The sequence below is a fragment of the Erinaceus europaeus genome, chromosome 14 (genome assembly GCF_950295315.1).
Source record: "Erinaceus europaeus chromosome 14, mEriEur2.1, whole genome shotgun sequence".
Taxonomy (NCBI): domain Eukaryota; kingdom Metazoa; phylum Chordata; class Mammalia; order Eulipotyphla; family Erinaceidae; genus Erinaceus; species Erinaceus europaeus.
The window spans coordinates 6618859-6744858 of NC_080175.1; the positions used below are offsets into that span (position 1 = coordinate 6618859).

The 126000-nt window shown below is 49.1% G+C and overlaps 1 protein-coding gene across 14 annotated transcripts; it reads left to right on the plus strand.

Annotated features, from left to right (window-relative positions):
• Positions 1-11340: 11340 nt before the first annotated feature.
• FGFR2 (fibroblast growth factor receptor 2) lies at positions 11341-121434 on the plus strand. Of its 14 annotated transcripts, none has more exons than XM_060171160.1 (13): positions 11341-11862; positions 16378-16672; positions 43086-43352; positions 45100-45177; positions 58458-58627; positions 74926-75049; positions 100600-100790; positions 103808-103952; positions 106077-106279; positions 114179-114330; positions 118284-118405; positions 119480-119590; positions 121070-121434. In XM_060171160.1, exons 2-13 carry the CDS (start codon positions 16501-16503, stop codon positions 121417-121419), a joined length of 2085 nt encoding a protein of 694 aa, XP_060027143.1. In that variant the 5' UTR covers positions 11341-11862; positions 16378-16500; the 3' UTR covers positions 121420-121434. The 14 variants fall into 14 exon arrangements, with proteins under 14 accessions (XP_060027143.1, XP_060027149.1, XP_060027151.1 ...); XM_060171162.1 differs by having other exon boundaries at positions 11342-11862; positions 106077-106273; XM_060171159.1 differs by lacking the exon at positions 103808-103952 and adding an exon at positions 102462-102609 and having other exon boundaries at positions 11343-11862.
• Positions 121435-126000: the final 4566 nt, after the last annotated feature.

Genomic DNA, 126000 nt, shown 5'->3' on the forward strand with positions numbered 1-126000 from the left:
AAAATTAGGGGTAGGGAAGGAGAGAGACAAAGAGACCCTTATAGCCCTGCTTCACCACTCATGCAGCCTCTCCCATGCAGGTGGGGGCTGGGGACTTGAGCCTGGGTCCTTGTACATTGTAATGTGTGTGCTCAACCAGGTGCACTCGCATCCATGCCTCTTTTTTCTTTTAATGATGTTTTTATTAGTGATTTAATACTGATTTACAAATTATTAGAGAGCAGGGGCATAATTCCACACCATTCCCACCATGTGGTTCTCCAGGTCACAGATATGGGCTGACTATCTATCTGTTTCTCATCTGTCTGTCTGCCTCTCTGTCATCTATATTTTGCCTATTTTTGTTCACTTCCTTTGCAAGTCACGTCTACATCTAGTACTATTTCCAATTGTCCTTCCTTTTCCCTCTTCTCTCTCCAGATCCTCTTCCCTTTCTTCCCTTTCTGTGATGGTATAAAAACAAAGGTTTCTGGGGACAAATGTTTTGCGTCCTGGTGGAACTGGTTAGTTCAGAGTCCTGTGGTCATCTCCTAACACTTCTTCCCTCTGGGAACACAGACCAAAATTCTTCACTGGGTGCAGAAAGAGGGAGTTCTGGCTTCTATAAGGTCATCCCACATTCATCCTTTTCTTTCTGGCTGATCTCACTTCACAGGATTCCTTCAAGCTCCGTCCAAGAGGCGGTGAAGAAGGTAAATCCATGATTCTTTATAGCTGAGTAGTATTCCATTGTGCTGCTCGGGAGTCAGGCGGTAGCGCAGCGGGTTAAGTGCAAGGACTGGAGTAAGGATCCCTGTTCGAGCCCCGGCTCCCCACCTGCAGGGGAGTCACTTCACAGGCGGTGAAGCAGGTCTGCAGGTGTGTCTATCTTTCTCTCCCCTCCCCCCTTCCCTTCCTCTCCATTTTCTCTCTGCCCTATCCAACGACACCAATAACAACAACAACAATAATTACAACAATAAAACAACAATGACAACAAAAGAGAATAAATAAATATTTAAAAAAATTGTGCTGCTAAGAACATGTGTGTACACAGATCTTTTTGGATGGGTGTGTTTGGTTCCTTAGGATCTATCCCCAGGAGAGAAATTGCAGGGTCATAGGGTAGGTCCACTTCTAGCCTTCTGGGAGTTCTCCAGACTGCTCTCCATAGGGGTGAGACCAACAGACATTCTCACCAGCAGTGCAGGAGGGTTCCTTTGCTCCCTCAGCCTCTCTAGCATTTCCACACCACCCTTTGGGGAGCTTCCTTCTTCCGCTTGGGTGCTCTGAAGTGGCATCCAGGCTTCTGTAGAGGGACTGGGCCGCCGGCGACTTCACTCCAGTTCCCCAGCTCGCAGAGGGCTGCTGCGGAGAAATGGAGTGCTCTCCTCTTATCCCCAGAGCATGGGACATGACCAGGACAGAGGACAGCAGAGCCTGTGATGAGTTCTCTGTGACAGAGAGAGGCCTTGTAGAAGCTCTGCCCCAGAAGCCTGTGTTGCCTCTGCTGGAATCAGGATGGTACAGGCACAGCTGGGGAGACAGCTGAGGGATTCTCTGCTTCTCTCTTTCTCTCTCATCAATATACAGAAATATTTAAAGGAAAGAAAAATTGGTCAGGGGGAGGTAGTTCAGATTCCTGAGTTCAGTTCCTGGCACCACATTGGGAAACCCCATCCCCCCAAAAAGGGGATGCATGACTTTCAAATGATAGCCCTGAGGGGGAGCCCTGAGCCAGCCGGAGCCATAGTGTGAGGGGGGCTGGAATCCCTAGCATGGGAGAGACCGTCCAGGGTGACATTTAGAAGCAGACCCAAAATTGGGGAACAGGGTGAGGGGGTGGCACAGAAGTAGAGGCTGGGGAGTCAGTCAGTAGCTCAGCAGGTTAAACGCACATGGCACAAAGTGCAAGGACCTGTGTTCAGACCCGGTTCTAGCCCCCAGCTCCCCACCTGCAGGGCAGTCACTTTACACACGGTGAAGAAGGTCTGCAGGTGTCTGTCTTTCAATCTCTCTGTCTTCCCCTCCTCTCTTGATTTCTCTCTGTCCTATCCAACAGCAATGACAGCAGCAACAACGACAACAACAACAATAAAAGCAACAAAAGGGAATAAATAAATATTTTCAAAAAATTAAAGAAAAAAGAAATAGAGGCTGACTTAAAGATGAGGAACAGAGAGGGGTCCTCAGACTTGCTGCAGACCCAGGGAGAGAAAGACCTGTCCCCCCACTTCCCTGCCCCTTTCTGAGTCCCAGCATTCCCCATCGCTTGCAGAGTCTGAAGACGGTGACTGTGGCCAGGTGCTGGTGAGCTCAGCTCTGCTCATTCATCCCAGGCCTTGGCCCAGGACTTCACCTGCCCGCCCACCCTGTGCGCGGCTAGACGCCCCTGACCACACGGGGGCGCTGTCATCCCGGGCGGAGAACAAAGGCACCCGGGGACCGTCCTGTCTCACCTGGATCCACCTGCCCTCAGGGCGGCGGGTCTCAACACCTGGTCACCAGCAGCCAAGGAGTTCATTTTTTCACTCAGCCCTGCTCTTAGGAATATGTTGAAGAGATTCCCCCCCACCCCTGCCCACCCCCCATGACCTTCCCTTTGCTTCTCCACCACTCCAGCCTGGGACAGAATTCCATCAGCATCCAGAGAGGGAAGAAGAAAAAAGGAAGAACACTTGGAAGTGGTAGTAGGTGTAGGTGTGACTTAGAAAGGAAGAGAAGGGGGGTAGGGCGGCAGCTCAGTGGGTTAAGCGCACGTGGCTCAAAGTGCAAGGACCAGCATAAGGATCCCGGATCGAGCCCCCCCCCCCCCACCAGCAGGGGAGTCGCTTCACAGGTGGGGAAGCAGGTCTGCAGGTGTCTGTCTTTCTCTCCCCCTCTCTGTCTTCCCCTCCCCTCTCCATTTCTCTCTGTCCTATTCAACAACGAACGACATCAACAATAACAATAATAACCACAACAAGGCTACAACAAGAAGGGCAACAAAAGGGGGAAAAATGGCCTCCAGGAGCAGTGGATTCTTGATGTAGGCACTGAGCCCCAGCGACAACCCTGGAGGCAAAAATAAAATAAAATAAAAAAAGGAAAAGAAGGCAAGAATATAGAAAAAAATGGGTAAATATATATGAATATAGATAGTTCTAGAAATAATAGTTAACCCGTGTCTGTGGCCTTGGGAGAACTAGGGCAGTTTCTGGTGGAGGGAGTTGGGGACACAGAATTCTGGGGGTGGGAACAGTGTGGAATTAAACCCCTATTATCTCATAATTCTGTAAATTAATTTTAACTCACTAATAGAATACTACTACTACTACTAATAAAGAATACAGGTGCTTGGGGGATTCTGGGAGGGTGACCAAGCTTGGGGTTTTGTGACAGGTCCTGTTCTCTGTGCAGGGATCCACACAACACAATACCCCTCCCTTTTGGTTTATTTATTTTTATTTTTTTAACATTTATTTATTTTTTGTTGCCCTTGTTTTATTGTTGTAGTTATTGTTGTTATTAATGTCGTCATTGTTGGATAGGACAGAGAGAAATGGAGAGAGGAGAGGAAGACAGAGAGGGGGAGAGAAAGATAGACACCTGCAGACCTGCTTCCCCACCTGTGAAGTGACTCCCCTGCAGGTGGGGAGCCAGGTGCTCGAACCGGGTTCCTTATACCGGTCCTTGCGCTTTGCACCATGTGAGCTTAACCTGCTGTGCTACCACTTGACTCCCTCTCCTTTGGTTTATTAAGCCAACTTCTTCTCATGTCAAGACAGAGTTGACACACCTCTTCACCGCTTGTGAAGCGAACCCCCCCACCTCACGCAGGTGGAGAGCCGGAGGCTTGAACCAGGATCCTTGTGTTTTGTACAATGTGCACTTAACTTGATGCGTCAGTGCAGGACCCTGTCGTTTGCATTTCTGTAGAGTTAGTTTCACTTGAAATCAACATTGGCTGGGGCTGTCGTGCTGAATAACATACAGCCTGGGGAAGTGGGGTGCAGGGCAGGGCTCAGAGTCGTTCAGCCGAGCTGGTGAGGAGGTTGCTTTCCAAGCATCACATAGCCAGGTCTTGACAGAGGTGGGATGGAGACCCAGGTATTGATGGGGTGCTCTGATCCAGTTTCTCTCACACCTCTTTGCTTGTCAAATTCCACTTACCTTCTCAGCCTTGGAGACATACCTTCTGCTCAGTGGGTGAGCCGAGTACATCTCCATGAATCTTTCAGACTGACAGATGTCAGCTAGAGACTTGTGGTGTGGAAGCTGATATTAAGGGACCCTGTTGAGGCCAGACTAAAGTTTCCCCAATGATTCTCCTCTCCCACTATCTTTCTACACCCCCTCCTTCTCCTCCCCCCTCCCCGCAATCAGAATGCAGTCAAAGCTCCAGAGTTCCTTCTGCACTGAGCTTTGAGTCACAGAGTAACCCAGAACGCAGATAGCAAACTTGTCTCAGGCTTTTAAGCCTTCGCTTCTCAAATGCAATGCTTCAGCTTTCCCTTCGCTGGGGAGCCAGAGACAACCCAAACTGCCCCTGCGGCTACAGACAGACTATGACCTGCATAGTCAGCGACTGCCACCTCTCCAGATTCAAAGGAGGTCTCGAAACTTTACATCAGGCTCAATCTGACGCTGTTGACTGGCTACGGAAGAAGGGCAAACGCTAGAAGAAGAAGAAGCTTTCCCTTTGGGACTGATTGTAGTAACTGCAGGTGGTGACCCTAACGTCTTCCCTTATGTAGAAGCACATTCAGTGGGTGAAACTGTGTATGTAAAAGAGAGATCGGGAGTCGGGCTGTAGCGCAGCGGGCTAAGCGCACATGGCACAAAACACAAAGATCGGTGTAAGGATCCCGGTTTGAGCCCCCGGCTCCCCAACTGTTGTGGAGTCACTTCACAAACGGTGAAGCAGGTCTGCAGGTGTCTCTCTCTCTCTCCCCCTCTCTGTCTTCCCCTCCCCTCTCCATTTCTCTCTGTCCTATCCAACAATGACAACAGTAATAACAACAACAATAATAACTACAACAATAAAACAACAAGGGCAACCAAAGGGAATAAATAAATAAATAAAAAGAGTGAATAAAATAAAATAAAATAAAATAAAGAGATCTTCTGCCTCACACTCTCATGCCCTTGAGCTTCCTGGAAAGAGAGGTAGCAACAATGACTTCAACTCAGTTTCTTCTTGGTGCACCTGAGGGAGAAGGAAGAAAACGTCATATGCAGTTGCTAGTTGGGCTTCTCTGGAAATGTGAATGTTTGGGAGGGGGTGTCTTTTTCCCAAAGTGCCTGCATCCTGCCCTGAGCTGAGTCTCAACCAGAAGCCGCTGAACAGCCCGCCAGGGGTGGTAGGTGACAGTGGGTGACTAGCTCTGGAGGACACTCAGTGAAACTTACATCCGGCAAAACAGCAGATTTCTGAGCCTCCCTGCCTGTAAGCACTGGGGTGTCTTGTACTTGTCACTTGCCTCCCTGTAAAATGTGGGGGTCTTGGTCCGGGACGTGGCACAGTGGATAGGGCATTGGATTCTCAATCATGAGGTCCTGAGTTTGATCCCCGGCAGCACATGTACCAGAGTGATGTCTGGTTCTTTCTCTCTCTCTCTCTCCTCTGATCTTTCTCATTAATAAATAAATAAAATTTATTTTTTTAAAAATGTGGGTCACTGTGATTGTTCAGTGCACACTTTCTCACTTCTTTTTTCAAATATTGTTTTTATTATTATTTAATATTTATTTATTTATTCATTCCCTTTTGTTGCCCTTGCTTTTGTAGTTATTATTGTTGTTGTTACTGATGTCGTTGTTGTTGGATAGGACAGAGAGAAATGGCGAGAGGAGGGGAATTCGGAGAGTGGGAGAGAAAGATAAGACACCTGCAGACCTGCTTCACCGCTTGTGAAGCGACTCCCCTGCAGGGGAGCCGGGAGCTCAAACCGGGATCCTTATGCCAGTCCTTGCACTTTGCATCACCTGCGCTTAACCCTCTGCTCTGCCACCCACTTTCTCACTTCTGTCTGGAGACTGTCACCTTAGGGAGACCTGCCCATACCACTCAAGCCACTCAGAAGTCCCCTAAGAGGTCAGAACAGACAATAGCACCGCCTTCTGTTAGGATGACCATGGCCTTCCCGGGAACATGACGTTGTCATTTTGCGTGGCCACTTGTGGACTTTTAAGCTAGGACAACGCTGGGGTTCAGCCAAGCCAGCTTCATTCAGTGTATGCAGACCAGGCTCGTAACTACGTCCAGGTGGCGCTAGAGAGTTCTAGAGGCTTCTTTTGAGAGTATTACTTTTCAAAGACCTTAATTTTAAGAGGAAGAGGAGAGAGAGAGAGATACAGAGAATGTGCCATTCAGCTCTGGACTGTGTAGTGCTGGGCACTGAATTTGGAACATCAGACATTCAAGTCCTGTCCTCTACGTACTGAGCATATCCCAGTCCACTTATAATGGTTTCATCCTCCAATTAGCTGCAGGAGACAGAAATGGTACTAATGGCTCATCATAAACATAGGAATATAGAACATTTCCCACGTGCCAAGTTTCTCTAGAATCATACAAATGTCTTCTTCCTCTCCTCCTCCTCCTTCTTTCTTGTTATTCATCTTGTCCCTGAGCCCAGCTACCCAGTAGCCCCACCCTCTCCTCTCTTTGTACAACTGAGGAGATGGGAGGCTCAGAGAACTCACCCAAGGTCACACAGCATGGGGTGCAGAGAGCTGTCCTAGGTTTGGTGGAATTCAAGCCCCACCCCATTTAAACCAGTTGGGGTTGACAGAAGGACTTTGCTGGGATGAGGTAGCTTTGAGACTGGGGTTTAGTTTTAAGTTTAGAAGCATCCATGAAGTTCAGAGCTGGGATGCGTAAAGATGGGCCTGACGTGCTGTGAGGGTGTTGGGGGGGGGGCACGATCCTCTCGCCTCTTCCCAGGAGAGCTACTTACCATACTTCTTGGCGGATGTGGGCTGTCTGCTTCTCTTTTCACCAGCTCCTATTATGCTGCTGACATTACTGAGATGTAGAAAGGAGAATGAGCTGTACAGGGAGCTGGGCCTGGCCTCCCCAGGGCTCATTAGCACTTAAATGTCTCCTGCCTTTATTCACAAAGCTTTCTACAGGGCCAGGGGCCTGTCACCCACCACCAAACAATTTATGTAAAAAAAAGACAAAAAATTCCAAATCTTCTCTTGCCCCCTGAACCAATGGGCCAGCAAGTACAATTTGTTTGTGGAAACTTCTGGGGATGTCAGGGTTCTGATGTCCTTTTTGCTAAAGTATTAGTATGGAGGGATGGGGGGAGATCCAGGACTTTGAAAAAAGAGTGGGGGTGACTACTCAAGACATCTTGTAAAGGGTGGGGGGTGTGTGTGGAGAAAGGGGACCACAGCAGGGGGCTCAGGGGCTGTGAATGTGCCTTGTCTGGAGTTGGGAGATCAGTTCCAACTGCCACCTTTAGTTCTAGCAGCCTTTTCTGCCCTGGACCCTGAACCCTCCGCAGACCGAGGCTGACTTACCTATTCATTCCCGCAGGGGCAGCTTATTAATAGGCTTATTAGCAACACCATTCACCAGAGGCTGTTGACAAAAGGGGTTCCAAGACACTTGAAGGGCAAAAAAAAAAAAAAACCGTAAAGAGATTATTTTCTCATTCAGAAGTCTCCTTCTTGGTGTGAAAGCTTGCCTAGTTCCTCTGAGGTCAAGGGAAGCCGAAGTATGACAGCACTGATTTCTTTCTTTCTTTTTTTTTTTTTTACTTATTTATTTTCCCTTTTTGTTGCCCTTTTTTTTTTGTTGTTGTTGTTGTAGTTAGTACTGTTGTCATTGTTGCTGGATAGGACAGACAGAAATGGAGAGAGATGGGGAAGACAGAGAGGGGGGGAGAAAGATAGACACCTGCAGGCCTGCTTCACCACCTGTGAAGCAACTCCCCTGCAGGTGGGGAGCCGGGGGCTCGAACCAGGATCCTTCACTGGTCCTTGCGCTTTGCACCACGTGCGCTTAACCCGCTGTGCTACCACCGAACTCCCAGCACTGATTTCTTTTAAAAAAAAAATCCAAGTGTTTTTTTTGTTTTCGTTTTTTTTTTTCCCCTCCAAGTGGATGGGTCTGTAGTTGGGGGCTGGCTTGGTTCATTTACCCATAAGCTCCCTTTGAGGAAAGAGGGAACTTTTGATGGGTGGATATCTTTTCATCCCCTGCAAGAATAAATTCAGTAAATTGTGTCTGGATGTTAAAGTAGATGTCCTTATTTGTCATTTGTAAGGGGGAAGACTTCCTTGTTCTTACAGCCCATAGAAACCTATTGATGAATGGAGACAGGGAAGCTACAGCTTCCTGCAGCAGTAATTTATGTGAGAATGTGTTAACAGCATCCTCAATGGCCGGGGGAGGACTTTGTTGGATGGACTCTCCCAGACACTTGAGTCCCCTATTGGTGGAGAATATAAAGATGTAAGTGCCAGCTCTGGGCAGGCGACACTCACATCTCTTTTTTGGTGACCCGAGATTTTAGCAGCTTGACAAAGTATTGGCTTTGTACCCAGATGCAGTGGCTGGCTGGGGAGTGGGGGTGGGGGTACCTGGCTGACTGGCAGTGAATAAACAGGTTCTCAGACGGATCCCACCTGGAACACTGGACCCAAACCACACCCCTCCCCTAAGGATGGGTAAGTGTGTGTGTGTGTGTGTGTGTGTGTGTGTGTGTGTATACCTGATATTTTCTCTGTCTCATTTCCAAAACATAATTTCAAAGCCATGTGCCCGGAGCACTCCAATAGATTGATTGGTCCCTCTTGGCTCTTCAGTAATTGGCATGAATGATGTGCTGGTAAGAAAAATAATTTTCGGGCTGGGGAGACAGCATAATGGTTGTGCAATAGCCTTTCAAGCCTGAGGCTCTGAGGTCCCAGGTTCAATCCCCAGCCCCACCATAAGCCAGAACTGAGCAGTGTTCTGGTATCTCTTTCTCTCTCTTTCCCTCTGTATTTATGCTTTCTCATTAAAATCATAAACTAAATAAAATATTATAAAAAAAAGAAAAATAATTTTCTGGTGATGTGGCACTTTGAAAAAAAAAAGCTTCTATAAATGTTAGGCAGTGAGCAACACCAGTGATCCGTGAGGAACTGCATTTCCAAATGCAGAAGCAGTCAGTCCACTCCCCAGGTCAGTCCTAGGCTCACTGCTCCATCTATCTTCAAATCTCAAAAGTGTTCTAAAGTGCTTTGGGGTTTAATGACCTTTCCTCAGAAAAAAAAACATAATTAAATTCTTTATCTATTAAGTGTTGGACTTATGCATGGGAGCTGCTGAGGTAGGTGTTGGAGGAGGAGGAAGGAGAGACGGTATATGGAAAACATCACCTCGACACACAACCAAATGGGAAATAATGGCCCTTACCCAGGGACAGGCTGGCATTCATTTGAAGAATCTGATTCTGCCAGTGAGAATCTGAGATTCAGTGAGAATTGGTTTGCTTAAGGTCATACAGCTATTTATAGCAGAGCTGAGTCTTTAGAATCTTTTGAACTTATTTTTATTCTCTTATTTTTTTAAATAAAATATTCATTTATCTGAGAAAGAGGGAGAACCAGGGATGGGGGGGTGGTGTAACTGATTGAATGCACATATTACAATGTACAAGGACCAAGGTTCAAGCCCCCAGTCTCCACCTGTACGGAGAAAGCTTTGCGAGTGAAGCAGTGTTGCATGTATCTCTCTGTCTCTCTCCCTCTATGTAGGCGCTCAACTTCTGGCTGTTTCTATCCAATAAATAATGACTTAAAAGAAAGAAAGAAAGATCCTTTTAAAAAAAGTGAGGGGGGAGGGAGAACGAAAGATCACCCAGGCACATTCAGTGCCAGGAATGGAACTCAGAGCCTCATGCCTGAGAGTCCAACCCCTTACTACTCCCTGTACTGCCTCTCAGGCTGACCATCTCTTGAATTCTTTTCTTCTTTCTTTCTCTCCTTTTTATTAGTGATATTGGTTTACAAAATTGCAAGATAACAGGGGTATATTTAATTCCACACTTTTCCCCACCAGCTCTGTGTCCCCATTCTCTCCCCTGGAAACTGCAGTAGTTCTCCCAAGGCCACAGATATGGGTGGGCTATTACAAATATTTGTCCACTGTTTCTATGGTCCTGCCTTCCCTTCCTTTCTAAGTCACACCTACACCTATTACTACTTCTGAACGTGGAACATCCTTCCTTTCCCCCTCTTTTTTTTTTAAAGAGATAATATTCTTTTATTTACTTATTCCCTTTTGTTGCCCTTGTTGTTTTATTGTTGTAGTTATTGTTGTTGGCTAGGACAGAGAGAAATCAAGAGAGAAGGGGAAGACAGAGAGGAGGAGAGACAGACACCTGCAGACCTGCTTCACCGCTTGTGAAGCGACTCCCCTGCAGGTGGGGAGCAGGGGGCTCGAACCAGCATCCTTACACTGGTCCTTGTGCTTTGCGCCACGTGAGCTTAACCCGCTGCACTTAACCTTCTGCACTTAACCAGCTGCGCTACCAGCCGACTCCCCTCCCCTCTTTTCTATCCACATCCCGATGGAAATGGGAGTTCAGAGCCCTCTGGTCATCTTCCCTTAACATTTCTCCCCCTCGGGGAGTACAGACCAAAATTCTTTTCGGGGTGCAGAAGGTGGGAGTTCTGGCTTTTGTAACTGCTTTTCTCAAGTTACTTAATCCAAATACTTTGACTATACAATTTTTATTATCTTATCTATCTTTGTATCTATCTATCTATCTATCTATCATCTATCTTAATGGAGCCAGCTTCCAAGTTGGGCTCTGCTGTGTGACCCCAGAGAAATTGCTTAACTTCTCTCATCTTGATTACCTACCAAGAATTTTGGGAAAATCCCTGTATGTGTGTGTGTGTGTGTGTGTCCGTGCTGATTAAGGAGCATACCCCACTCGCGCGCCCCGCCCGTAGCAAGACCAGCAGAAGTATCTGCTTTTCCTCGCTCTGCTCTGGTTGTTTGTTGAAGTACAACCTTTCGCATCCAACTGCTCCCCTCGGCCCCTTCGGACGCCTTTCCGAGGCTCTTTTGGGGGTGACGGTGGTGGAGCGGGGCTCGCTGTCCTTAGTTTTGGTGACTCGCAACCAACCAGGTGAACCGTCCTGGCGGTGGGGTGGAGGGTGGGGGTGGTGGTGGGTGTCGGGACCCCGCGGGCGGAGGCCGGGCGCGTGTGTGGGGGCCGTCTCCGGGGGTCCCCGCCCGGGCGGGCTGGGGCTGGGGGCGCAGCGCGGGGTGGCGGCGGCGGGGTGCGCGGCGCTGATTGGCAGAGCGGGCGCCGCCGTCCAGGAAACGGCTCGGGTTTCAGCGGGGGCGTGACCCGCCGGGAGGGGCGGCGGCGGCGGCGGCGGGCGCGGGGAGCGCGGGCGGTGCGGGCGGGCGGAGCGCAGCGGTGGAGCGGAGCGGCGAGCAGCGCGGCCGCCACAAAGCCCCGGCGGCGCGGGCCGGTGTGCGCGCGGGCGCGCGGTGCGGGCGGGCCGGCGGCTGCGGGTGCGGGTGCGGGTGCGGGCGCGGGCGCGGGCGCCCGGAGGCGGCGGCTCCCCTGCGCGCTGCTCCGAGCCACCCCGCCTGCCCGGCCGACTTTGGCGGCGCCGAGCCCGCGCCCTTTCTTCCCCGCGCTGCCCGCCCGGAGCCCCGCGCAGCTGGCATGCACGCGCCCCCCCTTTGCAGCCCCTGAAGCCCCCGAGCCGGGGTGCCGCGGGGGGGGGGGCCGAGGACCACTTTTCCCTTCCTTCTTTCCTTTCTTTTTTTTCCCTCGCAAATCGAGAGACTTTGCCTTCCCTCGGGTATCCGGCTCCATCCCGCCCCGCGCCGGGCGCGGGGACAGCGCGGCTCGTCGAGGAGCTCGGCCGCTCAAGGTAATCGCGGGGAGCCTGGCCGGGGTTCCCCGTGCGCCCCCCGAGCGGAGGCCGGCGCGGGGACTGGCATCCTGCACTCTCCCCTTCCCGGGGCGGCGGCATGGGCGATGCGGGTAGGTGGGTGCGTGCTGGCGGTTCAGATGCTGACATCTGCCCCTGGCGCTGACACCCTCTCCTCCCGCCCCCTCCCTGTCAAACTCCGGCACATCCAGTTCTCCCTCCAGGGCACTACCCGCGAACCCCAAAACCTCCCGGGGCTGCCTCTCTGGTGGCACAGCCCCCCCCCCCATGTCTCTCCAAGGTATCCTCGGGGTGCCTCTTTCTGGGACCCTGGGGGACATCGTTCCTGTCCCATGCGAGTCCCGGTGGGGGAGCCCTTCCCTGGGAGAGAGGGGAGCCAGTGGGGTGCGGCTCCCCGGAGGGGCGGCGATGTCCCGAGGCTGATGGAGTGGGTCCCGGGTCCCCGCGCACGGCGCCGCTCGCCGGCCGCGGCCGTGGGTGCAGCAGGGAGCACCCAGCGCCCGGGGATAGGGGGCGAGCTGGACCCACTTTTCCGCGTCCTCCGCCCGCTCTCCCGGCCGCCGCTCGGGGGTGTCGAAAGCGCAGGCGAGTTGGGACTTGAGCTCATTCCTGCAGCCGCCGGCGGGCGGGCTGGGCTCCGGGTTCCTGCCGGGCGCCGGGAGGCCGGGGTTGGGGGCCCCGCGGGCTGGGGCTGGGGCTGTGTGTGTGTGTGTGTGTGTGTGTGTGTGTAGGGGGGGCAGCTCCGCCACTGCCCTGCAGACCCCCACGTCCTGTGCAAACTCTGTTCTCGGCCTCCTTGCCTTTTCTCCCTCGATCAAAAATACAATTAAATTAAAAAAAAAAAAACCCACAACTTTCCAGGCTTCACGGCAAATCGGAGCTCACTCATGGGGTGTTTGGAGTGAACCGCTACCAACATTTAAAACCCCATTGCCCTCAGCCCCTCACCCCGTCCCAAATCTACTAGCCTCGACTCATTTTCATCTGAAAAGCCTGCTTGCTTTGAATAGAAGAGCAATCAGACGCCTTCTCCCTCTCCCTCAATCTCTCGCCCTGGAATGTCAATTAAAATGCAGATTTTTTTTTTTTTTTAGTTCTTTGGCACCCCGAGAAGGGGCTGAAGAACTAGATATTCCCAACGGAGGCAGAGTTGCAATCCCGCCCCCCCCCCCCCCCAGCTACTGCAAGTTCTCATCAGCTTGTCAGCGCTGGGGGGGGGGCGGGGGGGCCACTGTGATTTTTCCTCGGAATCTTGTCTTTTTCTCTTTCTTTCCTTCTTTCTTTCTTTCTTTTCTTTTTCTCCTCTTCCTCCTCTCCTTCTTCAAGATTTCCTTTCGTTTAGGAATCCCTCCTCACCTCATACGCGATCACTCCTGATTACTCTTTCTTTTTTCCAATCTGAGATAAGGGGGGGCATAGTTAGGACATTTGGATCCTGGAGATAGGCCCGCCCCCCTCCTTGTGGGGTTCCCCAGACACCCCCAACTGCGCCTGGCGCTGATCTGAAATCTATTAGGGTCCAAATGTCCCAGTGCTCAGCCTGGGCGCGGACCCCACAGAGCAGGATGGGTGGGCTCTCAGGTGGCCGCCCACCTTCCCTGGAGCCTGGAATGGTGGAGCTGCTATCTGGGGACATTCTGGCAAACTGAAGTGCCCCACCTGGCCCTGCTGTGGGGGACCACTTCCCACACAGGCTCTCTCACTTGTCCCTTTGCCCATCTTTGGGGTGGGGCAGGTTTGGCCAAGGTGGACACAGGCCAGGGAGAGGGTGGAGTGGAGTCGAGTCCGAGGTGGGTGGGGGGAAGACCCGTCCATCATGGGGTCAGTGACACCTCCCTTCCCAGCTGAGAAGAGAGTTCCCTTTCAAGGGGAAAAATAAACACGCCATGGCTTTCACTGGGGCTGAGGCTCCAGGAAGGATTAGCCTATTGAAGGCAGGAACCTGGGATTGTGGTGGCCAGGGGCATGCTGGGCCTGTGTCCCCAACACCAGGCCTTGGGACCTCATTATCCCACCCAGGAGGTCCCTCCACACTTTTGTCCACTCAGGGCCTGTGCCGACCTGCTGCTTGCCATCTCCACCCTCCAGAGATGAGGGCGGTTGTGAGCCCTGCACCTGAAAATGGCCAACGTGCAGCATACTGGTGCAGTCGAGCGAATGAATGAATGAATGAATGAATGAATGAATGATGTGCTGTTTGGTCGAGAGCATTCATTCTTTACCTTTCTCAGCCCAGAGCTAAGGGTAGGTGGGCAGCTTGGGGGGGGGCGGGGGCGGTCAGGTGAATGAAGCTTGGACAGAGGTGGGGGGGACTTCTGAGGGGGGTTGGTGAGAGAGAGAGATGTAGTTCAAAATCTCCTGCTAGGATTTAAGATTTTTCTTAAACTTGTGATAGAGGCCAAAAAAAAAAAAAAAAACCAACTCTATGAATCCTGGAAATGCTTGGAAGAACGTTTATGTACTCTCCTTTCAGGAGCATGTAGAAATAGATTCGGCACTATTTTTTTGAGACTCTAATTCTGAGAGGAGAGACATTCGTCATGCAGCTTGAAAACACAGTTTGTGCCTGTGTGTACGCACACTCACATGCTTTTTTTTTTTTTTTTTGCCTCCAGGGTTATAGCTGGGGCTTGGTGCCTGCACCACGAATCCACTGCTCCTGGAGACCATTTTTTTCCCCTTTTGTTGCCCTTGTTGTGGTTACTATTGTTGTTGTTGTTGATGTGATTGTTGTTGGATAGGACAGAGAGAAATGGAGAGAGGAGGGGAAGACAGAAAGGGGGAGAGAAAGACAGACACCTGCAGACCTGCTTCACCGCCTGTGAAGCGACTCCCCTGCAGGTGGGGAGCCGGGGGCTCGAACCGGGATCCTTATGCTGGTCCTTGAGCTTTGTGCCATGTGTGCTTAACCCGCTGTGCCACCACCTGACCCCCAACTCACACGCTTCTTATCTTGCTTTTGCTGTGCTTCACCCTCGTTTCTTTTAATTAAACGTATTTAGCAAGGAGAGAAAGAGAGAACCAGAGACTCACTCTGGCAAATGACAGTGCCCTGGGTTTGATCTCAGGACCTCAGGCTTGGGAGTCCAGTGCTCCATCCACTGCACCGCCTCCCAGGCTGCCAAATCACCCTGTTTCACCTGTGCTTTCTTGGAAGCAGAGATGGCCTTGATCCCTCTCTGGGAAACTGGCACACCATCCTCTGAAACCCATTTTATTTCTAGTCCAGGCAAAAAGAACCCACATTTCTAATGTGGATTTGGGGGAGGTGTAGACAGTGTTGAAACTCCTTATCGTAACTTGAAATATCAAGTCAGCAAAACCAAAAGCTATTTTTAAAGAGTTTAGAAATTTTCCACCCCACTCCACCTCTCTCAAACTTTTAAGACCTGGTTTGTTCAGACAGTTTGAAGGAGCTGTGACTGTTCTCGGTGGATTCTCTAGAATCTGTGCCTTTCGACTCTACACTTAGGTGCTGAGACTGAGCGCGTTCAAGTTATCTAGATGATTTTTCAGCCTTTGGCTCTGACAGGGAGACAGATGAGTTAAGTTGAGCGCCCCCTGGTAAAACTTCTTCTGAAAGGCTCAGCCAATAGGTCAGCAAATAGAAAGCCATCGACCCAATCACTAGCGTCGGCTGGGATCTACATCCCTCCTTACGTAAATCATTAGAAAACAGCTTGATTCCTCTGAGCCCGCTGCACTTCTTAACCCGCCAAGCGGCAGACCTGGGGCGCCACTGGGCCGAGTGGGAGGCCAGGCAGACTCCAGGGGCTCTTTGGGATCAGCTGCTTTGAATGCGTTGCACTTGTGTGAGTTCTTCCTAAGTGGCTGCCTGGCTACAAGACCTCGAAAGACGTGTTTGCCTCAGAAAATGAATCGTGTCTAGTAACTGGTGGGAATTTTCAGGAGTAGAAGTTGATGGGATTCTCTGCACGTCTTTTGCCGGGCTTCCCACTTTCCCCTCGAGCTCCCAGACAGAGTGGAGCAGAAAAGCCCTGGGCTCCAGCCCCGACAGATAGACGTTTGTAAGCCTGGCGGTTCAGCTTGCTAAAAGCCCGGTTGGTTGGCATAAGAGAAGTGAACGTGGATGCTTCTGCCAACTCGAGCCTTGCTAATGTGCTTCTGCAGCTTAGGTCACGTTGTCTCTGCGCTGGGAGGCCAGTAGAGGTGACAGTGGATGGCAGAAGAGAGGACACTTTGCCTAACTCAAGTGGCTGTGCTTATCTCTCCGCTGTGTCCTGTGTCTGTTCTCTCTCTCCTCTTTCTCTTTCAAATCACTGTTTCTGAAACATCTGCTTTGATAGGAGATCTCTGGTCCAGTGAGTCGACAGTGCCGGTGGAAACAGCTAGAACGCCGAGGTGTGTGTGGGGATGGAAGGCGTTTGCAGACCATTAAGCAGAAAAGAGCTATGCAGCCGAGAGAGGGCTGCAGTGAATCGGCGGCGGGGGAGATCCCACTGGCACTGACTCCGGCATCTTTTTTTCCTCTAGCGGCTGCAGCAGAGGACAACGACAGCCCGGCAGCGGCAGGCGGACAGCACCCCAGTTCCTGAGCTGTCCCCCACCTCCCTGCAGACGGAAGACTGGCCAGCAGCCCATGCTGTAGAGCGGGGCATGCAGATGGGATTACCGTCCACAGGGAGATATGGGAGAGGACGGGACATTGGCACCGTAGCCATGGTCAGCTGGGGGCGCTCCATCTGCCTGGTGGTGGTTGTCATGGCAGCCTTGTCTCTGGCCCGGCCCTCCTTCCATTTAGTTGAGGACACCACGTCAGAGCCGGAAGGTAAGTGGTTTCATGCCACCTATTATTATTATTTTTAAAATTTTGCCAGGGACAAGTTAGTTTGGGGGCTTGTGTATGTGTGTGTGTATGGGGGGGTGAGTGCACTTAGGGTCAGGGATGCTGTTAGAATCTAAGATTTCTAGCCCAGAAGGTGGCCCAGAGAGTAGAGCCTTGGACTGTTAATCAGGGGGTCTCAAGTTTGACCCCCAGCATTACATGTGTTGGAATCTTGGGCTTCTGGGGGAGGCTTCAAGGAGGAGCAAGGCAGACTTGGACTTGGAGAAGGAGGGTCGTGTTCTGACACCGTCAGCAGGCACTGAGGCCCGTGCTCTTGGTGGTTTCTGGGCGTTGTGTTTCTCTGTGCTGGGTGGGGGAGGCCGAATGTGTCTCCTTAGTTAGTGCACGTGCTCAGGGCTACTGCCTGGAGGTAAAGTGTGTGGAACATTCCCACAGCCGCATGCTTCATCGGTATAAACAAGGGACCAGGGGGACAGGCCAGGGAGAAGGCCAAGTCCTGAAATACTGACAGGGAGCTTGCATTGTCCAGGGAGAGAAAAAGGGAGAAAAAGCAGTTTCTGGAGCTCAGTGCGGGGGGGGGGGGGGCGCTAAATGAGTCTGTTGTTATATCTTTCTTTAGTTAAAAAATTTTTTATCTTAATTTGACAGAGACAGATATTGAGAGGGAAGGGGGAGATAGAGAAAGAGAGAGGTAGACACCTGCAGAACTGCTTCCCCACTCATGAAGCTTTGCCTCTGCAGGTGGGGACTTGACGGGGGGGGGGGGGGGCTCGAACCCGGGTCCCTGTTCATTGTAACATTTTTACTCAACCAGGTGCACCCCCCACCCCCCTCGATGTATCTTTTTTAAGTCTTTGCCATTGATGGACCTGCAGCCTGCCGTCCCTGCCTGGCAGAATCTGAGTTAGGTCATTTTCAGTGGTATGCCCCGTCTCTGTCCCAGGTCCAGCAGAGAAGCTTGGGGAGCTTGAAAAGCGCTGAGGCCTGCTGGGAGGGTGCCCTGGGGCTGCTGGTTCGTTCAGCCGGACAGATTTGGAACCTCATCCCTGGGTCTCACCATCAGCTGGGGCCTTTGGTGCCGCCTTGAGATCTGTCATCAGCAGGGAATATTGGTAGCAGAGTTATTTCTCGAGTGGTAATCTGAGAGTAAAGCGGCAGGTCCCGGCTCTCATCACCGCTCAATGAACCTGTTTGCCGAGAGCCCACCTGGTTGCCAACTGGGCCCGGGGAGGTGGTGGTTGGGGTCCTGAGAGCGATGGGGTCAGCTCCCTGCTCTTCTGGGACAGCACACAGCACTGTGGGGGTAGGCCCGGGAGCGGGGGTGGGGAGCTGGAGGATGTCAGAAAGAACATCCAGGGCGATAAAGAAAGGACAGTGTGCCCACCAGTGATGGTCTTGCTGAAAGCGGGGTTTCCCACTGAGAACCCCCATCTCCCCAAGACCCACAGTGTTTCCTGCACTCCATGGAGGGAACCCTTGCTACTCTCGAGCTGTCCTGTGAATGTGGCCGGTGAACTTTGACAGGGAGACAGCCGCTTTATAATGAACAGGTGCATTGACTAGTTCCCCCCCCCCCCGCCCCCACCTGCATCCTCCAGCTCCAGGAAGTGAGGATCTGGAAGGAGTTGGGGCCTGGGGCTTTTCTAGGCTCTAGTTCTACCTATGGTGGGACTAGCCTCTGTGACCAGTGCATTTAGGTTGGGAGGTGTTTGCCAAGGGCCTCTTGGTGGGGAGGCAGAGGTTTCTGGGCTCTGACCGTCACTCAGGCCTGCTAATAATGAAAATGGATGTTTCCCTAATTGCTGGTTCTCCACGGAGTGCCTGGCTCAGCACAAATAGGCAGCTGAGCTGGGGCTTCCTACCGTTTGGGTGGGGCCCCGACTGTCACCTTTCATTTAGCCTCCCAGCAGCCTGCCTGCTGTGTTGTGTTTGAGGCATTTATTTCCACAGGACAGGCAGCGTGGCTGGGAGTTCATGTCCACGGAATGTGGAAAATACTCTTGGGGGACTTCTTTGATTGCAGTTAATTAGTGCAAGTAGTCAGAGATCTGTCTGTTCACGCATGGAAAGAGGTGGATGGGCGGGGGGTGGGCAATAAGCGGGGGACAGGGCTGAAGTCTCCCCTGCAATGGGTCTTTGTGTAGAAGTTGCTGTCCAACAATGTGAGTATTGTAGGAAGCAGGTCTTCCGAACTTGGAATCTCTGGGTGCACCTGGGGGCAGGGCCAGCTTGTTAGTTCCATGAAATTGTAGGGAGTATTTTGCAAATGTCCCTTGGCTGCATTCCTTTCTTCCTTTCTTCCTTTCTCTCTCTTTCTTTCTTTCCTCTCTCTCTCTTTTTCTTTCTTCTCCTCCTGGCCTTGTAGTTTCTGTGAGGTTTGCATGCATGGTTGTAAGACATATAAAAAAAAAGTTTAAAGACAGATGCACAAAATTTTGCCAAGAAGAGGTTTTAGAAAATTATACCCTCCCCCATTCCTTCTTAGTCTCTAGGCCTCAGTTTCCTTTCCTGTCCTCAGAGGGGTTTGATAAGACCATCTTTAGGGTCTTTTTTTTTCTTCAAATATTTATAGTTTCTGAAGCCTTCACATTCTTCCCAGGGAGCTGGGGACATGGGTTTTTTTTTCTCGGGCATGTAAGCAGGCCAGCTCAAGCCCAGGATGTCAGCAGATAGTGAGGCTTCTAGAATAACTGGGGCGAGTGTTCTTTGCTTCTGGAAGCACTGCACTTCTTGTCTGATTTGCCAACTTTGGCAACTGATCGAAATCTTGAAAGTTCTCCTGAGAGTTCTCCCATGGAAGAGTTTTGGAATCAGAAGTCCTCAATAAGGTTAATCTGATCACTGGTGGGGAGGGAGGCTTCTCAGCCTGGAAGCTGACTCACTAGGGGTGGTAGGCAACCCTGGCCCTGCTGAATTGGAGCTGAGCTGCCCTGCCCAGGGGGGTGGAAGCCAGTGGGCTTGTTGAAGTGCAAAGCTGGTGTCTAGAGCCTGTCTGTTTAGTCGGCACCAGAGCACATTGGGACTGAAGCTCCAGAAAGGAGGTGGCACCTTAACACACCCCTGGTGCCTTTTCCCATAGCCCTAGATCTGTTCATGTCCTGACTGCTAGCCTTCTGTCACCCGTCAGATAGTATCTGGCTTCTGGACATTTTCTGAAGTGGTCATGGTGAGGTTGGTTGTACTCCACAGACTTTAGGAGAAAACAACTTTAGGAAGTTTTTTGTTCCTATTTCTGCTTTCCACAGGCCTGTCCCAGTTTCCCGGGTTCAGTTAGAAGGGTGTAAACCCACATGCCGACTCTGGGGGGCAGTCCTTAGTGCTAAGGGCTGGCTGGCTGGCTGTCCTGTTGGCTAACATTCTAGTTGTGCAGAATCCTCAGGTGTGCTCACCCTGGGGAGGACAGAGGACTCTACCTTTCAAGTTCTCCCTCACTTTGTCATCTACTCTGGTTAATTAAGTCACTGTTGGTATTAAGGCATATTTGTTTACACCAGCTCAGTAGGCTCTGAAATAAAGATTCTTCCAAGCCTAAACCTTTTAATTCCCTTCCCACCCTCTCTAATCGCTAAGTGATTCTGAAGAGCAACAAACTGGGGGAAATACAGCTTGTATTTTTTAAAAGATATTTTACTTTATTTTAATGAGTGAGAGGTACAGAGAGAAAGACCAGAGCACTGCTCAGTTTTGGCTTATGGTGGTACTGGGAATTGATCCTGGGACTTCAAAACCTCAGGCATGAAAGTCCTTTGCAGAACCATGATGCCATCTCTTCTGTCCTTTTTTAAAATAGTTTTTTTTGGGGGGACAACCCCCCGATTAGTGATCTGGTCCTGGTTCAGTGTGACTTTCCCAAAGTTCAGTGGCAGAGAGGTGGAGAGAGAGACTCGGAGACCTTCCTAAGTCAAGTTTTTCTGAGTGTGTTTAGGAACTCACTGAAATGTCGTAATATCAGTCATACACATTTGATAGCAAGTTAAAAGAAAACAAATGGAGCATGTCCACACACTGAGAGTGAATGATATAAAATAATCTTCTGTTTTGTATTATCTGCATATTTGTGCCTCGATGTGAGTGTTAATATTTAAGAGTTGACTGTAACTTGATCATTAGTTTAGGAACAAGGACTTATTCTTGGTCAATTAAACCAAATGCAGACTGATGCAGTTAACTACACAATGAAGTACACATTCTTTATTAGTATATAAAGTATTTCACAATTCATGGACAAAGAGCTGTGTTTAATAGTACTTTTTTAGAGGGGAAAAAAAAAAGAAATCTGGCAAGCCCAGAGAATTGGTATTTGTGTGCTTTCTGTGTTGGATTCTTTTAACCCTACGAGAGAGGGAGACAGAGAGAGAGAGAGAAAGAGATAGAGAGAGAAAGAGAGAGAGAGAGGAAGGGAGAGAGAGAGAGAGAGAGAGAAGGGGAGGAGAGGATACAGGGGAAGAGGATGAAGAGAGTTTACCCTGTTATTTTAACCAATTAAGTTTTTTTTTTATTCCTTTATTCTATTTGATAGGAGAGAGAGAATTTGAGACGGGGGTGGAGGGAGAAACAGAGACACCTGTAGACCTGCTTCACTGCTTGTGAAGGATCCCTCCTGCAGGTGGGGGACCCGGGGCTTGAACCCGGGTCCTCATGCATTTAACATGTGTGCTTACCCAGGTGTGTCAGCATCTGGTCCCCTATTTTAACCATTTAGAACACTGAGCACCTACTAGGAAGTTTATTTCCCACTAAGTCGTCACTGCATGTTGTTCTTTTCAATTCTTTCCCATCCACTTGAGGGTGAGAACTCAAATAACCAGAACAACCCAGTACGAGATGTTTCCAATATCAGACTTAATGAATAATTACACGGTTATGAAATAACCCGGGATAGTGTTTAAACAGGAAGAGTTTTGTTTCAGGTTTACATTCTCAACAGAAATGTATCCAGTAGTCCTCTAGAGTCCTCTGTGTGTTTGGGGTTGTCTGTTTACTTCTGCAGGGTAATTGTTAAAAGACTCCCAGTCCTCTCCCCATTTCCATTCAGGCCGTCTGATTTTCATCTTTCAGGGAAAGTGCATCGGTATTCGGGCGATTTTAGAAAAAACAGCTGGCATTTTGCTTTGTACTGTGCAGCACAGGGTCACTTGTGCTGGTAGACAACTCAGAAGTTAATTTTAGGCAGGCAGGACAGAGAGCTTACCAGGCAGGGTGTGCTCAAGGCCAGGCACCATGTGGGAATGTAACAGCATCTGGGGAAGCTCTGGTGCCATATTGCACCCCCCTTTCTTTGCTTCTCTCTCTGAAATAGTAATAGTAGTAGTAATAATAATATGAAAAGGTCCACTTGCACACAGTAGAATCACACATACACAAGGCCCAGGCTTCACACAAACAGTCCAGATAAAAAACAAAACTACTGGTTGGGTGGTGGTGCACCTGGCGGAGTGCAAATGGACCCAGGTTCAAGTCCCCTGGTCCCCACTTGCAGCTTCGCAAGTGGTACAGCAATGCTGCAGTCGTCTCTCTGTTTCTCTTCCTTTCTGTCTCCTCCTTCCTTCTTGATTTCTGTCTCTATCCAATAAATAAAGATAATAATAAAAAAAAACTGAGAGAAAGAGAAAGCAAAACTCTAGAAATTAATTTCAGGCCAGCTTCCACATGTCTCTGATACATTGAGCTGTATAACCACTTCTCTTTGGGTGCTTCCTTTGGCTTTAGGTTTTGCATCTGTCTGTCTGTCTCCCCCTTTGTTCTGCCCAGATGTGGTTCAGTGAAGGTGATGTGTGGCCCATTTTGCTGTCACTGAATGTCCCGTGTTGTTGATACACCACACTCTCTCCCTCCTCTCCCTGAGCTGTCTTCTCAGTGTGGCTTCTTTTGATTTATAGTGACCTTGTTGGAGGTTATAAGAGGCAGAATCAAAGGGATAAAAGTCTGGCCTTGGCCAGGGGGATGGATTTCTGAGCAGTTTTGACTGAGTGTCATTATCTATAAGATAAGAAGCCCCTAAGAGGTCAATTTTGGCTTGCAGTGTGGGCTTTTGAACTGGGGATTTTCAACTTGCATGTAATTCCTGTTCCCTTTGGGGATCAACAACAGCAGCAACAAACCGTGTCATCGTTCTGGGGAACCTTGGAGAGTCCTTAAACCCTTGCTTCCGCCTCTGCTTACTGGGGCAGTTGTGGAGTGCTGGTCTCTTCTTCAGTGAGGCAATGGGGGGAGGAAGGGCCGGGGGCCCTGAGATCAAGGTCTTTTAAGGAGAAGCCACACTGAATGACCCTCAGGCCACCTCATTGTCATGGCCACGCATAATTTTGGAGCTGTGTCCTTCTAAGTTGAACAAAAGCCTCCCCCCCCCCCCCAACTTTAGTTCCTGGTTCTGATGTGCCCACTACTCCATCCTTAGGATATGCTAGCAAATCCAACATGGTCTCCGGAGGGGTGGTAGAGTGTGGTGGTGGCATATTCAAAGAGATAGTTATGGGGATCCTTGAAGGGTGTGTGTAGAGTGAAACAGGCCTGTGTGAGGCCTTCCGTGGTTTTGTTTGGGCAGACTTGCACTGGAGGGAGTTTGAAGTCACTTAGGTGGGTGTAAGCTGCAGTCAGTTATTCCACTTTGGAGTAGGATACATAATTACACCCCCTTCTGAAGCTTTGCCACTGTGCCTGCCTAGTCAACCTTTCAGATTTCTGTGCGGAGACAGTGCTCTTTCTTTTAACCCCTTGTTCTACTCAAGAGTGGCAACTTACCAGTCATTTCTGAGGGGAATGCAGGCATGTGGAATTCCAGGCTAGGATGGATGTGTTTTTTGAGGAGGTACAAAGACATCGCTTGTGAGAGATATTGACAGGTTCAGGAGTGGGGTCAAGGGTCAGATTTATTTATGTGACTCGGCACATTTTCTTGGAAAGAAAGGTTCACTTCTGAGCTCTGACAGCAACATTGTAACCTCAGTATAAGTTGTCATTTGATATATTTCTTTTTATTATTACTATTATTATAAAATGTCAGTGGGACTCTTTCTGTATTGCTACATGTGACTTTTTTTTTTTTTTTCATTTACCATTAAGTTTTTCCATACGTAGCCCAGTATAAGGTTTTAAAAAGACATTAAAAAAGCACAACTTTCTGTTGGGATTGGGAGGTAGGCAGGAGGGAATGCTTTAGAAAAAGGAATACAGAGCTCTTTGCAGAGAGTGGGGTTCATGTTTAAACTGTTTGAAAATCCTTCCACTTCAGTTTGTCAGTTGGCAGCGAATATGGTTTAAGAAGCACAGTTGGTGAGGGAATCGGGCGGTAGTGCAGCGGATTAAGTTCAGTTGGCGCAAAGCGCAAGGACAGGCATGGAATCCTGGTTTGAGTCCCCAGCTCCCCACCTGCAGAGGCGGTGAAGCAGGTCTGCAGGTGTCTATCTTTCTCTCCCCCTCTCTTTCTTCCCTTCCTCTCCATTTCTGTCTGTCCTATCCAACAACGATGACAACAATAATAACTACAACAATAAAATAACAAGGGTAACAAAAGGGAATAAATAAATAAATATTTTTTTTTTAAAAAAAAGGACAGTTGGCTTCCAGCTCCCTTCTCCTGCCCTAAGGGTATCCTGGATTTCGCCCAAAAGCTAGTGATTGTAGTAGGTGCACAGTTAAATATGTATTCTGAATTACAGATTCCAGAACCACTTACATCTATCTTCCCAAAGACCGAGAATCCCAAATACACACCTCTGAATCCTGCAGCTGACATTCCCCCCCCCCCAAAAAAAAAAACCAAACACCAAAAACCAAAAACCACCCAATAGAACCATCCCTACTGGTGTCTGGTGTGCTTTCTCAAATCATAAACATCCTAGAAGGAACCTGACCATGGAGGACAGGCAAGTTGGGTTAGAATCTCCCTACAATTGACTCATTGTGTGCCCTTGGGCTGGTTAGATAAATTCTGTTTAAGATTCCCCCCCCCTTTTTTTTTTTATCTAAAATGGGGTGGATGATATCTATATGGAAAGGGGACTTCTATACAATTAGGTTAAATATAAATGGCAGGAAGTCCCTACCTCTACCTTTGGCCTATCTTCCGGTCTTCAAAGAAATGCCCGTTTCCTCTCTGCCCCACCTCACTTCCCTGTCATTGTGCACAACTGATAAAGGGTTTAAGACTTGTGTTCAAGGGTGACCCACCTTTGTCCAGGAGAGGTGTGCTGTGCTCTTGCTCCGATAACCCTGCTGCCGAGAGGATAGTCTGCAATTAGCATTGTAAGGAGCAGCAGACCCCCGATATGCCCTGAACCTTCTCGATATCTCATCCCTATCTTGCTAAAGCCCCAGACCGAATGACTCAGGCTTGACATTTTCTCCCCCCACCCCAGCCGCCCCCGGTTGAAAAAAAAATCAGCCGCATCTCTGTGATACCAGCTGGGAAAGGTTTCTGTGGGTAGCTTCCCAGAGGAAGGGGTGATCTGGAAGCTTCCTGAAGGGTGGTGGAGGGGAGGTTTCTGGTTTGAGTGGAGGAGGTAGGGTGTGGCGTGTTCTGTGCTTGTCCTTGTTGGTGGTGGTGGGGGTGGAGCTCCAAGGCTTGTCAGTGAGTTGCTGCATTTGTCTGGTCAGCCTGCTGGGCTGCAGGTCCTGTGTACGTAGGCCAGTTGGTGGCAGGGGGCCCCCGTGAATGGTTAGGGACCTACAGTCCCTAAGGGGGCTGAAGGAGCAATTCTTTCCAGGTTATACTAGAGTGGGGGTGCTTGCTGGGAGAGAGAGGTGGGGCAGTTCACACTAAATGGGTCGTGTCCTTGAGTGGACACAGCTGAGGGTGACAGTTACAGTAGCCCTCACTGCATTCATTCATTCATTTATTCATTGCCTGCCCTGTGCCCTAGGTATTTGACTTCTGTAAACTCAAATCTTAATAACCCGCTGGCCTCTTGGCATTTGTATTTCCGATTTATGGATAGAATAACTGAGACTTGAGTGTTGAGATTTTTTTTTCTTCTCTCCAAGTCCCCACTGTGAGTGAACATAGCTTCTGGTTTTTGGGTAACTACCTAGAAGATTTCCTAGTGGTGCCTTTCCCCTCTGCTCCATTTCTCTTTTTGCCTCCAGGGTTATTGCTGTGACTCGGTGCCGGCACTACCAATCCACTGCTCCTGGCGGCCAATTTTTTTCATTTTATTGGATGGAACGGAGAGAAATTGAGAGAGGTGGGATAGAAATAGAAAGGAAGAAAGAAAGATAGACACTTGCAGACCTGCTTCGCCACTTGTGAAGCTTCCTCCTGCAAGTGGGGAAGTGGGGGCTCGAACTCAGAGTCCTACACTTACCTGGTGTGCCACTGCCTGGCCCTCCAGGCCTTCCTTGTCTCCCTGAGCAGGGTTTCTGCTATGGTCCTCTCAATCCTGCCTACTTTTGCCATTTGATTAGCTAGACTTCTTCCTCACGTATCTACACCTGTTCCCCTAGCCCTCTTCAGACAAGAATCACAGCTAGTAAAGATGTTCCAATACTCAGTGCATTGTAATTCTTCCAGAATGATCTCTGCTGGTATGGAGCCAGTCGGTAAGAGGAGCAAGCAGCCTTTTTGCTGTCTCCAGAAGCCTGGGAGTCCCAGTAAGGAGTCAGGCTAAGCCACAGGCAGGAGTTGAGAACCAGAAGGGCTGGTCTGGTATTTGTTCAGTACCAAGCAGGCTTGTCTGAATGCTTCTGGGGTTCACCTGGGGCCCCACTGTCTGCTAACTGCTTTGGTTGCCCATTTGACTTGGTGTCCAGCTTTCCTTCCTAGCAACTGTTTGGTTGGGTCCAGGCCCGCCTGTGCAGACCCACCTACCTGGGCTCCTGCAGCCTGTAGCTGGGAAATGATATGGGTCAGTGCCTGCCTGGCCCTTTAATTGTTCAAGTCCTAGAAAACAAAACAAAACACTGAAAAACAAATCTTTGCAAGAAAAAAGAAATACAAGGAAAGTGAATTCTGAAGCTGGCCGGACATGGAAGTGACAGGGCTGACCCAGTTGGCTGAACTTTGCCCTGGCCACTCTTGGAGTGCAGTGCAGAACAAGCAGGTATATGGACGGGGTGTGTGGGTGGGGTCTCTGCGTGGACAGAAGGTTCTAGACTGCTCAGCTGGAAGCAGCTGCTTGGCCTCTTGCTGGTGCCATCCTGTGTGTGACAGCTTCTGGCACTCTGGAGGTGATGGCTGATTGGGGGGGGAGGGCATGTTTGCCACGTTGTGGAACCATTGTTGTGGTTGCTTGGTGCTGGTGTTTGTGTTTGTTCCCTCAGGCTGGTTTTTTTGGTTTTTTCCTCCGGGGTTATTACTGGGGCCATTCCTGGTGGCCATCCCCCTCCCCTTTCGTATTTTATTCAATAGGACACAGAGAAATTGAGAGGAGAGGGGGAGATAGAAGGAGAGAGATGCTTGCAGACCTGCTTCACCCCTTGCAATGCATCCTTGCTGCAGGTGGGGAGCAGGGACTCGAACCTGGGTTCTTGGGCATAGTACTCTCTGCGTCTGACTGGGTGCACCACCACCTGGCTCCATCTCAGACAGGTTCATAATTCCCTACTGTGTGCTGAGCTGCAGCCGTAGGTCTGTCTAGTGAGGGAGCGAGGCAGTAAAATCATCTCAGGAATGGGAGTCCATTCCAATCCTGGCTGAAGGTACCCTGAAGGAGAAATGGGGTGTGTCCCAGAGGGATTCTGGGAGGAGGTGCATGAAGTGACTATAAAGGCCTGTGCCTCCCAGGAAAGATTTTGAAGATTTTGTGGCCATGCAGCTTCCCAGGCCAGCGTTTGAGGAGGGGGTGTCCACCTTGATGCTTCAGTGAACCCCCGTTCCTGGCTGTGGGTGTTGGGGGTGCACAGCCGGACATGCCTGCCAGGCTGTCTATGGCCAGCTTCTTGGCTGTGTGTTTCCATCTGGTCTGAGCGGTGCCAGCCCCTCAAGGCAAAAGAAGGGGTTCAAAGACATGCACCACAGAGGGCCATTTCAGCCTGTCCGGTCACCAGAGCACCTGGTCTATGCACAAGGTCCTAGGGACTGAACTCTGAGGCAGGGGTGCCCTGGGTAGACCCGGATAGGTATGGGACCCCAATTCTACCCTTCTTTGCAGCACCCCCAGGTGCCCGGGGTACCACATGAGGCTCACTTCCCTGTGGATTAGTGTGCATACAGTTTTGGATTTAAAGGAGGGCAGAGAGGCAGGCTCAGCCCAGCCTGGGAGCTTCTTTCTGGCTCAGATATTCTGGGGGTGGGAGGTTGGTGGGGGTGGGGGCTTCTGCTTGGGACTCTTCAAAGTTTGTTTTCACTGTGCTCTTACCTCTGTGCAAATACTAGGCTCGGGCCAGGGGGAAAGGTTAAGCTGGTGGCGCCTGTCTTAATTTGGAATTTCCTGAATTAATGTGGTTTCGGTCCTCTGCTGCGGGATCCCCCAAGGGGGAGCTTTTTTCCTCTCCCCTCCTCTGAAAATCACTAAAGAAAAGTGATTGCAGTGGGTGAGACTGGTCCCCCTGGCCATCCCCCCCCCCAAAGGACACAGCCAGCTGGAAACCCACCCCCTACCCCTAGCCTACTGCCCCTCTACCTGATGGCCAATCTATTCCAGAAGTCATTCAGGTCCAGCTGCTGGAGTCCCTGCCTTCTGCCTAAACTGGCGGGAACTTGGGGTGCTCCCCCAGCTGCCAGATCAAACCCATTCAAATGAGCAGGGCCATCTGCTCTCTGGCCAGCACCCTGCGTCCAGCTGCTGTCCCTTCATTTGCAAATGCGTGAATGGTGCTCTGAGGGGAGCTGGGGGGGCACATCTGCAAGCTCTGAACCCCAGCTTGGAGCTGGGGTCCTGCTGAGAGAAGAGAGACCCAGCCCTTTAAGTCAACTTGCACAACAATACGTCCCAACAGGCTTTTTGAGCTGAAAAAGCAGGAGGCAGCCTGGCCCTCCTGGAATCACTTTTGAACCCCCCCCCCATTTTTTTTCTTCTGTGGGGGTGAAAGAGGGCATTTGGGACTCCCTACATCCTCAGTCTAGCCACTGAACACTTGTTAAAGGCCACATGATGGATTGAGAGGTGGAACCAACAGATGTCTCCAACCTTTATGTAACAGTTTCTGTGGCTCTCAAAGGATGGGGAAGGATGGTCCCAGGGTCAGCGTCTGGGACCCCCAGGTCAGACAACTTGGGAAAGGACACTGACACTGAACTTGTTTCCAACCTGGGTCCTCGAGCCTGTGAACTGTGTGCAGCCCAAGTGGGGTCCCTTGTCCCTGGGTTTGGGGTTCAGGGTTATTCCAGGTGTACACCCCCTGGGTTCTGTTGGCATCCTGCTCCTCCAGGGAATTCTGGGAGGTTACCATGCCCCGTAGATGATTACCAGGGATCTCTGATTCACTGGATGAAAACCAAGCAGATGGTATTTTCTTTTATTTTGCCACCAGGGTTATTGCTGGGACTTTGTGCCCGCACAGATCCTCTGCTCCCGGTGGCCATTTTCTTTTTTTTTAAAAACATTTATTTATTTATTTATTTATTTATTCCCTTTTGTTGCCCTTGTTTCATTGTTGTAGTCATTATTGTTGTTGTTGTTATTGGATAGGATAGAGAGAGCTGGAGAAAGGAGGGGAAGACAGAGAGGGGGAGAGAAAGACAGACACCTGCAGACCTGCTTCACCGCCTGTGAAGAGACTCCCCTGCAGGTGGGGAGCTGGGGGCTCGAACTGGGATCCTTATGCCGGTCCTTGTGCTTCGTGCCACCTGCGCTTAACCCGCTGCGCTACAGCCCGACTCCCTTCTTTTCTTTTTTTTAATGGAAGGAGAGAGGGCGGGAAGGGGAGGAGAGAAACCGGCAGTAGTGCTTCACAGCTTGCGAAGTTTTCTTTTAGCAGGTCGGGGGCCAAGGGCTTGAACCTGGGTCTCTGCAGTGGTAAAGTGTGCACTCTGCTAGGCGCACCACCACCGGGCTAGTTATTTTATCATTATATTTGTACAGTGAAGCTGTATGGTCTCCTGGGGTCAGATGATGATGATGATGATGATGATGATGATGATTAATTGAGGTGGGGAGAGAGACAGAGAGGAGAAACACTTCAGCACCACTCCACCATCCAGGGGCTTCCCCAGTGCTTCCATGGTGTTCCCATGTGGTGCTGGGGTTTGAACCCAGGGCTTTGTGTGCAGCAAGGTATGTTCTCTACCAGGTGAGCTACCTCCTGGCCCCAGTAGCGGACATTTTAATAAGCACAGACCCTGCCCCTACAGTACTCAAGCAGGTTCTGTATGTGGTGCGGACCATGATTCTTACAAGATCCCCAGCTGTTCAGCTCCATTCGGGAACATTCTAGAAGCCTGCAGATGGGCAATTAGAATGGATGGTGTTCGTTGGTAAGAACCCTCCCGTTTTAAAGTTAGGGGTGCAAGTCGATGCTCCCATGTAATTAGAAGAAATGGTTGCAGCTTGTCAAGCTATAAAGTGGTAACCACGGCCCCCCGTTAGCAAGCCTCCGCAGCCCCCAGGACCCTGGCAGAACTGAGCATGAGCAGGCTGTCAGGGGACCCCCACCCATGGCAGGAGGGCTTTATCTCCCCCACCTGTCTCCCATAGTGAGACCTTCCCAGGCGGCCTCTGGTCTTGGGCTCTTGACCTTGAACTTTCTGGTACCTCGACCTTGACTTTTTCATGGCTCAGGAGCATCCATATTGCTGGAAACTCATGGGACATCCAGAACCTCAGACTCTCACCTCATCCACACCTAGAAACCTGCAAACTCCAGAAGGGGGTGGTGGCTTGGGTGATGTGTTTTACATATGTATTAAAAAAATTATCATCATCAGGATTATTGCTTGGGCTCAGAGCCAGCATGACAAATTCACTGCTCCCAGTGGCCATTCCTCCACCCCATTTTGTCTTTCTGTTTGCATGTGACAGAGACAGAGAAAAATTGAATTGAGTTGGGAAGGGGAGATAGAAAGGGAGAGACACCTGCAGACCTGCTTCACTGCTCGTGAAGCTTCCCCCTTTCTGTAGGTGGGGAGCGGGGGCTTGAACCGGGTCCTCGTGCATAGAATGTGTGCATTTATCCAGGTGTGTCACCTGTTGGCACCAGGAGCTGTGTTCTAGCAAACTGTCAGAGGAGTCATTCCAGGGAGTAGGGCCTTGGAAACACTGAGCTGAGCCCCCTAAGGAGCTCAGATCAGCTGGGGAGGAGGGAAGTTCAGTGGGAAGAGTGTAGGACCGGCATGCCTGAGGCCCTGGGTTCAATCCTTACCTGGGGCCTGGCGTGAGGAAGGCCTGAGGTAACTGAGGGTTTGTTCTTTGAGCTTGATCCTTTCAGAATGTGGGCCTGTTCCCTTTTGTTAAGAGATCTCTTCCCAGGTGGCACAACAGATACAGTGTTAAGACTCTGAAACACAAGGACCTGAGTTTGCTTTCAGGCGTTGGCATGAGCCAGAGTGCTGCTTTGTTTCCGCCTTCCTTATTGTGTCCCTCTCTCTCCTTCCTTCTCTTAAATAAATAAATCTTTAAAATATCAGGGTTTGGGGAGACAGCAGTTGAGCACAGTGTCTGTAAACTTGAGGTCCCAGATTTAATCCTAGGTATGACCATATGCCACCCCCCCTTTTAAATTTTTTAAAATGTTCTTTCTTTAAAAAAAAAGGTTTTTCTTTTAAAAAAGTCTTTTTATAGGGAGTCGGGCGGTAGCACAGCGGGTTAAGTGCAGGTAGCACGAAGCTCAAGGACCGGTGGAAGGATCCCAGTTCGAGCCCCGGGCTCCCCACCTGCAGGGGTGTCGCTTCACAGGCGTTGAAGCAGGTCTGCAGGTGTCTGTCTTTCTCCTCCCTCTCTGCCCCTTCTCTCTCCATTTCTCTCTGTCCTATCCAATGACAGCAATAACAACAACAACAACAATAATAACTACAACAATGATAAAACAACAAGGACAACAAAAGGGGAAAAAATGGTCTCTAGGAGCAGTGGATTCATGGTGCAGGCACCGAGGCCTGGCAGTGACCCTGGAGGCAAAAAAAAAAAAAAAAGAAAGGGGGAGAGAGAGAGAGACAGAGAGACACCTTCAACCGTGCTCTACCACTTGTGAAGCTTTCCCCCTGCAGATGGGGACCAGGGGCTTGAACCCCGGTCTTTGTGCACTGTAATGTAAGTGCTTGACCAGGTGAGCCACCGCCTGGCCCCCCTCCCTCCCCATCTCTAATATAAAGAGCAAACTTTAGCGCAGCCTTGCTTTGCCAGTGGTCACTTTGGTGGTGATAAGGGCTGGATCACAGCAACAGGGTGTCACGGAGATCTTTGGAGAAGAGTGAAATCCTACCCTCGATATCTCTCCAGACCCCTTTCTGAGTTGGGGCTCATAGGGGAGGGGGGCAGTGGGGCACATGATGGGGAGTACTGGGATAGATGATAGGGGGGGCTACCTGGGAGTCTGGCCTGATGTCCTTGGGGACTGAAGCAGAGGTCAGCAGAGGAGGGGTGGAAGGACACTTGTGTGTTTTAGAGAGGGCCTTTGATGTTGGCCAGGTAATGTCCCTGCGGGCAGGTAGGAGCCTGCAAGCAGGGACTTGAACTTGGGCTTGAAGGAGGAGGAAAAGGGAGGTGAGAATACAGGGAAAGGATTTGGATGCTTATCCAAAGACACAGGAGGGCTGGGAGTGCCTTGAAAGAGGTGAAGACACCCTGGACTCATGCCTGTCTTAAGTACAGCTATGTGCGTGTACACACACACACACACACACACACACACACACACACACACACACACACACACTGTAGACGCATAGGCACCCCAGAACTATACTAAAAGGTCCCCCCTCTCTTTCCCACCTTCCCAGAGAGAGGAGAAGACCCTGCCCGGTGATCCTATTTGGTTCCCTACAGCTGAGAATGTGGGGTCAGTGGAGCCCTTGCTCAGAGCTGCCCCATCCCCAGCTCTCCCTGACTGCTGGCTGTTACCTGCATGGTCTCTGGTCTCTTTTATGTCCCATCCTGGCTGATTTGCGGGGAGGAACAAAGCAACTTCAAGAGCTGACAGGAACTTTCTCCCGGGGGGCACATTGTCTCTGAGTGGCGGGGCTAGGTTTCAGAGCCTGAAGGTCTAGGCCATAGGAAGGGAGGGAGACAGCGAGACACCTGCAATACTGCTTCACCCCTCACAAAGCTGTCCCCCTTCGGGTGGGGACTGGGGGTTTGAACCCAGTCCTTGAGCATTGTAACATGTGTGTTCAACTCTGCCCCTGTTTTCTCTCTGATACAATTCATATGTTTAAAGGAAAGGGTTTTGGAGTGGAGGGCTGGGTTTTCAGAACTGGCAAAGATTCCTGTTCACCCTTCAGGAGGTACCTGTAAGGCAAGCTCAGTCACCCCCCCCCCTTCCCCAAAGCCCCTTACTTCCCCACCGCAGCCCAGTGCTCTCCCTGGGACACAGTCCAAAACCTTCCTGCTGATGAGAAAGAACGTTCTATATGACATGGTCTTTCTCTGCCTCTGGGCCAGCACTCTTGAACCCAGTGTCCTTAGAGAGCCCTGAAGAACTTAAGAGTGGGGCTGGGCGGCGGTGCAGCTGGTTGAGTGAACATAAAATAATGTGCAAGGACCCCCAGCCCCCACCTGCGGGGATGGGGAAAGCTTCACTAGCGGGAAGCAGGGCTGCTGCGGTGTCTCTCACTTCTCTCCCTCTCTGTCTCCCCTTCCCTCTCCATATCTTTCTGACTCTATCCCAAATCAATCAATCAAAATAAAATAATTGGGGAAAAAATAAATAAAAGAAAAACTCGAGAAGCATCACCTGCCCTCCTCCTTTGCCCAGAGCGCTCAGGCCAAGGGTGACCAGGAGACCAGGCACAGAGACTGCTTGTCCCTCTGACAAGCAGGAGGAACTACTTGGACAGAACTTTTGGTGCTGGCTTCTGCATCCCGGCCACCAGATAAAGCAGTGGCCTGAGCACACCAGGCTCCATCCTGAAGCTCTTATTCAAGCATAGCAGCCAACCTTGCAGGGGGCAGGGGGCTCTGCAGAGGACAGTGGACGTATGTGCCTAGAACCTGAATCTGTGATTAACAGCCTGGACCCTGAGCTCTACGGAAGAAAGGTCCTAGTCCCATAGACCGTGGATGTTTCCATATGGGGACCTGAGAGTAGCGATGAGACCGACTCACTCTTACTGGAGTGCGTTCTAAGGCCCTGGGCTATTTTTACTTTTTTCTTTTCTCCTGGGTCGCATGCACACGTTTCTCTGCAGACTGGGAGTGAGAGGGAGCTAGCTATCTGCCTTGCTTCTCCAAAGACGACAGGCCTAGATTATCCGAGGGGTGTGCCCCCATCTCTCCGTTTTAATGACTCCCATCTTGGGCGCATTAGCCATTATCCCATCTGATCCCAAGGAATGTGGGCCAGTCTGGAGTTTCTGGAAAGACCTGACCATGGTGGAAGAGGTGGCTATTAGTGGCTCTCACAGTCTCAGAGAGATCGAGAGGAGACAGAGACAGTCGCCTGGCCTATTTGCTCCTGTCCTGTTTCCTTGCACCCCAGCTTCTGACCTTCCCCCTGTTTTTATGTCGGCAGTATTTCTGGAGCCACGGGGCTTTCATCTTTATATTATGCAGAGTCCCTGTCCCCCTCCCGGCAGGCTCCTGGTTCTTCCCTCTGCCTTATAAGGCCTCCGTTTGAAGTCCGGGTTTTGTCCTGTGCAAGTCTATTCTTGCCAAGGGAAGCCGTGAAGATGCCTGAGCAGAGGCAGGCTCCCCGCCTGCCTTCTTTGTCTGTGTGTCTGCAGAACCCTGGAGGGTGGGGGTCTGTCTCTTCAGGGCAGTTCTTTCTGCCTGTATTTTTTGGAGGTGGGGTGGGTTGGGGGTTTGACATTTGGTGGGTGACATTTGGACTAGCACTCTGCTCTTATAGAGGGGTTTGTTGCTGTTCCCTAGGAAGCTGTTAAGCCTCCTGGGTCACTTACCAAACCATGTCCGATGTCTGTCTATACTTCCCCAGTACGATTTTTTAGAATATATTCCGGAGTCCCTTGTATATGAGGGGGGTTCTGTGTTCATTCTTTTAAGAGATTTGTATATATATATATATATATGAGAGAGAGAAGGAGAGAGAGGGAGGGGGAGAGAGAGGGAGAGGGAGAGGGGGAGAGAGAGAGAGAGAAAGAGAGAGACCTGCAGCCCTGCTTCACTGCTCATGAAGTTTGCCATATGCACTTGGGGACCAGGGACTTGAACCTTGGTCCTTGAACATGTGCACTCAGCCAGGTGCATCACCACCTAACCCCCTCATTCATTTATTAAAAAGAATTTTATATATATTTATTTATTTTTTCTTTTGTTGCCCTTGTTTTATTGTTGTAGTTATTATTATTGATGTCGTCATTGTTAGATAGGACACAGAGAAATGGAGAGAGGGGAAGACAGAGAGGCGGAGAGAAAGACAGACACCTGCAGACCTGCTTCACCGCTTATGAAGCGACTCCCCTTTAGGTGGGGAGCCGGGGGCTCGAACTGTGCGCTTAACCTGCTGCGCTACCGCCTGACTCCCCTCATTCATTTTTTTAAAGAGAGAGAGGGCGAGCTAAATTTCACTTCTATGGATAGGAAATGGGGGGTGCCTGTTTTTGTTTTCTGTACCAGAACACTGGTCAGCTCTGGCTCATGGTGGTGCTAGGGATTGAACCCGGGACTTTGGGTGCCTCAGGCATGAGAGTATTTGCTGAAAAACTCTTATGTTATTGCTCCAGCCCTTATTTACGCTTCTTACCAAGGCTTCAGGCTCATGTCAGAGACCAGGAGGGCAAGTGCAGTTGACCAGGGCAGACAGGCTCGGCTACCACTTCCTGGCCGGGCGTCGTGTCTGGGGACATGAAAGTAATGTTTTGCAGCTTGTTCTGTGTGCTTCTTCTGCCATGAGGTTGAAGTAATGGTGACAGTGTGACATGTGCAAGGTGGGGTCACCTGCCAGAGTACCAGGAAGCCAGGGCTCTTGTCTCCTGCTGATATTAGGGTTCCTGTGGTAGCCCTGAGCTCTGCAGGGGCGAGGTGTCTCCCCGGCCCACGCGCCCCACGAGGACACGCCTCTTGCATATTTCTTTGCACTGGGATCTCTTCTTCCCCTCTGCTCATCTTCCTTCTCCTGTTCTTCTTCCACAGGAGATTTTATTTATTTTGTTATATTTGCTTCCAGGGTTATCGCTGGGACTCAGTACCTGCACGATGAATCCACGGCTCCTGGAGGCTATTTTTTCCCCCCTTTTGTTGCCCTTGTTGTTTTTCAATGTTGTGGTGGTTATTATTGTTGTTTGTGCTGTCATTGTCGTTGTTGGATAGGACAGAGAGCAATGGAGAGAGGAGGGGAAGACAGAGGGAGAGAGAAAGAGAGACACCTGCAGACCTGCTTCACTGCCTGTGAAGCGACTCCCCTGCAGGTGGGGAGCCGGGGGCTCGAACCGGGATCCTTATGCCGGTCCTTGCGCTTCACACTGTGTGCACTTAACCCATTGTGCCGCCGCCCAGCCCCCCCCCCCCCCCCCAGGAGATTGTAAGGATTTTTCTCTCTTTTCCCCTTTGAGAGGAATGGGACACCTCTGACTTTTGGAGAGGGAGACATATTCCTGGGGTGACCTGCTTTAGTTCTGCTTCTTAGCTGGAACAGCCTCCAGGCTTGAAAAGATACCATACCAAGGAGATCCTGGGACATGGGACCCAGCTGTCACGGTCCCCTTGGCCTAAACTGCCCTTATCCTTCCTCCATCCTTGACATCTCTCCTGTACAGTGGGATGGCGCAGCTCCCAGAGAGGTTCCCTTCTATTCCGCGTTTGCATTTGGGCTCCATTTCAAAGCCACGTGGCAGACGTTTACGGGCAAACATGACAGCAGGTGACAGTCTGAAGTGTGGCTGTGGCAGGCTTGGCAGCCTCACATGTCACCTGAGTCAGCTTATCTGTTCCCAGGCTCTTGCTTGCTGTGTGAGTGGAGTGAATGGTCTCAGGGTCTCCTCTTGCGGACATGGGTGAGGCTTTTCGCTGGGTGTGGAAGGTGGGGCCACGTGGCGGCAGCTTCCTGACAAGACGGCCCATCCTGGGGTTCCCTTCAGAGACAACCAGGATTTGTCATGCCAGAAGTGAAGGCCTGCAATGACCATCCCCTGTCATGACCTTCTCTTGGTCTACCAGGTGACCAAGAGAGCCAGGCCTCTCTGTCTCAAGTCTCCTTCCCTCCCCATTCTGGATTCCTTATTATCTGAAACTTCTAATAGCTGTCTCCTTTCTCTTAGAATTTTGATTTCTGTTATGAGAGATACATGGAATTTTGTTTTCTGTCTGGAACTCTCTGTGTATTTGGCATGTGACAGAATGGCTTCTAGAACCTTCTCTCTCACTGTGGTGTTTGGGCAAGACTCAGTGAAGGAAGGTAGCCTGGGAAGTGGCTCAGTGGGTAGAGCATAGGACGTGCATGCTTGAGGCCCTGGTATTGCATATGTCAGAACAATGCTATGCTCCCCACCCCACCCCACCCCACCCCAATAAATCACCTGAAAAAGGAAGAAATAACACATGGGGTGGGGTTAACAAGGGGATGCTCTTGGGATGTTCCGGAAGGAGACCCAACTCCAGGTAGCATCACGTGACCGCGCTCACACTTCCTGAGGCGTGAGAGAAGTAGCCATCTCTGTGAATGGAGACATCAGAGAGTCGCTTGGTTGAAGAGCCAGGGGACTGCATGCTGAGGGGACTTCTAGTCGAGGGGCAGACATTTCTGGGCTTGGGAGGCTCCCAGGGGTGGGGGAAGAGTTCACATTGAGGTGGCAGAGCTTCTGCACCGCTGAGCTGTTCGTGCCGACAATGACAAATAGAGACCTGTCCCTGGTCTCCCTCCCTCAACCCTCAACCCCCACCCCGCCCGGTGAGCTCGGCTGACAGGAACAGAGAAACCCCTGCACAGGCCTGTGCTCCCGTTTTATTCCTTCACCTCATATCTTGTCTTGGTTGTGAAAGATAGATGAGAACAATGCCCACCTGTGAGGCCTTAGGAAGAGCATTTGTTGTGGCACCAGGCGGCTTCTGGAACCTTCCACTGTGGTGCTTTGGTGGAGGGGGGAACATGTGGGACTGTATGGGCTCTGTATGGATTCCTACCCCTTCTCCCCACCTGACACAAAATTTCACAGTATGCTGAGCCAGTGATGGGGAAAAAAAAATCCTGACTTGGTAGGCAGTTTATAAATGAGGCTCAGAGGTGGTGCATGTGTCGTTACCATGCACAAGGAGTTGGGTTCAAGTCCTGCCCATCCTTTTCCTACCTGCAGGGGGGCAGTCTTCACGGGTGGTGAAGCAGGTGTCTCTCACTCTCTTTGTGCCTTCCCCTTCCCTCTTGATTTCTCTCTGTCTCTATCCAATAACTGATAAATAACATATTTTTTAAAAAGTTAAAAAAATAAAATGGGGCAGAATTGGAATCACATTTCTACTTTCGATGAAATGAAAACGGAGACTTTGGGGGTCAGTCACTTGAGTCTGAACCCTGCCTCTTTTCTCTGTAGCTTACTGACCTGGAATTCAGAAGAGAAGATTGACCGTGAGGGGCCAGGTGATGGCACCCCTATTTGAGTACACATACAGCAGTGTGCAAGGACCCAGGTTCAAGCCCCTGTTCCTCCCTGCAGGGGGAAAGCATAAGAGGTGAAACAGGGCTGTTGGTGTCTCTCTCCCTCTCTCCCCTCTCAATTTCTCCCTGTCTCTATCCAATAAAAACAATAGAGCCTAGGTAGGTACAGGGACTCTTGAGCAAGGATTCATGGAACTGCTGAGAAGTTAGGCTGGAATGAGACCTGCTCAAATGATAAATGAAAGTAGGTTCTAACACCAGAAAGACTCGGTCTGGAGGAATATGAGTATCAGCTTGAAAGGTGTGTCGGTCTGTCGGGGATACTTTGTTCTGTGTCCACTGTCATCAATGACTCGGAGGCAGAGGGCATTCTGGCTTGACTTGGGTCAGTGGAAGGTAATCAGAGTTAGGGGAACTGTCAAGGTATTGCAGATGGGGGATCCTTGAGGGCCTGGGGGAATGTTTAGCCAGCTATCTCAGACCTCGAGGGGCATAGCAGATGTACTGGGGACTATATTCACAGGAGCAGGCTGCTGTGTCCCCAGAGGATTCCAGCAGGAGGGAAGGTCCCAGTGGCCTCCTGGGGAGAGACAGGAACCAGTACCTCCATTGGGCCAGCAGTGTGGGCACTTATTTATTGTTATGCTATGTGACACCAGATATGCACTCTCCCTGGTCCTACTTTAAAAAAATTTTATTTATTTATTCCCTTTTGTTTCCCTTGTTGTTTTATTGTTGTAGTTATTCTTATTGTCGTCATTGTTGGATAGGACAGAGAGAAATGGAGAGAGGAGGGGAAGACAGAGAGGGGGAGAGAAAGACAGACACCTGCAGACCTGCTTCACCGCCTGTGAAGCGACTTCCCTGGAGGTGGGGAGCCGGGGGCTCGAACTGGGATCCTGACACCAGTCCCTGCGCTTCAGGCCACGTGCGCTTAAGCCACTGCTCTACCGCCCGACTCCCTATTTGTTAATGAGATACAGATACAAGCAGAATTCTAGAGCGTCAGGGATCGAACTCAAGACCTCCTTCCTGTTTGCAAGTCACACACTCTACCCACCGGACCCCCAGCATTGCTGCTCTCTCCTCTTTTTGGTGTTGTCTCTCACCAATTCTTTCCCCTTCTTTTTACTTTTCATATTGCCCTCATTCTCAGTCCTCTTGGCCTGTTCAGAGGGGGGCTGGCTAGCTGCTGCTGGGCTCCACCAAGACCCCCCCCAGGTATTCCTACCCCCCCAACCTCTTGGGAACTGATCACTCCCGGGGGAGGAGCACATACTTGTCTTTCTGAGAGTGACAGACTTCAGACTTTGCTTTATGAATAAGTGCCATGAATTTCTTTCTCCGTGTACTTGGGGAAGTTCTTTGAGACTACTTGAAGTCCACCTGGTGGGGAAACTGGGTGGCCTGGCTCTACTGGAAATAATCGCGACTCTTAGGTTTATCTGGTTGGTTGTCTTACTGACCCATGGAGGCCCATCCATAGCTTGAGAGGAGCAGATCGCAGGTCGCCCTGACTAGCTCCTGGAGAGTGCTGTCAGGGCCATGGCAGGGTCTTCAGTGATGGGGAGTCTGCAGGGACCCAGCATGTTAGAGTTGGGAGCTGAGCTTCCTGCTCCTTGCTTCATGTGGTCTGGAGGAATAATCCCCTTTTCTGCACATTTTCTTTTTTCCTCCCTCCCTCTCTTCCTTCCTTCTTCCTTCCTTCCTTCCTTCCTTCCTTCCTTCCTTCCTTCCTTCCTTCCTCCATTTCTTTCTTCTTCCTCTTCTTCTCCTTCTTCTTCCTCTTTCTCTTCTTTCTTCTCCTTCTTCTTCTCTTCTTCTTCTCCTCCTCCTCCTCCTCCTCCTCCTCCTTCTCTTCCTCCTTCTCCTCCTTCCACTTCCTTTTCCTCTTCCTCTTCCTTTTCCTTCTCATTCTCCTCCTCCTCATTTTTTTTCTGTTAGCCATTGGTGGGGCTTCACTGTACTGATTGACTCTTTTTGGGTAGAAAGAGACAGAGATAGAGAGACAGACAGAGTCAGCATAGCCCTGCAGCCTCCCCCCACTGTGGTGAGGGTTGCATGGCTGGGTTTCATGCCTGGCAAAGCACTTCTCCGGTGAACTAATTTGATGTCCTTTCTTGTTCTTTAACTTTATATTCTATTTGATTTCATTTTTACCAGAGTACTGCTCAGTTCTGGCTTGTGGTGGTGCTAGCGATTGAACCTGGGATCTTTGGTGCCTCAGGCATAACCATTGTGCTCTCTCCCCAGCCCATTTTTTGAGACAGAGGGGTGAGGTGCGGAGAGGAGAAAGACAGAGGCCAGAGCGTCATTCTGGTACATGCAGTGCTGGGGAATCTCAAAACTGGGACCTCACACATGCAAGGTGCATACTCTACTGCTGGGCCACCTCCCTGGCCAAGTTGCTGGTTAGTATTTGGGGCAAACTGAGGCTGCTTCCTTTGTGTGGGACAGTCATGGTCCGAGAAGGAGTTGAATGTTCGAGCACAGAGCATAGGACTTTCATGCAGGAGGTCATGAGTTCAGTCCCTAGCTCTACATATATTGGAGTGGTGCTCTCTCTCTCTCTCTCTCTCTCTCTCTTTCTTTCTCTCTCTTGCTACTGACTGCTAAGCAGGGCTTCTAGAACCGAATGCCTGTGGCCCTTGCCTCCATCCCTCCGTTCCTGGGGCTGGAACACAGAGGGACTTCATTTCAGTGTCCAGATCACACTGTGGAGGCCAGAACAAGAGCCTTGTGTTTGAGAGCCGGCCCAGAGCCACCAGGCTTTGTACTCCCGGGACTGTGGGTACCATTCCCAGCTCAGAGGGAGGGGGGAAGCCCACTCCTGGCGTTGACCGGCAGCTCTGGCTGGTGTCCTTGGAGGCCGCTGGCCTCTCACATCCCCTCCTGGAGACTGAGGGAGCTGTGTCCTCTGGACTCCCTCCTGCCCTGCGTCCCTGGACGTGTCACATTGAGCAGGGGCCCAAGGTTGTATTGACTTTGACCTGGGGAGGGGAAGATCCCAAAGAGCCAGGAGATGCCCCTTCTGGGATTTGGGTGTTCCCTGGGGAGAGAGAACCTGCTTGTCAGAGACACAGGTGGAGGAAAGTGGCGGGTGGCTGGGGGCTGATGGTGGCGAGGGACATGGCGGGGTGCTGTTGCCGGAAGATCTGGGCTTTACAGAGGAGCTGGGGAGGAAGGGGGGACACAGAGGAACCAGGATGGTGGTGGGAGTGGCGTGCAGACACCTGCCACTGAAGGGTGAGAAACTTGTTTTCCTGTGACAACTGTCTTGCAGATCATTATTTCCCTAGTAAAACAATAAAAAGAAGACAGAGTCCCCCAAGGAGACTGAGGTATGGGTGGGGAGGCAGGGATTGGCTGGGAGGCAGGACCCACCTTTCTCTGGGTGCAGAGGTGCTGGGCACAGGAGGCTCAGGTGCGTCTCCATGGAATCACCGCGTCTGAGTCTTCCGTTGCACTTACAAAGATGCTCTTGGTTCCAAGCCTCCAGATTGTGAACATTGTCAGGAAACAAACAAACAAACAAAAAACAATGGTATCCCTTACCCGCCCAACACAGAACAAACCTTCCAGATTAGGAAGGTTTGAACTGAGCCCCAGAGCTTCTGAGAAGCTAGTTTGTGGGGGCCGGGTGCTAGCGCAACGAGTTAAGCGCACCCGGCATGAAGTGCAAGGACTGGCGTAAGGATCCTGGTTTGAACCACCTGCAGGGGAAAGCTTCACAAGTAGTGAAGCAGGTCTGCAGGTGTCTATCTTTCTCTCTCCCTCCTGTCTCCCCCTCCTCTCTCAATTTCTTTCTGTCCTATCCGGCAACAATAACAACAATAATAATAACCACCACAACAATAAAAAACAACCAGAGCAACAAAAGGGAAAAAAATAACCTCCAGGAGCAGTGGATTCATGATGTAGGCACCGAGCCCCCAGCAATAACCCTGGAGGCAACAACAAAAACAAAAAAACAAGAAAAAAAAACAACAACCCAGATTGTGCTTGGTTTTGTAGAAGGACTCTGTGGATTCTTGGGAGTTAGGGAGTTAGGGGTAAGTCCTTGGGGCAGGCTTGGCATTGCAATCACGGGCAAGGGCTTCCAGAGATGAATAGGTGGTGTGTGCCTGTGTGTGTGTGTGCGTGTGTGTGCGTGTGTGTGTGTGTGTGTGTGTACACAAGTACAGCCAGGAAGTCATCTTGAATGCAAAGTTCTATCAAATACACATCCTTCCAGATACAACCCACCCTCAATTTTAGAAATCTCTTTATTATTATTAATTTTTTTATTGCCATTGTTGGATAGAGACAGCTAGACATAGAGAGGGAGGGTGAGATAGAGGAGAGAGACAGAGATACCTGTAGCCCTGCTTCACCACTTGCAAAGCTTTGCTCCTGCAGGTTGGGGCTGGGGGCTTGAACTGGGGTCCTTGCGCATTGGAACATGTGCACTCAACCCAGTGTGCCACCACCTGGCCCTGATTCTACACCACCTGGCCCTGATTCTAGAACTTTTCAGTTGCTTGAAAGTATTGGATTGGCAGGGGGGCTTCCATTCTTCTCCTGTGTCCTTCCCTGCTGGGTCTGGGTTTGTGGCAGCAGGGCAGCTGGGGCAACTTTCGCTGGCACTTCCTGTCTGTCCTCCAGAGCTGCTTCTTGGGGCCCCGGGGAGAGGCCCCGGGGGCCTTCAGGGACTGTCGCAGAACCAGACCGCCTCTGGTGGGCGAGGGTGACAAGAGGGGCCGGCACTGATGGTTGTTGGACGTTCTCTCCTTGGCCTTGTCCCATCTGTCTCCATCTTCTCTCTCCCACCTTTCTGCAGAGCCGCCCACCAAATACCAAATCTCCCAGCCGGAAGTGTACGTGGCTGCGGCCGGGGAGGCGCTAGAGCTGCGCTGCCAGCTGAGAGCGGCCACCACGATCAGTTGGACTAAAGATGGGGTTCACTTGGGGCCCAGCAATAGGACAGTGCTTATTGGGGAGTATTTGCAGATTAAAGGTGCCACGTCTAGAGACTCCGGCCTGTATGCTTGCACTGCCGCTAGGACGGTAGACAGTGACACTATCTACTTCGTGGTGAATGTCACAGGTGAGTGGGCCCGCTTTCCGGGGGACCCTTTGACCAGAGTAGGGGCACATAGGGGGTCTGTGACCAGCACACCAGGTACCAGGGCTTCAGGCCGCTAGCCGTTTGCTTCTGACACTCTTGCCCGGGGCTGGGAGTGCCAGGGGGCTGCTGGTTCAAAATGACAGGCTTCACTTTTTTTTTAATAGAAAAATTATTTCTTTTTTATTTGTTTGTTTGTTTATCATTGGATAGAGACAGAGAGAAATCGAGAGGGGAGGGGAAGATAGAGATCGAGAGAGACAGAGAGAGACACCTGCAGCCCTGCTTCCCCACTCGTGAAGTGTCTCTCCCCCCCTCCACCACAGGTGGGGACCAGGAGGTTGAACCTGGGTCCTTGTGAACTTTGATATGTGTGCTTAACCAGGTGCACCACCGCCTGGCCCCCAGGCTTGTGTGGTTTTTTTTTTTTTAATATTTTATCTATTTATTTATTATTGGATAGAGACTGAGAGGAATTGAGAAAGGAGAAAGAAAGAGAGAGGGAAAGAGACAAAGAGAGACATCTGCAGTTCTGCTTCACCACTCGTGTGTGACGCTTTCCCTCTGCAGGTGAGGACCAGGGCCTTGAACCTGGGTCCTTGTGCATTGTAATGTGAGTACTTAATCAGGTGTGCCACTGCTTGGCCCAAAACAACAGGTTTCCTGTGGCGATTGGACAAGTTTTTTTCTATTCTTTTTTTTTTTAATTGCCTCCAGGGTTATCACTGAGGCTCAGTGCCAGCATTGTGAATCTATTGTTCTTGGCAGCCATTTTTTGCCCCTTTTTTAATTAAAAAAAAAATTTTATTGGCTAGGGCAGAGAGAAATTGAGAAGAGAGGAGGAAATAGAGTGGGAGTGAGAAATATAGACATTTGTGGATCTGCTTCATCACTCGTGAAGCTCCCCCCTGTAGGTGGGGAGCGGGGCCTCCAACCTGGGTCTCTGTGCATGGTGATGTGTGCGTTCAACTGGGTGCTCTGCTGCCTGGCCTTGAGATTGGACAGTTTTCATACGAAATGACAGCTTTCCTCCTGTCCAGACCTGTCTGCTTCCACTAAACCCCTGGGGTATCCCTGACACAGAATACCGGGGTTCAGATTCAGATGCTGGCTGTGAGGGCCTGATGCAGATAGGAGTTTCTCTCCCTAATTTAAAAAAGAATTTTTTTTTCCTTCCATGCCACCTCAATTCCAGATTTTGCCTTTGGAATGTCACCAAACCGTTTGAAGGCCCAATTTTGCTAGAGGTTAATTCCTTTCTTGAAGGCGTGGGGTGGGGGAGGGGGCACTGGAAGGTTGGGCATCTTGGAAAGGATATTTGGATCTGACAGAATTTGCAAACTTGCTGGGGAGCTGGATATTCTTTGAACCTTCTAAAGGCCAGTTCCTGCCTGTCCACTTTTGTAGCCTGTTGAAATAGCAGGGAAGCAGAACACGTCGAGACTCGTGACACAGACCAATTGTCACTGCAGAGAGCGGGAGAGAGAATTTAAGCCACCTAGCCCTTCTTTGTGATTCACGGTCCCGGAATTCTCGTATGGGCTCCTGGGGTGGTGGTGGTGGTGGTGGTGGTGGTGGTGGTGGTGGTGTGTGTGTGTGTGTGTGTGTGTGTGTGTGTGTGTGAGAGAGGAACCCCCCTTCCCCAAGGAGGACTGAGCTATAGTTGAGGGCCAGCCACCCTGTGCTTTGCAAAAAAAACACAACCGCTGCTGTGTTCTTTTGAATCCAGATGCCATCACGTCGGGGGACGACGAGGACGATACAGAGGGTTCTGAGGACTTTGTCAGTGAGAGCGGTGATGGCAAGAGTAAGTAGTGGCCAGGCCTGAAGGTCACAAGGGAGGAGCCGCCAGGAAGTCCTGACTCTGTCCTGTCCCCGTTTCTGTCCACCTCATGGGGCGGGGCACTGTGTCTGTGTGGCCTCACCTTTCTCTGTGTCCTGCCCTCTCTGACTTTCAATTCTGAGAATAAACCAGCGTGCCTGCACACCCTTCTCTCCTGTTTATCCTTTCTGCCTCGTGTCTGTACCTACTCTCGTGCGATACCTCTTTGCTTGGTTGTCTTTTCTCCCTCTGCTTCCTCTGAGTTTGGGGACAAGACGTCACGTCCCCCCGGGGCAGGGGGATCTGGGCAGTAGTTGATTATCTCTGTTTGGGGGAGGAGGGACCAGATTCGGTTGGGTGCTGAGTGCAAGTGACAGATGTGTACCTTGCAGTGTAGACCACACCGAGAAGGCCACCACGGATTGCTGTTAGTTTATTTCAAAGCGGTTGATGCTGGAAACCCACAGGGACACCTTTCATTGGTACCCAAGAGCATGTGGCCTCTCGGTGCTGGGCAGCCTGGGTTCAAATCCTGTACCCTCATGACTGAGTGGGGTGGACAGGTGATTTTTAATATCTGTGTCTCAGTTTCTTCAACTGTAAATTGGGAGCAATGACAGTGTCTGGTGGGTGGCCTTGGGACTCAGTGAGCACATGCTGGTCCTGTACTCAAGAAGGGACTTGGGTCTGAAGACAAGACAGGACAATTCATGGTGTTTTCTTGCAACGTGGCTGGAATGTTCCTCAAGTGATTTCGAGTTGGTTACTGGTATTCGTTTGCTGAGCTTTTATATTCTAGCTTTTCTCAAAATGCATTTAGGCACCAAGGCTAAGCGTAATGGTGTTTTGCAGAAAACTGAGAAATTTTACACATGTTCCAACAACTGTATTTACTATGAACCATTAGTTCCCCCCCCAATAAAAATAAATAGAGATATTAAAAAATGCATTTAGGTAGTTTAGTTTCAACAAGGCCTGGATTCTGTGACAGGTACTAAAGCAAGTCTAGGGCAGGGGCAGATGCATACATAACGGTTCTTCTTCTAGTGTTTGCCATACATAATGGTTATGCAAAGAGACTCTCTTGTCTGAGGCTCCAAAGTCCCAGGTTCAGTTCTCTGCACCACTGTAAACCAGAGCTACACAGTGCTTTGGTAAAACAAAAACAAAAACAAAACACTTAAGGCTCCTAAAGCGAGTCCTGGGTTATTCCAAGGAAGAAGAGGAAATTGGAATTGCCAGACACCCAGGATAACGTGTTGCTGAAGTGAGGAGTTGGGTTTGTTTCAGAGCTTCCCTGTAGCCCCAACAAAAAAGAGAAATAAGTCATTTATATAGTTTTCACTTTTTGGAAGCAGAAAGTGGGAGGTGGGGGTGGGGTGGGGTGGAGGTTTGTGGTGGAGGCTTGTGGAGGCTGGGTCACCCTTGTCAGCTGACGGGAGAATTTAGAAATGAAGATTCTCAGCCTCCCTGGTGTAGGGGTGGGGTTCCCCAGATTGAAACTGGGGTGGGGAGCTGTGATTGTACACCCCTGTGTGGGAATCCAGGTTCGTGAGGCAGTGGGGATCGCTGTGATTTGTGTCAGTTTTCTGTTTTTACTATGATTTTTAATATTTATTTTATTCTAATGACACACACACACACACACACACACACACACACACACACACACACACACAACCAGAGCACACTGTTCAGCTCGGGCTGATGGTAGTGCAGGGACTGAACCTGGGACCTTGGAGCCTCAGGCAGGAAAATCTTTCTGTAGAATCACTATGCTGTCTCCCCAGCCCTTGTATCAATCTTCTAAGGAGGTTGCTTTTATTGTTTCATCGCAGAATGCTGGGCTATAGGTGGATTTATTTATTTGTATGAGAGACGAGAGGGACACTCGAGCACCTCTTCACTCCTTCCTAGGGTGGTGCTGGGGATCAAACCTGGGACCTTGTGCTTGCAAGTCCTGTGCTCTGATGCTGAGCCACCTCCCAGGTCCTTTGAATTCTTGGACTCCCACTGGAGTGGCAAGGAACAACCCTGGCAGTCACCTCCATCTTTGCTCCAGTGCTGCAGTGAGAAGAGCCGGGTGCATGGGAACTGGGTGACACCCCCCTCTTCAACTGTGCACCAAGCAGCACGGGCAGGCTTAGGACAGGCTGAGACCCCTTCCCCCCTTCCAGGGCCCCGGGCTGGTGTACCGAGTGTCCCCACACGTGAGCTTCGCCAGGAGGCCCCTGCAAGTGGCGAAGCGTGAGTGCCTGCCCTGGGAATGCAGATCTGTCCTGTAGCCCAGAGCCCCTGTGGGAGGACCAGGCAGTGTGAGCGCCTCCAGTCGAAGTGCCCTTGCTTATGCCTTCCCCGTGCAACCAGGCATCTCTGTAATTAGCTCTCGAATGACACCAGCTCTGCCCTGGAGTGGGTGCCCTGCGGTGATTAAGGACTGGAGTTAGCTGTCCGAGAGAGAGAGAGAGAGAGAGAGAGAGAGAGAGAGAGAGAGAGAGAGGGGGGGGGGGGGAGAGGGAGAGGGAGAGGGAGAGGGAGAGGGAGAGGGAGAGGGAGAGCTGGTGGCTGCCTGTGAAACATTAGAGCTGCATTCGAGTGACAGCAGTTCTCAGCCGGCTCCTTGACCCTGGCCAACCACGAGTGCCACTTGTCCGGCCTGCGGTGCAGGTGCAGTCCAGGCACCAGAGACGGAGCAGCTGTGGCCTGTGTGGACAGAGGAATGCCACGACCCTGGGCTGATTGGCCAGGCAGGGCCAGGGGATGCCGGCATTACAACAGCTTTTTCTCTCTGTCACCCTCCGTGTCAGATGTCTGCCCCAGTGAGCGGAGGAAATTGCAAAAGCACTGAATTCTTCGTGTTTTCAGATCACTTGTGTGTCCAAATGCATCTCTCTAGCGTCTTGTGATTGTCTGGAAGCTGCTGGGGAGTGTTTTGCAAAGCTCCCAGTGGCCTTGTGATGAAAGTGAGGTCTCCGAGAAATGTCTTTATTTATTTACTTTTTTTGGGGGGGGAGGGTGCGTTGGTAGAGGTTCATTTGCACCTTCCAGCACTGCCTGCTATTTATTCTCTATTTTGGGGTGGGGTCGGGGCTAGATCATAGTTGATCGCATTCAAGTGGTTGTGTCCCAGAAGGCCCACTCGTATGTCTGGCAGAGTTCTCCTTCTATCCAGCACTGATCACAGAAGGAAGCAGAATGTAATGGCAGCCGTCACAATGAAGCCCTATGAAGGGGGTTTGCATGGGTGAGACCCAGTGGGTTGGCAAAGAGATTTCAAGTCCGTTTTCTGCGGTGTTGAGGTTGGTCTTGGGTCTCCCCTCATCACGCTGGGACTGTTCCGAAGTGGGTTCCATCATCGGGAGTTTCCTCATCCCCACAGCCAGGTGGAGTGCCCTGGCGTCGAGCCTCTAGGGGATTATTCGTACTAGTCACAGCATCTTGTGTGGAGCCTGCCGGCCCCTGCTTTCTCCCCACCCGTGGTCCCCAATCCCCAGTCACCTCAGCAGGCTGGGCTGGGAGGCGGGGCCTAGCACACTTCCTGTAACCAAATCCTTAGCCATTCCTTTTCTGCTTGGTACCTTAAAGAATAATAAGTTGTGGAGCAGGTCTGCAGGTGTCTGTCTTTCTCTCCCCCTCTCTGTCTTCCCCTCCTCTCTCCATTTCTCTCTGCCTTATCCAACTCTCTCTGCCTTATCCAACAACAACAACAACAACAGCAATGGCAATAATAACAATAAGGGTAACAACAGGGGCAACAAAGTGGGAAAAAATGGCCTCCGGGAGCAGTGGATTCATAGTGCAGGCACCCAAAGCCCAGAGATAGCCTTAGAGGCATAATAATAATAATAATAATAATAATAATAATTAATAATAATAATAAAGTAGGCTTCCTTCCCAAAGACCATCCCTGGGAACCCTAGCCCAGAATAATTCTCAGCCAAACAAGAGAAAGAGGAAGGGGTGTGAAGAACCAGACCACCACTCACCTCTGGCTTATGATAGTGCTGGGAATTGAACCCGGGGCCTCCAGGGCCTCAGGCACACAAATCCTATGCTCTGTAATATGGGCAAACGCTCCCTGGCCCTCGGAGAAGTTTTATTTATTTATTTAGCAAAATTTTGGTCTCCTTTAGTTCTTTCCCAGGGTTTTTCCAATCTTGCTGACCGTAAGACCTGTGCCCATTAACGTCTCGCATGCTCTTTGAAGTGGGTGGATGTGATGAATCTGAATCTCCCCCCACCCCACCATGCTTGGCTCCCCTTATGTCAAGTTCTGTCACAAATGTGAAGGCATTCTCGGGTCCCATGTGAGCAGCTAACTGGCTATGACCTCACAGCTGACCAGTGTGACGTCATTGCAGACCCAGCTGCTAGGAAAAAAATGGTGCCTTGTTGAGAACTGGTCTTTCTCTGGGCACACAGTTGCCAACGTCACACATGCTCAGGGTTGACAGGCATCCAAACTGAAGGTTTCTGAACAGCTTAGAATTTATACTTTCGGGAGTTGGGCGGTGGCGCAGTGGGTTAAGCGCACGTGATGCAAAGCGCAAGGACCAGCGTAAGGATCCCCCGGTTCAAGCCCCCGACTCCCCACCTGCAGGGCAGTCGCTTCACAGGCGGTGAAGCAGGTCTGCAGGTGTCTGTCTTTCTCTCCCCCTCTCTGTCTTCCCCTCCTCTCTCCATTTCTTTTTTTTTTTAAAAATATTTCTTTGTTTTCTTTTGTTGCCCTTGTTTTATTGTCGTAGTTATTATTGTTGTCATCGTTGCCGGATAGGACAGAGAGAACTGGAGAGAGGAGGGGAAGACAGAGAGGGGGAGAGAAAGACAGAGACACCTGCAGACCTGCTTCACCGCCTGTGAAGCGACGCCCTTGCAGGTGGGGAGCCGGGGGCTCAAACCGGGGTCCTTAACACGCTTTGCGCCACTTGCACTTAACCTGCTACACTACTGCCCGACTCCCTCCTTTCTCCATTTCTGTCTGTCCTATCCAACAACAATGATGACAAAAATAACAACAATAATAACTACAACAATGAAAAAATAACAAGGTCAACAAAAGGGAAAATAAATAAATAAATGAAAAGAATTTCTCCTTTTATGTCAGAAAGTCTGATTTAACTCATCCTTGCCATCACTCCCTGCTAAGGAAGCAGGGTTTGCTGACAACCAGCAACTAGACTGGTATGACCATTTTTGTTGTTGTTCTTGAATGACAATTATTTATTTTTAATATATATATATATATATTTTATATTTTTTATTTTATTTTTGCCACCAGGGTTATCGCTGGGGCTCCGGTGCGTGCGCAATGTATCACCACTACCAGCTGCCCTTTTTTTTTTTCTTTCTATTTTTATTTGACAGGACAGAGGGAACTTGAGAGGGGAGGGGAGATAGAGAAGGAAAATGAGAGACACCGGCGGACCTGCTTCTGTGCTCATGAAGTGGACCCCTACAGGTGGGGAGCAGGGGCTTGAACCCTGGTCCTTATACGTGGCGATATGTACGCTTAACCGGGTGCACCACCCCCTGGCCCTCTCCTTAGTGAGTTATTTCACCAGCAGTTTGAGTTTAAGTTCTGAGTGTTTCTGAAGAGCTCAAAACTCTAACTCAGTTCTTGGGAAGATGGTGCTGAAGATTGTTTGCTTAGTAGTGAGGCCGTTCTATCAAGATTTCTTGCTGCTGGTGATTCTTCTATTGAGAAGAGAGAGGAGGTAATTCTCTGTTTTGGTTTCATTCTTGTTGAGACATGCGGGAGCCTGCATTCTGTGTCAGAGAAGTAGGTAAACACAAAAAAATTTTTTTTCTTTTTTGAAGTAACTAGGTAAAAGGAAGGCCTGAGATTCCAAACTCCTTTCATTGATTAGCCTGCAGATAATACCTTTTATTTTTCTGGCTGTCACCTTTGCCCTCATCGGGATTTTTTTTTTTGTTTTGTTTTTATATTTAGTTAGAGGTAACACTTAAATTTGTAAGTGTTGGTTTCTTTGTTGGATTGAAGTTTCTGGGAATTGAAACAGAACAAAGTTCATCAGTCTTTGAAGTTTATAAGAAATATATATATATATATATATATATTTTTTAGCAGAACACTGCTCAGCTCTGGCTTTTGGTGGTACAGGGGATTGAACCTGGGACTTTGGAGGCTCACGCATGAGAGTCTCTTTGCATAGCCATTTTGCTATCTACTCTTATCCTGAAGTATCTGTTTTTAAGGAAGGGGGAAAACTGAGACAGAGAAGAGAGAGTTCTCTGGCATAGAGTCGGGCTGGGATCAAACCTGAGATACTGGGACTTCAGTTCTGTGCTCTGACACTGTGCTACCCCCTCAGCCTCCTTTTTTTAAATTTATTTAATTTTTTTATTTGAAATCCTTTGGTAGTGAAAACTGGATCATACCTTGGTCCACTAGGAGAGATTGAATCTCTCTCCCTCCTCCATCTTCTCCGAGGAAGGGAACTTTCTCTTCTGAAAGCAGAAACTTGGGAGTTCCTTTGGGGCAGCTGGTCTACCAGAGATCAGACTCAGAATTTTCACATGTGGGCAACTTGCCTGGCTTGTTTTAATGCCTTTCAATGTCTGCCTGCTTTGCACATTTTTTTTTTCCTAATGAGATTTCTCAAAGAAGTCCTCGTATTCTACAGCGGCACCCTCACTCACATGTTTTGTTATCTTTGAACTGAAAACAGCTGAACCACAGTCTACTGGAGAGCTCTCAGTCCTCCCCCACTCACACATCAGGGTCAAAGCATTCAAATGTTCTGATTAGTGATATTTTTAAAGGCCCTAATTATAGACTTAAGACAGAGGCCTTAGTGGGGCTTGAGGGAGTTTGTGAGAGTTAATCTCAGAGCTGAAACAGGCTGTGTGTGCTTTTTTATATTTTTTTATTTTCTGCAACAATAAAAATACAGTTGGCAGTCATCAGCATCCCAGGCTCACATAAATCTTGAACTCTTGCCTTAATTACTGTGGGAGAGTTCAAAGAGCATCCTGGGGTGGTTGAAAGAGCCCTGCTCAGGGAGCTGGATACATGGGTTCAGCCTCAGCCAGGCCTCTGGCCATGTGACCTAGATCAGATCACTTAACCTTTCTGGGTAACTGTGATCACATCAGCCTTGGGCCCGATGGCCCAGACGTCTCTCCTGGCCCAGCAGCAGCAGGAGCCCATGTTTTCCTGCTCTAGTAACTACTGGACTACAGTCTCCCACTCTGATTTCAGAATGAGGAGACTCTGTCAACCTTGGATGTTAGGGTTGGGAGTGGAAGGCCGTTTGTGGGATAAGCTCTCCTACATTTTTGCATTACATTTGAACCACTGGGTCAAAAGAAACCCTGTAAGTCTACTATTTGTGAAACATAGGTACTTGGACAGAATGTTTGAGTAGAGAATTCAACACTCAGGGGTGGGGTGGTGGCACACATGTTATGGTGTGCAAGGACCTGGGTTCGAGTCCCCGGTCCCCACCTGCTGGGAAAAAGCTTTGCAATTGGTGAAGCAGGGCTGCAGGTGTCTCTCTTTCTCTCTCCTTCTCTATCTCCCCCTTCCTCTCAGGTTCTGTCTTTCTCTGCCCAATAAATAAAGATGATGAAGATGATAATAATATAATTTATTTAAAAAAAAGAGAGAATTCAACACTCTCATCCATCCATTCACCTACCCAGCCAACCACCCACCCATCCACCCAAAGCTTGAACAGCTACTTTTTAAAAAATATTATTTATTTATTTTCCTTTTTGTTGCCCTTGTGGTCTTTTTTTTTGTTGTTATTGATGTCGTCATTGTTAGATAGGATAGAGAGAAATGGAGAGAGGAGGGGAATACAGAGAGGGAGAGAGAAAGATAGACACCTACAGACCTGCTTCACTGCCTGTGAAGCGACTCCCCTGTAGGTGGGGAGCCAGGGGCTCGAACCGGAAATCTTGCTCCAGTCCTTGGGCTTTGCGCCACGTGCGCTTAACCTGCTGCGCTACTGCCTGACTCCTGAACTTTTTAATCTGAAGATCACTCAAGTTATATGCTGTATCTCATTGCTCACTCCTGATATAGACAAATTAGGGATTGAGGGAGGGGCGCTTCTAATAACAAAAGAAGAGCCAGAAAAGGCCCAGCAAACCTTCCCTGTAGGATGGAGGTGGGAAAGGAAGCCTGTGCTGAGAGGAATGTCTGCAGGCTGATACAACAGCTGTTAGGTGCAGAAAGTGATTGTGAGTTGGGCATAGCGGACCTTGATGGGGGACATTTTCATTTATTTATTTTGGCTGATCTTTTCGCCTGCCCATAATGACTGTTTGATGATTAAGAAAATATTTTTCCATGGCCTGGGAGGTGGCTTTGTGGATAAAACTGAATGGATTGAACTCTCAAGCATGAGGTCCCAAGTTCAGTCTGCAGCATCTCAAGTGCCAGAGAGCTACTCTGGTTCTCTTTCCATGTCTACCTTATAAATGAATAAATCTTTTTTAGGTCCATATTATCTATCTATCTATTTACTTATTAATGGATAGAGACAGAAATTCAGAGGGGAAGTGGGGATAGATACTTGTAGCCCTGCTTGACCACTCGTGAAGCTTTCCCCCTGCAGGTGGGGACCAGGGGCTTGAACCGAGGTCCTTGTGCACTGTAGTGTGTGCACTTAACCAGGTATGCCATCGCCTGGCCCCTTTATTATTCATTTATTTTGAGATTTTTTAATTGATTTAATAATGATTGACAAGATTGTAGGATAAGAGGGGTACAATTCCACATAATTCCCACCATCAGAGATCTGTATCCCATTCCCTCCATTGGAAGCTTCCCTATTCTTTATCCCTCAGGGAGTATGGGGTACAGAAGGTGGAAGGTCTGGCTTCTGTAATTGCTTCTCTTCTGGACATGGCAGGTGGGTACATACCCCCAGCCTGTGGGGCAGGGCTCTGGGGAGGTGGGGTTCCAGGACACATTGGTGAGGCCATCTGTCCAGGGACGTCAACTTGGTGGCATAAATGAATAAATGAATAAATGAATAAATCTTAACAACAACAACAACAACAACAAGCAGCATTGTTTTTGGGTATGTAATACACATCATGTCCGAAGATCCAAGAATGTCAGAGCAGAAGGGCCATACCTGTCATCTGGCACAACTTGCTCTCCCCTGACTTGCTATAGTTCCTGGATACCATCAGAGGCATACGCTGCAGTCTGCCCTCCCTTAGGGACTTTCTCCCCAGTCCTCCTGTAGCCTACCACGGTGCTGTGGAAGGTACGTCAGGTGTGCATGCATATACACTTCTATCCATAGCTGGATGGGACCTGGGGCTGCAGGTTGGCGGTCAGTGAAGGAAGCAGCCTGCCCACACCTGCAGTGCGTGAGGTCCGGTGTTGCTTCTGTGGCCCATTCACCTGCTAATTCCCACATGCTATGAAAGAGGTCCGGCGAAGTCCAGCCTAGCTTCTGGCTCTCACCAGCTCCAGTGCCGTTTGGGGCTGGAAGGTTGTGTGACTTGGCGTCGCCTGGATGCTCCTTCTGTTGAAGCCCGATTCCTGTTTCCTCAGGGGAAAAAGTATGTTGTGAATCCAGGTCCAAGTGTCGGCTGCTGTGAGTGGAGCTACTTCTGCTTGGTCCTTTAGATCAACTAAAGCTGTTCTGGTTGGGCAGTGACGCACCTGGTTGAGTGTTACTATGTGTAAGGACCCTGGTTCAAGCCCCTCTGTCTTCACCAGCGGGGGAAATCATGTCTGTAGATCTCTCTTTCTCCTTTATTTCTCCCTTTTCTCTCAATGTCTCTGCCTCTATCCAATAAATATATAAAAAATAATTAAATCAAGTCATAAAAAAAGATTCAAGGGAGTTGGGCGTTAGCGCAGCGGTTAAGCACAGGTGGCGCAAAACGCAAGGACCGCAAAGCGCAAGGATCCTGGCTCGATCCCCCGGCTCCCCACCTGCAGAGGAGTCACTTCACAGGCGGTGAAGCAGGTCTGCAGGTGTCTGTCTTTCTCTCCCCCTCTCTGTCTTCCCCTCCTCTCTCCATTTCTCTCTGTCCTATCCAACATCAACATCAATAACAACAACAATAATAACTACAACAATAAAACAACAAGGGCAACAAAAGGGAATAAAAAAAAAGATTCAAGGTGCTCCCTGTGTCTCAGAGACATTGGAGACTTTAGATAAGAAACGAAGTGGCAGTCCAGGCCTTGCCTTTCTCTCCTGAGTCTGCTCTGCACGGGCAGATTTTTATAGATACAGTCTGGATGATTGAAATTGCACCCGAGGGAAATGGCTACTGGCCAGAAATTCCGGCAAAATTCCTCCACCATTGTCCTTAAATCAGTGCTCCGGCGCCAAGACAGAGGTGTCCTGCCAGGCAGGGTGCTGGAGCCGCAGGCCAGGGCCCTGTGGTCTGGACTGGTGTTTGCTATGCCTGTAGTCTCTCTGAGGCTGGGTAGACCAGCAAAAGAGGAACGGAGCACTCTTCCTAGCGCCACACAATCAACCCCACACCCTTTTAGAGAGTTGAGAGATCGTGCCTGATGGTGTGGAAGGCCGTATCTGTTGATTTCTTTTCATGTAAAGAAAGACATTCCAAAGAATCGGCTCAGCGGTAATTGAGTGTGTCTGAAAGAGTTACTACATTAATATTTAGCTAATTCCCATGAATAGGCTATTGTGTTTACTTAAACAAATGACCGGCGTGCAGACACCTGACAGCATGAGGTATGCTTTTCATTTAGGTCAGATTTGTAAAAGTCTTTGTGTAGTCACGACAAAGCTCATTATTTACTTTGTGCCCCCCAATGGCTTCTTTTTAGTGATCAAGACTGCAGATAGATTTTGTTAAATTGAACTCCTCCCCCCCCCCCAAAAAAAAGAAAGCTTATTGAAATTGTTTCAGCCTTCAGCCCATGCCAAACCCTGGGAGTCTTGTGAGGAATAGGACTCCAGTGCTCCCGGGGTGGGAGTGGGAGGCAGTGTGAACCCTCAAAAGAATAGCCGTGTTTATAGGTGTTTGCCCCCCAGGCCCCAATGAGTGGGACACAGCCACAGCAGAAATTACTTGCTCATTGAAGATGCAGTTGGGTTTGGAGGAGAGAATCTAGTTCTATTCCTTCTCCTTCCCTCCATCTGGCCTTTAAATCTCTGGTGCACGGGGACTTCTGCTGTTTCACTGTTTTTTTAAAAGTATTTTTTAAGTATTTATTTATTTTCCCTGTTGTTGCCCTTGTTTTTTTATTGTTGTAGTAGTTATTGTTGTTGTTGTTATTGATGTCATCGTTGTTAGATAGGACAGAGAGAAATGGAGAGAGGAGGGAAAGACAGAGAGGGGGAGAGAAAGAGAGACACCTGCAGACCTGCTTCACCGCCTATGAAGCGACTCCCCTGCGGGTGGGGAGCTGGGGGCTCGAACCGGGATCCTTTCACCAGTCCTTGCGCTTCGCGCCACGTGCATTTAACCTGCTGCGCTACCGCCCGACTCCCTCTGCCTCTTTACATTGTCTGTGCACCCAGTAGGCAGGACTTAGTCCTTAGAGACAGGCAGCTGGCCCTTGTTAAGATACCCCAGGCACCATTATGCAGCAGGCTTCAAGGGCAAGGGTGAGGGCTAATGCAGGTAGGTGTTTGAGATTCCATCTTCCAAGGCTTGACTCTCTCCTGAGAGCCTGGTTGGGGAGTGAAGGGGTCCGTAGGCCTCAGAGCCAGCTGTGACATCCAGAGTAGAAGGAGAGCCTTGGGACTCTCAGAACTGAGACCTTACCGAGCTTGGGTTTACTTCTGGTTTGTGGAACATTCTGTTCTGTGCTCATTCTGACCCTTCTCAAAAATAAATGGTTAGGAAACACTCATGCAGAATTTCAGTCCTTGCACTTTGCGCCACCTGCGCATAACCTACTGTGCTACCTCCCAATTCCCAAATTCTTTTTTTCCTTCTTCTTCTTCTTTTTTTTTCTTTCTTTCTTTTTTTTTTTTTTTTTTTTTTTGCCTACAGGGTTATTGGGGATTGGTTCCGCCACTATGAATCCACTGCTCCTGGTGGCCATTTTTTTCTATTTTATTGGATAGGACAGAGGAAATTGAGAGAGGAGGGAGAAGCAGAAAGGGAGAGTTTAGGATAGACACCTGCACACCTGCTGCATTGCTTGTGAAGCTTCTCCTCTGCAAGTGGGGAACCAAGGGCTTGAACCTGGATCCTTGTGCAGGGCCTTCTGCTTCAGACTATATGCACTTAATTAACCCTGTGCGCCACCACTCGGCCCCCTCAAGCTCAAATTCTTACTGGTGTGCATCCCTGGTTTTCTGAGCGACACTTTCCAGAGAACTCGGCCCCTGTGATTGTGTGTGTTGGTGCTGTGTGTATGAAGTAGCCTTTTAAAACATAATTCAACACAAAATTGCACTTTGGCACCAAGGACAAGGGAGAGAAAGTGACTGCAGACTTTTCCTCTCTTTTAAGAGACATAAGTGAACAGACAGCTCACCTGTAGGGACCTTCTCCCAGGCCACGTGGATGCTGTTTCAGGAGAAATTTTCCCTGGTGTGTAAATTCCATTCAAGCGTCTGAAAATGGCAGGCCATTCACACAGACAGTGAAATGCTCTGTCCTGTTGGTCATTCTAACCCTTTTTAGAAATCAACAGTCGCAAACCGGCCTTGTAGCATTTCAGTGTTCTAGAAAGTTCAGGAAGGGAGCCTGGTGGTGGCTCGCCCAGTTAAGTGCAAAAACCTGAGCAAGGATCAGGGTTCGAGCCCCCGGTTCCCCACCTGCAGGGGGGACACTTCACAAGCGGTGAAGCAGGTCTGCAGGTGTCTGTCTTTCCTTCTCTCCCTCTCCTCTCTCAATTTCTCTCTGTTCTATCCAATAAACTGGGTGCGGGGGGAATGGCTACCAGGAGCAGTGGATTGGTAGTGCTGGAACCGAGTCCCAGCGATAACACAGTGATAACAACAAACAACAACAAAAAATCCAAGGCTTGCAGATGAGTGCTTTGAGACTACAGAGATTTTGGCTGCTTTTCTGTTAAGACAGATGCAGATGGATGTGGTCCGGGAGGTGGCACAGTGGATAAAGCATTGGATTCTCAACCATGAGGTCCTGAGTTCAATCCCCGGCAGCACATGTACCAGAGTGATGTCTGGTTCTTTCTCTCTCCTCCTATCTCTCTCATGAATAAATAAATTATATATATATAGACAGATGCAGATGGGAAACTGCTGTGAGTCACCTGCCAGGCCCTTCATGCCATGATCCGCTCACTGACATCATAATGTTGTTCTCCCAAATAGGAGCACCGTACTGGACCAACACTGAGAAGATGGAGAAGCGGCTGCATGCTGTTCCTGCAGCCAATACTGTCAAGTTTCGCTGTCCAGCTGGGGGGAATCCAACACCAACAATGAGGTGGCTGAAAAATGGAAAGGGATTCAAGCAAGAACATCGCATCGGCGGCTACAAGGTAGAATTGAGCTTCCAAATCCTGTTTCTCCCAGTGGCCACTTCCTCATGTTTTTAAGGCATCAGAAGCCAGCAGGAGCCAGGAGCAGTGTTTCTTATCATATTAGAACACTGGAAATCATACTGTTGATTCATTTCATTGTTGGCTGGTTGAAAGAAAATCCCCTGGGCTTGCCGTCTCATTTGAAAAGGGCAATCTGGAGCGGTGGGGAGGTAGATAACATTATGGTTATGCAAAGAGACTTTCATGCCTGAGGCTCCGAAGTCCCAGGTTCAATCCCCTGGACCACCATAAATCAGTGCTAATTATTGCTCTGGTTAGAAAGAAAGGAAGGAAGGAAGGAAGGAAGGAAGGAAGGAAGGAAGAGGAAGGAAAGAGAATCTCCATTGTTCACAACATGAGGAGAATTTAATCACAGGAAGGGTCGAAAGTTGAGAATCTGTTTTCTTTTTCTTTCTTTTTAAAAAATATTTACTTATTCTCTTTTGTTGCCCTTGTTTTTTTATCATTGTGGTTATTACTGTTGTTGTTGTCATCATTGTTGGATAGGACAGAGAGAAATGGAGAGAGGAGGGGAAGACAGAGAGGGAGAGAGAGATAGAGACCTGCAGACCTGCTTCGCCACTTGTGAAGCGACTCCCCTGCAGGTGGGGAGTCGGGGGCTCGAACTGGGATCCTTACACCGGTCCTTGTGCTTTGCACCATGGGTGCTTAACCTGCTGCGCTATGCTATCGCCCGACTCCCGAGCTCTTGTTTCATAACAGCGAGTGCTTCAAGGATTCTGAAGAGCCCGTGGTGCAGTGTAATGTGGATGGTCTGGGGAGGCTTTTGACCCTCTGTTCTGTAGTTGGACCATCTCTGTGGCAGGCACTGTGGTAGGTTCTGGGCAAAGCAGAGCCCAGCTTATAGGGCCCTTTCCCATCTAGGGAGGTAAACAGAAACACTGGTGGGGGGAGCGGGCAGAAGAGCATGTTCTCCTGTACATGTGCAGGGAGAGGCTGTGGTGTGTAAGGCCTCAGGAGACCAGGATAGGCCATGAGGCCGAGCTTGAAGGAAGACTATTTTTGAAAGAAAGATGGCATCTCAGGGGCCAGACAGTGGTGCACCTGGTTAGGTGCACATAGCAAGGACCTGCACAATGATCCTGGTTTGAGCCCCCGCTCCCCACCTGCAGGGAGGACGGGACGCTTCACAAGCAACGAAGCAGGTCTGCAGGTGTCTTTCTCCCTCCCTTTCTATCTCCCCCATCTCTCTCAATTTCTCTCTGTCATCAAATAAAATACAAAACAGTGGCCTTGAGGAGCAATGAATTTGTAGTGCTAGCAGTGAGCCCAACTCATAACCCTGGAGGCAAAAAAAAAAAAATCTGTTTTGCAAGGGAAAGGATAACTTTAAGATAATCTGATACACTGTTATGTCCAGAAGTTCGAGTCCCGATCTCACGCAAAGAAGACCAGAGTTACATGCAATGGCAAGAGCCTCTAATAGCAAGCTTAAGCTTGGGCCGCCGACACCCTTCCATGCAAGGGGAGAGTCTGCGACCCCGATCATTTCTCATTCCACCTTTTTATAGTTATCACAGGGTGGGTACAGGTGGAAATATTTACGGGGAACAAGGAACAGTTGGTTTCAGGTTAACGGCTGTTCTCAATATTCGGGGCTTTTCTCTAACCTCCACAACGTAAGGAACTTGTCTGTGAGATTCTTGGGTGCAGTTGGAAATGTGGGCAGCCATATTGACTAACTATGGACATACGCATAAGTCATCCCAACATGTAGTAGCTTTAAACAACGATGTAGCCTCACGGTTCTCAGGGCTCAGGGCCTGGGGGTTGTCTGAGCTGACCCTTCTGTCTCACCGTCACTCACAGGACTATAATGAGGGTTACAGTTCAGCTTGGGGTTTCATCTGAAGGCTCAGCTAGGCAAGGAGCTGCTCCCAGACTTCTCTCTTGTGGTCTGTTGTCCGGGTTTCATTTCATGAGAGATGTTGACTTGAGGGCCTGTGCTCCTCAGGGGTCCCTTCCTGGTGGACCCTTGCACCGAGGACCTGTTTTCTCTTCAGAATTCACTTTCTTGTTAGTGTTGGACTGAGGGCCTCTTCTGTGCTTCAGGATTAACACTTCCTTGGGGCGCTTGTTTCTCAGGGTTCACTTTGTTGAGGGTTGAGGGTTGTTGGGCTGAGGGACTGCTGCATTTCAGGAGTTGCTGTCTTGTGAAATATTGGTCTGAGGAGCTCAATTCCTTGCAGGCTGGTGGTCTGAGGGCCTCTTCCTCATGGGCCTTTGGCTGCAAGTCTCCTTAGCTCCCTACACAAGATCCACCCCTCTCAGAGGGCAGCTTACAACACAGCAGTTGATTTCCTCACAGTGAGCAAACAAGAACCAGGGAGATAGCCTGCAGGAAAGGTCACAGCCTTTGATAACCTCATCCTGGAAATGAGTTCCACCACTTTTGCTGTTCTTTTATTATGAAGCTGGTCAGGTTGGTGGGGGAGGAGATGGCCCAAGGGTAGGGATATTTCTGGGAGTCGCCTAGAAGACCCGCCAGGGGGGGTTAGCCCAGGGGAGACTAGCAAGCAAGACCCTGGGAGGGAGACTGCAGGGAGGGAGAGGGCTTCTCTCTGCCTCAGGGAGATTCTGGCTGGACCTGGCTGGGCGTGCCTCTCACCTGTGTTCTACACTAACATCCTGCCGCTGAGCCCCTCTGCCGCCATGCCACAGTTGTGGTTAAAATGCCACAGAAAGTGCCCTGGAGCCCTTTTCTGACACGTCATCATTTCACAACAGTTCACTCTGAAGGGATCATTCACTCTGCAGAGGCATTTAACTTTCCTATTAAGAAATGTTGATAGCATGTATGGGACCCCAGGCTAGGTCCCCAATACTGTTGAAAGTGATGAAGCAATGCTCTCTGGTCTTTTCCTCTTTCTCTCTTTAGAAAAAAAATTTAAAAAAATCTTTATTTATTTGGTAGAAACAGCCAGAAATCAAGAGGTAAAGAGGAGGTAGAGAGGGAGAGAGACAGATATACATTTGCAATACTACTTCACCACTCTCAAAGCCTTCCCCCTGCAGGTGAGGACTGGGGCCTCGAACCCGGGTCCTTGCACATTGTAACATGTGCGTGCAACCAGGTGTGCCACCACCCGCCCCCCTTTCTCTCTCTTGTAATTAAAAAGCATGTAAGTATTTTCTTTTTTTTTTGCCTCCAGGGTTATTGCTGGGGCTCTGTGCCTGTACCATGAATCCACTGCTCCTGGAAGCCATTTTTCCCCCTTTTGTTGCCCATGTTGTTGTAGCCTTGTTATGGTTATTGTTGTTGTTGATGTCATTTGTTGTTGGATAGGACAGAGAGAAATGGAGAGAGGAGGGAAGACAGAGAGGGAGAGAGAAAGACAGACACCTGCAGACCTGCTTCACCACCAGTGAAGCGACTCCCCTGCAGGTGGGGAGCCGGGGGCTCGAACCGGGATCCTTCCGCCAGTCCTTGCGCTTTGCGCCACGTGCGCTTAACCCTCTATGCTACCGCCCGACCCACAGCATGTATGTATTTTTTAGCAGCCTGAACCCAGAGCTGCGTAGGGAAGGCCTGAGTATCTTTAGTTTGTTTGAACCCAAGCATTGTTCAGCTTTGGAGACTGATATCAGGGATGGGACTTGGGGAGGCCTCTCAAATGCAAACCCTGTGTGCTACCTCTTCTGGCCCTTCTGAGTCCATGGGCACCTCTGAGCCACGGAAGTCGACATAACTGGGCTGGCTTCCTGGAAGCACTGGTCAGAGGACAGTTTGACTTTCTCAGTTCAGTCCTGAGACTGAAGGCTGACTGGGCAGAGTGAGGTTGGGAAGTTTGACTTCTACTTATTATTTACTTGCTGATTTTTTTTTTTAATAAGAAACAAATAAAAGTTAAGAATGTTCGGAACAAGGTTAGAAAGAGAGAGTCAGGCCACTGAAACGGTGTCTTCTGAGATGACTCTAGTCCCCCAGATGCTCTTGGAAAGTGAGACCCATCTATGCAGCTACTGTGATTTATTTCACCGTAACCCAAGCTAAATGAAGATGGGCGGTGGGTGAAATTTAGTGTTCCGTTAATTCTCTCCCCTCCACCCCCTGTTAGTTAACAGCCTGGGAAAACAAGTACTGAGAGCCTCCAGGAACTGCAGGTCTGAAAATATACAGGACCAACATCGTGATTAGGGCTGCGGAGTTTGCTGCCCGTCTGCAGCGCTGATTACCGGGGCGCTTGATGAGGAGACGCATGGGCTTTAATTTGCCACAGGTGCGGGGCTCCACGTTCTTTTCCCTCCCTTCTCCTTCCCCTCCCTTTCTTTCTTCCTTTCTTCCTGCAGATTTTTCAGTGAGGGAGAGGGAGAGGTGGGCTGGGGAAGCCAGAACATTTCTCTGGCCCATGCAATACCAGGGATTGGACCCAGGACCTCATCTCCTGGGCCTCCAGTCCAGCCTTCCCTGGGGCAGAGCTCCTGGGGGCTCTGAGCAGATGGCCGAGGCTGCTCCCTGCGGATAGCCAGGAGCCAGAGGGTTTGGGTTGGCTCATGTTGAAGCCTTTTCTGTGGGATGAAAGGGAGATGGAATTTGAGTGTTTGGGAACACAGAATCGATTTGGATGTTTGTTTATTTATTTTGCAGAGTCAGGGCCCCATGCCTGTGGGATGGCAGCACTCAGAGAGAGAGAAACAGGGGCAGAAAGAGAGAGAGAGAGAGAGAGAGAGAAAAAGCGCGCGCACGGGAGCCGTAACTCCTCTCTTGGGGCACCTGCTGGGATGGAACCTGGGCCACTCCACTTGTCCAGCTTTGTGCTTTGCTTTAAAAAATGAAGAAAAGGGGAGGCGGGTTGGGCTGTAGCGCAGCAGGTTAAGCGCACATGGTGTGAAACTCAAGGACGGCGTAAGGATCATGGTTCGAGCCCCCGGCTCTCCACCTGCGGAGTGGGCAGGGGTCGTTTCACAGGCAGTGAAGCAGGTCTGCAGGTGTCTGTCTGTCTTTCTCTACCCCTCTCTGTCTTCCCCTCCTTTCTCCATTTCTCTCTGTCCTATTCGGCAGCAGCATCAATAGCAACAATAATAATAACCACAACAATGATAAAACAATAAGGGTAACAAAAAAGTGAAATAAATATAAACTACTTTTTTAAAAAGTGAAAAAGGGTAGCGGTGGGGAGGATGGTAAGGTGGGGGTGGAGAGCAGCTCCCCAGTGGTGTGTCCACTGTTGTGCCTGCAGAGGGCATTTTTTCCACTGGGGTTGCTCAGCAGAGAGACACCAAGGAGACCTGGGGGTAGGGAGTCTCCCCACTAACCCAGAGGTAGCCAGCCTGAGTCTGGATTCAGGAAGAGCTTTACACTCTGCTTGTGGCACTGGAGATTCAGTTTGGGAAGCAGAAACCCTGGGAAATTCCTTGCCTCAGGGGTTCCTGGGACTGGAGAGGAACATTTCAGCAGAGATCTCTTATCCACTGGGGAAAAGTTTCTAGAAACTTTAAGTTCCTTTTTATTTATTTATTTTCCCTTTTGTTGCCTTGTTTTTTTTAATTGTCGTAGTTATTGTTTTTGTTATTGAAGTCATCCTTGTTAGATAGGACAAAGAGAAATGGAGAGAGGAGGGGAAGACAGAGAGGGGGAGAGAAAGACAGACACCTGCAGACCTGCTTCACCGCCTGTGAAGCGACTCCCCTGCAGGAGGGGAGCCGGGGGCTCGAGGTCCTTGTGCTTTGCGCCACCTGCGCTTAATCAACTGCGCTACCTCCCGACCCCCGAAACTTTAGGTTCCTATCTTCACCTTATTTACTGAGATGGAGAATAGAAGAGGAAGAGAAAGAATTGTACTGCAGAGCCGGTGCTGGGGATTGAGCCTGGGACCTCTGGATGTCAGGTGTGCAAGTCCTGTGCTCTGACACTGTGCTACTCCCCCTGACCCTGCAGTTACCTAGATAAATTTAAGTCCCACTTCAGTTTCCCAGGACACGGAGCCACTGGACATTTTTCTGAGCCTCCTGCATGACAGGTCCTCCTCCTCTTTCTCCCTCCCTTCCTCTCTCTCTCTCTTTCTCTCTCTCTCTCTCTCTCTGTTTTGTGTATGTATTTTTATTTTATTTTTTAAAATATTTATTTTCCTTTTGTTGCCCTTGTTGTTTTATTATTGTAGTTATTATTGTTGCTGTCATTGTTGTTGGATAGAACAGAGAGAATTGTAGAGAGGAGGGGAAGACAAAGGGAGGGAGAAAAAGATAGACACCTGCAGACCTGTGAAGCGCCCCCCCCCCCCCCACAGGTGGGGAGCCGGAGGCTCAAACCGGGATCCTTACGCAGGTCCTTGTGCTTCACGCCACGTGCAGTTAACCCGCTGCACTACCACCCGACTCCCTTTATTTTATTTTTTTAATGGGAGATAGGGTGGTGCTACTGGGCAGAATTTGGAGACCTTATCCACCAGTGTTGGCATTTCTGTCCGCTGTGCACAGAAATTGACACCTTTGCATATTTCCCTCAAGAAACTGTACTATCCAATATATGTTTTCTATCCTTCCCACATCATGAAAAAACCCTCACTGAAGCTTGGGACCCCTCTAAACCACTCTCACCCCTGCCTCCCGCCCATTTTCTATTTTACTGGAGAAGCAGAGTGTCAGATTTTCCAGAAGGTTCTGTCCAGGAAAGCAAGGGACCTGAATGTCTCCACGCACCAATGTGTGTCATCTCTGATTTCCCTTTTCCCTTTGTGAACCTTATTCCATAAACCGGGGCAGTGCCTGGGTGGCCCCGACTGCTCGCAGCTTCTGGGTGAACTCTTTTTACCTGGCTATGGGCCACTGTGCCACAGCTTGCTTTGAAACACGGGGCATTTGTGACCATGGAAGAAAAAACAGAACAACATCCCAGCATCACACGACCGAGCCCAGAGCACCTTTTCATTAAAAATAGCCCATTCAAGTGATTTGGCGTTTATCAAAGACTCCCCACATGTGGGGAGTCCTCCTCAGGTGATTAAAAGTCCCATTAGTCTTTTTCCTATATGGGCAAAGCTGCTTGGATGCTGAGACTGTATTTATAATCACAAAGCTGACTCAGGGCATAGCGTGTCTTCATAATTGTATTCACACTCAGGCTTCCAGATCAGTCTCTTATGTGAGCTTAAAAGGGAGGAGACTGGGGACTGGGAATTTGAACCCGGGTCCTTGTGCACTGTAATATGTGTGCTCGACCAGATGCGCTGCCACCGGGCTCCTCCCTGTCTCTCTGTCTTTAAGAAATAAAGAGAAATTACTCACCAGATAGGGCATATGCCTTGCCATGAGTCTGGCCCAGATTTGAGCCCCAGCACCACATGGGAGAGCCATGGCACAGGGGAAGCTCCAAAGTCCTCCCCCCCCCCCCCCCACTGCACCACCTGTCTCTAGTTGAATGAAAAAGCTAGCTTGGGAGTATTGAAATGGCCTATGTGCAAGGGCTCCCCAGCACAAAAGGAAAGTGAAGAATTGACTGGGCCTGGGTGGGCACTCTGGTGTCACTTTAAGTGCAAGGGCCTGGCATAGTAGAGAATAAAAAAAGAAAAACAAGCAAGCTCCAGAGGTGTTTGTGTCTACATGGGCATGCTGTGAGAATCTGGGCCGCTGACACGGAGAACTGAACGCACTGCAAAGGGGGGAGAGACCTGTGCTTCCCCGCCACTCCCCAGCCTGCTGAGGACAGATCAGCTGGAGGTCTGTGTGCTTGGATACCTGGCTGTGCCCAGGGCACAGCAGACAGGGGTTAAGAGTGCTCTCTGTCATTCTGGGTCAGCTGGGCCCTGGTGCCGGTGGAATGAAGTCTTGGGAGCTTTTTCCCCTTGCTTTGGCACAGACTAGAAGTTTCCATCCAGCTTCTGCATGTTTATTTCACTTGTTATTGAGCACCTGGCTCTTTGGAAATGTCCAGAGGTTTTGCAACGTGGAAACCAAACATCCAGGTGACAGCTTGGGGTCGCTCACTTCTGACCTCTCCCCTGGGGGTTTTGGCATCACCCAGAGTTAAGTCTCCTTTCCCCCTTTTCACCAGGAGAAAGATGGGGGTTGGACCCTCACTTTGGAAGATTTAGATAGCAGGGACCCCCCCCCCCCCTGAAAAAATACAACCAAACCTATTTGACCTACCTTGTGTCTCTGCATTGACAGGGTGTGGAATTCACTTTTTGTTTTACCCAGTTAAGCGGGTTAGGCCTCTAGCATTGCTCCGCGGAGTCCTAGTGTTGAAATGTTATTTTGAAATGTCTTCAGTCGGACATAGTATTAAAGTCCCATGCTCTCGGTCTGCTCCTTGGCAGATGGGAAAGAAGCACGAATTCCACACAGATCTGGCAGTGGGTGGGAAGGCGGAAGAGTGAGGGTGCGTGTAGAGGTGGTGTGGGGTTTCTCCTGAGGCTGACTTTTGAGTCTCTTCTGCTGGAAACTTGCTTTCACATGCAGTGGTGCTGTGAGGCCAGACCTGGAGCCCACTTTTAGTTTGGTATGTGTGTGTGAGTGTGTGTGTGAGTGTGTGTGTGTGTGTGTGTGTTTAGTATACATTTGAAAAGTGAAGATTGTTGTTGTTGTGGTCAGGTGTTGGGTTGCACCGCAGAGAAGAGAGAGGAAGTCCAGAGCAAGTGGGGTACACACAAATCTTTATTATAGGATGGGGGGGTGGCTCAGGCCACGTGGAGTCAGCCGACAATGGCCGTCCCCACTACCTGACCACTGGGCGAGAGAAGGGAGAGAGACCTGAGAGAGAGCCGAAGGAGCCGAGAGAGAGAGAGAGGGGGAGCCGAGAGCCTAGAGAGAGTGAGGGGGGGTGAGAGGGCTTTTATTGGGCGACAACCAGGGGTGCCGTGTGGGGCAGGATTGGCTGAAGGGGGCACTGCTAGGATTTCGCGGGGCATGGTAAAACCTGGGGGCGGAGACTGCATCAGAATAATTCCTCAGCGTCAGAAGATGAGGAAAAAAAATACTACCCCCAGTCCCACCACTGACTTCTATTAAGTGCACTGCCAGCAAATAGGACATATTCTTTAAAAAAAATTTTTTTATTGTCTTTATTTATTGGATAGAGAGGGAAGGAGGAGACAGAAAAGGAGAGAGACAGACACCTGCAGTTTTGCTTCACCACTTGTGAAGCTTTCCACCTGCAGATGGGGACCGGGGGCTCCAACCTGGGTCCTCATACATTATAATATGCACTCAGTCAGGCACGCCATGACCCGGCCCCCAAATAGGACATATTTTTTCTGATTTTTATAATATTGTGCTGTGGAGTCAGACCTATTGGCATCTATAGGGTGTTTTGTTGTGGTGTGTGTGTGTGTGTGTTGCAAAGTGAAGTCTCCACTGCACCTATATTTGTTTTTTTTTTAGACACCCGCAGACCTGCTTCACCGCCTGTGAAGCGACTCCCCTGCAGGTGGGGAGCTGGGGCTTTAACCGGGATCCTTGCGCTGGTCCTTGTGCTTTGCGCCACGTGTGCTTAACCTGCTGGGCTACATACAGCCGGACTCCCACCCTTGTTGTTTTATTGTTGTAGTTACTATTGATGTCATTGTTGTTGCATAAGACAGAGAGAAATGGAGAGAAGAGGGGAACACAGAGAGGGGGAGAGAAAGATAGACATCTGCAGACCTGCTTCACCGTGTGAAGTGACTCCCCTGCAGGTGGGGAGCCAGGGACTTGAACTGGGATCCTTCTGCTGGTCCTTGTGCTTTGTGCCACGTGCGCTTAACCCGCTGTGCTACCGCCCGCCTCCCTGCACCCATATTTGTATCCGGCTTATTTTGCTTTCCTTTTCTAGTGACCATGGGGGAAAGGGGGTGGCACACCCGGCTGAGGGCACACACCATCACGCCATGATCCCCAGGCTCCAGCCCAGCTCCCCACCTGCAGGGGGGAAGCTCCAATGAGCAGTGAAGCAGGTCTGCAGGTGTCTTACCTTTCTCTCCTCATCTCTGTCACCCCTTCCCCTCTTGATTTCTCTCTGTCCTGTCACATCAAGTAAAATAAAAGTAAAATAAATAAATGACCATGGCATCTTTCTAGGCTGAACAGAAGAGTGCCTCACTTAACAGTGTGCTGTTCTCTGTGGTTGCATTTCTGTTTGTTCATATAGGCTGAAGTGTACATTTTCCACTTTCTCTCTCCCTTTCTTTCTTTCTTTCTTTCTTTCTGTCTTTTTTTGCCTCCAAGGTTATTGCTGGGGCTTGTTGCCTGCACTGTGAGTCCACTGCTCCTGGAGGCTATTTTTTTTCCCCTTTTGTTGCCCCCTTTTTAAAAAAAATAGTTGTTGTGGTTATTATTATCATTGTTATTGATGTTGTTGTTGGATAGGACAGAGAGAAATGGAGAGAGGAGGGGAAGACAAGAAGGGGAGAAAAAGATAGACACCTGCAGAGCAGCTTCAACACTTGTGAAGTGAACCCCCTGTAGGTGGGGAGCTGAGGGCTCAAACCCGTTTCCTTGCACTGGTCTTTGAGCTTCAGGCCATGTGCACTTAACCCACTGTGCTGCCACCCGACCCTCACATTTTCCACTTTCACTGAACTCTTCTGGAAGGTGATTTGGCCCAGCTTTTTAAAAATTTATTTATTGGGGTTGGGCGGTAGCACAGAGGGTTAAGTGCAGGTGGCGCAAAGCACAAGGACTTGTGTAAGGATCCTGGTTCGAGCCCCCAGTGAAGCAGGTCTGCAGGTGTTTATCCTTCTCTCCCTGTCTCTGTCTTCCCTTCCCCTCTCCATTTCTCTCTGTCCTATCCAACAACGACGACATCACTAACAACAACAATAACTATAATAATAAAACAACAAGCACAACAAAAAGGAATAAATATTTTTAAAAATCATAAAAATTCTATCTATCTATCTATCTATCTATCTATCTATCTATCTATCTATCTATCTATCTATCTATTTTCCTGGCACAAACAGTGCTTGAAGCAACACTCATCTTCCAGAGCCTTGAAGAATCGCAGTGATTTTTCGGTGTCGGAAAGGCTTCTAGGTGCTGACTTAATTAGGTCTAAGACAGAATATGATTGGCTCATTCTAATAGGGGCCACAGCATTGTTCTCACAGAAGGGTTTCCCCAGCTGATGTTCTTGTCCTCAGTTTGAGTCCCATTCGCCCCTGCACACTCACCCAGTGCCCCCTCATATTGATCTCTCTAATTCCTGCTAGTCAGCCTCTCATTATTGTTTGAATTTGCATTTCCTCAGCTCCTTCCTTAATGAGGTTGAGCACCTTTTCAGATGTTTATTGGGTATTTACATTTTTCCCTACTGCCAGTGCCAAGATGTTTTCTGTGCGTGAGACTTAGGTGGGAGAAACATGAGAGTCCTAACACGGTTGAGAGGCATTTAGAGAAACTTGCAGGATTGTTTGAGTTTTTGTTGAAAGCAAACTTAACTTTCCAGGCATGCTGAATCTTGATATAGAAAGTGTTTAACGTACACACACACACACACACACACACACACACACACACACGCAGCACACACACAGTACACACACACACACACACACACACAGCGCACACACACACACACAGGCAGTGCACACACACACCACACACGCAGCGCACACACACACACAACGCAGTGCACAGACACACACGCAGCACACACACACAGTACACACACACACACACACAGCGCACACACACACACACACACAGGCAGTGCACACACACACCACACACGCAGCGCACACACAAACGCAGCACACACACACAACGCAGTGCACAGACACACATGCAGCACACACACACACACACACGCAGCACACACACACACACACACACAAACACAGGCACCTGTGCCCTTGTCCTTCCTCTTTCTACAGTTGCTGTTTCTCGTCTCCTTAGTTTGTCATTAGGTAAACCACTAATTAGTGGTCGGATTTCCCCAGCGCCAGTGATAGTGTCCTTGCTGGTGGTTCCTGAGAGTTTGCATTTGGAAAATGCCATAGCTCATAAAATCAGGGACTGGTGGTATGTCCAGGAATCATACTGGTGCCATAGACGTAATAAAATAAATATGAACAGTGTCAGCCGAGGGGAGGGGGTGATATTGATGGGGGTGTCAAGGTCTGCATGGAGGTTGCTGACACATCTGGTTAGGTGACCACGCTTCTTGTGAAAGCAGTCTGTAAAAGCTACCCCGTTAACATTTGTGGTGTTTCTCCAGGAATTCGATAGGGAAGGACATGTGCCCTTGAACAAGGGGGGATCAGAGCCCCTAAGAGATGCTGGAGCTGACCACATGCCCTCGGGTTAAAAATGGCAGTGCTATGCCCAGCCGCAGGTGCCAAGATTTAATGTCTTGGGCCTCAACAGACGGTGGCCTCCCTGTGGATGAGGTCCAGCTCCCTCTGGGATCTCCCTGTGCCAAATCTGGATCCAGGCGCGAGAGAGAAATTGACAGTTTGGACAGGGTCCAGAGACAGGCACTGGCCACGATTAAGGGCTTATGGGTGTGACATTTGAGTGGGGGCTCAAAGAACCGAATATTTACAGCAGGGCTAAGCGCTGGATTATGTGGCTTGATGACGTCAGGGCCTGTGGTTTCATCTCTTAGTTACCCTCCACGTGACTGCCTGCAGGCCAGGACGGTCCCCTTTCTGATACCCTGAGAGCTGGGGGGTGGGGGAGGTGGGGAGTGGAGATGGGCTTGTGTGGTCTCTTGGCTTGAGTTGGATCAAGAAGCTAGTACCTGCCCTTTCCATGAGTGGAGACGCAGCTTCAGGAATAGAGTTTAGATTTTAAAAAATTCAGTTCAGGGACAGGTGGTGGCTCACCCATTTGCCTGCACGTTACAATTCACAAGGGCCCAAGGCCGAGCCCCTGGTCTCCACCTGCAGGGGGAAAGAAAGCTTTGCAAGTAGTGAAGCAGGGCTGCAAGTGTCTCTGTCTCTCTCGCTCTCTGTCTCCACCTTCCCTCTCAATTTCTGCCTGTCTCTCTATCCAATAAATAAATGATTATGATTTTTTTAAAAAAGAGAGAAATTTCAGTTCATGGGGAAATTAAGCATTTGTGTTGTCCCTTGTGACTGGGGAGGTACTGGATTTGCTTGCTAGACATCTCACGTTGGAACCCCAACCCCGTCACAGCCAGAGCTGAACTGTGCTCCGGACTCTCTCTGCTGCTGTTTTTTTTTTTTTAAAGAATTTGTTTATTTATTCATGAGAAAGATAGGAGGAGAGAAAGAACCAAAGAACCAGCCATCACTCTGGTACATGTGTTGCCGGGTATCGAACTCAGGACCTCATGTTTTAGAGTCTGGTGCCTTAGCCACTGCACCACCTCCTAGACTACTCTGCTGCTGCTTTTAAGTTCCTTTTGCTGCCAGATGCCTCTCCTGTGGCCTCGAGGACCAATGGTATCCTCAGCTGTGTCGTGTGTTCCTTTCTGCTTGTGCAGGGGAGATGGTTTTGGACAGAGACTAAAGCACAATGAACTAGACACCCAAGACTCAGTGGGAAGTCAGCACAGCCCCCTGTTAAGAAGGGTCCAACCCTTGGAAAGGAAGTGAAGGCGGGGCCTTTAGAAGTCAATAAAAATGGGTATCAGCTTCCACAGGGGGTCAGCCATCTTTGTCCGAATGGTCTCCATGGTTCTCTGATGTGTGCCCTTTCATTTTCTTGAGTAAAAAGTTTAAAATATCTGAAGAAATAGAAAAGAAATAAACCTTATAAGGAACACTTAGACTAAGAAGAATACAAAAGCCTTTGACAATGGGATAAAAACCACTCATTTGTCTTATAAATTAAAAAAAAAGTCATGTGACATGCTCAGTAGAGTACTGCTCCACGGTTTAAAAGACTGTATTGTGTCCCGAATGGAATTGGCAGTGATTATGCCAGTGAAGTTAGGAAGATGGACAACTACCAGATGATTTCCCTCATTTGAAATGCACTAACTTAAAAAAAAGTAAATATCCATATATATGGTCAACCTATATCTGTGACCTTAGGAGAACTATGGTGGTTACTTTGGAGGGGGCTGGGGGCTGAGAACTCTGCTGGTGGGAGTGGGATGGGATTATCCCCCTGTTATCTTCTAATCGATAAATCACTAGTACAAAAATCGCCCTTTGTGAGACTCCTATATGATGAACCGAGACCTTGTTTTGGAATCAACACCAGCAGCTCCCACCTGTGCGAGGGCTTGTGCAAAGCCAGACACCTGGTGGTCTCTCCTCACCTCTTGCCTCTCCCAGCTCTGCCCGTCAGAGTGGACAGCTGCCCTGCCCTCCTGATTTTCCAATGGTACACTCACGAGTTGGCTTTCTGTATTCTTTGCTTGGGTTCCCTGGGGCCCTCCTGGGCTTGGGAAGGCTCTGTGGGTATTAGTGAGTTTGATGTGATCAGGGCAGCAAACACTTGCTCTGCTTGGGGACTCAGAAGTTGCAGCTGAAATCCCTGACGTGATTGTTGTTTATTTTTCTTTCCTTTTCTCTCTGAGATTAATGTGACATTGAATGCGTCATTCCTATTCAGAGAGACATATTGAAACAACATTGAGTCTCGAGGGCGAAGTCTTCGAAAGGAGAGCTAGGGGCTTCTCGACAGTTTGAGTCAGTTAGAATAGTCTCTTGACTCTGAAAATACTAGGGCTGGGACAGGGTGGGTGGTGCACCTGACTAAGGCACATGTTAAAATGTACAAGGACCTGGGTTCAAGTCCCTGGTCTCCATCTGCAGGAGGAAAGCTTTGCAAGCGGTGGAACAGTGCTGCAGATGTCTCTCTGTCTCACTATCTCTCTCCCTCTCTATCTACCCCTACCCTCTTGATATTTGGCTGTCTTTATCCAATAAATAAAGATGAAAATCTCGGAACAAGGTGGAGGCATTCGAATCAGGTCTGTTTGCACGTTGTCAAAATCTGGGTAAGAGGTACAATCCCCCTTTTTTTTTTTCACCTGTGTTACTTATCTTTGCAAAGTCTCAAGGAGCTTGTTAACAGATAGGTGTACAACTTGAGTCTCCTAAGGCTTCATTGCTTCCATATCTGGAATTCTGAACCTGTCTCTCTGAATCATGTAGCATCTCTTCTGTCTCCACCAGAGATGGGTGTGTATGTGTGTGTGGTGGTGGTCATGGTGGGGGGGGGAGGCGCAGATTTCTGTCCCCAGCTGAAACTTGGGGGGGGGGGGGAACTCCCAGGCACCACTGAGAGCATCAGGGAAAAACCACAGGGACCCATAGATGATAACAAAACCTCCCTGTGGGTTGAGGGGGGAGTTAAATTAGGTAGGGTGGTAAGGAGGGCTGCAGACAGCGTCTGGCATAGCCTGGAAGTGCTCACAATTAGCTCTCCGTAACTCTTGACATTAGGGAGGACAAGGGTTCCCAGCTGAGGAAGCTGGTAGCTCACCTGCCTTGGGCTGATCGATAGGGGTGACGGGGTGATGCTATGCAGGCTGAGGTGGAGGTTCCCCATGGAGCCCCGGGAACTGCTTGTGACAGTGCCGGAACCACACCCCATGCTTGTGTGACTGAACATGGCATCCACTCGCTGGAGAAGAGCTCACCGTTGGCATGTTCATTTGTCCACACTCTGAGCTTTGATTCTGAATGTACGTATTCAGATGACTCTTCTCTACTTTCTCTGTCTTCTCTAGCTTTCTCTTTTTTAAAAAAAAATTTTATTTGTGATTAATAGTAGATTGTAAGAGTACAATATATAGTTCTGCTTCCTCACCCTCCTACCTCCCAAAGATAACTACCTGAGTGCTCACAAATCAGAAACATGTGGTTTACTTCCGTTTTTTGTTGTTTATGTTTGTTTGTTGTTTATGTGGATCAGCTCTCTTGATTCCACACATGAGTGAAACCATCTGGTCGTTGTCTTTCATCTTTTTAGTTATTTCACTCAACATCGTCAACTCCAGCTCCATCCACTTTGTCCCAAAGGACACAATATCTTTTTTTTTTTTTTTGATGGCAGAGTAGTGGTCCAGGGAGTCTGTATCCCATAACTTCTCTGATGATGGGCATCTAGGTTGCTTCCACTCTTTGGCTGTTGTGAATAATGCAGCTGTGAACACAGGGGCACATGTGTCCCTTCTAATTAGAGTGTGAGTGCCCACTGGATAAATGCCGAAGGGGAGTATTGCTGGGTCATAAGGTAATTCCATTTTTATTTGTTTAAGGAATCTCCATACAGTCTTCCAAGCTAGATTCGTTTTTTAAATAAAGAAAGCCAAGTGTCTGCTGTTCTGTGCTGAGGTGCTGAGGTGCTGAGGTGCTGAGATGGGTTAATATCCTCTGTCACTTTGATCATTTCAGGTCCGAAACCAGCACTGGAGCCTGATAATGGAGAGCGTGGTCCCATCTGACAAGGGGAATTACACCTGCGTGGTGGAGAATGAGTATGGCTCCATCAATCACACCTACCACCTGGATGTCGTTGGTGAGTTTAGTTCACCAGAAGCCACCCTGGTGGATCTTGTTCCTCCTCTTGGTTTAAGGAGAGTTGTTGGTTCCTTGTATTCTTTTGAAACTCAAGCTGTCATTTGAGAAGGACTCTCCTTTCATTTGACAGGGTCCTATTTCATGATTAGGCAGGATTGATGCGTTTTGTGTGATGCTCTTGGCTTCCTATGGGTCATCCTGGTAAAGTGGAAGGGGTGTGAAGTATTGGCATTCTGGAAAGAGATTACTTAGAACTAGTGTTAGCATGCACAGGAATAGGGTGCAGGTAGGTCTCCAGAAAGCTTCTCTTTTTTTTTTTTTGGCGGGGGGGGCTTTACGGAGGCTGGGTAGTGGTATATCCAGTTAGGTGTACATAATACTATGTGCAAGGACTCGGGTTTGAGGTCCCACTCCTCACCTGCAGTGGGGAAGCTTCATGAGTGGTGAAGCAGGACTGCAAGTGTCTCTGTTTCTCTCTCCATCTGTATCTCCCCCATCTCTCTCAATTTCTCTGTCCTTTTGCATAAAATAGGGGAATAAAAGGGGGGAAATGGAGGTGGGGGTAGATAGCATAATGGTTATGCAGAGATTCATGCCTGAGGCTCTTAAGTCCCATGTTTAATTCCCTGTACCAGCGTAAGCCAGAGCTGAGCAATGCTCTGGAGAAAAAAAAAATGTCCACCAGGAACGGTGGGTTTGTAGTGCCGGCACTAAGCCCTAGCAATAACCCTGGTAGCAATTAAAATAAATAGATAAATAGGGAGACTTTATTTAAAGAGGGAAAATGTGAACTGGAGAATAAAGGAAGAAGCACTTGAAGCTTAAATGTTAACTCAATGAGTTTTTTAAAAGAGTTAAAAAAATAAAAAGAAGAAATTACAACTGGGTTGGAAGAAAGTGAATGTCAAGGAGCTCTTCACACCGATCATGAGAGTCTCGCTAGACATTAGAAGTTCAGTGTCTGGGGGTGGGGCAGGTGGTGGGGCACCTGGTGAAGGGCACACAGCACAGTGCACAAGGACTCCGGTTCAAGTTCCTGGACACCACTTGTGGGGGGGGGGACTTCGCATGTGGTGAAGCAAGGCTGCAAGTGTCTCTCTGTCTGTTTCCCTCTCGAACTCCCTCTCCCTTCCCAGTTTCTCTCTGCCTCTATCCAATAATAAATAAATAAAAAAAAAAATATATATATTTAAAAAGTTCAGTGTCTGTGCCTGGAAGCTGGTTCACCAATGTCAGGGGCTAGGGATACCATTTTTGTTTTGTTTGTTTTTTATTTGATAGGAAGAGAGAAATTGAGGGGGGGTGAGATTGAGGGGGAGAAAAATAGAGACACTTGCAGACCTGCTTTACCATTTGTGAAGCACTTTATTATTATTATTATTATTATGATGATGATGATGATGCTCAGAGGAGGAAGCTGTTTTAAAAAAAAAATCATCTTAAGACTGTATAGCTGGTTGTCTGAGAAACTCAGGCTTTCCTGCTGAGTCTAGCCAAATATAAAGGGTATTTTCTCTCCATCTAATATGAAGAAGGTTGTCTGACTTGTTGGGTAACCCATGAAACTGTATCTGCGATGCATCTTATTCTCACAGAGATCCCATCTCTGTTGAAACCTTTTAATCTGCTTTATCTACCAGACTCTCAGTTTGGTCACCTGTCCTGAATCCTCGCTGTGGGCTACTTAATCACCTGGGCCCTTTCTACATGGAGACTGTTGAATCCTGCTAAGGGCTTCTCAGCTCCCAGCTCGCCTGGATTCCTTCTGCTTCAGGGTGTGACCCTTTGCAACTCTATGCACCAAAGACTCATCAGCCTTCTCTGTCCTCTGCTTGTGTCCCTGCAATTATTTTAAATGAAGATATTTCTTCACTCTCAATAAAGGAGAAAGTCTTTGGAGAGAGAAACCCCATGGGTAGTTGAGTTGCCTGAAGAGCCATTAAAAAGATCTCCAAAAGGGGCCAGGCAGGTGGCGTCGTGGGTAGAGCGTTAGACTCCCAAGTATGAGGTCTGACGTTCAACCTCTGGTTTTTCATGTTGCCAGAGTGATGTTCTAGTTCTCTCCTTTCTCTCCCTCTCTCTCTCCCCCATCTTTCTCTATTAAATTAGTTTTTCAGACTCTCTAAAATCTTTTTTTTATTTCTTTTTCTTTCTTTATTTCCTTTTGTTGTCCTTGTTTTATTGTTGTCGTTATTATTGATGTTGTTGTTGGATAGGACAGAGAGAAATGGAGAGAGGAAAGGAAGACAGAGAGGGAGGAGAGAAAGACAGACACCTGCAGACCTGCTTCACCGCCTGTGAAGCGACTCCCCTGCAGGTGGGGAACCCGGGGCTTCAACCAGGAGGGATACTTAAGCCAGTCCTTGTGCTTAGCGCTTAGGGTTATTGCTGGGGCTTTGTGCCTGCACTACAAATCCACCACTCTAGGCAGCCACTGTTTTTCGTTTTTCCTTTTTTTAAAATATTTATTTTCCCTTTTGTTACCCTTTTTTTTATTGTTGTTGCAGTTATTATTGTTGTTGTTATTGCTGGATAGGACAGAGAGAAATGGAGAGAGGAGGGGAAGACAGAGGGGGGAGAGAAAGACAGACACCTGCAGACCTGCCCCACCGCCTGTGAAGTTGTTTTGCAAAACCAGCATCAAGAGAAGTCAGCCTTGACTATGATATAGAAGCATTGCACATCGGTGCATTGCAATCTCCTAGTCACAGAGCACATGGTCTGGGTTTCACGTGGGGCCTCAGATTTTCTGAATTTACCACACAAGTGCCTTCCTTAGAGGAAGGTATTTAGATTTGGGACCGAAACACCTAGGTCCCTCATTTTCACATCAACTAGTTCATTGTGAGAAAGAACTAATCACATTGTCTTTTTGTGGGGAGCGGGCAGTTGGAGTGAGGGCTTTGTTGTGGTTTCTGAATTGTTCCTTAGGATTGCTTGGGTCTGTTCAAGGAGTCAGGTCCTAGCTTGACCGCTGCAGCCACGGGCTCCTGGTTGTAAGTTGAGTTGTTATGTAAAACATTCGAGAGCCTCTCACCCCACCTCCTTACACGCCCCCCCCCCCCCTTGAACTTTCTGGCAGCTTCTCTCCACGAAGCCCTGAGATCTTTCTTAGAGTGGAGGGTCGGATTTGAATTGGGCTGCTGAATAATGGAATTGTGCTGTCTCGTGCTAATCCCCTGGCAATCGGTTTCGTTGAAAAGAGCGTACGATTCAGTGGTCTCATGTAGAAAGAACAGAGAGGGAGTAAAGTAGTGCAGAGAAAGGCCTGATTATGTCACAGAATTGGGAGCTTGGCCAGCTCACCGTGAGCCAATAATGACACAATGTTAGTTGGGAATATTCATTAAAGCTCAACTCCCCAATAATTTTCCGTGCCTTGAACCTTCTTTATAAACAGAAATTCCCCCAGAGTCAGGCGAGTCCAAGACATTTTCAGGAAAGATGGAGGTGTGCAAAGCTTGAGTCTTTGCTCAAGACCCCAAGAGTTACTTTAAGAGGCTCTTGTCGGCTCACAGGGTTGGTTGTCATTCTGAACAGCCCACTGAGTGGAAACCAGGAATGAAGCCTGAGCAACAGGCTCTTGGTGGCTCACAGTTCAGGCCCAAGGATCACACACCTTGCTGTGTGCTCTTGGCTTCTTGGCTACCTGTTTGTTTTTTTTTTTCTGCCTCCAGGGTTATTGCTGGGACTCGGTGCCTGCACTGTGGATCCACTGCTCTTGGTGGCCAATATTCCCCCCACCCCATTGTTGTTGCTGCTGTTATTCTTGTTGGATAGGACAGAGAGAAATTAAGAGAGGAGGGGAAGGCAGAGAGGGGGAGAGAAAGATAGACACCTGCAGACCTGCTTCACCGCCTGTGAAACGACCCCTGCTCCTTGCAGGTGGGGAGCTGGGGGCTCGAACCCGTATTCTTGCACTGGTCCTAGAGCTTCATGCTATGTGCACTTAACCCTTTGAACCACCACCCAGCGCCCTACCTGTCTATTTTGCTGGAAGGTTGGGGACCCTTTCCCAGAGAAAGCAAAATCCTCTCATTCACATTCTCTGGGGCTGTCTTCGAGTTGCTGTGATACTTAAAACTTGTGGTTCTGATATTTCAAAGCTTCGAAATGGGTGAGATCTTTTTTTTTTTTTTTTTTTTTTTAATTGAAATGCTGCCTTGGATAGGCCTCCCCATAAACCCTTTAGTGCAAAAGCTGTGTAATTCAAGTGACGTTCTTGTGTTTGGAGATTGGACAGTGAGCCATTGTTGTGACTAGGGGCTGCTTTTGATTATGAGAGTCTTCTTCAGGGGCCTGACTTGGTCCTCATTATAATCGACACTGTTACTTTTCAGCCATTTTCCTGCAAGGAGAAATGAGCGTGAAACTTGGTGTTCTGGTCACTGTGGCCATAATAAAAAGGGATCCTCCAAAGTAGCTGGCCGCAGGAAGTATCTTTGTCATAATTCAGCCCTGCTGGTGCCTGACTGGTGTCTGAAGAATCTGTGGTCTTGGAGAAGTTTTATTTTATTTTTATTTTCTCTCCTAAACAGAGATAGAGAGAAATTGAGAGGGAGGGAGTGAGAGAGAGACAGACAGACATATAGTACTGCATCCCATTCACAAACCTTTCCCCCTGGGGACTGAGCCTGTGTCCTTGTTCATGGTCAGGAGCTGTGCTCAACCAGGTGCACCACTGCCTGTCCTGCTGTTAAGTTTTTGTTGGTTCTTCTGGTGTTTGGAAATGAAGGAGTCAGGACTCCAGGGTTAGGTGAAGGTGACCTAGTATGATGGAGAGAGAAGTGGGTCTGAGATGCCAAGAGGGTTGAGTGAGGCAGCAGGTATAACTTTCCCAGGCCTTCCCTTTCTCATTCAAGTCAGAGTGAGTGATGTCTCACACCTCACCCTTAAGAAGACGGTTGTCTTAGCTTCCTGCTATAGTGCCCCCATGCAGCAGCATCAAACTGCAGGGCTGTATTCTTCCTTGGTTCTGGAAGCCAGAAGCGTGAGGTCAAAGTGTCAGCAGGCTGGATCTTTCTGGAAGCTCTGGGGGCTCTTGGTAGCCATGAGTAATTTTTGGTTTGTAAAGGGTGTTACCCTGATCCTGTCTGGCTTGCCCTGGTCTCCTTCTCTGTCCATCTCACATCTCCCTCTCTTTTCTCTTGGAAGGCCACCTGTCACTGGGGCAGGGGATGACTCAGTATTACAGTGCAGGGTTTGCACCTGTGAGGTCCTAACTGTGACCTGGCACTGCTGTATGGCAGAGCTGAGCAGCATCTCTCTCTCTCCCTCTCCCTCTCCCTCTCCCTCTCCCCTCCCCCCTCCCTCTCCTTCTCCCTCTCCCTCTCCCTCTCCCCCTCCCCTCCCTCTCCCTCTCCCTCTCCCTCTCCCTCTCCTTCTCCTTCTCCCTCTCCCTCTCCCTCTCCCCCTCCCCTCCCCCCTCCCTCTCCTTCTCCCTCTCCCTCTCCCTCTCCCTCTCCCTCTACCCTCCCCCCTCCCTCTCCTTCTCCCTCTCCCTCTCCCTCTCCCTCTCCCTCTCCCTCTCCCTCTCCCTCTCCCTCTCCTCCTCTCTCCCCCATAAAAATAAATAGCTCAGAGCCTGGTAAAAATGCACCTCGTAGAGCATACATGCTATACTGTGCAATGACCCGAGTTCAAGCCCCCAGTCTCCACTTGCAGGGAGGAACCTTCATGAGCAGTGCTGCAGGTGTCCCTCTGCCTCTCGGTTCCCTCTCAATTTTTCTCTGTCTCTATCCAAAGGCATTCAATCAATTAATTAATCAGTATTTTAAAATTTATTATTTATTTATTTATTTATAAGAAAGATAGGAGGAGCGAGGGAAAGAACCAGACATCACTCTGGTACATGTACGGCCGGTGACTGAACTCAGGACCTCATGCTCGAGAGTCTAGTGCCTTAGCCACTGCGCCACCTCCCAGACCACAATAAATATATATTTTTTTAAAGTCTTTTATTTATTTTATTTTTGAGAGAGATGCAGAGAGAGAGAAACACCAGAGCACTGCCCAGCTCTGGTTTATGGTGATGCAGGGGATTGAACCTGGGGCTTTGGAGCCTCAGCCATGAGAGTCTCTTTGCATAACCATTATGCTATCTACCTCCACCCAATAAATAAATATTTTTATGTAAATAACTTTTGGAAAGGAAAGAGATCATTTGCCACTGAAGCTGGTCAACTCCCAAACTGAGAATGAACTTATTTCAAGATCCTTTCCTACAAAGGGATTGTTATTTCCAAATAGGGATTGTTAGGCTTTAGCACATTTTTTTTGAGAGGTGGGGCACAGTTTTACCTGCTATGAGGGTTGTGAGGGAATCGGTTGTGTAGATGGATGGAATGACCAAGTCGGAGAACGAGAAATGCTATTAAAGCTCACACCATCCAGGGACCGACAGACAGAACCAGCTGGGTGGTCCTTCATGTGTCTTACTGAAGGGGACAGCTCTGATGATGCCATTGCCCAGACTGTCCCTGGATGGGCTTGGCTGCTGGACTTGGAGAGAGGGTTGTTGGCTTAGAGAACATCACGGCCACCAGATTGTCCCCCATATCCCGCGCTGTCTGTGGCTGAGGAAGTTCAGAGTCCGAGAGGCCACAGGCTCTGCTGGAGACTACAGGACTGTGGTCTCTACCTGGCTGTTCCTGAATCTGAGACGACAACCTTGTATACCACATACATGATGACATCATCAGAGCTGTTCCCCTCAGCAAGACACATGAAGGACCACCCAGCAGGTTCTGTCTGTCGGTCCCTTTTAAGTCACACTTACACTTAAAATTTAGGCTTCTAAATGTCTTTCCTTTTTTTCCCATTTTCTCTCTCACAGTCCTGATGGAATTGGGTCTCAGAGCCCCCCAATCATCTTCCCCTAACATTTCTCTCCCCCTGGGAGTATGGACCAACATTCTTTTTTGGGGTGCAGAAGGTGGAAAGTCTGGCTTCTGTAATTGCTTCTTTGATGGACATGAGCATTGGCAGGTGGATCCACACTCCCAGCCTGTTTCTCTTTTTCTCTAGTGGGGTAGGGCTCTGGAGAGGTGAGGTTCCAAGATGCACTGGTGAGGTCATCTGCCCATCCTCTTGCTAACTTTTGAGTTGTTTTTCTGACACCGTGTATGTTGGGACGCCAAATACAGTGGAGATGGAAATGGCATTGGGTTGGGTGGGGGCGAGGAGTGGAAGTTAGTAGCCTGAAAGCTCAGAGGAGTCTGTCCGCATGTCCGCATGTCCGCATGTCCTCATGTGTCCTGTAGTCTTTTATTCCTGGCACAGACAGACAGGCCTGGCCTTGGGGTTCCCACCCTGGCACTGAGCACTGGTAGCCTGTCCCAGTTGGAGGGGGAGGCATCATGAGTCTTGCCCACTGCTTGGGGGCTCCCTCTGGCTCAGGTGGGATCCCTGAGCAGGAGGAAGACCAAGGAGGCAAGTCAGAGCCCCTAGGGTCACCTTCTGCAGTGTGCTGTGGGCTCTCTGGGGACTCTGATCCCAAGTAGCTTCTAGGTGAATGAAGACGTGATGTGACGACTTGGTCAATGAACTAACCTGCTGGTTACTGCTGATGGTCTCCAAGCTGCCACTCTTCATCCTGCCCCCACCACACTGGGGCTCCTCTGCTCAAAAACATTTTGTTGTTGTTGTTGTTGTTGTCATTGCCATTTTTTGAATCAGAGATTGAATAATAGCTCACAAGACTATAAGATGGCAAGCACACTACCCACCGCCAAAGTCCCCTGCATGATAACTATTATTATTGCTTTCACAAGGTCTCTTTAAATTTTTTTTTTCCTCCAGGGTTATTGCTGGGCTTGGTGCCTGCACCATGTATCCACAACTACTGGAGGCCATCCCCCTCCCCTTTTTGTTGCCCTTGTTGTTGCCGCCTCGTTATGGTCATTATTATTACCATTGTTGATGTTGTTCGTTGTTGGACAGGACAGAGAGAAATGGAGAGAGGAGGGGAAGACAGAGAGGAGGAGAGAAAGATAGACACCTGCAGACCTGCTTCACCGCCTGTGAAGCGACTCCCCTGCAGGTGGGGAGCCAGGGGCTCGAACTGGGATCCTTACGCCAGTCCTTTCGCTTTGCGCCACTTGCACTTAACCCGCTGCGCCACCGCCCGACCCCCAGGTCTCTTTAAATTTTTATTGATTTCAGTGAGAGAAACACAGAGAGAAAGGCCAGATCACTGCTCAGCTCTGACTTATGGTGGTGCTGGGGACTGAACCTGGGACCTCAGAGCAGCAGCCAGGAGAGTCTATTGTAGAACAATTATGCTGTCGCCCCTGCCCTTTCCCAAAGTCCAAGAGATGGTTTGGCTTCTTCTTTTCTCCCCTTTTCTCTCTCTTTTTCTCTTTCTGTCTCTTTTTCTTTTTCCTTATTTTGCAAGTCCATGTGTTCCAGTTCTCCGTATCCCACATATCCTGTTCAGTAGTTGAGGTGATTATGCTTATGGGAGTAATGAAGGGGTGGTGTGGAGAGACTTTTCTTCCTTCAGCATGGCCAGGAATGACCTGGGTGCCCGGTCGCGTTTTATGTGAGCTCTCTGTCCTCTGCACCAGGGCTCTGAACACACAGAAACCTGACTCTGGAGTTGCTGGTTACAACACTCCTGTGTTTCCCTGGCACCTGGGCCTCACGCCTGCAGACCCCTGGGGCTTGGGACTTGCAGCGTCCTGACGCAGAGGTATCCTGTCCAGCTCTCCTGAGCTCCACTGCTGGGGTGAACTCACTGCCAGCTCATTCTTTCTTGCTTGAAGTGAAAGATGTGGGGCTGATCCTGTATGCCAGCTCCCCAGTTGTGCAACCCAGCCAGAGGGAGGGAGGGAGGCAGAGGACCCCCCCCCCTCCCTGCTCAAAGAGCTGAGCCCTGGGGAGTGGAGAGGAGCCAAGTGCTGTCACTACCTTTCTCTGCTGTTACTGCAGAGACCCTTGGGGAGCCCCCCTCCCCCAGATGGATTGTAGCACTGGTGGCTCTGGTGGGAATGACACAGAGCAGTGGGCTGACCTGGTCCGTGAGCCTCAGTCCCCTCGATGTAAAAGGCTTGGTTCCCCTGAACACTGTTCCACGTGACTGCAGCGGCTCGTGCTGGGCAGCCCCACACCTGGGTGGAGATGCACCCTTAGCCCCCGTGAAAAGAGGGGTGATTCCTTCCTCCCCTTCTCTCCCCCCTCCACAGAGTTTCAAAACTTCCCCCGAGAAGCTGCAGTGTCATGAGCTTTGGGTTGCTACACAGTGGGTTTTCATACCCTGTTTCACAATAGAGGGCCAAAGCCACTCACCTGCAAGTTGTCCTGACTGGTGTTGAGGTGTTTTTCTGCTGGGCTGATGCCAGTGGGAAGATTAACAGACCCCCTCTCCAGGCTCCCCCACCAGACGCCGAGAGCCAGTTGATCTGGCTGCCAACTCCTGTGGTGGTTTGGACACACGTCTGTGGGGATGGGGCAAGCTGGACTTTGCCAGGCCAGCGTTGGTGCTGGGCCTTTGGCAGGACATTGACTGCGCTGTGTGTGGGGTCTGTGGAAGGAAGCCATATTGATTGCTGTAGATTCTGACGGGGTGTGACTGAGACAGCTGGGGAGAGAGCTAATATTTGATCTCTTCGTGCTTTTTCTTTTCTTTCTTTTACACTCTCCTTTAAACAAATTTATTAGTGAGTTCATATTGATTGACAAAATTATAAGAGAACAGGGGTACAACTCCACATCATTCCTATGACCAACGTTCTGTATCCCCAACCCCTTCCCTGGAAGTTACAGCAGTTCTCTTAAGGCTGCAGATATAGGTTAAGTATTATTTCAGACAACCATCTGTCTATATTTGTATAGATTTACCCTCCCACCCCCCCATGGTTCCATCTTCTCTTCCTTTCCAAGTCTCACATACACCCATGACTACATCCTCCCTTTTCCCCCTCTTCTCTCTCTGGGTCCAGGTGGAGTTAGAGTTCAAAGCCCTCTGGTCATCTTCCCCTTACTATTTCTCTCCCATTGGAAGTATGGACCAGAATTCTTTATGGGATACAGAAAGTGGGAATTCTGGCTTTTGTAGTGGTTTCTCCACTGGACGTGGGTGTTGGCAGGTGGATCCATACCCCCAGCCTGCTTCTATCCATCCCTAGTGGTGCAGAACTCTGGAGAAGTGAGGTTCTAGGACACAGTGGTGAAGTCGTCTGCCCAGGGAAGTGAGGATGGAATCATAGTAGCATCTGTGACTTAATGTCTGAAAGGTGGGACAAAATGATGAGTGCTCAGGAAGCAGAAAGTAGAAATAGAGCAGATGAGAATAGGACGATCTTTTCTCTTGGGCATGGAGCCTCTGGCCAGGCAGAGAGGATACAGAGGTGTCATTCGGGAGTTCCTGACGGACAACATTGGCACAGAGCTAGAGATGGGACAGGTGCACTGGGGGTGGGGGGCAGGAGCAGGTTGTTGCTTCTGAGGAGGTTGGCATGGACATGCATGTCCAGGGGCTCAGAGATAGCTCACCTGGTAGAGTTTGTTTCCCAGAGCCTGGCACCACATAGGAGCATCATGTAGAGGGCTGATGGTGGGAACTCCATGGATGATGGCGCAGTACTATGGTGTCCTTCTTCGCTGTCTCACCCTTTCTCATTTTTGTCTCTCCCTAAATTAAAAAAAGAAAGGAAGGGGGGCCAGGTGGTGGCACACCTGGCTGAGTGCACATGTTATCATGTGCAAGGACCTAGGTTCAAGCTCCTGGTCCTCACCTGCAGGGAGAAAGCTTTGCGAGTGGTAAAGCGGGACTGCAGGTGTCTCTCTCTGTCTCTCTCCCTCTCTATCTCCCCCTTCCCTCTTGATTTCTGATTATCTCTATCCAGTAAATAAAGATATTAAAAAAAAAAGGGAAAGAAGAAAGGGCTTAGGAGGCTGCTCCACACATGGCAGAGCTCTTGAGTCCGTTCCCTGGCACAACATTAACATTAAAAAGGAAATGTAAATGTGTAGGTGGCTCCTTGCAGTGTGCATTATGGAGCTGGGGCTTAAAAAGGTTTCTCTCAGAATGTGCTGACTCAAAATAAAAGAAGCTTACTTCTCTCTCTGTGTGTAGACCCTACTGCACATGTAGAAGGAATCCAGAAGCCTCTGATGTTTCTCTCAACTCACTTGCTCACACAGCCTCCATTAATGGTCCACATTACCCCCCCCCCCCAACTCTTCATGCCAACTCTCTTAAAGAGATGGCAGAGGCTGGGAAAGTGGCTTAGTGGGTAGTGCACAGTGCTTGCAGGCTCGAGGTCCTGGGTTTGATCTCAAGAACTATGTGTGCAGGAATGGTGTTCTGGTCTCTCTTTTCCCACTTCTTTTATAAAACAGATAAATATTTACATAAAGAAGAAAGTATGGAAATGCCAACATCTTCCCTTTTCACATGACCTACCCACTAGTTTGCTTTTGTGGATTCTCCATTAGGACACCCAGTGCTTCCTCCCTCCCTTTCTCCCTCCGTCCCTTTCTTTCTTTCTTCCTTCCTTCCTTCCTTCCTTCCTTCCTTCCTTCCACTCACCCCTATCCAGCACTGACTTTAGGGCCTTCACACAGTTTGCAGAGTTCTGGACAAGGTAGGGCAGTGATGAACTAATGCTAATGCCTCAGCAGGTGTGCCCACAGCGCAGCTGGAACCTTTTCATTCTGCTGAGGGTGGGAAAGGGGAAAGGGGGAGGTTTTGCTGTTAAGGGGACTGTGGGGGCTGTTTCTCCTGCTGAGAAAGCCAGCAGGGGTGGGACTCTTATGGTGTTTGCTCATTTGAGGCAGATGGCACCTACTATCACAACTGGGACAAACTCTGTCTCTTGGCTGGGATGGGTACCCCTCTATTTGTAGGGTCCTCTGAGCATGGTATCAGGGTTTTGGGGACAAGTCAGAGAGATGGAGAGAGGGAGAGGGAGGGGGAGCCAGAACACTGCTATGGCATATGTGCCTCTGGGGATGGAACTTAGAGCACCAAGCATGCAAGGCCTGTGCTCTGCTGCTGAGCAATCTCTCAGACTGGAGTTCTCGTTTCTCAGCAGAAACGAGCTTAATGTGCAGCTTAATGTGTAGAAATGAGCTTAATGTGCAGCCTGACGATACGAGAATCCGGCATGAAGCCCAGCCAGTCTATCTTGGCGTTACTCTCGATCGCACCCTGTCATTTCACGAACATCTCATAAAAACTGCAGCAAAGGTGGGCGCGAGGAATAACATCATTGCAAGACTGGCCAGCTCCTCATGGGGCGCGAGCACTTCCACACTACGATCATCATCTCTGGCATTATGCTATTCCACTGCAGAATACTGTGCCCCAGTATGGTTCCGTAGCCCCCATGTCCACTTGGTCGATTCCAAATTATATTCCTCCATGAGGATCATTTCTGGAACCATCCGTTCCACCCCGGTTCCATGGCTGCCAGTTCTTAGCAACATCGCCCCGCCAGATATTCGTCGGGATGCGGCATCATCTAAGTTCATTTCCCACGTCTACACTCGACAGGACCTGCCAATATACGCGGATATCTTCGCCCACCCTGTCCAACGCCTGACGTCTCGTCACCCAATCTGGTCCCCTACGCCTACACTGAACTTCTCTGCTCCAGACTCTTGGAAACAGAGCTGGCAGTCAGCTGAGGTCAAGAACAAACACCTCATCCCAGACCCCTGCAAGCGTCAACCCGGCTTTGACCTAGCATGTTATTATTGGGCCCTCCTCAATTGCTATCGAACAGGCCATGGCCGGTGCGCCGCTATGTTCCATCGCTGGGGAGCCAGAGACGACCCGAACTGCCCCTGCGGCTCCAGACAGACTATGACCCACATAGTCAACGACTGCCACCTCTCAAGATTCAAAGGAGGTCTCGAAACTTGACATCAGGCTCAACCTGACGCTGTTGACTGGCTACAGAAGAAGGGCAAACGCTAGAAGAAGAAGCGGAAGACCTCCAGTTGCTCCAGCAAGAAGATGATAAAAAGGGTTGGGAGATTCCTGAATCTTGATAGCTCTTTGGCCCAGCTACATCTCCCTCCCTCCATCCCCTTTTTCCTGCCTAAAAACTTCTTGAACACAACCTGCTGCAATTCTGTGCAGCCTAAGTAATCACGAAAGAAATTAATTGTACAGACTGTTGTACAATTAATTGTACAGTTCCTCACTCAGGATAAATAAGACCATGGGCAATTCCAGCACTGGCCATTCTTCTGGAAGGCTCTTTGGGAAATTGGAGACTCTCCCTCTGGATAGAGACTGAAGGATACATTTCTTTCCATTTTTATTTCTTGACCCAAAGAAGCAAAACCAAACGGTGTTTCAGTGGGAAGTCCTGGGGTTCGCAGGGTGGCTCAGGCCATTTCATGGAGACTGGGAAGAGGAAAAGAGAAGACCTTGAATGCAGGTGGACCCTTCCTGGGGGGCTGACCACCTTGGCGAAGCTTCTCTGCAGAGGATGATACTTTCTGGAAAGAAGGATCTAGAATCTCCTTTGTTTTCGGTGTGTGAATTTGCCTCTAAGGAAACAAATGAGGGCTTCCACTTGGCCTGTGGGTCCCAGTAGAGGAGAGAGGCCTTTCTTGTTTGCTCAGATGGGCTGAAAGCTCTTGGCTCTGCTTCAGTCACCCCAGGAGCCAAATCAGGCATCTGAGAGATTAGTGTGATGATGTTTTTCTTTCCCTTTCTTTCTTTCTTTCTTTCTTTCTTTCTTTCTTCCTTCCTTCCTTCCTTCCTTCCTTCCTTTCTTACTTTCTTTCTTTCTTTCTTTTATTTTTTTCTTTAGACTTTCTCTAAAGAGATGCCTTTTAAAAGCTGGTGAGAGTTAGTAAAACCTTGCACCAAGTTTTACTGGGATGTTTCCCCCTCTGCGTGTGATCGATCTGCTTTGTTCTTCTTCTTTTTTTTTTTTTTTTTTTTTTCCTGATGGCCTGGGCAGTATTTGTCATGGATCTAGAATGATTTATTTATTTATTTTCCCTTTTGTTGCCCTTGTTGTCTTTTTGTTGTTGTAGTTGTTATTGTTGTTGTTATTGATGTCATCCTTGTTAGAACAGAGGGAAAATGGAGTGAGGAGGGGAAGACAGGGGGGGAGAGAAAAATTGACACCTACAGACCTGCTTCACCACTTGTGAAGCAACCCCCTTGCAGGTGGGGTGCCGGGGGCTCGAACCGGGATTCTTAAGCCAGTCCTTGCGCTTTGCGCCACGTGCTCTTAACCTGCTGCGCTACCGCCCAACTCCCTAGAATGCTTTATTTAATCATCCTCTTACTGATAGATACTTAGGTCAGACAAGGCTTTTGGTTTTCAGACAAGTTTTGCACTTACCTATTGGCCAGACACTTTGGTGAGTGGTTTTTTAAAAATATTTATTTATTCCCTTTTGTTGCTCTTGTTGTTTTATTGTTGTAGTTATTGTTGTTGTTGTCTTTGTTGGATAGGACAGAGAGAAATGGAGAGATGAGGGGAAGACAGAGGGGGAGAGAAAGATAGACACCTGCAGACCTGCTTCACCGCCTGTGAAGTGACTCCCCTGCATGTGGGGAGCCGGGGGCTCGAACTGGGATCATTACGCCAGTCCTTGCGCTTAACCCACTGCACTACCACCCGACTTCCAATTGGTGGGTGTTTTTCTGAGATAAATTTCTTGAGTTGGATCAACTAGTTCTTTTTGCTTGGTAGGCACAGAACTATTTCAGTTTACTGCTTCTTCTTTTTTTTCTTTCTTTCCTTTCTTTTTTATTATATTATTTTAAATGAGAAAGATACACAGAGAGAAAGAAACCAGAATGCTGCTCAGCTCTGGCTTATGGTGGTGCTGGGGATTGAACCTGAGCCCTCAGAGCCTCAGGCATGATAGTCTTCTGCAGAACCATTATGCTGTCTCTCCTCAGCCCCTTTTTTTTTGCCACCAGGGTTATCGCTGGGGCTCAGTGCCAGCACTGCTCCTGGTGGCCATTTTTTTCTTTATTTCCTCCCTTCCTTCCTTCCTTCCTTCCTTCCTTCCTTCCTTCCTTCCTTCCTCTTTTTCTTGCTCTCTCTATGATACTTGATAGGATGGAGAGAAATTGAGAGAAGAGGGGGAGATAGAGAGGGAGAGAGAAAGACACCTGCAGACCTACTTCACGGCCCTCTTACAGGTGGGGAGCAGGGCCTCGAACCTGGGTCCTTGCACATGGTAATATGTTTAACACTTAACCGGCTACACCACCACCTGGCCCCCTCAACTTAGCTTCTTTCTGAGTGGCTCTGTCTTTGGTGTTTAGTGTCTGTGCAGATCATTTGAGAGGAGCTGTTCTAACTGAATGTTCTGTCTTTGTAGTAAGGGGGTCTGCTTAATTCTGGGACACTTAGTTGTTGTTGGTTAAATGTTCCTCTTATGAAGGAAGTGCCGCTGTGTGGATGCCCCTGAGTCTCCTGTGTCCCTGAAGGAGGTGCCGGCGGGGCTGGTGGTGGGGTACTGGGCTCTGCTCTCTGCAGAGGCGCTCCCCAGCAGGACGGCCCTCAGCTGTGTTTACCCCAGCTCCTCAGGAGGGACTCTGACGTGGTCTTTGACATCAGCGGGAATTGCCTGGGAAGGGCCCGGTGTCAGGAGCAAGCAGAGTGTTCCTTCCCTCAGCAAGGCCAAGACAAACACGTCCACAGGGTTGGAGGCAGACCCTCAAGGTCTGTCTCATACCCTGGGAATTCTGGGGAGGGGCAGAGAAGGGGACATTGAGCACCCACTCAGTCATGTCTTCTTTGCTATTGTAGTGAAATTCAGATAACATACATTTCCTTTCCCCATTTTTATAGTGTCTGATTCAGTGACACTGAACCTTACAGTTGCCCCAGAGTCATATCTTCTTTCTCCTTCTCCTTCTTCTCCTTCTCCTTCTTCTCCTTCTTCTCCTCTCCCTCCTCCTCTTCCTTCCTTCTCTTTCTTCTTTTTAATTTTTTAAGGGATCAGACAGTGGTGCACCTGGTTGAGCACACATTATCATGGTCAATAACCGGCCCTCACATGCAAAGGGGAAGCTTCACAATTGATGCAGTGCTGCAGGTGTCTCTCTGACAACCTATCCCCCCCATTCCCTTTCAATTTTTCTCTGTTCTAGCAAATAAAAAAAGGGGGAGGGAGGTGGGCAGTGGTCGCCAGGAGTGGTGGGTTGTGGTGCAGGCACTGAACCCCAATGATAATGCCCATGGCAGTAACAAAAAAAAAAACATTATTTTACTCTTTTGTAATATTTATTTATTTATTTATTCCCTCTTGTTGCTCTTGTTGTTTTATTGTTGTAGTTATTGTTGTAGTTATTGATGTCATCATTGTTGGGTAGGACAGAGAGAAATGGAGAGAGGAGGGGAAGACAGAGAGGGGGAGAGAAAGACAGACACCTGCAGACCTGCTTCACCGCCTGTGAAACGACTCCCTGCAGGTGGGGAGCCGGGGCTTGAACCGGGATCCTTATGCCGGTCCTTGTGTTTTGCGCCACCTGCACTTAACCCACTGAGCTACAGCCCGACTCCCTCTTTTGTAATGGTTTTTAAGATTTCTGTCTTTACAATAGAGAATAAGAGGGGGAAGGAGAGAGCGAGAGTGAGAGAGAGAGAGAGAGAGAGAGAGAGAGAACCAGAGCACCTCTCTGCCACACAGGAAGCCAGGGTTTGAACTCAGGACCTCATGTTTGAGAGGCCAGAAGTGTATCCACTGCCCCATCACCTGGGTCCACAGCTGTGTCTCTGAGGAACAGGAGAGGTATTTCTTTTCCAAATTTAATATCACTTCTGATGAGGAAACATTGATTTGTAGGATCCTTGTCATAAGGGTACTGTTCCGCACTTCCCCAAAGAGGGGAAGTGCATTCCTTCCTTCCTTTTACTTCTTTTTATTTATTATTATTATCATTTTAAGAGAGAAAAAAAACAGAAAGATAAAATAGAACTTCTCCACTATTGGTGACGACTCCCCTTTGCCTGTGACTAGGCATTCAGATTCAGGTCCTTGTGCATACAGCAAAGTGTCCACGCTGCTCTCCGTGGTGTGGCCATATTTCATCTTCGACCAGGCGGCCATACTGCTTCTCCACAGGGACTTCGATCACCCTCCTCTTCTTACCAGTTGCCCCCCACCCATTGCCATTTCTGAGGCTTCAGATCTGCCCCAACAGACCACAGTCTACTGCCAGTCTGCCCTGCCTTGCCCTTTGCTCTGTTTCTTAGATTCTGAGAATGAGATCATCCAGAATTTGTGTAAGGAAAGGCATTCAGTTGTTTTTTCTTTCCAGAGGTGCTGGGATGAGCTGAGGGCATCGCAGATATATAATACTGTTAATTAGCCTCACTGACCTCTCCCCTTTTTTGGGCCTCCAGGGTTGTCTCTGAGGCTCGGTGCCAGCTCTATAAATCCACTGCTCCTGGTGGCCTCTCCCCCCACCCCATTTTACTGGACAGGGCAGAGAAAAATTGAAAGAGATGGGGAAGATAGAAAGGGAGAAAGACAGACACCTGCAGACCTGCTTCACTGCTTGTGAAGTGACCCCACAGCAGGTGGGGAGCAGAGGCTCGAACCAGGATCCTTGAGTGGGTCCTTGTTCATTGGACTGTGCACTTAACCCAGTGTGCTGTCACCTGACCCCCATGGCCCCTTCTTTTCATTTATTATTTATGGAGAACCAAGAAGAAGGAACACACACACACACACACACACACACACACACACACACACACCCCAGAGGAGACTTACCAGATCACTGCTCCACCATTTAGGGAGTTTTCTGCTGCTGTCCATGGTGCTCTCAGGTGGTGCTGGGGCTTGAACCCAGGGTCTCAAGCATGCTAAGGTGCCTGCTGTACAAGGGAGCATCTCTAATCCTTCAGGAAAGGCACTTTTTGAACCTGAATGTGGCTGAGCCCTCCCTGGTCACTGGTGTGTCTTCATTTTTGGTTGAACTTGTTGGAGACACAGAGCTCCAGGTCTGGTCAACATCTAGGGTGTAAATATCACACATCCCTGTTCTGGGATTTGGCCAAAGAGATGTAAATCGACGCCCAGCTGATGGAAACCACACAAGTCCCAGCCAGATCAGATGGCTTGTGGCATGAATGAGGGCAGAACTCCTCCCTCCCTCTCTCCTGTCCTCCTCCAGCTCCTCTCTGAGCAAAGCCCTGAGCTTTAAGTGATGCTCTTTCTTCTAGACTTTCGCAGGTGTTTCTGTGCACACAGAGAGAAGGAAAAACAGACAGACAGACAGACAACAGCACTGGTGCTGTCCCCTGCCCTGGGCCTTCCCCAAGCAGTGCCAGAACTTGAACCTGGGTTGCATGTGTTGCAAAGGCAGGCACCTTACCTGCTGAACTATCATTCTGGCCTTGCTACTGGTCACTTTTGATCTTGTGTCTCTCCCCCCGACCCCCACCACTTTTTTCCCCCCCTCCATTTGCTTTGTATCAATCTCTCAAAGCTGGGCAAAGCTGGGGCAAGGGAAATCCGTGTTGGCTCTCGCCTGTGTGGTGTTGGTGCACGGGGCATCTTGACAAGGCAATGAACTCATGCTACTAATTGTGATTAGCATGAGGTTTTTACCAGGCAATTGGCTCGCTCTGACTCCAGAGGCCTTTGATCATCCTCCCATAATAACCGTGTCTCATGCTAACTGGTTTAGTGCTTTTTTTTTTTTTTTTAATGCAACAAAAACAACCACCACCTACTCGTTAAAGGGGGGGTGGGAGGGAAGGCCAGAAATCATGGCTAAGTTTTGAGAAAGAAGAATCCTCAGTTATTTCCCTTTGTCTTCCAAACTGCAGTGAGGTCTTCTCCATCCCAGTCCTGGGAGTTGCTGAGAAACTACTGTTTTAGGGTAAGGGAGGTTACACTTTGTCTTTAACTGGAAGACAAGTTACAAAGTTACAAGTTACAAATGCTCCTGCACAGCCGTGGAGTGTCCAGATCAGTCTGGACTCACTCCTGTGATCAGCCGCACGTGCCTTGCTTGAAAGAGAGCTGCTTTGAGAGAGAAAGAGAGAGAGAGAGAGAGAGAGAAGGGAGAGAGAGAGAGAGAGAGAGAGAGAGAGAGAGTGTGTATATGCGTTTATGTGGGTGTGTATAGATGTGTGTATGGTAAACATGTAGGTATATGTATTGGGGTGTGTGTGTGTGTGTAGGCCTGGTTTAGTTTTGAGGGGAGGCAGCTTCGCAGGCCAGTGTCTGCCCGGAAACCAGCAGCTTAGGGCGTGATGAATTTATAGGTGTAATTTAAGGACCATTCTGATGTTGGGTTGCCAAGTGTCTGTGCCTGAAGACATGAAGCCTCACTGCCGGGTGGGAGTTTTTTTATGGCCTTTACTCTGTCAGGGCAAAAGCTATAGATCTCTTTTGAGCAAACATATTATTATGTCCAGAGGAGGACTGGTATGTTATAAACTTAACGATGGTCAATTACCCAAGATTTATTCTTTGTCACGCTGGTATTTTTCTCTCCCCCCCCCCTTCTCCTCCCTTCTCCTCTCTCTCTCTCTCTCTCTCTCTCTCTCTCTCCTGTCCTCTCTCTCTTCTCTCTCTCCTTTTTCTTTTTCTCCTTCCTTCGCTTCCTCAGTTTCCTCTTGGAAGAAACAGACTGTCTCCCTCCTGGCTGTGGCTCCCAGCTTCAGAGCTGGATTTGAGAGGCTTAGTCTTGATGGTCGTCTCTCAGCTGCTGGTCATTCTGCTTTGCAATGAAAACACAGGGGAGTGTCTTTTTTTTCGAAGCACTTGATTGTCTGTTTACTTTGCACTGACTCAGTGGAACCTCATTCCAGGGGTGCAGCCAACTGTCCCCCTCATTGGTGGCCACACCCTTTGGATTGCTTTCTGCTCTGCCTTGGTTTGGAATCCACACTGGGACCTCAGGCTCTGTCTGTCTCCTGAGGACACTCTCCCTGGGTCGCCTGGGCAGCGTGCTGATGTCAGAAAGTGCAGGGTGTCTGTCAGCCACTGGAGGCCGGCAGCCTGGTGTGGCACTCGTCAGCGGGGGTGTTTCTTGTTCTTTATTTTATTTGCCCATCAAAGAGGACAATCTGTTTTATATAATAGCTGGAGGCTCGACATGCTGTCAGAAAGCCCTGCCTGAAGCTGTAAATCCTTGCGGGTGGAGAAGACAGGATTTTTGTTATCATCTCTGAGAGCGAGATGGGCCAGAGCTGGCTTCATTCTTTCATCCAGAGAGAATCTAGGGCCTAATTCTTCTATCAGCTTGCTGTCAAAGCTTTGGGAAGCCCAGGGGTGTGGATTGCCCAGGACCTGGGGAAGTTTGAGGAGAGAAAATTGGCTGTTGGAGGGGCCTTGCACTCCTGACTTGGGGCTGTTTTGCGGCTCCCCCCCTACTCTGTCCCTGTGGATGTCCCCCAGCTACCATCTGCACCCTACTTCCACCCCCACTGCTCCAAAGTCAGAATGGGGGTGCATGGGGGGGAGCAGTGGCACAACTGGAAGAGAGCACATGCTACCACATGTGGAGACCTGGATTCAAGTCCCTGGTGCTTCACCACTTGCAAAGCAACCCCCCCCCCCCGCACCTATGGGGGCTGGGGGTTTGAACTAGGGTCCTTGCGTGTTGTAACACGTATGCTCAACCAGGGTCACCACCACCCACCCTTTCCTTTAAAATATTTTATTTATTGGATAGAGACAGAGAAATCAGAGGTGGGGGAAAGATAGGGAGCAAGATGTCTTAATCTTTCTATTTCTCTCTGTATCTAGCATTAGAGAAAGAAGAAGAAATAAAAAGCCACTGGGAATGGTGGAGCCGGCATGTAACACTCGGTCTCAGCAATAAACTTGGCGGCAAAAAAAAAAAAGAGGCAATCTATACATACTTTTATTCCTTACTTCCAATTACTGTTGCCTGTTAAAGATTAGCTTCATTGTTTATATCCTAGGATGATGAGAGAGGAAGCAGAGCCTCAGTTGGGTACATGTGGCCATAGGCACTCAAGTCCTGTACTCTGCTTGCTGAGCTACTTCCCTAGCCGCCTGGCCCCTGAGCTTTGAGCTGTGGTGGACACTCAAGCCCTGTAGAGGCTGGCAGGACCCCTTCCAAGGTGGCACGTCGAAGGGCGCAGAATAAGGCCGCAGAGAAAACCAAAGCCTGATGTGTGCAGAAATGCAGCATGCAGCCTCCTGACTGTTAAAAACCATTCTCAATAACATTCTCGAATGTTTCGTTTTCAACTGAAGGCAGCTATAATAAGTTTTGGAAGACGGGGTAAGGTTTCGATTACAGAGAGATCCCGCTTAAGGTTTTTGTACCCCAAAGTGAGAAGGGGGTATGTGTGTTGGGGTTGGGGTGGGTAGCAAATGGTGGGGTTGGGGGGGGGGAGGTGGTAAGGGTGGTTCAGAGGTGACTCAATATAAGGGGAGAAAATTCCAAAGGGTGAATTCAAGCTGGCAAGTTTGGCATGCTGTAATTTGCAAATCAACTCATGGAACCGTGGCAAAGAGCAGTGTGTGTGTGTGTGTGTGTGTGTGTGTGTGTGTAAGAGAGAAAACAGTTGGGATAGCAGTGGGATAACTTAATAACTGGAGCTCAGCGGCGCCTTGACCGCAAGTCAAACAAGTCTTCGACTCCGCAGCAGTGGGTCCTGCTGGAGGCTGGCGCGGCCAGGCCTGGGGCTGCATGAAAGTGCTCATTGTTCCCCGGCATCGTTACTCCCTGTGACACGTACGATGTTTGCTTGTGAAACGATTTATTGGAAACAAGTCCGTTGCAGTAAGACGACCCTGGTTTGAGACTCAGTTGATCTGGCTTAGGACATTTAAGATTTCACAGGGCCTTTGTCTCTAAATGTAAATATTTAGGGCCTGTTGTGAATATTTATTGGAAAGGTACACACACACACACACACACACACACACACACACACACACACACACACGAGAACTGAGCCAAGAGGTGAGTGGATACCTGGCCTTTGTTTCTTTCTTATATCCCTGGAGACACGTGCACGTTCTCCCTGCTGTGTGAGCAAGGAGGTAGGGTTCTGAACTTGGCTGGAATCTCTCGGCTCCGGAAGGTGGCTCCGCTCATCCTGCTAAGCCCTCTGGGAGGGGGTTGGGTGAGGAGGGAGACTGTGTGCTGGGACCAGACTCTGCCTTTTCGTGTGTGTAACCAGCAGGCTGGGACCCAGCCTCTGTCCCCACCAGGCCTGAGCAGGAGGCTCCTGCTGGGGTTCTGGTAGGATTTCTGCTGATGTGTGAAGAGGAACAGGGAGGCTAGGGGGTGTCAGCTTTAGGATTTTCTGCCTCCTCTCCACAAGAAACAGAGATAATAACAAAAACCAGGTATCTCAACTGTTAAGTTCTTTGCTTTGTCTCTTTGAGTGACATTGGGATCAATGAATGACCTCTTTGGGGACCTTAAACACACGCGTGCACACACACACACACACACACACACACACACACACACACACACACACACACACACACACATTTTAACCAGAGCATTGCTCAGCTGTGGCTTATGGTTGTACAGGGGATTGAACTTGAGATATTGGGGCCTCAGGCATGAGAGTCTTTTTTTTTGCCTCCAGGGTTATCCCTGGGGCTTGGTGCCTGCATTAAGAATGGACTGCTCCTGGGAGTCGGGCGGTAGCGCAGCAGGTTAAGCGCAGGTGGCGCAAAGCACAAGGACCAGCAAAGAATGGACTGCTCCTGTGATCATTTTTTGGATGTTTTGGATAGGACAGAGAGAACCTGAGAGAGGAAGAGGAGGATAGAGAGGGAGAGAGAAAGATAGACAGACACCTGCAGACCTGCTTCACCGCCTGTGAAGCAACTCCCCTGAAGGTGGGGAGCCGGGGGCTCGAACCGGGATCCTTGCTCTCTGGTGCTATGTGCGCTTAATCTGGTGTGCCATCACCTGACACCTTATCCTTATCTTTTTAATGTGAAAATATAGATGTTTGTGAAGTGATGGATGATGATACTACAGTGAAAAGCTGCAGGGGCGAATGCTAGTAACAGGCTCTGGCGGTAAACTCAGTTTGGCTCTTGCCCAACAAGTTGCACTGAATGACATTTTAACCAGAAAGGCCCACATCCTGGAAGGCACAGATGCCCATGGTTCCTCCGACTTACTGTTTCCAGTCTTGGGGCTCAGAAGTGAGCAGGTGGGGCGGGTAGACACCCTCCTTGCACAGGTCTGGCAGGAATCACGCTTCCCTTCTCTGTGCTTAAGCTGGAAGGGAAGGCCAGAGGTCCCCGCTGCAGGATCCAGGGAGGGCATCTGGTCCTTGCGGGGCTGTGGGAGTGGGGTGATGCTTGTGAACAGGGGCTGGTTGCAGAGTGTCTCTGTGGGTGAGATCAGCCACCAGGCTGGTCTGGTTGCCTGGGGAGCTGTCTGTGAGGACCAGCTCTAGGTGGAGAAGAGACTTGCCAGTTCAGGTGGGGCCTGGGGTGGGGGGGAAGGTGTCATTTATTGAAAACTCTTTCCCTACAGAGAGAAACAGGCTGGGACATTACCAGGAATGGGAGACTTGCTGTTTTTGTTTTGTTTTGTTTCTCTCTCTCTAATATTTATTTTATTTTATTCTAATGAGGGAAATGCAGAGAGAAAGATATACAGAGAGGGGAGAGAGAGAGAGAGAGAGTAGAGAGAGAGAGAGAGGAAGGCACATGCCAGGGCACTGCATCTCAGCTTTAGCTTTTAGTGGTTCTGAGGATTGAACCTAGGACCTTGGAGCCTCAGGCATGAAAGCCTTTTTGCAGGCTGTCTCCCCTACCCTGACTTGACATCTAATTATACCTGCCACATCTGGAAAAAACTGAGGAGTACTAACTTGTGCTTCTTGCCTCTGGCACACAGTAACCCTTCAGTTCACCATGGAAATGAATGAATGAATCAGCAAGGAATAGATGCGGCCAGGTGCACAAGGAAGAGATGAAATCACTGGATCGACTTGTTCTCCTCAGGGCTCGGCAGTGGCACACCTAGTTGAGGGCTCCTATGCGCAGGGACCTGGGTTTGAGCTTCTTGGTTCTTAGCTGCAGGGGGAAAGCGTCACTAGTGGGGAAGCAGTGTTGTAGGTCTGTCTCTCTCTCTCTCTCTCAACTTCTCTGTCTATCCAAAATAAATAAAGAATGTTTTTTAAATTTGTTCTTCTCATAACATTGGGGTTTAGCTTTTAGCTCCCTCCCCTTTAGAAGATTTGCCTGTTTACCAAGAAAGAGAGAGAGAGAGAGAGAGAGAGAGAGAGAGAGAACAGACCACTGCTCAGCTTTGACTTTACAGTACCTAGGATTGAACCTGGACTCTCAGGCTTGCAAGTCCTGCTCTCTACCCCTGAACCATCTCCCCCACCCACCTTATTTTCTGTTTCAAACCAGAGCCGAGTGTCTTTTCAGAGCATCTGTACGGGGAACTCACTTTCGGTTCTCAGCCCCTCCTCAGGCTTGTCCCCGTCACTGGCTGGGGCTCAAGTTGAGTTGGGATAGGAGCCCGAATGGAGTCAGTGGATGAGGCCTTTCAGATTGTCCAAAGAATGCCTCTCTCCGTGCTCACTGATAACCTCTCACCCAAGATGTGATAGCTTCTCTCGTTTTCTGAATAACTTCTCTTTAAAAAAAAAAAATATATATATATATATATCCCCACCTGCAGGGGAGTCACTTCACAGGCGGTGAAGCAGGTCTGCAGGTGTCTGTCTTTCTCTCCCCCCTCTGTCTTCCCATCCTGTCTCCATTTCTCTTTGTCCCATCTAACAATGACGACATCAATCATAATAATAACTACAACAATAAAACAACAAGGGCAACAAAAGGGAATAAATTTAAAAATAAATATTAAAAAGTATATATATATTATATTTTATTTTTTATTAATAATTTAATAGTGATTTACAAAATCAGATGACAACCGTGATAGAATTCCACACCTCTCCCGACACCAGAGTTCTGTGTCCCCATTCCCTCCATTGGAAACTCTTTGCCCTCCCAAGCTCACAGATTTGGGTTGACTGTATTTGTCCATTTTTAAAAAAATATTTTTAACCTTTATTTATTTGCTGGATAGAAACAGTCAGAAATTGAGAGGGAAGGGGATGATAGAGAGGGAGAGAGACAGAGAGACACCTGCAGCACTGCTTCACCACTTGTGAAGCTTTCCCCCTGCAGGTGGGGGCCAGGGGCTTGAACCTGGGTCCTTGTGCACTGTAACGTGTGCGCTCAACCAGGTGCGCCACCACCTGGCCCCTTGTCCATTTTTTTTTAAACGATCCCGCCTTCTCTTCCTTTCTAAGTCACACCTACGCCTGCTACTATTTCCTAATGTCCTGTACTTTTTCCTCTTCTCTCTCTGGGTCCTGATGCAGTTGGAGTTCAGAGCCCTCTGGTCATCTTCTCCTAACATTTCTCCCCCTCTGGGAGTCTGGACCAAACTTCTTTATGGAGTGCAGAAGGCAGAAGGTCTTTTGCTAAGACTTACGTTCCCTCCACCAGGCTGCGGTGTTATTTCAAAGGACTCAGCCAGCAGGCTCCACGACTCTTTGAGTCAGTTCCTCATCAGCTTACTTACTCTCTCCCTTCCTCTGCCCCTGTCTCTGCCAGAGCGCTCGCCCCACCGGCCTATCCTCCAAGCTGGCCTGCCTGCCAACGCCTCCACGGTGGTCGGGGGTGACGTGGAATTTGTCTGCAAGGTCTACAGTGATGCCCAGCCCCACATCCAGTGGATCAAACACGTGGAGAAGAATGGCAGCAAGTATGGACCTGATGGGCTGCCCTACCTCAAGGTCCTCAAGGTGAGGCCTTCTGGAGCCGGTGGTCCCCAAGACCGGAGGTGGGGAGGTCTCTCCCTGGGGTGGGCCGCCGGAACTAGACTGCCCCGCTGATGTTGAGTAGAAGTGACTTTTGTAGCCAACTGGGCAGGAGAGAGAGAGTGCAACAAGGTGTCTCTGCAGAGAAGGTGGGTGGAGTGGGTTGGAAGAGCTCTGTGAAGTCTAAATGCTGTGTCAGTGCTCATTGTTACCCGAGTCTCCTTCAGATGTGATCTCCATAGCGACCTTTTAGAAACAATTAAATTTTTCCTCACTATGATTATTATATATTTAACGACAGAGAATCAGATCAAGGAGAGAGAATCCAAAGCCCTTCTCTACTCTTTTGTGCTATTTGTTTGGTTTTGTCTTTCTTGTTTTTATTTTTTCTCTCTCAAAAAAAAGTACTTTATTTATTTATTGGATAGAGACAGAGAAAAATCGAGAGAGATGGAGAAGATAGCATAAAAGAGAGACAGAGAGACACCTGCAGCCTTGCTTCACCACTTGTGGAGCTTTCCCCTTGCAGGTGGGGACCAGGAGCTTGAACCTTCATCCTTGAGCATTGTAACCTGTGCTCTCAACCAGTGTGCCACCACTGGGCCCATCCTCATATGGTGCCAGGAATCGAACCCAGGGCCTTACTCATACAAGGCATATGCTCTAACAGTTGCTCATCTCCTTGCCCCCCACCCCCCGCCAGATTTTCCTTTTCAAAGCAACCCTTTTCACCTTTGATATTCACCCCAACACACACAAACACACACACACACACACACACACACACACACACACACACACACACACACTTTGGACAATATGCTTCAGGGAATGTTCTTCATGGAGGAGACACTGACCAAGAACAGTACTTTTACTCCTGGCATTTTCATGTGGCTCCCCCTTTTTATGGAAGCAGCCTCTCCCTCTTTTTTTTTTGTCCTATATCTGATATGCTCTTCAGACTGCTGGTGTCTAGCAGCTGTTAAGTCTCCAATCCCCACTCACCTGTCTCCCTCACACAGAGACTCCAGAGAACTCCCTTAGAAAGGACAGGCTAGGGAGTCGGGCGGTAGCGCAGTGGGTTAAGCGCAGATGGCACAAAGTGCCAGGACCGGCGTAAGGATCCTGGTTCGAGCCCCCGACTCCCCACCTGCAGGGGAGTCACTTCACAAGCAGTGAAGCAGGTCTGCAGGTGTCTCTCTTTCTCTCCCCCTCTCTGTCTTCCCCTCCTCTCTCCATATCTCTCTGTCCTATCCAACAATGATGACATCAATGACAACATGAATAACAACAACAATAAAACAACAAGCACAACAAAAGGGAATATATATATATATATATCAGAAAGGAGAGGCTACTAACAGAGCCAGCGACCCCCAGCCTCTCAAGTCATCCTCTACTGAAAATTCTCAGGACCAAAAAGGCCGGAGCAGAGAAACCAGTCACCCTCTGCCACCTCCTTCTAACTGGTCACTCCCATCACGCCCCAGTTGACTTATTTTTTGCTCCTGAGCCCACAGCTCCTTTCCAGTTATACCAGAAATGATTATGTTTTTGTTTATTTTTGTGTGCCTATGGTGTGTTGGTGGTGGGACCCTAGGCAGCGTCAAGTCCTTTCTGGTTGGCCGTTATATTGTTCTCCTGTGTTTGTTCCAGCACTCGGGGATAAATAGTTCCAATGCAGAAGTGCTGGCTCTGTTCAATGTGACTGAGGCGGACGCTGGGGAGTATATATGTAAGGTCTCCAATTATATAGGGCAGGCCAACCAGTCTGCCTGGCTCACTGTCCTGCCCAAGCAGCAAGGTAACAACGCTTTTGGTTTTTTAAATCTGTTTATATACATATTATTACTACTACTTTTTTTTCCTCCCCAAAGAAGGCTGGATCTAGAAGCTGAGTAGACCTGGTGCTTTGGGAGCTGGCAGGCAGCTTCTAGGCTAAAACTCGGTGGCCTGGGTAGTTACTATATGTGGTCATCTCTCTTTGGTGATGCCGCTGGTCTGGTTGCCAGCAGCCATGGAAAAATGCCCACAAATGTTCCAAGCGTCTGCTGATTTCGTCGTCTCAGGAGTCCCTCCTCCACTTCCCCCACTTGGGTTTGAAGTTGTTCCTTCTGGTTTAGCTTGTCTAGCTGCATCTCTCTCATCTAGGCCTCACAGAGGCACCCTGCAAACTCACCCCTGCACGCTTATTGAAATCCCGATGGTGCAGAATTAGCGGAGGAGTCCAAGCCTCTCTCGGTGGACCCAGATCTTTAGAGCGGCACACGGGCAGGATGCCATCCTGACCTTGTGGGTGTGACAGACACCCAGGATGCACTGTCCTTGACTTCTCTATCCCACGTTCCAGTATGGGCCTGAGGCAGCAGGTAGACTGCCTTCATGTGACGTGATTGGCATTTCAAATCTTTAGAATTTTTTTTTTCAAAAAGTCAGTTTCCTTTTGCTACTGAGATGGTGTTTCCATCTGCTCTTTATGGCAAGAGCCACAGATACGGCATTCCAAGATGGCCTCCCTCTCTGGCTGGGTGTGGCGTGCCAGCTGCCCCCAGGGGCTTGAGTCTGGGGCTCAGAGTCTGGTTCTGCCAGGATTCTGTCAGAAACAATGCTTTTCTCAGAATGAGTCTGCAGCTAAACTGGACCAGAATTCAACTTAAGACCCTTGCATGGGGGCGGGGGGGCACATTTCTGGACAACTACCCCCTAGACCCAAAGCAAAGGCCAAGGGAACAGATCTCTGTGGGTCGATTTTTTCCATGCGTTTGGACTGCATGCCTGTCGAGGTGTTCAGCAGGTGGTGTGGTGACGGGTCTGCAGAGGTGAGCTGCTCAGTGTCGCTCAGTGTCTTTTCTTCGGTTGTGGGCCTTGTGGATGGGCTGCGGTCGGAATCTTCCGGCGGCCGGGACCCTCCCAGCTCGACGGCTCGTGGTTCCATGGCCCCCCGCCCTCCACAGTCATTCCTGTGTTGTCTAGCCTTTTCTTTTGCTTCCTTTGTCTTCTAGGCTGCCGGTGTTAATACCACGGACAAAGAGATTGAGGTTCTCTATATTCGGAATGTAACTTTTGAGGATGCTGGGGAATATACGTGCTTGGCGGGTAATTCTATTGGGATATCCTTTCACTCTGCATGGTTGACAGTTCTGCCAGGTATATATACTGCTCTTTCTCTCTATGGTTTTGTTTCCCCTACTCCCCTTTCTTTGGTTAATTGCTATGAAAAATTAACACAGCTTCTGTTCTCAGCAATGGCCCCTTCTATCCTTGCATTAAGGTGAAAAAAAATGTATTGAAAATTATCCTCCAGGGATCAGAAATGTGCCCTAGAAGTTCACTAACAAGGAGATCCCAGATCCAAATCTGTGATCGAGTAGAAAACCCCCCCCCCCGCACCAAACACAAAAACAAAACCAAAAAACAACCCTCAAGAGTCTCACCTTTTTAATGAGTCATTGGATTAATGATTAATGTAAGGATTCTCCCATCTCCCTTGCACTGAACAAGGAAGAGAAAAAATTACTTTGTAAAATCCAAAGTGACTTTTTTTCTCCTTTCAAGTCCCCTTTTGCCATCACCTCAGACACAGTGTGTCAAAAATGTCCATTCTGAACAAGATGGAAAGGGATGGCTGAGTATGAAGGTGCCTGGGAACAGCCCCTCAGACGCAGGGTGGACAGAAGCAGTGTGTAACTTCCCTGGGGAATCGGTGGCTTAACGCATGTCGTGTAGAATGGCCTCTCAGTTTGCGTTTGACTGCAATGCATGCTCTGCCCTCTTGGGCCTTGATGTTATTTCTGCCCCACGGAGAAATCAACATCAGCAAAACCCTACTGCCTACGGCTTGCTGATGTCTGAAGCTTTAATTGACATCTCTATTCTAGTTGAGCTTTCTCGATAATCTCTCCTGCCTTGATGCAATTGTCTCACTGTCATTCCTTCTGTGAAGCTGCCTAGCTCCTGATGTTCCACTCCAGTTATTAATGTCTTGATTATTTTAGAGTCTGGTGCCTCCATGCATGTTTACCTTTACATCTGGTAATAATAATAAATAATAATAATAAAAAGCCATCATTTTATGTTATGCTGTGCTGCTGAGAGTTTTGACTATCTTGCAAGCATTTTTTTTTTCCTAATTAAAACATGTAAGCTTGAAATAATAGCTTTGCATCCGATGTTCCTTTTGTTGTGACTCTACTCTGTGAGTATCTGCTCTGAAGCAGTGAGGCGCCTGTTCTGTTGAGCTTGCTTTTCCCTGCGGTTCTGCTTCCTGCAGGTGCCGACATGGGCACTTCTTAACCCATCTGCCTGATAGTGCTAGCATGTTAACTAAAGGTGCCATTGAATGTAAAACAGAATTTGGAAAATACCTGTTGGCTGATCACCGAGGACTCAGGAGAGAGCACACGTTCTAAGAACGTCATATAGATTGATAGAGGAGCATGTCAGAGCAAACCATCTTTCGGTCTACTTGTGCAGTGCCGCTTCCACCTTCCCTTTAAGAGAAAGGTTGTGGTAGTATCTCAGAGTAAAGGGTCACACAAAAATCTGAACGGTTAGCACTTAAGGAATGTTGCAAAGTTTTTTATGGCATGGACAATGATTATATTATAAGGAATCCTGTCTTTATGTTTTAAACTTTTGAATGTTTGCTTGAATAATGAGCTGGGCGAGATTAAGGGATTTGAAACTGTGTTTGGACCAGCCTAGTCGAGGAATATGCTTTGAGTTCCCCATGGAGCTGTGTCCCTGCTGGGGTAACTCCGCCTGGTAGTGTCTTCCTTTTGAAGATGCTACTCGAGTAAGCCTGTAGCACTGTGTCCCTTTTAGAACCAAAAGCAGACTGGTCACTTTTATGAATGTTTAAAAGCTCTGACTTGTTCTGATGCATCTGGGATGCATCAAGAACATGGTGGAAGACAGTCCTTGGGTTGTGGGTGCAGGGGACCATCCTATCCAGCCCACATTGCCAGCAGGACGTGACCTTGTCACCTGTTCTTTCAGCCTTGGTGGCAGCCAGTCTGTTGTTGGGTTTGCAGTGCCCATTGAGCCTAGAAGAGTGAACCGAGGCTTCCCACCCAATCCCAGGAGCCCTTGGTTAGCCTCCTCCACTTGGGTTAGGTTATACTGCAGCACTGAGTCCTTGGCAGGCCTGTTTTGCCTTGGGAGCGAAGGGTTGTGGACTTGTGATTCCTTTGGTTCTGTCCGTGTGCTTGGACGCCTGGCTCCTGACTCTCTGGCCTGCTTATCTGTCCCTCCCTGCGACCCACAATGCAGCCCCCGTGCGTGAGAAGGAGATAACGGCCTCTCCTGACTACCTGGAGATCGCCATCTACTGCATTGGGGTCTTTCTCATCGCCTGCATGGTGGTGACGGTCGTCCTGTGCCGAATGAAGACCACCACCAAGAAGCCCGACTTTAGCAGCCAGCCCGCGGTGCACAAGCTCACCAAGCGCATCCCCCTGCGGAGACAGGTAACAGAAAGTAGATAAAGAGTTTGAAGACCCTTACTCCCCCCACCCCCCACGCCCCAGCCAGTTGCTGCTCCTTCTCTCTGCCCGATGCCATGGTGTCTCTGGGCTTCAAGATGCCGGGGCCTCGAGGTGGTGTCTAATCTTTGATTTGGGCATCTGAGGGGCCTGCTGAGTCTAGCTCAGAGGGCAGGGGGCAATAGCGCTATCAACCTCTGAAAAATCATCATCAGGACTGGTACTAGCACAGGGAGGCAGGTCCCAACCGTGCTATGGCTTCCTCAAAGTTAGGCCACTTTATTCCCCTGTGAGATAGTAGATTTTTAAATAAAAATTATTTTATATTTTTTGGGGGGATTAATGGTTTACAGTAAATACAGTGTTGGTACATGTGTATAATATCTCAGTTTTCTGCAAAACATTCTCACCCCAGACTAGGTCCTCCTTCACCACCATGCACCAGGACCTGAAACTCTCCCCATCTCCCAGAGTCCTTTGGTGCAAGACACCAAACCCAGTACAAGTTCTACTTAGCGTTTCCCCTTTCTGTTCTTATTTCTCAATATACCCAAGGCATATGACCTCAGAATCTCCTTGACTCAGCCCTGGCCACCATGCTTCGTCCCCTTCTCTCTCTTCAACTTCCTTGTTCCTCTCCACTTCGCTCGGCCAAAATGTTTCCCTGTGTGCTCTGGGAGAGAACATCAGGGCTCCTCCTCCTTTCTTCTCCCTCTCTTTGTCATCATTTCCTGAGCGCTTAGTCTGACCCAGTTTCCACATAAGATACGGCTTGTCACCTTCCTCTTCCTTTGCAGGGGTGGAACAGCCTGGCGTTTCAACAGAGTCAGTGGATAAAAGACAGCAGAGAAAGTGGACCAGTACTAGTCCCTGAGAGAAAAAAATCTGGGTTGGGGGGAGATAAGTTGGTTGGGGGTGGGGAGGCGGGTTGGGGATGTTGACACAGCCTGACTCCTGGCATGTCCAAATGGGATGTGGGATCACTGACTAGTCTCCCCAGAGGGCGGCTTTGCTGGAGCAGGAGATGCTTATCAGGCATCTGGATGAAAAGAGTGCTGTCAGGCTGTAGCTGTACTGAAGAGTCTCAGATACCTTGAAGACAAGTGGCTTACCTTTACCTGGGACAGGTGGGCCTGCTGTCAGAGGACTCAGAGGGCAAGTGCCTGCCTGTTTTGGAGGCCACCTTTCCTGCTGTGTTCTTTCCACCACCTCTATTGTCCATAAGGGGAGCTCAGTGTTTTTTTTTTTTAATGTTATTGCTATTATTTTTATTACTTCCAGGGTTATTGCAGAGGCTCTGTGACTGCACAATGAATCTCTTGCTCCCAGTGGCCATTCCTTTCACCTCCTTCCCCCCATCTCTCTTTGCTTTGACAGGACGGGAAGAAATTGAAAGTAGTGAGGGAGAGACACATGCAGCCGCTTTAGCACGTGTGAAGCAACTCCCCGCCCTCCAAGTGGGGAGCAGAGGCTTGAACCTGGGTCCTTGTGTATGGCCATGTGTATGCTCTACTGCCTGGCCCTGAGCTGAGTGCCTTTATTGAGGGTCCAGATTGTACCTTCTTAACCTTGACCCTCATCCCTCTCCTAACACGCAAACACACACAGCTCCTTATTCAATCAATCATTGTTCTTGGAAACAAGAGAAGTTGTGTCTCTATGCTTTTTTTTTTTTTTAATCCTATTGTGAGTTTTTTCCTTCTTGACATTTACTAATCTGTGCTGGACTTTTTGGTAGATGGCAGACATTTCATGGGATGCTATTTTTTTTTTTTTTTTGAGTCAAAATAAGAAATTTCCTATGCTTACGTCCCAGTGTTCATAACTTTTTAATTTTTTCCCTTTGGTCATCACTAAGGGTTTACTGCTCTAGGGTGACTTATTTATTTTTTTTCCAGACAGAGAGAGAGAGAAAGACAGAGATAAAGGCAGTGAAAGAGACCACAGCACTGCAACTTTCTCCAGTGCTGGGGGTGGGGGCTGGGGGTCTGGATTGAGTGTGGTACAAAGTGTACCACTCAAGTGAACTATTTTGCTGGTCCCCAGTAACCAGAGGAAACGGGCCAGTACCAGTCCCTGGGACAAAGAAATCTGGGGCCGATTGATTTGTTGGGGGGTGGGGGGAGGTGGGTTTACATGACTTTGTAGAGACTCTATGAGCTTTAATGTTTAGGGAGAGAGAAAGCTTTTAAAAAAATGTATTATTTGTGTGTGGGGTGGGGGGGAGAGAGACAGACAGACAGATAGACAGACAGACAGACATAGACTCTAGCAGTAGAGCTTCCTTCAGTGCCACAGCCAGTCCTTCCTGGTGTCAGGGTTCAAGAAGCACTATCCATAGGGCTACCCTGCCTGAGAAACCCTTGGTTGTTGTTATTGTTGTTGTTGTATGTGGCAGAAGTGGGGGAATAGACAGGTGGCATTTCTGTTTCCCTCGACACAGGGTTCATCCCACATTCAGTGCCAGACCCGGGGTACCTGGCAGGCCCCTGTACACCTGTCCCTCCTCCTTTGGCCCTGAACGTGCTCATGGGGCCCTGTGGTATCCAGCCAGGAGAGGGGCACCCTACTCCTATTGAGGGCTAGGGGGTAGCTGGCACAGCTGTGACATTCTGAGGATTTCACTCTGTGCTTTGCGTGACTCCTGGGATGGGGGGAGAGAGGCACAAAGAAGCAAGGGTTCCAGACTGGAGTCAAGGATCAACCTGCCATTGCCCAAGTCCCGCAGAGAAGCAATTACAGAAGCCAGAACTCCTACCTTCTGCACCTTCTGTCTTGATTCAGAGGACTCCCAGTGAGGGAGCAGTGATAGGAAGAAGAGGATAAGAGGGCTCTGAACTCCAGTTCCATCAGGACATGGAGAGAGAGGAGGAAAAGGGGAGGGAGAGTTAGATGTAGTAATGGTGTCATGAGTGGCTTGGAGGGGAAGAGAGGATTGGACCTGGAAGAAAAAATGGGCAATTATGTACAAATCTAGATAGATAGTCGTAGAGATGGTGGTTGGCTCATGTCTGCAATCCTGGGAGAACTGCTGTGGTTTGCAGTGGGGAGACTGGGGATCAGAACTCTGGTGGTGGGAATGGTGTGGAATTACACCCCTGTCGACACGTAATTTTGTAAATCAATATTAAATCTCAAATAAAATAAAAAGTAAAAAAGAAAGTAAGTAAGGATTTGTGGTGGTTCTAGGTTTCATTGAACACATCAGGGTCCTTCTCCAGAGAGAGAGAAGCTTCTATGAGAGTTTCCAGAAGCTTCCATGCAGCAGGCTGGTCATTTACTGAACTCTGCTTCTTGAATGAGCAGGGAAGCCTCTTCCTGGGATAGCAGCAAGGGAACACTGAGCACCCCAGGAGGTAGGAGTTGCAGACTGGTCTATCTCAGACTTCACTTCTACCTTCTTGGTTGTTGATATACGCAGGTTGAAAACTAATTTAAATCTCTCTCTCTCTCTTTTTTTTTTTTTGGCCACCAGGGTTATCACTGGGCTCAGTGCCTGCGTGGTGAATCCATAGCTCCTCATGACCATACTTTTTCTTTATTATGATAGGAGAAATTAAGGTGGGAAGTGGAGATAGAGAAGGAGAAAGACACCTACAGTACTTGCTTTACCACTTGTGAAGTTTCCATCCTACAGATGGGAAATGGGGGCTCAAACCTGGGTCCCCGCACATGGCACCATATGTGTTTAGATGGATGCACCACTGCTCCCCTGAAAACGAATTTTCAATCTAGAACAATGAAGGCCTTTTAATTAATTAATTATTAGATAGAGACAGAAAAATTGAGAAGGGAGAGGGAACTAGAGAGGGAGAGAGAGAGACACCTGCAGACCTGTTTCTCCACTTGTGAAGATTCCTCCCCCGAAGGCGGGTACAGGGGTTTTGAGCCCAAGTTCTTGCGTACTGTAATATGTGCGCTTAACCAGGTGCACTGCTGCCTGGCCCCACTAAAGCCATTGATTTTAATGTGACACTGGGGAAGGAACCCAGAGCTTCACACGTAATTGATACTGCTGAGCAACTTCCCTGACCCATTTTTAAAAGTCTGTTCCATAGCAGGGAGGAGAGACGGTGGGAAAGACAGAGGGACAACAACGGCACCAAGGTGCCATTCTACCACCTGTGGAGGTCCCTGTGGTGCTACCCATGGTGTTCTTCCCATGTCATGTGGTTTTGAGGTCTGAATCCAGGACTTCATGTAGAGTGAGCTGTGCTCTCTGCTTATTGAGCTATCTCCTGGCTTCAAAGCTTATAAAAACTTTATAGGGAGTCGGGCGGTAGCGCAGCAGGTTAAGCGCACATGGCGCAAAGCACAAGGTCTGGCATAAGGATCCCGGTTCGAGCCCCCAGCTCCCCACCTGCAGGGGAGTCGCTTCAGAAGCAGTGAAGCAGGTCTGCAGGTGTCTGTCTTTCTCTCCCCCTCTCTGTCTTCCCCTCCTCTCTCCATGTCTCTCTCTCCTATCCAACAACAACAACATCAATAACCACGATGTTAAACAACAAGGGCAACAAAAAGGAAAATAAATAAATAAGAATTAAAATAAAACTTTATAAACAGGATGAAGATGGGGGTGGGGCCTTTCTTACCAGTTTTCAGGCTGTGTATTAGTGACGCTTAGACACACCAAATTCCAGGAAGTTCCACTTCTAGAAGCTCCTTGACTCCCTAGCAGCTAATTGCCATGACCTGAGGATATACCTTGAATTTTGGTCCTGCAGACAGACTCATGAAGCCTCGCTGCTTTCCACAAAGCTTTGGGTAATTGGAGTAGCCATCGTTGGCTTAACTGGAATCTGTTCTCTTCTGAGGCTCCCTGCCCTCCCAGTCTCCTTCCCCCTGGCCCGTAGGTCCATCTCTCTTTCTCAGACTCTGGAAGATGCATCCTTTTGGTTGGTGTGGTCTTGTGAGAACCAGCCCATCTGGGATGGGTGAACCATGGCCCTGAGTTGATTGGGGTCGGGGGTGGGGTGGGTGAGGGACAAAGTGATTTGCTCATAGTGGGGAAAAAAAGGTGTCTGCTCAGCCTCTTTCACTTCATTGTTGAAATTTTGTTTCAGAAGGTGGAAAAAAAAAAAACGGTTCACCCCCAGAATCCCCTTGAACTTTTATCTCAGCCACCCACTTTGAGTTGGTGGGTGAGGGCCTTTTTGTTTACCTGGGTAGTAGTGGGGCACCTGTGGGCTGGGTTTCAAGCAGAAGGGCATTAACCTCGCAAATTTCTGTCATGGTGTGGGAACTGGAACACAGTTTAAAGAGCATGGCGGGGTTGGGGGGGGAGTGTCAGTGCCTTACTGAAGGTGCAGCACACAGCCAGACTCGGGAATAAGCTGGCGTGTCAGTATTCTCCCTCCTCCCCAGGAGCCTTGATCCCCCCTTTCTCTCTGCTCCAGGAGGTCGTCTGTAGTTGATCCATCTCATCAAGTCTGAAGACATAGCATTGTTTTGGGGCCCAGTGGTTTCATACCTGGTTAAGCGCGCATAGTACCAAGCACAAGGATGCGGGTTTGAGTCCCACTCCCCACCTGCAGGGGGATCGCTTCACAAGTGGTGAAGCAGGTCTGCAGGCGTTTGTCTTTCTCTCTTCCTCTCTTTCCCCCCTCCTCTCTCAATTTTTCTCTGTCCTATCCAATAAAATGGGAAAAATGGCCTCCAGGAGCAGTGAATTCATAGTGTTGGCATCGAACCCCAGCGATAACCCTGGAAGCAAAAAAAAAAAAAAGAAAAAGAAAGACATAACATTGCTTCTTGGTGGCCCTTTAAAGAGAGCATGAGGGAAAAAAAACCCACTTCCTTAATCTTCCATATGAACTGAGCCAGTGTACAGAAAAACATGTTTGACTAAAAGCTTGATTTATGACACATGCTAAAGAGATTCTGGAAGGCAAGTGAGCTGGATGGCAGACTGTGGACAGGCAGGCTGGAATGGGGGGAGTGGGAAGGCAGTGTGTCGATGTCCCCTGTTTATAAATAATCCAGCAGGAACCCTGGGTAGGGGGAAGTGTATCTGATAAGAGACGGTTATACATTTTTGACCTCCTCCCTAAAGTGATAAGCACTGAATTATGGAATGACTGGATGGACAGGGAGCAGAGGAAAGAAAGTTCTGGAAACATGGTGTCACACAGGAAATATATATGTGTGTATGTGTGTGTGTGTGTGTGTGTGTGTGTGTGTGTGTGTGTATCTAACAGTGTTCAGGGACTGCCCAACCCTGGAACCATGTTTGCTCTCAGAATAAAGTGGGATGAAGAGAAAGCCAGTTGTGCTTTATGGCCCCAGAGGGAATTTTAAAAGCTTCATAAAAATGCATGGAGGTAAAATTAAGATATAGCTGTATAGACAGAACCATCCAATTCTGTAGTTTTTTTTTTCTATGGGTGGCCATTCCTTTTTTCTTTTCTTTTCTTTCCTTCTCTTCTCTTTTCTTTTCCTCTTCTCTTCTTTTCTCTTCTTTCCTTTCCTTTCCTCTTCTGTTCTTCCTTTCTTTCTTATTCTCCCTTTGTCACCTTTTTTTTTTTTTTTTTGTGAATGTGTGATTTGTGAATCGAATCTCCACATTGACTCCTTTCTGTAAATGTGAATTAAAAATTTTGGTAGTAATGGTAGCCACCAAGTTTGGGAAGGAACCCCCTCAACCCCCAACCTTTCCGAGCTTTTTCGTTAAAAATCTCTTGGACACCCAGGAGCTATGTGCTGGCACCAAGCCCTAGCAATAACCCTGGAGGCAAATAATAATAATAAGAAGAAGAAGAAGAAATGGGAGTCAGGCGGTAGTGCAGTGGGCTAAGCGCACTTGGCGCAAAGTGCAAGGACCTGCGTAAGGATCCTGGTTCTAGCCCCCAGCTCTCCACCTTCAGGGGCGTCACTTCACTAGCAGTGAAGCTGGCCTGCAGGTGTTTATCTTTCTCTCCCCCTGTCTTTCCTTCCTCTATTCATTTTTCTCTGCCCTATCCAATAACAATGACATCAATAGCAACAACAATAAAACAAGGGCAACAAAAGGGAATAAATAAATATTTAAAAAATTTAAAAATAATAAGGAGAGATATAAAGTCTCACTTAAGATCTTGTTGGATGCGGGAGGGCGCTTCCCTGAGCCACGGTTCCCTTGACTCTTCCGCCCACAAGTTCAATCCACTAGCTGCTCAACCACATTGACAAGAGGGAGTTGATTTTCAACAAGTGTCCTGGACATCAACCAACTCCCCCTGCCCCCAAAAGGACAGGGGAGAAGCAGAGAATGGTTCCCAGTGCTCTGATCCCAACTTAACCAGGGGGGGAGCGCTTGGAAGCAGCTACCCTGCCTTGTACATCAAATGCTAGAGATTCTTTCTTTTTTCTTTTTTCCTTCCTTCCTTCCTTCCTTTCTTTTTTGAATTATGTTTTTATTTATTATTGGATAGAGACAGAGAGGAATTTAGAGAGGGGTGGGGGAGATAGGGAGAGAGACAGAGACACTTGCAGGCCTACTTCTCCACTTGTGAAACATCCCCCCTACAGGTGGGACCAGGGGCTTGAACCAGGGTTCTTGTGCATTCTAGTATGTATACTTAACCAGGTGTACCACTGCCCCCGAGCTCATTTTTTGAGACACCTTGCTTTGCATTTCAGACTGAATCAGAGGGATTTGTCTCTATGTCCTCAGTGAACTGTCCTGAGCAGTTAGGACAGAAGGATGACTTTAGTTATGTTGAGCAGCTACTGTCTATAACCAGTCGTTTGAAAACTGGTCTTGGAATCTGTTGGCTAGGGTTCTTGATCCAGGCCTACCATGAGGCCCTCTGCCCTCTGCTCCTGAGAGCTGACCATCTGGCTGGGTTTTCACCAGCTCTCCATTCTCTCCGGTGGAGCCAGGATTACATCTGGGTCTTTGCATTTTGTATCCAGGTTTCTGCTGAGTCTAGCTCCTCCATGAACTCCAATACCCCGCTGGTAAGGATCACCACTCGCCTCTCCTCAACCGCAGACACCCCCATGTTGGCTGGGGTCTCCGAGTATGAGCTTCCAGAAGATCCAAAGTGGGAATTTCCCCGAGATAAGTGAGTACTTCTGTTGAGCTCATCTCCAAAGGGAGGCTACCAGAGAGGTGGGGATAACGGACTGACATTTTCCCTTTGTGACTCAGGATGTCAGCAGGAGTGAGACTTTATTTCTAAATAGTCAACTTCTGGAAAAACAAAGAATCAATTCTCTTTCTTTTTTTCTTAACCAGAGCACTATTCAGCTCTGGCTTCTGGTGGTATGGGGGATTAAACCCTGAGACTTTGGAGCCTGCCTCAGGCATGAGAGTCTGTTTGCATAACCATTATACTATCTACTCCCCAATTCTCTTTCTTTTAACAGTTCTTTTCAGACTGAGCTGCCAAACCATGACTTTTAGCCAAACAAGATGTGTTAACATTTCTTTTGTTGTTGTTGTTGTTCACTTTTAAACCATTCCAACTTAATCAAACCCAGTCAATGTGGAGTTAATCCCTTTTATAAAACAAACCTGACATCCCCACAGAAAGTATTTTCTTGGAGTTCATTTCTTTGGAGACATTAGGTTTGGAGTATAATGTGCTTTAGGAATCTTCACTCAGAGATGCTTTTTTTTTTTTCCCTTTGTGGTTATTGATGGGATAGTGGGCTGGAAAAATTTCTGAATATGGTACCTGCCATGAGATCCTCCTGGTTTGTCATATGTCCTTACTGGATGACAGGTGTTCCAGTCAGACCTTCTGTCCAGGTGTGGCCACCTGGGCTCTGTGGAAAGCATTGTTGGGAACTGTGTGTTTCTTGGTCTGGGGTCAAGTGTGTGTTGTCTGAGCTGTCAGGCTGGGTTTGAATCCTGGCTCCACCAGCAATGACTGGACAACCTGGTGAGTCACCTGCTTCTCTGAGCTTTGACCCTAACATGAGGGTCAAGATGCACGGCTGCCAGAACTGAGCCCACAATCCCTCCCTCCCACGAGCTTCCCTGCTTTGGTTTTCCTGTGTGTGTCATTAGCCTAGGAGCTGAGAGCCATGTTGCTATGGAGGCGTGGTCAGTGTGTCGGACCCTGGCTGGCCAGTCCTCCATCATGGATTCCAGGCCAATCTTGGGCATAAAACAGGGTGGTCATAAGGATGTCTCTTGCCATAAGAAGATTTTGAAAACTTGAGGGCAGTGAGAGGTAGGTGTCACTGACCACACACCGGTGGGCGGCAAGTTAGTCAAAACCAGTTCTTGTCTGTCTTCTGCACAGCGGCTCTAGTTGTATGAACGTTGCAGCCTTCCCAGGAGTGAGCCAGGGGGAGCGTTTAGTGACTGTGGGAGGAGGTCACACACACACGCACACGCACACGCACAAGTGCACACGCACACACACACACACACACACACACACACACACACACACACACACACAGGAAATACACATACAAGCATTTCCAGGGTCAGGAGGCAGCTGCTCTTCAGTGGAGGGGCCATTTGCCCTTGGCATCTGGATTCACACAAGTCCACGCCGGGCTTGCTTCTGGGCAGCCACTCTGGGTGCTGTGAGAGCCACTCTGGGTGCACATGCGCAGAATGGGGCAGGTGCTGTGCCCTTAGTGTTACTTGTGGGACTGTTCCCTCGTTCATTTTCACACTCAGGAAGGGGCCATTCACTCATTCACTCTCGGCTCTGTGGATTGAACTTTGGCTAGCGAGGCATAGAGAAAACAGAATCTTTTCTTTCTTTCTTTTTTTAATAAAAATTTTTTAAGACTTTTTAATTTTTTTGTTTTATTTATTTATTATTGGATAGAGACAGAAATTAAGAGGGGAGGGGGAGATAGAGAAAGACACTTGCAGCCAACCCTGCTTCACTACTTGTGAAGCTCTCCCCCCATGCAGGTGGAGAATCCATCCTTCCTTCCCTCCCTCCTTCCTTCCTTCCTTCCTTCCTTCCTTCCTTCCTTCCTTCCTCCCCCTCCCTCCTTCCTTCCTTCCCTCCCTCCCTCCCTCCTGCCTGCCTTCCTTCCTTCCTTTTCCTTTCCTCTTCTCCCTTTCCCTTTTCTCTTCTATTCTCTTATTTCCTCTTCTCTCTTTTCTTCCCCTCCCTTTCTTGCCCCTTCTCTCTCTCCTCCCCTCCACACCCCTTCCTTTTCTTTTCCACCAGGGAACAAACCTAGAGCCTTGTGCAGACTTATGCCACCACTGAGCAGTCTTCCTGGACCTACTTTTAAGTTAGAAAGAGAGGAGAGGGGGAGAGACATCACAGCTGCACTCCACCATTCATGAAGCTGCCCCCAACCTGTCCATGGTGCTCCCGTGCAGTGCTGGTACTTGAACACAGCACCACAGCATGGGAGGTGTGCAGTCCTACTGGGCAGGCCCTCTCCTGCTCCCAGGAATGGCTTTCTTTACCTGATGAAGGTATTGAGAGGAAAGGGGTACTTCTCTTGTCCCTAACTTCCTGGAGATGGTGACTTGTGCATTGTTCCTGCATGTGATCGACCGAGTGGGACAGCCGTGGCCTTGTGTTGAAGAACTGGACTCTGGGTCAGTGTACCTCCCACATAACTGCAGTCAACAGGAGAAGTCTGTATGAGCCCGATTCTTTACTTCCCCTTAGTGGAGGACCCTGAGTGTGGAAAGTCGTGAGTGTGAAGCATTTCAAAACAGTGTTGAGCACAAATGTAGGTGGAGCAGATCTCCAATGAATGAGGTCTATTTAGACGGAGTTTATGAGTTCGGAGGCAGACATTGTACAAAGAAGGGATTGTTACACTTGTAGTAGCAGGGCAATTGGACATAAATTAGCCATTTTTCCAATGCAAATGTTTACTTTCTGCCAAGATATTAAATTTAATTTTAGTTGGGGGGAGAGGGAGGGAGAAGAATGACCTTAGTAAAGCAGACACTGCCCTCCGTCTTTCTGTTTAGCTTTGACAAACCCCCGTACCCTTGCGGCAACTACTGTTTATGGAGGGAGGCTCAGTGCCTTGCTGTGCCATTAAGCTTTCCGTGAAAAGAATCAGAGTCAGAAGTACTGCAAGGCCTCACACAAACTCAGGACGCGGGTGTGTATCAGACTCCAAGCTTAGGCATTCAGTGTGTTGTGTTCACTTTGGGTTATCTTTGTTCTGAGTCATCGTAAGTATTTATGAATGGTTTGGTTAAAAAAAAATTCCTCCCTTCCCTAGAAGTTGCTGCCCAATTTCTAAAGTTCTCACTTCTTTTTAACTAAAAAAAAAGAGATTCCTTGGAGTGCATTTCAAATTCAGATGGTTTAATGAGTCAGAAATAATATTAAAAAAATCCACCGTGTGTGTGTGTGTGTGTGTGTGTGTGTGTGTGTGTGTGTGTGTGTGAGACGAGTCACAAGTTTGAAGACATCACTTGGGGGCCAGGCAGTGGTGCACCTGGTTAAGTGCACACACTACAGTGCACAAGGACCCAGGTTCAAGCCCCCTGGCCCCCACCTGCAGGGGGAAAGCTTCACGAGTGGTGAAGCAGGGCTGCAGGTGTCTCTCTGTCTCTCGCTATCTCTCTTACCTCCCCTACCCCTCTCAATTTCTGTATCTATCTAAAGCTAAATAAATAAAATTTAAAAGGAAAGGCATCACTTAAGGGAGACAATAATAGTAACAACAACAACAACAACAGTGTCAGCTCCAAGTCTCTTGCTCGGTCCATTCTGAATCAGAACTATTCCCTTGGCTCCAGATTCAAAGCTCCTTCTTGTTAGTGCTCGGAGAAAGCTGACCACTTCACTTGCAAGGATACCTTCCAGAGGGAAAATAAATAGAGACGGTGAATGTGAAATGTAATAGCTCTTCCACCAGTAATTGACATTCTCAAAAAACGTCACTAAGAAAATACCCGGAGTGCGTGTGGACCGCGACTCTCATTAGTTCCATATGATAAACGCCCCATGCTTCTGCCAGCCACTGACAGATTCTGTGCTCTTGAGTTCTGGAATTTCCCGTGCTTCCACCCCTTCCCCAGATGCTGGATGCTAATCCCCTCTTTCTATCGTTTTAGGCTGACACTGGGCAAACCCCTGGGGGAAGGTTGCTTTGGGCAAGTGGTCATGGCAGAAGCTGTGGGAATTGACAAAGAGAAGCCCAAGGAGGCGGTCACGGTGGCGGTGAAGATGCTGAAAGGTGAGTGGGGAGGTGGAGGAGGGGGCAGGGCTTACTTATCAAGAATGTGCCTTTTGTGACCTGTGACCTCTTTCCTGGCAGGGGGCGGTCAGGGAGCACATAGCTGACCCAGAGGGTGAAGGCTTTTCTGTATAAATCTCCCGTCCCAGGACAGATTATTTATCTTGAGCTGTGCATGCTTCCAAGAAAGAAAAGCCCATTTTGTTAGAGAGCTGTTTCCCCCACTCCTTGTCGATGGCTGTGGTTTCATCCTTCACACACCCCCTGCCTGTCCGGGGGTGGGGGCATCTGCTTTATATGGGGTGCTGGTGGGTTGTGCAGAGGTGGGGGGTGGGGCTCCATCCTTCACTTGGAATTGAAGTCCAGTTGACATTTTGGAAGAAGCACAGGGGCTGAGGGAGAGGGTATCACGGTGTCCTTTTTGGCTGGCGCAGCAAAGCAGCACAGGTCAGTCAGAGAGTGTCCGTTTGACAAGGTCAGCGGCACTCACAGGGTCAGTGCTGGGACAAAACCTTCTGGAACATGTACACCGTCAACCCCACATGGAGTTTGGGGAGCTTGGCCATTTCCACACTGACCTTCCAATCTGGCTTCCTGCTTGTGTTCAAGGCGTCTTCCTCCTACAGTGTCGTTTATTCTTTTACAAGAGGAATTATAGGGAATGGTTACATTATAAATCCTACCACAAGCATCTCAGGAAGCACAGTCCGATGTGAGTTATTATTTTTTCCCATGTGACTCTGAGTAGAAAGGTTTGTTCCTAGTGTGTGTGGGGGGGGGGTCAGGCACCCCAGATTCTCCTCCTTTTCTTTCCTCTTTGTGGGTTAGTCTTGTGTGCCCACTTCTACCTCAAGGGGAAGTGGTTGAAAATAATAAAATATAAAATATAATAATAAATAATAATAATGTAAAGCTGGTTGATCCCTTTTTTGCTTTTGACCTGAATGGCTCTCAAGGGAAAATGAGGGCGTCTTGAGCTGTCCCTACCTTGGCCCAGACGTCAGTGTGCTGTTGGCAGTGATGTTTCCACATAGACTCACATGAACTGATGTGGGATTTGCTCACTGTTTCTAGATGATGCCACGGAGAAAGACCTTTCTGACCTCGTGTCTGAGATGGAGATGATGAAGATGATTGGGAAACATAAAAACATCACCAATCTCCTGGGAGCCTGCACGCAGGATGGTGAGTGGGAAAGGAGGTGCTTTCTTGCCGAGGGGCTGCGTCTCAGCCAGCGTGGGTATCTTCCTGGAAACACCTGGGCTTGGAAGTCTTACCTCCAACATACCTGCAGCCCATGGTGAAAGTTCTCTTTAAAATCCACTTAGGAAGTTGTCTCCTGAGCTGGGTGGTGGCGCAGCTGGTTGAGTGCATATGTTACCAATCACAAGGACCCGGGTTTGAGGCCCTGATCCCCACCTGCAATGTGGAAGCTTCACAAGTGTTGAAGCAAGTACCACAGGTGTCTCTCTGTCTCTTTCTTTTTCTGTCTCTTCCTTCCCTCTCAATTTTTCTCTGTTCTATCAAATAAAGGGGGAAAATGGCTGCTAGGAGCAGTGGATTTGTTGTGCAGAAACTGAGCCCCAGTGATAAGCCTGGTGACAAAAAAAGGAAGGAAGATATCTCTGACAGGACAGTGTAACCATTCATTCCCGTGGGGATTGGGGCAGGAGAGGTGGCTACTTTGGGTGGGAGGGGCTGAAGGATTTTACTGATTTCATGGCACAGTCGAGGGTGTTTGGGAAAGGTGTGGGAAATGCTGCCTCCTGTGAAGGCTAAGAGAGATTTCTCAAAGGCAGGTTGGTGGGGGCTGCCCTGTCTAGTTACACTGTAGCAGCTGGCTGGACAGATTCCCCAGGAGACTGGATGAGGGGTCCATGTCTTCTTCAGGAAAGAGGGGGCCTTGCTTTCATCTATGGAGAGCTAGCTATTGAAGTTCTTTGCGCATCTGTTCTGTGATCATTTATGAACTTGAAGTGCTTGTCTTGGTCTGGGCAGTTTCCTTTTGCATAGATATCAAAAAGCGGCACACACACACCCACTCAACCCCTCTCTCTCTCTCTCACTCTCACATACTCCATTAAAGGTGACTAAATATTTCCAATTTTGTGGACCACATGGCCTTTGTGGCAAGTGTGGCAAATCCTTGTTGGAGTTGAGGTTGTGGGCAAGATTTGGCCTCCAGGAATAAGGACACACACACACACACACACACACACACACACACACACACACACACCAAATGGTCACTGCAGGTGGTTTGGGGTGTCCCAGACCTGGAAGGGACACATTGGATGTGCTCTGTTTCTGTGGCTGAACACATTTTGTAATGACTGAAAGGAATGAGCTGGATTTGTTTTTATCAGCTTATCTGGGTTCCATAAGGAAACCACGTGGGGAGAAAAAAAACAAAACATCATAGCATTCTACTGTTGTTATTCACTGATGTGACTGCAAATAGTCTTGTTTATTGCTGAACACACATCAGATCAGTGACGTGAACTCGAAGTGACACATTCCTGATGGCAGAAGGGGAGTGACCGGGCATACCTGGGCATTCCTGGAGACACCCCCCTTACTCCTCCCCCGTCCATGATCACCAGCTCCTCGGCTGAACTTGTGCCCCCAGCCTCAGGGACCTGTCTTCTCCCCTCTTCCCCCCAGGCCCTCTCTACGTCATAGTGGAGTACGCTTCCAAGGGCAACCTCCGAGAATTTCTGCGTGCCCGCAGGCCGCCGGGCATGGAGTATTCGTACGATATCAACCGTGTCCCTGAGGAGCAGATGACCTTCAAGGACTTGGTGTCCTGCACCTACCAGCTGGCCAGAGGCATGGAGTACTTGGCATCCCAAAAGGTGAGTCCTTGGGTGGGTTCCAGAGAGACTGTGAAGCCAGCATGCTGGCTCCCTCAGGCCCTTGCACGTCTGCTGCAGCCTGGAAAATATGTCTCACCTGGTTCACCTGGGTCTTTAGTAAATGAACTTGTTTCATGGCCAAAACAGCCTTGTAACTAGTGTGGCACTGCCCAGGTGGGCAGGCATGGTGTGCGCTCTGAGAGATATCGGTGGGACTTCAGAATAGGGTTGAGCCCCTCCCCCAGGGAGACAGTGACTGTTTTGGGGAATACCATAGCTATTTATTCATTTATCAATTTTTGTGCTGTGTATGGGGGGGTGGTCCTCAGGCATTTATAAGCCAGTCTGTTACTTCCAAATTGCACTTTTATCTTCTATTTATTTATTTTAATATCAAGTAGTGAAAGAGACAGAGACAGAATGGCAGAGACAATACAACACCAGAGGACCCCTCCCATGCTGTGACTTGAACCTGGACCCTGTGTATGGCAAGGCAGGCATCTAAACCAGAACTATTTCCCAGCCTTTTATTTTATTTTATTTTATTATATATATATATATTTTTTTTTTCTTTTTTTAAATCTGTATTTATTGGATAAAGACAGCCAGAAATCAAGAGGGAAGGGGGTGATAGAGAGGGAGAGAGACAGAGAGACACCTGCAGCACTGCTTCACCACTCGCAAAGCTTTCCCCTGCAGGTGGGGACCAGGAGCTCGAACCCAGCGTCCTTGCACATTGTAATACACGCGCTCGACCAGGTGCGCCACTACCTGGCCCCATCATATATATATATATTGTAAAGACTTTATTATATAAGGAAGCAGGCGGTGAGTGGTACACGCAGTGAAACACACATTACCACGTGCAAGGACCCGGGTTCAAGCCCCCATTCCCCACCTGCAGGGGGGACCCTTCATGAGCAATGAAGCAGGTCTGCAGGGGTCTTTCTCTGTGTCTGTCTCTCTCCCGCTCTACCCCCCTTTCTCTCAATTTCTCTCTGTCCTCTCAAATGAAAATAGCAAGGAAAAAAAAAAAAGCTTTCGAGGAACCATGGATTAGTAGTGCCGGCACCAAGCCCCAGTGATAACCCTGGTGGCAATTAAAAAACTAAATAAATAGATAAGAAAGAAAAGATGATGTCTATTTAATGAGAGGAAAACAAAAACCTAGAGCATGGTTCAAGGGCCTGCAGCGCCACAGGCCAACCTTGCGACGTTTGTGCTCCTTCTCCCCTCTGCCACTGAGCCACCTCCCAGGCCACTCCTCACTGTTCATTTTGATGGTTTCTATGTTCTATAACTATTGGTTATCTGGATCTAGAGTTGGGTGCTGTTGGGGTTTGAGTTCAAAGAGGCATTTGACGTTGCAGGTGAAAAGACGGAGTAAGAGCCAAGACACGTCTGCAGTGCAGAGGCCCCAGTCCTCCCTGGGCTTGTTTCTTGTCTCTAGTGGGTGACGCTCTGTGGTGAGAACTTGGCTGGGTCCCCCAGGTGACCGGCCTGCATTCCGAGCGCGCCTGCTGTGATGGAACTTGAAGCATCTGAGCTATTTGGCAGGCGGTTAGGCAGGTGCCCAGAACTTTCTGAGGCATGTTGGAAAGGCCGAGATACCCTTTCTTGAGGGGATGGGGGTTTGCTAAGAGGACCTCCTTGGACAGAGGTGAGGTTCCCTTTCACATGTGGTGGTGCTGTCCTCACCCCCCCCCCCAAAAAAAAAAGGGAGCCTCTGGCAAGCACAGCTCCTCTGACACCTGAGTTTTTCACCCGGGCTATGGACGTGTCAGTTACATGATTGAATAGACCTGCTTGTAGACGTGTGTGTGTGTTGGGGGGTTGTAGCAGAATAGGTTCAGGTGGGAAACTCCAGGAGAGTCTCCCCCAAAGCTGATGTTAATCAGGCAGCTCTGGGCTGGGGCTCAGCTGCAAGGATTATTGAGCTATCTCCTCTGAGCCCAAAAATGGGGGGCAGGGTTCTTTTCACTCCTGGGAGTGGGGGAAGTGGACAGCAAATGAAGGTTTGAGAAGCCTGAAACTGAACTCAGAGAAAACTCTCTCCTATCTAGAGATTAAGTAAAAAACATGGGATGGGATGATGGAGGCTGGGGAAGCCCGTGAGTGGAGGAGGAAGGAATCCACATCTGTTCCAGAGGCTGCAGGAGAAGCTTCCGGAATGTGGGGTGGTCAGCCCTCACAAGGCTCTGCTTTGACCGAGGCAGGTGGAGTCCTCCTCTGCCTTTGTGTTAGAACCCAGGCAAGAAGCAACAGAGTCCTGGAGCCTTAAGGCTCTGCAGGTTTGAAGCCTTTTGCAGCCGAGGACCTAGAATAGGTAAACAAGGATCTTAAAAGTTACCCCCCTGGGAATCGGGCAGTAGCACAGCTGGCTAAGCGCAGGTGGTGCAAAGCGCTAGGACTGGAAGAAGGATCCTGGTTCCAGCCCCCGGCTCCCTATCTGCAGGGGAGTCGCTTCACAGGCAGCGAAACAGGTCTGCAGGTGTCTATCTTTCTCTCCCCCTCTCTGTCTTCCCCTCCTCTCTCCATTTCTCTCTGTCTTATCCAACAACAACAACATCTGTAACAACAACAATAATAACTACAACAATAAAACAACAAGGGCAACAAAAGGGATTAAATAAGTAAATAAAATTTTTAAAAAGAGCTTCATTTAAAAAAAATGGCCCTCTACTGCTGGTGAGAATGTTAATTGGTCCAGCCCCTGTGGAGAGCAGCCCAGAGAATTCTCAGAAGGCTAGAAATGGACTCTGCAATTTCTCTCCTGGGAATATATCCTTCAGAAACAAACACACCCATCCAAGAAGATCTGAGTACACCTATGTTCATAGCAGCACAATTTGTAACAGCCAAAACCTGGAAGCAACAGAAACCCAGGTGTAACAACAGATGAGGGTTAGTTGTGGTCTATATACACAATGGAATACTACTCAGCTATTAAGAATGATGAGTTCACCTTCTTCACTTCATTTGGGATGGAACTTGAAGGAATCCTGTGAAGTGAGATCAGCCAGAAAGAGAAGGATGACCATGGGATGATCTCCCTCACAGACAGAAGTTGAGAGCCAAGAACAGAAAGAGAAACACAAAGCAGAATTTGGACTGGGTTTGGTGTATTGCACCCAAAAAGGACTGTGGGGTGGGGGTGGGGATGTCCAGGTCCTGGAACATGATGGTGGAGGAGGATCTAGGTGGGGGAGTGAGAGCGTTATGTGGAAAACGGAAGACATGTTACTCACGCACCAACTGCTGTATTTTACTGCTGACTGTAAACCACTAACCCACCCCCAGTAAAGAAAGAAAAAGTGGTCCCCTTAAACAAAGGAAGCTCCCCCCAAAGGTGGGGGAGGTGGTGGTGACTTGCTCCTGAGGTGGGGAGGGGAGACTGAAGGATGCAGCTCTGTCCTGGCCCTCCTCCCCCACCCCTCTTGGTGGCCAGGAGCCAGTTAGAGACGCATTTGACCCACTTCTGGAAGGAAAGAGCACAGGGAGCTGAGTCAGCACCCTGGCTCCTCACTGAGGGGTGTGGGTCTGAGCTGAGCTCAGCAGTGCTGGGCAAGCGGACGGACAGGCAGGCAAAATCTGCCCTCCAGTCTGTTTAGGTTTGTGTGTGGAGGGAGGAGGATGGTAGGGGAGAGGGGAACGACTACCTGAGGAGGCATTTGGGAGACGCCTAACTGTCTCCAGTTATGAAAGCCTTTTGCTGGTTACGCTTCTGTTTTTACCAAATCCCCAAGTCAGTTGCAATTCCAAGGGGTGTGTGTGTGTGTGTGTGTGTGTGTGTGTGTGTGTGTGTGTTGTCTTTCTTTCCCCCCTCTCTCCCATCCTCTTATCTGAGCACTGTTTAGTTCTGGCTTATGGTAATGTAGAGGACTGAACCTGGGACCTTTGGTGATTCAGGCATGAAAATAGTTTTGTGTTAAGTGCACATGGCACAAAGTGCAAGGACTGGCAGAAGGATCCCGGTTCGAGTCCCCGGCTCCCCACCTGCAGGGGAGTCTCTTCACAAGTGGAAGCAGGTCTGCAGGTGTCTGTCTTTCTCTCCCCCTCTCTGTCTTCTCCTCCTCTCTCCATTTCTCTCTGTCCTATCGAACAACGACAACATCAATAACAACAATATCTACAACGATAAAACAACAAGGGCAACAAAAGGGAATAAATAAATAAATATTTTTAAAAAATGATTTTGCATAACCATTAAGCTATCTCCCCAGTACCTTCAGGTGTGTGTGTGTTTAAATAAAAAGCAAGCCCTGCCTTCTCCATATATAAATGGCTATAATATAGTAACCACCTCACAGTGACCTGGGCATCTCGAGGGCTCCTGCCTGCCTCCTCCTCACCGTCTCCCCCCCCAGCATGCTGTGTGGATCAGGGTGTGTATGGGAGTGTTAGTCTGCCTTCCTGACTCACTGACTTTTGCTATGATGAATGAGGCACCTTGTATTCTTGGGTTTCTTCTGGAAAAGGATTGTCCCCCTGTCCTGGAGAGCAGCTCTGGTGTCTGCAGAGGGTAGAAACTTGGACTTGACTGTCTTAACTTAAAAAATATATATATCTTTTTATTTATTTATTTATTTATGTATTTAATAGAGACAGCCAGAAATAGAGAGGGAAGGGGATGATAGAGCAGGAGGGAGACATGAGACACCTGCAGCCCTGCTTCACCAGTTGCCAAGCTTTCCCCCAGCAGGTAGAGACTGGGGGCTCGAACTCAGGTCTGTGCATATT

Bases quoted from the DNA above. Each gene is read 5' to 3' on its own strand.
- FGFR2 (XM_060171163.1), top strand. The intron at 102,610-106,076 runs GTAACAACGCTT...CCCACAATGCAG, and splicing joins TGTCCTGCCCAAGCAGCAAG to CCCCCGTGCGTGAGAAGGAG. The intron at 119,591-121,069 runs GTGAGTGGGAAA...TCTTCCCCCCAG, and splicing joins GGGAGCCTGCACGCAGGATG to GCCCTCTCTACGTCATAGTG.